Source organism: Passer montanus, unplaced genomic scaffold (assembly GCF_014805655.1).
Source record: "Passer montanus isolate IOZ18808 unplaced genomic scaffold, ASM1480565v1 scaffold74, whole genome shotgun sequence".
NCBI lineage: Eukaryota > Metazoa > Chordata > Aves > Passeriformes > Passeridae > Passer > Passer montanus.
In genome coordinates, this window is record NW_024372592.1 from 199,880 (window position 1) to 344,058 (window position 144,179).

Consider the following 144,179-nt stretch of genomic DNA (forward strand, 5'->3'; position numbering starts at 1 on the left):
ACCCAGTGCCAGTCACAGAGGAGCTAAAAATACACTTCCTGTATTTCACCAGCTCTGCTTGTGCTGTGATGTACCAGAGATAAAATTTCTGTGTAAGCAAGGAAGGTAGAAAAGCTTCCTGAGCTCTGCACTGAGACCTCTGCTGGCTTCACGCCACAAGACACACTTTGAGCCACACACTGACTGATGATGATCTGGTGGCTGCAGGTGATGAGGGAGCAGGTAAGGTCCCAGCTGGGATCTCTAATGTGGGTTTTACATGTCTAAGGTACAAAGATAATTACACAATTTCAACTGCCAGGACCCACTCTTTGGAGTTTTGTTGTCAGATTCAGACTTTTGATGACACCTTTGTACTGCAAGAGTGTCTTGTAACAACTGGGCAAAGTTGTCTTTCCTTTCAGCACAGGCTGCAAAGAGCATGGTGGGGTGCAAGACAGAGCTTGGTTTTCTCTTCTGAAAGCTGAGGAGCTGTGAGACCAACCCAGACCCTCTTGGGAGTCTTTGCAGGAATGCTGAAATCAGGGCTGTCATTGGCAGCTGACTGTCACTCATCCTGATTTGGTGGATGCCAGCAAGTAGGAATCCATACATCCATCAGGTGAGACAGCAAGACTGAGAAAGGAGCACTTGGGTGCTGGGGACTCCCAAAACTGGAGTTGAAGCAGGTGGTGCTGGAGGTCAGACCCTGATGTTTGCTGGTTCCATGGTCCTGCAGCAGGGCTGTGATCCCACAGGGCTCTAGAGCAGGATTGAGCCTTCAGCAAACAAGTAACCAAACCTGTCAAGCCCCATCTACTATGCCATAAAGTGACCATTTTATGGAGGAGGGGAGAGGGAAAAAAGAGAAATAAGGTGGAAATGGATGTGCCAGGTTCAGCTAAGGCAAAGGAACATCTCTGTGGGTACCTGGGCTCCTGCTCATTTCTGCGTGGGTGCTTGGCTTTCAGCCCTCCCAGGCTGATATCTCTCAATCACTGTCACCACAGGAAAGCATTTGCTGCTTCCCACGTCACTCTTCACACCCCAGAGGCACAGCTGGGACACAGACAGCACACTTGTGGTGGATTGTACCCACCTCCCCCATCCCCCTGCCCCCATCCTCAATGGGTTTATTGGGTTTTCAAGCTGAAGGTGCCCTGCAGAGAGAAGCAGGTGCTTCTTCTTGTGGTTTGCATCAAAAGCTTCACAATAATCCTAATGCTGTGCCTGCTCTAGTAGTTACTCAACGAGTTCCTTCACAAGTCATGCTTGTGGTTCCATGGGACCACAGCTGGAGTGCAGAGAGCCCTCCTTCTGATCAGAGGTGTTAAAACCTGTTTCTCTTCAGTGACTCAACCACAAGAGGTGAACCAGCACCCTCCTTCCTTAGTCTATGCTCTTGGGCTGCCCCTGCATTGGTGTCAAGACCAAACTGCTGTGCTGCAGCAAAGGGAACATCCCTAAAAGCCCTTCAGGGATACTGCCAGTCTTCAAACACTTAGAAATGCAGCCTCTAGTCTGGATCAGGCTGGCCACTCCATCAGAGTCATGGACACACTCAGGCCCTCACAGGACTTGGCTGACCCTCATTTGGGTGTCAAAGGAAGATGTCCTACATCACCCTCTTTTAATAAAAACCTCTGCACATCTTCCCTGCAACCCCTCAGAGATACCAGACCCCATTCAGAGCTGTGTCACCTTCTGGTAGTAAAAAGAAACATTTCTCTCTCTTCCTGGGTACCTTTGCACAGCACCACATCCTTGGTTTAGATATTGCCCTGTGGAGTAGTAGTTGTTCAAGTGCTTGCTGCTGCTGTGTATTTATGGGTCAAAATTCCCCTGGGGAATGTTCCCCAGACAACACAGAGCCATTTTAATGGCTTTTCTAAGCACCTCTGTTCTTTGTCCCTATGTTATCACTTCAATGCCCGTTTGCCAATTATACACAACATTTTATTAAACTGTACAAACAGCACTGGCATTAAAAAATTCATGTTAACTAAATTCATGTTCTAATTAAACATGATGACCAGCTCCACAAACTGCAAGCACAGCTGCCCCCTCCTGCATTTCATACAGCACAAACTAGGATTTCATCAGAGTCACTGGATTGAAACCTTTCTCAGGGTGTTCTGCTCTTCTTGTTGACTTCAGGCACTTCAGCCCTTGCTCCTGCTGGACTCTGTGCCTGCAGTCACTGCCAGTGATATCCCAGCACTGCCTGCAAGGCTGCATTCATCCTGTTGGGAGGTCCAAATTGACAGCCTGGATCAGCAGAACCAAGAATGCACCTCTGAAGGGAACCTGATTTTGGGATAACTCACCTTCTAGAGCTTTTCTTCTCCATGGACTGGAGGCTGATACAACAAAGCCCCAAATGTATGCTCTTCAAATAGATCCCAACACCAATGTGAGTGACTGCCTAAGCCCAAGTTGTTAAAAAAATCTTCTGTTTAGGGTCTGACTTGATTTTGACCCAGCTTTGCATGGTTATCTCAGTGACAACCATTTACTGGATGGTTTCACAAATCTCCAACCTCAGAAAGCAGTGCACCTTTATTTAAAAGGATGCCATGATGAAAGGATCACAGAAAAGACTCTTCTTTTTTTTTTTTTAAAACCCACCCACATTCCCACAGACTGCAAAGGGAGTGAACACACAGCAAAATGTCACAAGGTGGAGGTGAGGGCCATCCTCACTTAATGTGCCTCCTGCCCTGTGACCATTGTGTGCAGCTTGTTGATTTGTGCCAAAGAGCTAGGACATCATTTAGAGAAAGCAAATCAGCCTTTGCAGGACCAGTTAGTACCTTTCAAGTGGAATACCCCAGTTCTGTGACTGGAAGGCCACTTCCACAATGCTTAAACAATGGTTTGAGGAAATGTTGCATTTTTCTCATGTGATTTTAGGTTAAAATGTCAGAAAGCTCCACTGAGATCTTGCCCTGAGTGTGGTGTGTCAGAAGACACTTAAAGCTCTAGAATAGGGTTCTTGAAATGTTCTGCAACTTCCCATCCTTCCTGCTTAGGCACTAAGTGTAAACCTCTGGTTTTCTGCACCAATCTTGGCACTCCCTTTGGTAACAATCCATTGAGATGTGCAGATAGTGGAATGGGCACCTGAAAAAAGTATCTTTGTCCCATGGAGAAAAATTGAGTCCTAACACTTGTGAACAGCATTTTTAAAGGGTGTATGGAACATTTTTAAAGGGAGTAAAATTACTTCTTCAAAGCTGTGCACACTTTGGCAATTCTGCACACATACAAGTGGAAGTTACCAAAGCATCCAACCTGACTCTTCCCTGATACCCTCAGGGCTTGAGCAAACCACTTTTCCTTCAGAAGAAGGTGGGTCTGGGTCAGAGTTGCAGAAATGGGCACTGACATCACCAGAAGCTCAAATATACTCATTTTTCCTTACAGAGAAACCTGTTGGCTCTGTGTACAAGTAGTGGGGAACAGGTTTTGGCACCTCCTCATTTTCAAATGCTTTCAACTTCAAGAACATTGGGAAGAGAGAGAAGAGAGACCAAAAGATACCACAAAGAAACTTTATCATCAATGAAGAGTGGGCTGGCATCTGTTATGGACTGGAAAAAGTCAGAAGCCTCCAGGCATGGTACAAACTTTCACTGAGGTGCTTTCTTTCTTGAGGGTTCTTGATAAAAACAACCATGCACAGTCTCCAGTTGACAAAGTGCTACTCAAATCATTACAGAAAATTCCTTCAGTAAGGCAGATCTCAGGAAAATATTTTCTCCATTTTAGGGTTCACAAAAGAGAAGTTGCTGAACATATTTTGGTCCATGCTGTTAATCAGTGCTCTGTCAGCACAGGACAGTCTGGGTTTTTCATTCAGGAATTCCTTGTCGAAGTTGCTACAGTCACTTGGAGATTTCTTCAAGAAAAGGGAAAAAAAATTGATGTCAAACCACTAATAGTTAAATCTTTATTACCATGGTACTGGCCCTATCAGACAGCTTCCTATGGGCTCAGCTCAACCTTCAGTTGGGAGCCAGTAAATATAAATATTATAAAGGAGGCACTGAGCCTGTGATCCAGGAATTCTGCCAGGCAGGGATGTTACAGCTTTGTAACATGGCAGACTGAACTCATCATTTGTATAACAGTTGTGGAAGACTGTAAAATGAAAGTATGATGTGCTTGTCAAATTAAATTATGTTGTTATTATTATTCATGGGACTTTAATAATTTAACAAGACTGTTATTAATAGTCAGAATTATTCTGATGTAGCCAAACACTTGGTTCCTGAACTGTTTTACCTTCTGCAGTGCAATGAAAGATAATCCCTTCAGAATGGCTGCAGTTCTGTGGTGAAGGGAAGGTGTTACCCTGCTGCAGCAACTGAGAAAGCAATGAGTAATTCATGGTTTCTCAGGTGTGGGCGTGCCAGACCTGGGCTTGCAGCTAAAGCAATACTGTGAGGATCAGGTCGGGCAGCCAGTAGAAATGCACAGTTTGGAAGACTGAGATGGGTGGAACTGAAAGAAGATCCATCCTTACCACTCTTGGTTTGAAAGGAGGCTCCATCCTTCTCTCTTCTAAAGCTTCCCAGTTGATTTCCCGGAAAAAGGCGTGCTGGCGGATGTTCCCTCTCGCTCCCAGCCTCCTCTCAGGCTCCCTTACAAAAAGCTGGAAAGTTGATCCCATAGGTTAAATTCTCTGATGATAATACAGGCATAAAGCAGGGTGGAATGTGTAATTATCCAGAGTCAGTGCAATGAGAAGAGGCCATAATGGAGAAAAAGTTGGGATATTTTTTCCTAAACAAGGAAGTTTACTGATTGGTATTAAGATGATTACTACCTCTAATCCTGACAGAAGTATAGACTGTTTGGGCAGAAAGGTGGCAGCATGTGCCCCAAAAAGAGATGTTCAACATCTCAGTCTGATGTAACCCTTAGACTGAAGTATTTTTCCCAGGAGTTAACAAGCTTTGCACCTTAGGGACTGCTCTGCAAATAAACTGATCTCTGCTGGTGTCTGTGAGGAGCCACCATCACAAATCAAGAGAAGGAAGACACCCAAATCTCCTTATGGGAGAGGTGTGGTTTGATGCCCACAGGAAAGACAGTGACTAAACTAAATCTGCTCCTCTCTACAACAGCTGAAGATAAACAAATTTAAGACAATAATTCTGGTAGACAGACTTTCATTTGATGGGTGGTGATCCTCACCTTCACCAAAATGTCCTTTGCATCCTTGTCCAGCCAGCGAGGGTAGAAGGGGTTGTCCATACGGATGGACTGGAAAAGCTCCTCCTCATCTTGGCCATGGAAAGGGGATTGGCCAATCAGCATCTCATACAGGAGGACACCAAAGGACCACCAGTCCACGGAGGTGTTGTACTTCTGCCCCAGCAGTATCTGCCCAGAAAGAAGAGGCACAAAGGCAGTAGTAAAATGTCTGACATGAGTTTTTCAACTTCAGAAGGGTGGCCAGACCATGGTCTTGCAACAGCTGCTCTATCAGAGGTGCTTCCCTGCCACTGTCATATTTTCTGAAAAATCTCTTTGCCCAGGACTTCTCTCCTGGGAAACTGAGAAGCCTCAGAGAAAAAGGAAAACAATATTATCTCATTTGCTTCTCCTGTGTTTTGCTACTTTAGAATGTAGTTTAGAGATTGATCATCCAATGTGTGAATTGCTTTAACTTATTGCCCAATGACAGACAAGCTGTGTCAAACTCTAGAAGAGAAAGTCACGAGTTTTGATTAATATCTTTCTGACTTTCTGTATTCTTCAGTATAGTTATAATATAATATAATATAATATAATATAATATAATATAATATAATATTATATTATATTATATTATGTTATGTTATGTTATGTTATGTTATGTTATATAATGTTATATAATGTTATATAATGTTATATTAATATATATAATCTATAATATATAATAATATCATATGTAATAATATAATAATAAATGAACCTTATAAAAACATAGAGTCAAATTTCATCCTTTCCTCCCTTCAACGGGGGTCTCAGAAAATACCACACTTCCCCCCTGCCTGCAGCAGGAGCCAGAATTCTGCCAGTGGAAATCTGGAGCAACGAGGCACAGCCACGCCTGGGTGCCAAAACAGTCCCTGCAGAGAGCAGGCTACATGTAGCTCTTCTGTGACTTGAACAAATCCTTGGCTACGAGAGAGATCTCAAATATGGAAGATAAGACAAGACATCTTTAGCCTACTCTCCAAGGGTTCAAATCAGGCTTGTGAAGTCCAAGAAGACAAATGGTCAGGAATCAGCATCTTGGGATTGATTTCAGTGACTCAAGCTGAGTTTTAAAATTACAAATGTGGCAGCTTAAAAGTAGTTCAGGACTACCAGTCACTTTAAATGGTGTGACTCTACCCAGCAAAATCTTCCCCAGGAAAAACATGAAAGGGGTTGCTGATCTGTCCTTTTGAGACCAACTGGGTTTTAGATGGAAGAATGGGAATTTGTCCTCAGCCAGTCCCTTGGCTTGTGCCTTTCATTGTCACCTGTAAAGTGACATCCAGCTGGAATGACGACCTCCCCAGGGCCTAAAGGACCATAACCAAGTTCTCAAACTTCTTCTCTGGAGAAGCAAAATTAATCTCACCTGCCTTTAGATATCTGTTGTGGAGATATCTAGAGCTGGACCACTTATCACTAGCTCCTTTTATAGCCAAGGAAGGAAATTCACCCAGTTTTAAACATCTAATTAAATACCCACCTGCTGTAAAATACAACCAATTTGTCTCCTTTGGTTCTCAAAGAGCCTCAAAACCTGCTCATATATAGATTTTTACATTGCAGATATCTAAAGGTTCACATGATGACTGTGGTGTGTAAGATTCTTAGCAGAATTTTAGAGCTGTAGACTGGAAAATTTAATTTCGAGGCACAGTCTTTGAGCCCACATCTTGGTTGCAATGGGATGCTCTATCCTACATCTCTCTCCAAAAGAGGAGATGCCAAAAGTACAAAAAATAGATTTGAATATATGCTGTAATATATGCAATAAGTTCCACTCAGAGCCAAAAAAAAATAATGAGCAAAACCCCTTAATATATTTTTTTCTGGATCACAAATAAAATCATCCAAACCTTTCTCTCTGAGAAGAGAAATTATTTTTATAAGGCTTTATCTTTAAAAGTCTAAAGTATGTGGAAATTGAAATTAAAGTGTTTTAAATAATCAGTCACAAATAAAAGTTTATTTTGTTTGAAATTCTCTGGGACAAAAATAAACTCAGTAATAAATTTCAGGTTGCCTTATTTTCTGGTCAGATTTTTTTGAAATGAAAAAAATTGCTTGTCTACTGACCCATACCCCCCTTATTTGCATGGCTGTGGCAAGGTGCTGGGTCTGTAACAAATTACAGTGGCAGCAGCTGCAGTGAAATACTGACAGAGTCCAGTGCTCCTGCCTGTGGCAGGAGAGATGATCCATAAACTCCAGAAGTGCTTTCAATTTAGAGATAAAATGTTTTATATGCACTCGTTGAATCCCTAAAATAAACATGGTGTAGAAATAAAACTCTGAGCTATTTCAGTTTTTCTCTTTTCTATAAAATAAAATCAAATCACAGATAATGGATCAACGCTTGGCTATCTTTTTTTTAGGAGCAAAAAATAGCTTTTTTTTTTTTCTTAAATAAAGGCACACTGAAGTGGAATAAAAGACAATTGCAGCTTGATTGCAGAGCACATTTACACCCATTCTTAGGCAATAGAAATCCAATTGATTTGAAGAGACCCTTGAGCCAGCAGTGGTGTAACCTCAGCCAGACTCGAGCCCTTAGTGCACAGTGAAGGACCAGTGAATTATAGCAGAGGGAAAAAAAACCCAAAGGCTTTGGCAACTCTTTGGAAAATATCAATATCCATCATGAAAACACTAAAATTACAAAATGGGATCTTGAAAGGTAAATAAATGGATTTCAAACCAATGTCAGACATGATGCATGGATGACTTGTAGGTTTTTCTCTGAGCTAAAAAAGTATTTTCTTTGGCCACCTAATTAGTCAAAGCCTCTCCACAGTAAGATCTATCACTGTGTGAAGTCATCAGGTTAAGGAAACTTTCTCTTTTCTGGAGGGATCTAGTTCAAAATACCTAAATTTTCTAGGGGGAAAAAAAAAGAACAAATTTCTGGTTAAAAATTGAAAGAAATAAGGGAAAGGGCACAGTCAGCATTCATCAGGCTGTGTCTGTCCCTCAGCTGAAAGACCTCTTGGAGTTTCTTCTGCCATGGCCCAAAAAGAATTTCCATTAAGCATTCTCTTTCTTGGTTTAAGCCAAAGTTCCACTTGCAACAAAAAATGAATTAGCCACAAAAATAAGCAAAGCCAAACAGCAACACAGACTCTGAGCCATGCTGAAATCCAGTTTCTGGCCTGGAACTGCTCCAAACCAGGTGATTGCTCTTTTCAGCCTCCACCACTGCACAACAGCCATGTCTGGAGATGTGTTCCCTGTCCCAGAGCACTTGTTGACCTCCCTGTGCCCCACACCTACCTCAGGGGCAATATAGTCAGGAGTCCCACAGAAAGTGCTTGTCTTTGCATCTCCAAACATGTTCTCCTTGCACATCCCAAAGTCAGCAATTTTGATGTGCCCCTCATTGTCCAGGAGGACATTGTCCAGCTTCAAGTCTCTGTGGAGGAAGAGAAGAAAATCTCGTTCTTCAAATGTAAAGCACACAAGTTATTTTAGCAGGTTACACTTGTTCTCTGCCTCTGTGTAGTGCCTCCATGCTGGAAATACAAAGGAAGGCTGAGGGATAAATGAGGAACTGCTCTCTTGGGCTTCAGCATCCCTCTCCTGCATTTCTCTTGTTGCAGCACTGATTTATCTGCTGGAGAAGACACAGAATCATGGAATCACAGAATGGTTTGACTTGGAAGGGACCGTAAAGATCCCCTAGTTCCAATCCCTTGCCATGGGCAGGGACACCTCCCACTATCCCAGGGTGCTCCAAGCCACATCCAGCCTGGCCTTGAACACTTCCAGGGATCACATCAGCCAAGACATGTTCTAAAATCTGTTTCCTTTGAGGATGCACAATAGTGAAGCTAAGAAGGGCTTTGTGCCAGCTGCTGCTTCTGCCCTAACACAACCTGGAGAAAGAGAGCAGGTAATTCTCACTCTCTCCTCCCTTGGGAATCTCAATATTCTCTCTGAAGCTGCTGCCAGATCTCCCTTGTAGTGCAGACTCTACAAATATCACAAGAGGTAAGGACCCACAAGCCCTGCAGAAGGTCAGAATAACGCCAGACATCAGCAGAGCCCCCACCACTGCTGGGCTGCACCATCTGAACCCTGGGATTTACAAAACCTTTCACACTCAGCTGCCAGGCTGCTGTCTGAATTTTCAGGTTCTGAGCTACTCTGAGAAGCAAAGAGCCCTGAGAGAGGAAGAAAACAGAAATGGACAGAGAAGGAAATAAAAGCAAATAAGCTGATGAATCATGACCATTGGTGGAGAACAAAGAGGTCCTCAAGTGGGAGCTAACTCTGAAAGGAGACAAAAGCTTGTAAAGTAGAAAAGGCAGAAAGAAAGGAAGGCTGGCATGGTTTCTATGTCAACTTTCTTAAATCTTACCTAAAGGTTTTGTTTTAACTGATATAACGGCCCAGGTAAAATGTTTGTATCAGTGATGCTGCTCTTAACTGGGAATGTGGGTGGAATTTGGGTCACCTGGTCTATGAGCACAGACATTCCTGCACTGCCTGGTTTGTGCTAGCAATCACTGCTCCTTCTCAGGGCTCCCAAAGCACCCAGACACATTTGCTTGTACCCACAGCTGAGGGTGTAACTGTTATTTTTCATGCTAATTCACAGCCTGCACATATTTTGGTCAAAAGGCCCAGTTGGATGGGGCTGATCCTGTGGATGGCATCCCTGCCCATGGTGAGTGGGCTGGTGATCTTTAGAGTTCCTTCCAACCCAAACCACTCTGAATCTGTGATTCTGTGATTTTCCATGTCTCAGGCAAGAGGTCTAACAACGAGGCTACTGCAGGGACACCCTCCCTCTGACAACTGCTGCACAATGTGGGTTTTTTTCAGAAATGTTCCTCAAATAAGGTAATTGCTTGATGCTCTTGAGATAATGGCCTGCAATTGCAGGGAAGATGATTCTTCAGAATCCCTCTGTGCAAAGCTCCGTGTCTTGCTTGGGCCAGGTCCCCATCAGGGTGGGGGACACTGTAGTGTTTACACACTGAATTGTTGTCACAGGGCAATTGTTCACTGCTGCAAGAATATGGCCCCAGACAAAATGGGAGTCATCAATCAAAGAGAAATACAGAGAAAACCGAGACATTTGCCTTCCAAGTGGCAGACACTCATGTTGTCACAATTTCCAGCTGGAATGACTTATTTTAGTTACAATGTTGAGATCAATCTCGGGCTGCCAGCACTGCTTTTATTCATCCGGTAGATTGAAGCAAAACAAAAAAACCCCATCACCTACAGTTTGCTTTCATTATTTTGATGAGTCTCAAACTCATTGGCCCCAGGGACTGGGGTTTCTGCCAAAAAATACCTTGTCTCATTCGTTAAAATTTCAGCCAATGTTTCCAAACGTGGGCGCATGAGACAGAACAGCTGGATTCATTATTCTTACGACATCGCAAGAGATGTAGCTTCAAAAATTATTTCTATTCACTTTCCTAAGTGCTTAGTTTGCTCTGACAGAGATACTGATGACTCTATGTTCTCAGCTGACCTCGTTGTCATTGTCTTCAGTGAAAAAGGGAAAAGAGAGTAGGACTGGTTAAACCTTTTCTCTCAATGCTTGATACCCAAAGCAATATCACCAATTCCTGGGAATGAGATAGTTCTTCCTATCCACATGCTACCCAGTGCCCAGATGTCCCAATTTTCCCTCAATTCCCAAGGCTCCAGATTCTAAGCACTCCTCTCCTTTCAGGAGGAAATGGGTCCCAAACCCCAACACGGCACTGGCACAGTGATTCCAAGTAAAAATGTGAATTATAAATAAAATGTCAGCATTAGCAGCCCTGCCATAAAGTCACCATGTCCTGCATATATTTTTAATCAGATTTTCTGAGAAGACTGACTAAAAATAACAGACATGGCCAAGTGATTTGGGCACTTCAGAAAATTTTTCCCTTCACTCATGGAGAATAATAATTAGAGCAGGAAAAGTTGCTGAGGGCCCAGAGATGATCTTAGCTTAATGCCACTGATATTGATCTCATGTTTATGCAATCACCATCACTGGTCAATAAAGACTATAAATGGCTCCCACATGGGTACTAATAAGAATCAAAGCTCATGTTTTAAAGGGAGAATGGCTTGTGAGCAAGGCATCCACTTTCAGCATTTGCTCTAATGTTCATGCTACATGACAAACACTGAAATAAGCTCATTTTGGGTTCAGCAAACATCATTGCTGTAGGAAGCTTTCTCATTTATTTGTGACACGTTATTTGTTTTCTGCTTTTAAAGAAGACTGCAATGTAGTAGTAACTGAATTTTGCCACGAAGATGAGCTTCACCAGAGCTCCCCAGAAATTCAGTTCCTCCTTTTGGCCATGGGAAATCAGACTGTGGCCTAATTTCTGGTAGAACTGGGCACTTCCCATACACATTTTAACTCAGGCTTGATTAACCTAAAGATGCCCTCTGCTCTCTGCTTACTACAAGAACTTGACAGACGACTCAGATTCATGATGGTGAGATGAACCCCATCTCCCCACTGTGCACAAAATTAATCAAAAATCAAGATATACCACTGTCTCCCTGCTTTTGGTACTTGAGTTGAGCTTGTCACCACTGTCCCAAAGTAACCAGCATAGCAGATGTACCAAATTTCTTGTGTCTTACTTGACCTTAATATACCTTGATATGTTCAAAGCTTAAACAAGGTGCCTACACTGGGTGCTGTGTAAATGGCTCTGTGTAAATGCAAAATGTAAAAAATAAATCCAAATAAATTAATTTGTTTTACTGTTAACTAAAAAAGAACTGGGTTCTGAAAGAAAGAGTGTAGAAAAGGCAGTTTTGATCTTTCTTTAAAATAAAACACCCAAACTATGTAAAAGGGAAATCTGCAGGGAATTGCAATGCCAGTAAGTACAGCCAAGAAACAGCCTCTCTGCTGCCATTGGTGCTTGCAGGGAAAAGCAGAAAAGGTTTAGCATTTAGCATATTAATTACACTAAAGAATAAAATTACCTGTATATTATGCCCTTGGAATGGAGGAACTGGAGCCCACAAATTATTTCAGCAGCATAAAACCTGAATGACAGAAGGCACAGGTCAGAACAGGAGCTTCCCAAAGGTTTTTTCAACTACACCAAAAAAGAGGGAAACCTTGTCCCCACAGCCAAAATTTCATTAGGTTCCCAGAAGGTTCGGAGTGTCTCCAGAAGTCTTGGGGTGACTGTGTTTTCCTGATGGGTGATGTAAGATTCCCAAAAGCAGGGGGAATCTGGGATGGGGAGCACAGACAGACTCCCTGCTCAGATTTATGACCTGCTTTTCAAAGAATCCTGGAATTCTGGAATTATTTAGGCTGGAAAACCCATCTAGCATCGAGTCCAGCCATTGACCCAGCACTGCCAAAACCATCACTAAAAACCACATCTCCAAGTGCCACATCCACATTTATTGAGTACTTCCAGGGACAGTGATCCCACCACTTCCCTGCACAGCCTGTTCCAATGACTGACCACAATTTCAGTGAAGAATTTATTCTGATTTGGAAAGTTTGTCCATAATATGGGCTATCCAGCAGGCTGGTGGCCTTTCTCTGGAGTGTTTTTGAGCTTGAAATTGCTGTTCTCAGTACATTTTTACCCAAAGGACTCCACATTTTTATCCAAAGGACTCCACCACATCCTGCTGCCAAGAGGCAGCACCAGTGTGAAGAATTAAAGTGCTATCCCAGAAGGGAATGAAACCAGAGGATAATATCCCCCTCCAGTGTGGCACAGCTCTGCTCCCTCAGCCTTCAGTGCATTGGCCCTTAATTCTGGACATTCAAATGCATTTGAAAAATATCATCAAACACTGATTTAAAAGACGGTGTAGGTTTTTTGTTATTAAATTATTAAATAAAAGTAATTCCTATAGTGGTTTCAATATTGACTTTCAAAATACCTTTTGCTTGCAGAAGGATCAAAAGCACCTTTCATTTATTCCAGTTCTTCTATTTACTTTAATCAAAGTTAAATACATATTTAATTCTCTGCTGGTATATTAATTTTTTGTTTAAATTTACCTTTTGTGCTTTTGATAGGTTTTCACCCCACCCCCTTGAACTTGAAGGGGAAAAAGTGAAAATCCCATTACTTCTAACAAACAATAGCTTCACCTCTGACCACTGGGCTGGGAACCTCAGCTTAAGCAGGTCCTGCAGCTTGGCTACAGAGTGTTGTAAAGATGCAAGGTCATGTCTGAGTGAAACCAAGTGTGTGGATGGAGTCTGAAAGTCTTCAGTGGGAGGGAAAAGAGGATGGGAAGTGACTCACTCCAGTCCTTCACTGAGCTGGGAGGATGGCCTGTATGGTTTTGTTGAGTTTGGAGACAGCTGGGATAGAGAGGCTTCCAGCACAAGCATCATCCCCACTTTTCAGCTGGGCAAGGTGAAGAGAGGTCAGATAATCTGCCCAAGATTTCCTCTACAGGGCAGTGGCAGAGCTGGGAATAAAACCAAGCCAGGCCCAAAGGCAATGATAAATGTCTTACGTTGCTCTGGGAAGGTCGAACTTATGGCAGCTCTGGATGTGGAACATGAGGTCTCCTCCATTGAGGTATTCCATCACAAAAAAGAGGTTTTCCTAGGAAAGGAGACAAGGTGAGAATAAATAAGGGGTGGTGAGGAGCGAGGTAAAAGTTTAAATATTTTTTGAATAAATCAAACCACACAGAAAGCACTCAAAAAGAAGAAGGAAAGTATTACTGTGAGGGTTTTGGAAAGAAAACAGCTCCTTTTTTACATTCCTCATTTCTCCTCTTGGTTCCCCAAGCCCATACTCACACTCCCTGCTCTAATTTCTATAAACACCATTAGCAAACACTGCAAAGCCACTTCATAACCAGCTGGGGCTGTGGATTTTAGTCAGCAGAGCTCCAGGCTCACAGAAAGGACTCAGTAACTTTACAGTGCCTCTACAGCAGAGGGACAAATGGACAAGCTTCTAATGGAAAAGGCAAAAGTCACTCCCAGCTCTCCTCTAGTCCCCATCCCAGTACTGTACCCATCCAGTGGTGTGACTTCAAGCTGGTGTCACCTGCATTCCTGCACATTCCTGTGGAGGCACCTGGGTCTGACTTCTTCAAGTCATCAGAGACACCAACCAGACACAGCATTTTGTTTTAGGCTCATGCTTGATTTTAAGCCTGAAAGCTGCCCTATGTAACTTGCTAGTGGGGAAAGTAATTGAATAAATGAATTAATCATTACTTTCAATATCTCTAGATGCCCACTGAGCACCTGCATGTTAGAGAAACCTGGAAAAAGCTGAATTTTTGTCCCCAGTTGCACTGACCAGGGCAGTGAAAAACTCTCCTCCTGGTACGTAGAAATGATGGAATCTCTCAATATATAATGGGCAGAATTGATCACTGAGGTTTCTTTTCCAACTCTTGGTACAGAATCATGGAATCACAGAATGGTTTGGGTGGGAAGGGACCTTAAAGACCCCTAAAGTTCCAACCCCCTGCCCTGGGCAGGGATACCTCCCACTAGACCAGGTTGCTCGTGTTCATGGCACTGATCCTCTCACAGCTTCAAGAGCCAAAACTCACCACCAGCACCCTGCAGAAGCTGGTTTGGATTGATCCCTTCCACGCTGTATTGTCTCTACAAAGCAGAAAGAACACCTTTTTCTGAAGGAAAAGGATTTGCACACTGAGTTATGGTCCCAGTTTAAACCTCTGTTTTGGGAATCTCACCTTTTGTGCATAAATGTAGGAATAAAACAAAATGGATGTGGTATTTTTTTCCCCTCAAAAGCCTCTCTCTGTTCTGTACACACCTGAAGTCAGTCATCTATAGACTATGCTATAAAGTTTATTAATATCTTCCTTATGCTGCCTATTGCTCATTACATTTTTTTCTGGGGGGGAAATAGAGTTATTTTCACTTATATTTTTAACAGTTGAAGGTTTTTATCCATAAGATCTAATGGAAGTATCTCTGGAAGCAAGCCAAGAACTGGCTATGTTAAAAAAACCACAAAAGTGCTTGTTCCTTTCAAACAACAGCTGTCTGCTCTAATTTGTGCAATTTCTTTAGCCAGATCCTCTTAATTACAGCACTCTGTTTAAATGGACTCACTGGAAACCCCACCTGTCATCCAACAAGCTCAAAGCCAGATCTGGCCTCCTGGGGAAAGAATACAAATTCCATCACTAAACCAAATGGGTGCAGGTTTTCAGTGTTTCTTGCACCTGCAGGGGGCTGTGCACATAAATGAGTTCCAGCAAGTAAAAAGGCCAGAGGAAGGTGGGAAATTTAGTGAAGAAATGTATAAATCTTGGAATCAACGTCAGCTCAGGAGCCCATTCAGGAAAATACTTGAACAGATGCTCTTTGGGAAGGTACACAGGGAGGTGATGGGGTTTAGCCAAAAACACACCAGCAACCACACGTGTCCTGCTGGGACTGAAGAAACCTCATGGGTCTTGAAATGGGCCAGACTCAGCTTTAGCAGGCTGGGAAGGAGAAAACCTCTCAGTTCCCCTGCAAAGTCCACTGATTTTGGCTACACCTCATCACACATCTCCATCTGTAACCTGAAATCCATGTTTATCCAGCAGAATGAACAGTCACGCTCTGCTTGCTCATGGACTTGAGCAATCATCTGATGTAGCTGTTTAACTGAACCCAGGGACTCTGACTTGAAACTGGGGACTTTGGCAGCATCCTTGAGGGAAGAAAAGGTGGAGCAACCCCTCGGATTAATTTACATCCACATATACAAACCCTGTTGCTCAACTTCCTTAAGCTATGGAGCTGGAGGACACAAACTTTACTTAGGAATGTTTAGTACTAAAGGTTATGATATATCAGGTGCTATAGACTGGAACATAATCCCTATTGAAAAGACAGACAGGATCACTCTGACTTTTCTGCTGTGGGGCTTGGAGTTCCCCTTGCTTCTTAAGAAGTGCAGATGTCTGGAATAGCTCATGGAGGAGAACTGGTTGTGATCAGCCCTGCGTCACTATGAGTAGTGAGGTGCAACCAAGAAAGGCAAAGTGCAACAACTTATGGAGTCAGCTTCCTAGGTCTGGCCTCTACAGAGCCACAGAACACATTAAATATGGGAAGTGGCACAACCCATTCTTGAAACCACCGAAAATTCAAGAGAGTGCTGGAGGTCAAAGGGTCGGAGTGGCGCGGAGGACGTTCTTGCACACAGGCTCCAGCTTCACTTCCTCTTGTCCTGGGAAAGTTAGCTGATGGCTCCTGCCTGCTGCTGGGAGGCCCTGGAGCCTGTCAGCACTTGGAGCAGGCAAGGGGGTTTTATCTGGTTGAAAATGTCCCTGCTGACTGCAGGGCAGCTGGACTGGATGACCTTTAAAGGTCCTTTCTGACCCAAACTGTTCTCTGATTCTCAAGGCTCTGCCATGCCCTCATCCCCTGCAGTGGACCTGCCTGTGGATGTTGAGCAAACAAGCAGGAATGTTGTTCCTCAGTGGTGAGACCCACACAGCTCTGCAGCAGGCTTGGAAAGGTGACAGACAGCTTGCTGACCACCTGTGGGAGCATCCCTGGGTAGCAAATGCTCAAGTCTAACTTTTTTGGTCATGGTTCTGGACTCGCACAACAGAAAAAGTTTGGTCTCTTGGCAGACCTCAGGACCATCTTTTGCAAATACAGAGCTCAAGGAGGATTGCAAAGGCCCTTCCTGCACTCAGGAATGGACACTGCACCAGGGTAGTTATAAAATCATAGAAATTCTGAGCTGGAAGGGACCAACAAGGATCATCAAAGTCCAACTCCTGGTCCTGCACAGGACATCCCTGAGAATCACACCATGTGCCTGGGATCATTGTCCAAACACATCCTGCTGTATTTAACACCAGTCATCTTAAGAAATTTCCATGTATCAGGCATTCCCTACTTCTAGACCATCTCCCAGGGGCTTTCTCCATTACAGCACTGGGAATAGGACAAACCCTTCTGGAGGTGGGAGGTGAAATGCTGCTCCTACAGCAGACAGAGCCCTACAACACGAGGTTGTACAACACACAGACGTGGCAGCAGTGTCCTGCACAAAATAACACAGCTCCTGCACACAAAATAACACTGTTCCCCAGCCCAGCCAGTCCTGCCAGGTGCTGAAAGCCTGGATTACTGCAGGAACTCAGTTTCCTGCCCCTTCAATCCCTCAATGCCCATGCTGAGCTGAGCTCCTCCCCACAGAGGCACCTGCTCCCTCTGCCTCTCCAGGACACGGCAGGGATGGAGTTAAACCAACCTGCTCCTGCTCTGCTGCTGTGAGAATGAATAGGCACTATCAGAGATGCTTTCAACTTTATAAACAATGAGTATAAAGCAGGCAGCATTTAAATTGATCTTTTGAAGGTACATCCTTTAACAGGCTCTTAAAATCCTTTAACCAGCTGGAAGCCCTCCAGAGCACTTTTCTGCAGAGATTTTCAGATTTTGTTTTCTTTGCATTTTGAAAGCACTTGCATACATACAAATACACAATTTAGCACCATTTACTGAGGAGCAAAAATTCTTCTTCCCAGGGCTTCCAGGAGGATGAATGTCAGAATAATTAATGCTGCAGGACAGTGTGGCTTTAGCTGTGTTTAGATCAATTACCCTAATGAATGTCTCCACATGGAGAAGGCTCCAGATTAAGTGACCTAATCCTGCTGCATTCCCACTGAACTAGGCTGTCCCTGGCCAAGAGAAAGGCTGGACATGATGCAATTCCTGCAGCTGATTCTGGTCTCACCTTTTCGTGCAGCTCAGCACAGTCTGGGTGCAGATCCACTCCTTGGATCTATTTTATTTCATGGGACAGTTGGCAGCCAAAAGCATCTCAAGCCTTTTCCACCACATCAGTCAGTGCTGCAATCCCATCAGAGCATCCCATCCAGTGAGAAAGAAAACAATGCAGTCCTCACTGTGTGCACTGTCACAAGGAACAGTTAACACAGGGTTATTCCTTCCTAGGAGGTGCTTAGAGGCATTTACCTGCACTGGAATTTGCACCAGAGAAATCCCAACTTTAATTCTGTTCTCTGGTTTAAACACTTTCACCCCCTCTTTTGTGTAATATCAGCCTATCTTCTGGAGATGGCAGCATTTCTTACAGCTGCCCAATAATCCAGTCCAGTCCCATCTCTCTCTGTTTATTCCTTGTTCTAGTCCTTGCACTGTCAGCATTCCTAGCTGCGTGTTGAGCTGCTCATTTGGGATGCTCAGCGTGGTGTCCCCATCTGCTTGGTACAAAGCACAGGGATACATTTATACACATAAATGAAATACATTTGCAGAGAGGAAGGTGCAGGCTTGGCTTCCACTTGAGCTCTGAGATCCCAAGACCTTTACTCACACTCAGAGCAGACAGAGTCCATCACTCACTGATAAACTGAGGCACTATCAGCCCATGTCTTGCAAGAGGAAGTGGTTTTCCCTATCAGTGTCCAGCAGAATCTTGGAGAGAGACTAATTTTCTCAAGGCTAGAGAAAGATTTGTGGATAAAAAAAAATTTTAAAAAAATCACCAGACCAAAAACAAAACAAAAAGTAGCCAAATGCATGAAACATAAATATTTTAGCAGTTGAAAAGCAGAAAAAATGTAAATATTTTTATATTAGGAAGTAATTTTTTTTTCAGGATAAAGTGCAGCTAGACTGCAGATTCTCAGAAATCTCAGGCAAAGCTTGAATACATTTTGGGCTGATTTCCCTCAGGCTGGACAATGGGGAGGCAATGACAATATGTGTATTAAATATGGCAACCATCTTTTACTTAAAAAACCCCACTGGTGAGCTGTCCTCCTCTTTTCCTGGCCAATGCCTCCCCCCAGTTCACACCACATGGGCTGACACCACCTCAAAGTGTCTTGCAGAAACTTCACATATTTGATGTTTTAATTACAGCTGCTCACACCTCCTCTGGCACAACCTCGTAGAAATCCCAAAGCTCTGCTGAGGTGCTGCTATTTCTGCTAAACCACGTTGAAATTGTGGCCAGGATCCAAAGAGACCTTGCCAGTTTTCCTGCCTGTTGGTTGCAAGAGGCAAAATCCTCAAAGCTTTCCTAAAATTTCCCATCAGCTGCTTCAAATTTGGCCTTGAATATTTTTTTCCAAGCTCAAAGTACTTAGAATACTACCAGGATGGACAGATGTTTCCAAGAAAAAGTAGGAGGATGGAGCTAGGGCTGTTCAGGAGGTCCATGGCACCAGCAGGCAGAGGAGCTGAACATCCAAAGGGTGTGAAATGCCCACGTGCCAACCCCATGCTCTGATTCAGGGCAAAGAAATCAGCCCTGCCCATCAAGAGCCAGTCAGAGAGAGAAGAAAACAGAAATCATGCTTGGGAAAAAAATAATTCAGGAATTGAAGTAAGCTCTGAGGGGATATTTTACTGAGAAACCTGAAAATACCCATGGAAAACAGAGACAAAGTATTTTCAAATTAGGACCACACTTCTGTTTTATGATTCTTTTCTCCTTCTTGCCAGTGTAAGAAATTTTTCAGTCAGTATTAAGCACACAAAGGCAACAGAGGATGTGAAAAAGGCTCACCACCAGAAGGAAACATATAATACAGCAGTAAAGCAGAAAATAAACATTTCTGTAATATTTTCTTTTAAATTGCAGTAACGATTACTTCTTTTTTGGGTTCAGATAATCTTCTCTGTTGCTATTTTGTGCTGCAAGTCAAAATGCCTCAAGATTTAATTTGCATTTAGGTAAAGGGTCTTAATAAAACTTGGTCAATGAAGTAAAGAAACAGAAATAAAAGTGACTTTCAAAAAGGGAAAGCCTATTTTTATGGCAGAAGATCAGTGAAATGCAAAAAAGAATAAAACATAAGCTCTGGGATGCTAGTTACTCTTTTGGCATCACTGATTTTGGGATTTCACAGAATTATAAACATATTTTTCTCCTCTTTAACATAACAGCATCCCTTTAAATCTAATACAGCAGAATAGCAAAATAGCTCTTTGAGCTTATTGTTAAAATTCAGAGTATGTAATTATGTCAGCTGAATATCTGGATACAAAGATGACTGCAGTAAAATAAACCAGAAAAATTCAAAAAGAGATGGGACAAAAAAAAAAACAAAACCAAACCCAAACACTGTGGGCTTGCATTTATTCTCATGCAATAAAACAAGAAAAGTATTCTGAGTTTTGAAAGCATTGATCATTCAGACTCCACTGAAACAGAGAGGGGCATTAAGTGCCTGGTGCCATCTAAAACATGTCTGAAGAGCTATTTTTTAATATAATTGATTTATATAATTGAGCAGTCACTCATTACCTGGGTGGAGGTGAGGAAGAAACTCATCCCAGAGCTCAGAGAGCTGTCAGCAGATTAAAGGATTTTTTTCCCCCTATGGAGATATGTGAACTATTGAGGTCCTTGTTTTGGTGCAGGAATATTTCTGTTTTTAGTGTCCTTGCAGAGACATGCAGCACCTGGATCAGCTCAGGTAAGCCAAAGAATGAGGGATTCAGAAAGCCATTGGCACACATGTTTCAGTTTGAAACTACTTATCTACCCAGTGAAATTTCAAGAAACATAAAAAAGGTCATATTTTCAATATTAAAATCCATGGAAGGACTTTCTACAGTGGTGCTGTGGCTTCTGGCCATGGGAGGGTCATTGGAAATAGGTGATCTTTAAGGTCCTTTCTAACCCAAACCATTCCATGATCCTAAAATGATTGCTATAGAAGACATTCTGCCAACCACAGTGCTTTGAGCCCTGGAAGACCATCCAAGGTTGTCACAGCTCCCAGCTCCGGGTGACTTTCCTGCACTGAGTGATCACTGCTGGCTTCCAAAGGTCAGGGGAGAAAAAGCAGGAGCTGGAAATCAATCAGAGCCCAGAGCAGCTTTGGCTGTGGCAGCCCCATCCCAGCTCCTCTCTCTGCAGAGCCAAGGTGGGAAGATGGCTTTAAAGTGGCAGTGATGGCTTGGGATGAGATGGATGGGAATTCTTTCTCCATGACAGCAGAGAAATTCTGTGCCACTGCCCTGAAGTGTAGGAAAAAAATCATCTGGCTTTTCAAGCCTGGCACTCATGAATTTTTCAGGCACTTATTGCTTTTCCATCCTTCAGCTTTTCCCCTTAAACAGTCAGTAAATCCCACCTGGATCCTGACATGACTCCATTTTGTCTCTCCTCTTTTGGTCTCATAAGGGAAGGGGACGCTTGCATGCCTGCACTGCCTGAAGCCAGTGCTCCAGACTGGCCCTGCTGTACCATCCTGAACCTGACCTACAGCTCCCAGACCAGGCTGGAGCACAGACAACATGGCTCTGCTGGCTTCAGTCAGCATCCCTCTGGAGATGCAGGAGCAATCCCTGGAGCAAAAGCTCCCTCACAGAGCTGTGAATATTGTCAGTATCTTATCGCTTCAATCAAATCTTGATCTTTGCTTTTGGAGTTGTGGCATTAATATTTTCCTCTGAAAACCAGCCCTCCTCAAGCAGGGAATTAATTCCTTTCCTTGCCAGGCAAGGATCCATTCCCAGGAGACATTATCCCCACTGTCAGTCCCAAAGGGGTTAAACATGAATGCCTGGGCTCAGTGTCACATCACATACAGCAGTTCCCAGACGTTGCCTGTTATAAATTTAACCTGTCTTTAAACAGGTGCCACATCCCACAGATTACTGGGATGTACCACAGAGGTTGTGTTTGTTTCTCCTGACCCTGCAGAACCTCCCACTGAGCAGGTCCTAACCTTACACTGAGCAGTGTCTTGTGCCACCAGACCCTGGAGCTGAGCAGGGACTGGGAGCATCCAAACAAAACCCTGAACAAGCAGCCATGAGGCAATGCTGCTCTGATTTAGAGCTAAGAGATATCAACCATCTCTCAGGAATGGTTTGAGTGGGTTGGACAGAGAAGACAAACTCTCAAACTTCCATTGTTTCTTTCTGTGCCTTGTGTGTGCTTTGGTGTTAAGGCTATTGGTTGTGGCTCTGGGAAGCTGAGCAGTTGTTGGCATGTAGGACCATGAAAATATGTGTATTACTTAAATGTCACTTCAGTTTTGGGTTGGAGTCAAAAGCGAGATTTCAGGAGGTGCTCTGAACTGCAGCACCACCAGTGCCTGATGCCATTTAACAGTAACTGGGGCAAACAATTGAATCATAGCACGTTTATCCTCCAGAACCAGGGTTTCTTGAGTTGGCTTTGATCCAGGCCAGCTGCAGCACAATGCTCCATGGGCCAAAAGGTTCAGGTAACACGTCACCATGGGCACATCCTTACCCTGGCTGTGGGTGTGGCCTTGGCACATCCTTGGCCCAGGGTACCAGGATGCAGATTTTAACAGCAGATTTTATCTCAAGGAGTCTGGGATGCCATAATCCTCAAATACACCATTCCATCCCCAGACTGATGTGGGGAAAGTAGATTAAATTTCTGGAGCCATTTCCCCAGTGCTTAATCTGAAGATCCCTTCCCTGAGCACCACTTCATGTCGCAGGTGGACCCCAGCAGGCTGAAGCCCTTCACCAAGCATCTGCATTTCAGTAAAGCATTCTCAGCCTGTGGAAGGGGGCGGCAGATCCTTGTCTTACCTTGGTCTGGAACGTGCAGAAGACATGAGTGAGGAATGGGTGCTCCCAAGCCAAGGAGAGGACTCTCTTCTCCACCATCGTGCACTCAACGTCATCATCCATCAGCACCACATCCTTCTTCAGGGCTTTCACAGCAAAATACTGGTCTGTGCTTTTCAGCTCAGCCAGGAACACCTAAAATGAAAACAGCTGCTCAGAAAGAGGGATTATCTCCTCTCACAACAGCCATGTAAGGGTGGGAGCTGAGCTCCTGGAATTCACTGGGGTACACCTCAAAAACCTTGATGCTTAAGTCCCCATTCTGCCATTAAAGACTTAGAGTTTGCTTCCCACACCCAGAACAGTTTTATGAAGTTGAGCCCTGGAGAAGGAGGTGAAGTTCTTGGCAATTACAGGAGCAGGGTCCTACATGCCTGGATGGACAGGACATGCCAGAGAGCCAAGCACCTCTGATAACAGAAACCATCCTCATGCAAATGCTCCTGAGATACATTTCCTGTTTTCTGACTTCAAATAATAAAACACAGAATATTGCTTTGTCAGCATTTGAAATGCAAATACCCTGCACCAGATCTTCAGCAGGTGGAAAATTATGTCCACCAGTAGTTGGACTGATTTTATATCACATGTCCTTCCTCAGTTTTCAGGTCTGAGCAGGCTGGGTCCCCCATGCTTTTGCAAGAATTCTTCTCTGGGAATGGGAAAACACCTCCCAGAGTAGTTACAACCTCTGTCTATTTTTATAGGCAGGGAAAATGAAACCCAGAGCAGCAGAGAAGGGTTTTCTAGAGAGCCCAGAGCAAAGAAGTCTCTCCTGGAAGGCAGTGACAATCCTGATCTTCACACTAACAGCCTGCTGACCCTGTTTCCATAGACTGAATAAATGTGTAAGATTCATCAAAGAGGTCTTTGAAGTTCTCTGCCAGACACTATTTACTGAGTAAGCTCAGACATGTTTTAGCCCTGACAAAAGTTTTATTTACCCTTTTGGCTACTGCTGCATTTCACTTTGTAGCACCAGACAGAGGGTAGAGCCTCCCTCTGTCTCTGCAGTGAATGACCAGAAATGCTCACAGTGCTGATGCTGCAGGCACCCTTTTTACCCTCACGTTTGTGCTGGGCACTGCTGTCCTGGGGAAGCTGGGGAATGAATGTGCTGCATTTGTGAAGCTGCGGCTTCCAAGGAGCAGGCAGGCAATGCCAGACCACATATAGAAGTGGTGGTGGGGGATATCCTCATGGATCTGCCCCTCAACCTCCCAGGATCACCCAGAGGTGGAGAGACCTCCTCAGGCACAGAGATGTGCACACCCTGTCCCCACTATGGGGAAGTGAATCTCTCTCCAAGCAAATGAGGGCACCAGGAGTGACACCAGCACAGGAAACTCGTGGGTGAGTTTTTGTTGCAGAAAGGCACAAGATGGCCCATCCTCTCCACACCCACAATGTGCACTTCAAAGAGATGCAGAAGCTTGCAGGCTTGGAGAGTCCATGTCAGCATGAGGGCTAAAACAAGGTACAGAATGTGCTTCAGTGGAGGCATTCAGGACTTGAATAGATGAACACTTGAGCAACCTCATCTCATGAGACCTGTTTTGAGGAATGGTTTAGATAAGAAGACCTCCAGAGATCCTTTCCTTCCAATAACAATGTTTCTATTATATCCATGCTCTTGATTTCAGGTTAGTCTGGAATGTTGGATTGGGGTACTCTGGTTTAACTGTGAGATGCCTCAGCTCTGGTTCCCATGCAAACTGTGGACATGACAAGGAGACACAACACTTTCTGGTGGAAAATCTCCCTGTCCATTGAGTTGGAAATGGATGGTCTTTAATGTCCCTTTCAACCCAAACCATTCTATGATTCTATTACTTTCTAGTATAAAAAGGTGGACACAGGAATTATTTCACCAGTGGAAGAACTGGATGCAGCAATTGCTCCAGATCATTTAGCAGGCAAGAAGGAGCTCTTTGTCAAGGCACAATTTCCCCCTTGGAAAGATGTGGGATGTGGGCAATGTGATCCATACTCCTTCTCCTTATTGGCTGTGAAAATGCCATGGGGAATCCCTCTGAAATTGCTTCTCTCAGCTTTGTGCTGGCACTGAGTAACACGAGTCCCCTCTCAGGGGATATCTGCAATGGGGAAGAACAATCCACAATTCAGCAGGATTAAAGAAGCCACTGAAAACAGGTGGTTCTTGTTTCAAAAGCACAAATTCCTGGCTGCTGCAAAATTTGCTTTGGGCTCCAGCACAGATCAGAGCTGGAAAGAGCAGTTGCTGCTCCCAGCTGGGACCTGCTGCTCTGGAGAGCAGAGCTGATCCACACTCAGCTTCTCAGCTCAGGCTTCCACCTCCCTGTGAAGAGGGAGAGCATGGAGACCTTTCCCACCAGCTCTCTGGGGATATCCTGGATCCATCAACCTGCACAGAAGAGGGAGTTGAAACCCTGCCTGGGGCATTCCTGTCCTGCCATGGGCAGTCATGAGAGAGCAAGTAATGGGACAGGCAGAAGGACAAGGCAAGGAGAAGATGGAGTTCAGGATCCAGCCATGCCAGAGCAAGGATTCTTTGAAGACCCGGAGATTTATCAGCCACTGTGTGACAGCAGGACCAGGGCAGTGACCTGTACTGGGCACTGGTGAGGCCACACCTCAAATCCTGGGTTCAGTTTTGGGTCCATCACTACAAGAAAGACACTGAGGTGCTGGAGTGTGTCCAGAGAAGGGAACAGAGCTGGGGGAGGGTCTGGAGCAGCAGCAGGGGCTGAGGGAGCTGGAAAGGGGCTCAGCCTGGAGAAAAGGAGGCTCAGGGGGGACCTTGTGGCTCTGCACAATTCCTGACAGGAGGGGACAGCCAGGTGGGGGTCAGGCTCTGCTCCCAGAGAACAGGGACAGGACAAGAGGAAATGGCCTCAAGTTGTTCCAGGGGAGGTTGAGATGGGATATTATAAAAAATTTCTTCACTGGTCAGGCATTGGAAGGGGTTGCCCAAGAAAGTGGTGGAGTCACCATCCCTGAAAGTGTTCCCAAAAAATGTGGATGTGGCACTTGGGGACAGAGTTAGTGGTGGACGTGGCAGTGCTGAGTTAGCAGTTGGATGCAAAAACCTTGGAGGTTTTTACAACCTAAATGATTCCATTTTTTCCCTAAGTGTCCCTTCAAACCAGATGTTATTGTGCCACACAAAGCAACATGCAAATGCACACAGTGGTGTCCCAGTCCCAATGCTTACCTTGCCAAAACTGCCCTTTCCCAGCATCTTGTGCAGGACAAAATCTTCAATGGTCAGTTTTAACTGCACTTGGTGCTCCTGCTGTTCCTGGGACTGTTCTCCCAAGTCTGATTCTATGAGAGACTCTCCCTTCACTGTGCCCTCCACTGGAGTCTCCCAGGAGATCCCTTGTGGCTCTGCAACAGACATCAAAGCACTCAAATAAACCCCTGGACAGGAGAAGAAAATCCCCAGAACACTCACGGGTATTCTGCTTAGAGATTTAAAAGGGTATTTTAGACAAATGGAAGTGTGGTGGCCATCTCTGAGTAGATTGGCTCTGCTCCCACACTGCTTTCTCTCCAGAGGAATCTTCACTCCAGTGGAAACTGCATCTTCTTCAGTAGCTTTTTTAAAATTTACAAACCACTTTACAAACTCCTTCATCTGTCTTTCTGTTCTGTGGCACCAAATCCTTAATTTCTGGCCACCTGTCTTCTCCATTCCTTCTTGCTGTTTGCCATTATGATGTGGTTTAATTTTTTCAAGGTCTTTTCAAAACCCTGGGCAAAGCTAGATGAAAAGGTGGGATGACATTTTCATACTGTGCTGCTGCTCTGGATGTGAAGCATTCCAGATCAACCAGCCTGGAGTGGAATTACTCTGAGTTTTTTCAGTACTCCACTAACCTGGATTTGTAAGAACTTCTAAGAGATTTTGTCCTTCATTGGATTTATCCTGTTGCTGTAACTGCTTTAAAATGCTGAACACTACTCAGCAGACAAACTGACCCACATGGGAAACAGATGTGAAACCACCTGAGGCTTTACTGCTTCACATCAGCACAGCCAGTTCTACTTGTAGAACAGAGCACAAATAAACACAGATGGGGACATAATTTATTTCTCCTTGGGGTCCAAAGGGCACAGTCTCATTTACCCTCCTAAACATCTGTTCTTGTACCATAGAGGGCTGTGACACCTAGGTCAGCTGCTAGTGAGTGAAGTGAGGTCCATCAGGGGTTTTCAAAGCTACCAGAAGTCAACCTCCACCCAAAAATATGAAATCAGAAATAAAATTGGCCATGGTGATCAGAAGGATTCCAAATATCCTGTCTAGAGCTTGGCAAAAAATTCCCCACTTGCATCACCTCCAACTCACCATGTACCAACCAAACAACAAGAAAGCTGTGCCCTGTATCACCAGGAGGAATTACCTTTTTTCCCTGATCCTGGCAAGGCCTGAAGTGGTGTCACATCCTTCACAGGAACAGGGAAGCCGATTTCCAGAGGTCCATCCCTGGAGATCTGTTCACTATCACGCTGGCAGCGAGCCTGGGACACAGAAACCAGCAAATTTTTGAGACAAAATTCTTGTATTTGCAGGGTTCCCAGATGAATGAAGGAATGATGAATCCAACTCCATGTTCTTAGAAGGCTAATTTATTATTTTATGATCTATATTATATTAAAGAATACTATACTAAACTATACTAAACTATACTAATGAATACAGAAAGGATACAGACAGAAGGCTAAAAGCCACTACTGAAAAACTTGTGACTCTTTCCAGAGCCTTGACACAACTTGGCTGCAATTGTCCAATAAGTAAAAACAATTAACATGAAACCAATGAAACAATCACCTACCACATTCCAAAGCAGAAAAACACAGGAGAAGCAAATGAGATAATATTGTTTTCTTTTTTCTCTGAGGCTTCTCAGCTTCCCAGGAGAGAAATCCTGGGCAAGGGATTTTTCCAGAAAATGTGATGGTGACACAAAATCACATGCCAAGCTTATGAACAATACCGTGACTTCTTGAGTGTGACTCACAAAAGCCAAAATGTAGAAGAGCATCTAAAAAATATGCTTCAACTATTTACCTGCTGAGTGCTCTCTATCATTGCCAGAGCTTCAGCCATCAGTTTCTGGTTCACTCCACAAAGATTTGCTACTTTTGCCTGGCACTTGTGGTGGACATTCATGCCACACTCTGAAAGAGAGCACACGAGGTGTCAGGACAGTGAAGGCTGTGAAGGGTTGGGCAGGAGCAAGTGCTGCTGTTGGTCAGGGGCAAAGATCAGCCACCCAAAGAGTTCTAGAGATGGCACTCAGGTAGTTTTTTGGTTCCCTATGGAGACTATTTTTGTATTTTCTTCTGGCCAGAGGTTGCATTTCCACATCCATCAGCCTCTGCAGGTACAGGCTACTAAAACTACAAGCCATTTTCTCAGAGATAAAGTGTAATCACAGAAGAGGATCCTCCCATTGGTTTGGAATTATGAAGACAGTGAAATGTCTTGGGTCTGATAGTAGAGACAGAGCTTGCAAGTTCATACTGGGGGTGATTTGGGAAGATGAACAGTGCTACTGTGATGCTCTTTGTCTCTTTGAGAAGAAACTCATCATCCTGCTGGACCAAATATCTCTCAGCACATGGACAGTTCTCATTCTTGAAGAACAATCCTCCTTGAAGGACAGTCCTGTGGACCACTCCTTCTCCCTCCTGGGTGCCACCTCATACTGCTTTTGCAGAGAAGGGCGATAAATGAGATTTGGATTTTCAGACTGCCACCCTCCAAAGACAACGACCCCTCCCATGCTCAGCTGGTGCCAGCTTGGCCAGGGACTCACCATCACACTTCAGCCCCTGCCGTGCCAGACCCCAGAGGAGGGTGCCACAGTGCTCACAGAAGGTGGGGCTCTTGTAGTTGTACACTTTGAAGCGGTGGGGCATATCGATCTTGAACCTCTCCTTGTGGAACTGCAAGACAAAAGCCAGGCTGAAAACCCACTCCTCCTTTCCACTTTGGTTCCATGTGGAAAACCAAAGGTGTACCACGGAAATTGGTTTGTCTACTGCCCTCTTATCCTTGGGTATGGATATGGTGCCAAGCAGAAATTGCTTATCAGGCACACAAACCCAAATTTTTATACACAGTGACTGCAATTCAGAGGGAATTGGGTCATTTCATTCCTGGCCTTGACCAAAGAACTGCTTGTGCCTCATTTACATACCCAGGCTCCCCTAATGCTCAGTGGGAAAACATTGGTACTTTTAAACATGATTCACCTCATTCTGCAATGGATGTCTAAATGTGTTGTCATGAATCACTCCTTGGAAGAGCCTGTTGTAATTCTTTTAGTATGAAAGGTGATGACAAAGTTGGTTACATCTACCCTGGAGATGTCAGAAGAGAAGGGAGAACAATCTCATCTATAAAAATTGTAGAAGGAGAACAGGAGCCAGGGTGGGACTGAGAGCAAACAGAAGTTGTAGGACACAAGGTAAAGGGAATAGTCCTATCAGGAGTTTAAGATCTGGTTTTGCCTACCAAAAAGAAAATTTTAGAATAAACTGACATGAGAAAAATAAAGTAAATAACAGTGGAGATATCAGATCTCCCACTGACTGTTTCAGATAACACAAGCACAGATTTGTTCAAGCACAAATCTGAAAATCCAGCCTGATGTCCAGCCTGACACTGGATAGTGAAGAGTTTTCTCCAGTATATCTTCACCTCGTGTCCATGACTTCCCTCTGAGTTATACTTTACGCGTTAGAAAAATGTCAGTTCTGATTCAGCAACTGCTTATTCTGCAGCTGCATTTGAGTAAATCTTAAGTAGGAGTAATGAAATCACTGGGAACATAAAAAGCAAAGGGCACAGATCAGATCACAGAGTCCTTAGCTCAGTAGGTCCTTTTGCTTCATCAGAAGTTGCTTTGCAGTGGTGTAGGAGAGACTGAATGACACTGAAGTTTTTTTAAAAGAAATGATGATAACAAAATAAAATAAAATAACAGCAACAACAATAATAATAATGGTAATACAACCTACCATAGTTTCTCTGCTATTGACTGCTGATCCTGTACACTTGGCTATTACTTTATCAATGCACTTCTTATGAATGGCAGCGTTACATTCTGCAACAGCAAAGGTGTCATGGTGTTAATAAATAAATTCCTTAAGAAAAGATTAAGTAAATAATGACAATAAAAAAAAATTTAAAAGTTTCTTACGTCTGCATTGATAGCCTTGTTTATTCAGACCCCTGAAATGAACAGAACAGTGGTTAATCCTGAGTTGTCTGAAAGCCTCAGTGGAAGAAAGGAGAGCAATAATTATCAAAGAAGGAGAACCAAATCGTTTTGCTTTTTATCACTTTTTGTAGAGATTATTCAATTTCATTATCCTCATTTAATCTAATGGTGGAGTGATTCTCTATGGTTTTCACAGCCTTTTCAGCACACATTCACATCCTGAATTTCATGATATCCAAACAGCAAACTGGACCGACAAGAAATGCCTGTGCATTTTGCCAAACCCAAAAATATTTTTAAAAAATAAATTAAAAAGTGTGGGGAATTTTTCACAGTTGGAATTACAACTGCAAACCACATCCTTAAAGTGATGCAAGAGCTGTACAAGTAAGATGCCAAGGGTCTTACAGGAGGAGCACAGATATTTAACAGGGAATCATGGAATCTTTTAGGTTGGAAAGGACCTTTAAAATCATCCATTCCAAGCACTAACCCAGATCTGCCACGTCCAACACTAAACCACACTCCCAAGTGCCACACGGACACCAGAACTGGTTCCTGGGGTTAAGAGGAGAAGAAGCACAGATCCTGTTCCATTTACCATACAAACTCGTGGCACACAGAGCAGAAGGTGGGCTGTGGAAAGAAGGTGGCTGTGAACTCGTGGCACTTGACGTTGTGGATTTTGGCCTGTTTGATGGCTCCCCTGCGCTGGTGCAAGGAGAAGAAGCCTTCAGTCTCACAGTCAGCCAGGTCCTTCGCATCTGGGAGGAGAGGAAAGAGATTTAAGTGTACCCTGTCTTGATCAGGTGCCTTCAGAAAATGCAGTTGCTCGAGTACTATGTGACTGAAGCTGATGATTCACTCATGGTAACGAATACTCAAAGAAATACCATTTTATGAGACCCACAAAAGTCTCGTTTGGATGGGTTTTATCTACCATTCCTACACTAAAATTACTTTAGACTTGGGACACTGAGCTGTCTTGACTATTCATAACACTGCTCTTGAAACCTAGAACAAAAAATTCCCAAGGAGAGGTAATTTAAACATAAAACTCTGAGTTTGAACAACACTGAAGAAGCACACCCTAAAAAGGATGAAATTACATAAAAATTATTAATTACAGATATATGGACACAAACACACGTGTATATATATTTACGGGTATTTAACAGAATCCTTTCTGTGTGCATATACATGTGTCAGTAAGCAGGTATTTATGTCCCAGGATATTCTTGTTATTTTTCCATGCCAACACTTGCCTTGCTGTTTGCTGTGTTCTTGCTGTAATTCACAGTTATTTAAGCTTTTTGGGACAGCAAACAAACCAATTCTGACTTCACGTGCACTTCTACATGTGCTTGTGCCTACAAATCTGAAATTCACACAGAAAATCAATCTCTGTTTAGTTTCACTCCTGTGCACAGTGAGTTACCCAGGTAACCCGTGGGAATTGGCCCCCTGTGTGATCTGATGCTGTTCTTGATATTTGTTATAGAAGCACAACTCTCACTTTCTATGCTTCAGCCTCCCTAACACCTTTTAACACACAAACAGCAGTCCAGTCTACATTAAAGGTAGGGATGGTTAAGAAAATATCAGCATGGCCATGGCTGCTTTCAGTGCTTCTCTGTTTCTACAAATGGAAGAGCCTTCCAGGTATCTGCACCTCACAGCTTCACCCTACACCTGAAGATATGAGAATTTTGGCAACAAAGAGGGGAGAAAAAGACCAAACATTTGAATTAAACCCATTTCCTTCAACAAAGCAGAATGCAGCCCTTTCTAGGAGAAATTTTCCCTAACAGCCATGCTGAGGCCATTCCCTCTCCTCCTGTCCCTGTTCCCTGGAAGCACAGCCCAACTCCCTGTCTGTCCCCTCCCATCAGGGAGCTGTGCAGAACCACAAGGTCCCCCCTGAGCCTCTTTTTCTCCAGGCTGAGCCTCTTCCCAGCTCCCTCAGCCCCTCCTGGTGCTTCAGGCCCTTCTCCAGCTCCATGCCCTTCCATTAATTTCTTGTAGTACATAAAGCAGAATTATTTCAGAGGGAGCTGCCTCCTTATATATCTGTTCTGTCTTGTTTAGCAGAATGGGAATATCTGCCATTTAGTGGTAAACCAGCCAAAAAATCTGCCTTGCAAATCACAGAAGAACAGTCACCACACAATAAAAATTACTTTTCTGGAGTTTTTGTTTCAAACAGTTATGTTTGTTGTTATGGATCAGTCAGTAATAACATAGGCACTGCTTTTAGTGAAGACACCGTGTCTGCCCCACAGCCCAGAAATCACAGCTATAAATTAACAAACAGAATCACTTGCCACTTATTTCCAGGAAGTATCTTGCATTCATCAGCATTCGCCCTTGAGGCTTCAGTTCTAGCTGGTTGAGATAAGTGAAAAACAAGGAAAAATGTCCATTAAACAGTCATTCAGAGAAGGAAAAATCTTTTCAGATTACTTTCAAGTGATCTCCTTTTCCCAGTGGGAACTGATGAATTGAAATGAGTGCCAATTTTCAGGTTGCTCATACCCATGTGAGGCAGCAAGGTAGGGTAGGAGCAACTACAGAGAGAGGAGGGTTGATCACCTCATATCAAACACTCAGAGCAGCATGATAGGAGAGATGAATGTGATTAAACCACAGAAATGTAGGCAGCTTTTTAGACACCAAATTAGGACCACCACTATCCACAGAGAAAACTTTTTCCCAATGGATCCTGCAAGGGGAAGGTGGGAGCAGTTCAAAAAACCCAGCCAGCTTCAGACAGGTGATGCTGAAATCTTTCAGGCACTCAGTTCTGCAAGTCTAACTTCTTTACAGTCAACCTGAGGGATGCTACAAGCTTATTATTGTGGTGCCATGGTCTAGTTGAGGTGTTGGGGCTGGGTTGGACTCAATGATCCTGGAGGTCTCTTCCTATCTAGTCATTCTGTGTGATTCTGTGTAATTCAAGCATTTTTGGGGGTTCCCCTCTGGACTTGGCAATTCCCACCTGCCAGACTCATCATCCATAAGTGCCTTTGGAAATCTGAATCCACTGGACTATGTATAAGCTGGATACTGCATTCTAAAGATTTCTGCCAGGATCTTTCTTGTTTGGACTAGCAGGGAACACAACCTTACCTTATCATTCTTGTGAAGACTGCTCAAATTTACACCACCATAACTTCAGTGATTTTTAAGGAGTTTCTCTGACTTAACTCTAAATTCAGGCAGCTGTGAATCAGCTACTTGATATCAGATAAAATTTTTAAAGTTGTTTCCCCAGAGAACATAAAATAACTCATGTTCAGCCAGTCATAATAACACTTGTTCCCAGTGGGCTTCCTCAGCAAAGATTAATACGTGGGCACAGCTCACCTGAAGCAGAATCTTCACTAGCACAGGGCAGATTTCAACTAAAATAAAAGTACCAAACTCTTCTCTTCTGACAAGTCTCTCCCTCAAGTCACACCCAAGTAGTCTCAAAACATTATTCCAGGCAGTCCCCACTGTGCTGCTGGTGACAGCCACAGCCTGGCATGGACACAAGGACACATCCCCTTACCCTGCAGCAGCTCCCCAGCCCATCCTGCAGGAGAAGAGAGTGATGCTCACCCATATCTCTGTCTTCCCATTGCTCTTTTTGCACCTCTCTGCCAGCACCTTCAGCTCCACTGTGGTCTCTGAGACCATTTCAGCACTTTTGTCCTTGACCACGATGTGCATGACCCGGCCATTGTTGATGTGGGCATCAAAAGTGCTGTTCCAGGGTGGGTACATGGTGGGCTTCTTCTGCACATACACTTGGCCATTCTCTGTTGAGAGGGAGAACACAAATCCATGCAGTGAGGATGCTTTTTGAGACCAAATACAGACATCTACCCTAAAAAAGGTAATTTCCACCCTTGACCCCACCAGTTCTGTTCAGGAGATCTCTAATGCTGACCCCAACACCATAAACACCCACTTCTAATCAGGTGAATCCCATCCCAGACAATTACCTTGTTTATCACTTGTCCCAAGGCACTGCAAAATGAGACAGGTTTGCTTCAAACCCCTAAAAATCTGGGTGCACTTTGGGATGAATGTCCAGCCCAGTAGCCAACTAAGGGATGTTAAAACATGAACTGTCATGCAGACCTGTAACTATCCTGCAGGGATGTAGAGTTTTCAACAAAGCAAACTTTCCTAATGCTTTAATTCCTCTTCCTTCACAGCATCTTAATATGGTGATGGGTAAAAAAAATGGGTGTCTCTGAGGTTTGCAGAGGTTTTTCTCCAACTGGGTCTCTCTGAAAAGAGTCTCAGCCAGATCTATCTCACAGAGCCAGTTTTACTTCATACAGCCCTATAGAAGTCCTGGATGCTTACTCAAGGTAAATTCTATATCACAGTTACCCTCTGCAAATGTTCAACCCATCAAATGCTGAAGCTGAAGGAGAAAGAGAAAAAAAGCAGCAGATCTGTGACACCTGTCTAAAGACCTTGCTGCTATTTCCAATAATTCCAGATAGAAAAGAACATGCAGCTGGAAGGTAATACATGCTGAAGAAAATTTTTCCCTAAATGAGAGGACTAGTTCACAAAAAATCAGAGACAAAAATGAGACATAAACTTTCCAGCATCCCGGAAAACAGAAATCTCAGCAAAGGACCATCATTTCTTTGCTGCATCAGTGAAAAAGCCACAGATGTGGAACACAGCACTTGCAAAACAAGTGCTTTCATTTGTGTCACACTCCAGGACACCAGGCTTAAATAAACAAGCCCTGGAATGTGAATGAACTGCCCAATATATGGGATCAGACATTCACCCTGGTGCATCCCCGCTGACGGCTGTGGAATTCTGCCAGGGATTAATCCAACCCCAGGTTCCTGAAAATGAAATTGCAACTGTCTTTCCCAGGGAGCAGCTTCCATCGTGGCTGGGAGTGCTTTTCCTGGAGGCTTTGCTGTGTTCAAACACAGAGCAGGAGCATTCATGAAGCAAATGTCAGCAAGGCAGGTGGCAAAATGGCACCCGGCCAGGTGGCTTGTGAAGGCAGAAGCCACTTTTAAAGGGCAGACTCTTTTTATATCTCAGAGGCACATATAATTTCTGAAATATTTTGTCATCAGTTATAAATTGCTGTAACACCTCCAACTGTATGGAGATGTGGTTTGTTTTTCATTTTTTTTGGTTGTTTTTTTTTTTTTTTTTTTCAGATTGCATTATAATGTGACAAGGTCCTTTTTACAAAATAAGCAAGTAGAAAAATTTACAAGGCTGCCCAAGATCTATCCAGAACTTCTGAAATTCTTCACTGTGGTCTTGCTGTGACATCCCTGTGTCCACAGAGGATGTTAATCACTCCCAGATCCCTGGGGACCAATGACCTTTTCATTATGGCTGGTTGACAAGGGACAGCCTTTGGCATGAACCCAAAGTCAAACTCCCTGTTTTTGGAAATACATTTATCATCTACCACTGTTCTGTTTGCAAAAACCCAGCCAACCAACCAACCAAAAACAAAACCAAAAAGCCCCACACTTTGCCAGTGCTAAACATAGAACCACAGAATGGTTTAGGTTGGAAGGGACCTTAAAAACCATCCAGTTCCATCCCCCTGCTGTAGGCAGGGATAACTTCCACTAGAGCAGGTTGTTCCTTGGCCTTGAACATGTAGGCATGTCCTGCCCTGCTCAGCAATCATTTCTGCCCTGAAAAATTTCTCCATGGCTAAGTGTCAGTGCACAAGGCCAGGGTGATTTGCATCTCTCACCAGCTGTGCAGCTGGTCCACTCCTACTCCTTGGTCATGCCAAAATTTTAGCCAAAATTTGTATATCAGTGAGATATATATTTTTAAAAATTAAAAAAAAAAAAATTTTAATCCAATTACAACTGATGTATATCAGTGAGATATATAGTTTTAAAAATTAAAAAAAAAATTTTAATCCAATTACAACTGAGTAGCAATTGCTTTGTCAAACCAAGGAACTGGAGAGTAAATTATGACCAAAAGAAAAATAAGTATGAAGCAGGGATAAGACACAGTTTAGTGGTGGAATTGGCAGCATTGGATTAACAGCTGGACTTGACGTTGTTGAAGGTCTTTCCCAATCTTAATGATTCCATGATTCTACCTCAAACACATTTAGTTAATGTTTGTCTGGAGACCTTTTGCCTTCTTGAAGCCTGTTAGAGCATGACAGCTCCTTGGGATGGTCACGGAGAGCATTCCTGGCATTTGGAGTCAGGCTCATCTCCCTGCACGTCAGACAGAGACCTCTGGGTGGTCTGTCTGGTCAGGGGGAGCTTTTCCAGGGTGTGATTCACCTCACACTCATCATGGATGTGCTCCTCAGGCTGGGATTACTCACACATCAGTATCAGGGAATTAAAAGGTGGATGGATTCCATGGTGGCCTCACTTTCCTCAGTCCCCCTAAGGTAAAATTGTCCATCCACACATTTAAACACCCTCCAGCAGGTTAACACCTCCCACAGGTGCTTCAGCCCACTCTAATAGGGGAGTGTGAGGTGAATCAGCCCCAGGAGGTTCACTGATGAGATAAGTGCCTCTGTCTGTCACACCATGATTTGAGCCATCACCAGATGAAATTACATCCCAGCAAACAGAAATCTCCTAGTGGCAGAAAGTCACTTTCCTATGCTCAGCCCTCACTAACGGAGAAAAGTTCCCCCAAACAGAATTTTTTATTTCTTGTTGGTAGAAGATTTATTATAATAATAATTGAAATAATTATAATTATTACAGTAATAATTAAAATAAATATAATTACTATAATGATTATTGACTCTGAGGAGCACAAAAATTATATCCCTTAGAAAATACTTTTGTGTTTGTTGGATACGAGAAAACACTTTCAGCTCTGTGTCAGAGAAATAAATATAGGACTGTTCTGACCAAGTTGATTTTATTAATTTTTGAACTGACACATATTTCAATTTGAGTTATGGCTTTCAAAAGCCTCATTAAAGCAAACAGCCAAGCTCTGCACAGAGCTAAAATAGAATGTATTTTCTGATAAAAGTAAGATCTTAGGGATATCTTGTCATGCAGTATTTTCTTTCCTTTTGAATTTACTATTCACCAAATCTTCCATTATTATTTGAAGTATCATTTAAGGCAAGACAAAGTTCAATGTGATAAATGCTGAATCTTAAACAAAAAATGAACCCCAGTGAATTACGGAACTATTTTAAAATTCTAATTTTTTAAAACTACTTTAACATCCTCTGGGGATTACAGTCATGGGGATTCTCAATAAATAGGGATTTCTGAGGGGATTTTATTTTTCAAAGAATCACAGCAGTCAAATTAGTACTTTATCAAAGATTTAAGCTAAATATCAGCCAATATGAGTAACTCCCTAACACTGAAGGTCTTGCTCTTCGTGATCCTTGAAAGCACAACTGGAGAACTTTTCACCCTTTCACTGGAATTATTTTCATGCATAAGACATATAATAAATGTTTTCCAAAAGGAGGATTCATCAGTGTTGTTCAATCAGGATAAATGTGCAACAATCCATAGATTCAAACTCAGCAAACAGCTTCTCAGGAGGTTTCATTTTCAAATCTTTTGCACAGCACAGCAATGACATGGATAAATTAACTAATTCTGCAGAGACTGGGCTGTTTGAGTAGCTATTTTTTTTTTCAAATTATGGAAGTGGCTGGGTCTGTCAGTTTCCCCCCAAAAAGTGATTAACAAAGATGGCCCTGCCAGAATATTTTAGCGCACTCAGATTTCAGCTGCCTGGAGTCCCACTGACAAACCAACAACTGGTCATGGAAGGGTGAAACCAAATACAGCTCGGCTCATCTGCTCTGTCACATGCTGGGGCTTGTAATGCAGCTGATAATATCCTCAAATTGGAGATACACATTTGTTTGCCGCCAACTTAAAATCAGATTGCCTTGCAGACCACGCCAAACCCAAACTTGCACTGTGCTGGGACACACAAAGGGGTTCACAAATCTTTATAAAGTGGGGTGGGAAATGGATGATCTTTGAGGTCTCTTCCAAGCCAACATATTTTATGGTTCATTCTAGTTATCTACACACAGGAAATTACACAGAAAAGCACAGACATGACTTAGAGAAGCCCCCATCCACACTTAACCCCTCCCTTCTTACCTGACTCCACGGCTTCTTTAACCATCACGGCGCAGTAGGGGTTAATCACCTCCCCCTGGGACGGCAGGTAAGGGCCACTGTCATAGTTGGACAAACCAATACGCAGGAAGGGAGACATGACAAGTCCTGTGCCAAACAAAAGACAGGCGACACTTGGGAGAGAGTCTAAAAATTCCCCTGGTTTTGACCAGCCCCTTATCTCCGTTGGGCAGCGGGACGCCGGCCGCTAGTTATCCATCCAGCTGGAGCCTCTCTGACTTCCTTCCACGGACTGAGCCAGCACTGCTGGACGTGCCCAAGGTACTGGAACTCAGCTGTCGGCTTAAGCACGGAGCTGAACTCATCACAGGGCTGGGAAAACCCACAGGAGCAGCCCTGAGCACTGCCGACTTCACGCCGACCGCCAGGAACGAGGATGACAATGCACAGGAGTCACAAATCAGAGTTTGCTTGGCCTGGGATAAACCTCTGCTGTAATTGATGTTGAGTCACATCAAGAACCTGAATGCTATGGGACTAGAGAGGGGTTTGGGAATACTGTTGGAAGCCTGCAGGCTGAATGTGAAACTGTGAAATAACTGTGCACTATTTATACACGGCATGGAAAGGAGCTCAGGCATTCTTGGGTGCTGAACCGTATTCACAAGTGAAGCTATAAAGAGAAAGTTCAGCTCATATGAACCACACTGTACAGACAGTGAAACAAAATACCCCCCCAGAAAAAACAGCACCTCAGGATTGATTTTAAGCAGCTGAAAACAAATACAGTCAAGGTGCCAGGAAACATTACAAAACCTTTGGGTTGAAACACTACAAAACTTTCTCTGCAAGATCTTTCAAAGCTTTCAGAAAGAAGATTTAGTGAAACCAGAAATTATTAACTGTTGTAGCTAGTGCCCATCATTTTACCATCTGGGCCCCAAACTGGGATTTACCACCCAACTTTTGTCTCATCATCTGGGCTTGTCATTCCTGGCTTCTCCTCCAGTCAATGGGGAGCAAGAGGCACTTTGAACTCAGCTGCAGATGTCTGTCTTGGACCACCAGAGTTAAAAGCCACCAGTGCTATCACCAGCTGTTATCTGTCAAATATATTGACAGTGACACATTGTTCAAGCACAACCACAAAAGGATGAATGACTTGTGGTGTGGGATGCAGCCAAATCTCTTCTGTATTTTACACATAAAAATGATCTTTCTGAAGGGAAGCTTCTCTAGCCCCACATGGAAGAAGTTCCAGGGTTTTTTTGCTGGGAATAGCATTTTCTTACCTGCAAATGGTATTTTCCTGACAGGTAAGTTCAGTCTCTGAGAGGGGCTTTTCTTTTCATCACTCTTGTAGGCAACATGGAAAGGTTTTTCTCAGCTGAAGGAATATCTGCTCCTCTGGCCAGGTTGACTTCAAAACCTGCCTCTCTGTTCAAGGACACAGGAGGCAAGACCATCAAGGAGAGAGGGGAAGTTGAGGAACCAAGATGTAGCCCTTTGCTTGAGTGTCTTCTCTCTTCCCCAGCAGTGTGGAATGATGAGTTTCCATCAGCCCCTCGTACAAAAGTCTGGGGCTGCTACAAACCCAGAACAACTTTTTGTCAGCACATGGCCAGGTTGCAGCTTGTTATTCCACTTGTATCTTGGATCTGATGAGATCTTCTCCTTCCTCCTGTGTTATAAAACAGAGACAAACTGCTGCAGTTATCGCTGGGACTGGAACACCAAATCTTCTGGCTAAGTATTCACAAGCACTGAGCACTCACATTCCAACATTTTCCAACACAGATGGCTCATGAAGCCAACTGTCCGTGTTCTCTGAGAAAGAACTTGCCTTCCCAGAAGGTTTCCCTAAATTTACTACTCTACATCAGGCCAATTTATACAATAAACAGCATCTGAAGACTCTTGTTCCCATTTGAGCTCCTGGCTGTGTTAGCCAACAATCAGGCTGAGTTTTCAGGAAAACAGCAAAAAAGTCACAAACTCTCTTGGATACTGCACTCAAAAGAGAAGAAAACCATCAGGTGTCTGGGGAAGAGAGGATGGGGCAGAGAAAGAGAAAAATATCCTGTGACTCATGTCTGTTGTGTATCTCTAGGAAGTTTCACATTAGCCAAGTGCCTGATGAAGCTGCTTTGGAGAGCCACTTGCATTTAGATAGATCCTCAAATACAGCTAGACCTGTGGCACTGCAGAGAAGTACAGTGAGTGGTTTGTGAGTGCTCCATGGCAAGAAAAGGCTAAAGGTTCTGCCTCAATGTCAGAATCAGAGAAACCTTATCAAATTAAGAAGTGGAAAGAAATATATGTATATTTTTTCCCCATCTCTGTGCAATGCAGACATTTATTATTACTTAGACATTTCCTTTGTTTCAAAAAACAAGAAGCCTATGAAGTTTAAAGACAAAAGAAAAAACAAATCAAAGGGTCTCTGGCAGCAGAAGTGAAATCCAAGGAGCTGTATATTCTGTATCATCAGTGTGGAAAGCTAAAGATAGCCAAAGACTAAAACCAACAGCCAAAACATCTTAATTGTACCTCTGTGTGTGAACAGAAATGTCCTCTTTGCCTCTACCATACTCCACCAATTCTGGTCACTGCTGGCCAAGAGGAAATTAAGATCTTATTCCAAATTAAGATCTTAACTCCTACATCTCTGGCTTTAGGAACCTGTTGTTCCACAAGCAGAAGGAAGTGCATGGGGTTAAGCATTCCCTTACCAAGACTTTCCAAATTCACTTTTCAAAGCTCAGAGTGGCAGTCAGAATTATGAGTCAGTGTGTTGGGAATCTAAGAACATGAGTGTTGCTACAAGAATCCAAAGTTCTTTTGATGTTTCCTCAGCAATAAAATGTGGAGACACTATTGACCCAGGCACTAAAGAAATAAAATTAGGACTAAATGTTTGAGCTGCAATTCATCACACTTCAAATAAATCAATATATTCACAACATAGGTGGAATGGTGAAATCTCTTGTCCTGCTAAATACTCCTATCACTGCTCCAAAAATCACTACTTGGATGTGCTGCAAGGCACCTGCTCAGGTCTGAGGGTCAGCTCCCTGAGCAGTGACATTTAAAACTTTCCTTCATCTTAAATGCTGGACATTCCCTGCCTCCTCTCCAGTGCAACATTTCATTTGGCTCTGTGCAATCAAGTACCTCCTGATCAGGTATCCCAGAGGTGTTATGGAATCTTCACTCCTGAAATATTCAAAAGCCGTCTGGACAAGATCCAGGGCAGCTCCTGGTGTCCCTGCTTGGGCAGGAGAGGGGGACAAGAAGAGGTCACTTTAAAGCTCATGCAGCCTGTGGTTCTGTGAAGACACAGGGGGATAGATCTCACCAAGACCCAGATGTCTGCAGCACCTGCCATGTCAGGCAATCACCTGGGCTCCTGAGAGAGGAACAGAGGGAAATTTGCACCCTCAGATCCTGATCTGGAACCACCAGTGTGAGAACTCCCTCCTTTGAGAGCCAATGGGAATACCTGGGGATGATCTGCTCACATGAAGCACCTTCACTGCAAGATCTGGTTCTGATCAGGTTCCTCAAACCTTTAAAATTTCATTGGATCCCTTCAATGTATCAAATCTGAGAGACATGTGCTGGGACTTCACATAAACCAGTTTATTGCAGGAGATGCTCTGCAGCCTCCAGCAAACAGGTGAGAACTTTCCACCAGCTGCAAAGCATGTGGGTTTGGCAGAGCAAAAGTCAGCACTGATAAACCAACAGCTGCCCTCCTAAGCCTTGCAAAGGCTGGCTCAAGCTTGCTAAAACCAGAGTTTACTGCTGTACCAGCCTCGTGTGAGCACTCTGCTCTGGGGTGGATTACTTTACCCTGCCCAATAAATCAGACAGATAACTGGTTTCCTGCTTTTCTCTCTTTTCTCACACTGTCTTTCCTGAAACCACCTTGGCTTTGGCCCAAACATCTGTTTTCCAGGTCAGATTTCCAGCGTTTGCCACTACAGGACTGCTGCTTGGCTGGCATCCATGGCCATAAACAATTAAGCAACAACACAGCTCAGCTCCAACACGGCTCACTGTAATAGCAGCAGTTTAATTTAACACCAGAAACAGCTGCACTGGGTATGGAGAGTGTCTGCTTAATTTCCCAGTGGAAGGGATACTGTGAGGTATCTGGAAACCAAGGATGAAATGCAGCTTTCTGTGAGAGGCCACCTGCAACCTCTCCCACAGTGAGACTCCAGTAATTGGGGTTCAGCAATGCTGCACCCCACTTTGCTGGCACAGGGGAGCTCTGCCCACTCTGGAGAATAATACAACATAAGGAAACCATTATATTAGGAAGTAATAAACTCTTTAACATCCTTAATCAATTGTGGTTAAGTAGAGAGGAAGAAATTAGTTCCTGCTCCCACTCAGCAGAAGATCTGGATGGAGGACAGCTGCCTGTGATGGGATTTGTGCTTTTGCCTTTCACTGACTGAAAATGGATGCATGTATGACACAGTAAAGATGGCAATTTACTGAACAAGGGCCAGCTGAAAAGGGAAATATTTCTGGATTTGAGATGCTGCTTTCCTAATGTCATCAAACTGTCATTTTCTCAAGGTCAGAGGGAAAATTTCCAGCTCTCCTTTTTTCTTTTTTTGAGACAAAACTGCTTGCAAAATGAGTTCATAATCTCCAGATCAGCAGCACTAAGAGGAGGGAAAGGATCCAGGAGTTATAGCTGGAGGGTATGAACTTTCTTTCACCCCTTTTCCAAGGCATCTCCCTGCAAAAAGGCAGGTCCTGACCCTGCAGAGATCTGTTTGTAAAGCTGGTGGAGACCTGCACATGAGCACTACACACCTCAAGGCCTTCCTGCAGATTTCAAGAGCAACACTGAACACCAGCAGGGATGGCTGAAGTCCCTTTCTCCATCCCCTGACTCCTCATATCCCACAGACCAAACAGGAGGGAATGGGGATCTAAATAGCTCCCCTGAGGGACTCTGATTTTGGGTGCCCCTATCAGCTGTTATTTCAAAGGAGATCAAACCAGCCTGCTCCTGAAGGAGGAAGTTCAGAACCCCTCTGGGTGCCATCCAACATTTCTCACACTTTCCTTTGACAAGGATGTGGATCAGAGGAGGAAAAGGAGGGGAAGTTGCAGAGCCCTTTGATTTTCTCTCTCTCTCTGTACTCAGCCACCCCATCTTCAACATCTCACAAAGGCAGAGGAGGGGGAGAGTGAGGCAAGCCAGGACCAGCAGTCTCTGATGGGATTGGTACAATACCAGACTCCATGCAACTGAAGAGCCTCCCAAAACTTCCTGGAACCACTTGATTTCAAAACAGAGGTGATGCTCCCCACACAAACCCTTTCCCACCACTTGCAGATGCAGAAGACCTGGGCAAAGCATTTCTTTCCCCTCTGGAAATGAGGCTTGCAGGCTTTTCTAGGACCAGTGTCAGGCACAGGGAAGCACATTTTTTGTTTAAAACCCTCTGTGATGTCTTGTGAAGCTGTGTTTGGTGCGAGTGGTGTGTATTGGTAACAGGACCTACCTCCTGTACAAACCCTCCAAACTCTGTCTGGACTCTGCTGAGCTCAGGGGTTTTCTTTTGTTGCATTTGTGGTGCACAAGGCAAGAATGGAGCCTCAGGTCTATCTTCAGATCTTAAACATGATTAAGCCACAATGGAGTTAACACAGGTGAACAGATTTACAGCTGTAGAAGGATTGGTGTCCACCTCACTGGGGAATTGCAGGAATAGCTGCTGGGAATGCCAGTGGTCACTACATGGACTCTAGGATGGAATCCTCAACCTTTCTAGAGATACATGTATAGCTGGGCCTTAAAACCAGGGAATTTGTGCTTTGCTATCCCCTTGGGCCTCCACACAACAATTCCTTCAGCCTGACCTAAACACAGGCCAAGGATGTTTTTCAGATTTTCACCCCGTCATGCTGCAGCTTCCCAATCTCCTCCAGCACAACCTGAGGTCTCTGTAGAGCAGATTTCTCTAAAAGCAACCTCTCTTTTTTCTGCTTGACCAGTCAGTGTGCAGCTGCATCCACCCCCTGTTCTGACTGACCCTGCAGGGATGTGGGCCTGTCCTAAGTGTGCCCAAGGATGTTGTTCAGATTTTCACCCCCTGTCACGCTGCAGCTTCCCAATCTCCTCCAGCACAGCCTGAGGTCTCTGTAGAGCAGATTTCTCTAAAAGCAACCTCTCTTTTTTCTGCTTGACCAGTCAGTGTGCAGCTGCATCCACCCCCTGTTCTGACTGACCCTGCAGGGATGTGGGCCTGTCCTAAGCAGGAGCGATGGTGATGGTGATGGTGATGATGATGATGATGATGATGATGATGATGATGATGATAATGGTGATGTGTTGGGGGGTGGTGTGCAGCAACTGCCTTTTGGTTAGGATAAAGAGGATGGGAAATCACAGCCTGGCTGCCTGTGAAGAGATTAAGGGTGGACTCACATGAATGTACAGAGACAAATGCACTGCACATACGAGCTGCCAGCCCAGCTCCCAGAACACCCAGGACAGAGATATAAACATCTCTAGGGGTGTGCCTTCCCATCCTAAAGAGGGCATTTCAAACAAAGCCAAATCCATCCTGGAATTGCTGTTTCTGCCCCATGATTACACAAAGATGGCCCAGGTCAGTCTGGTGTTCAGCTGTCCAGTGAAAAAGGACCCAGATTTTAGGGTTTGATCCAGGAGCAGATGCATTCATTTCTAACAGTGATGACAGCTTGGAGAGACAGTGAAAAACATCTGGGGGAGGGCCCCACACCAAAACCATCCACTCTGGAATGTGCTTAGAAATGGAAAAAGAGTCCAATGCACAGGAACACCCCTGAGCACTTTTTAATTTGCTCATAAAGGATACAAATTCTTACAACAGAAGGAGAACCTCTCTCAGACATGCCTTTTGTTTTCCAGCAGACAATGTGAATTTATCTACCTTGGCAGGGTGTTTAAAGCTGAAACCCTTGTTATTTGTGCAAACTGGAAAGAGAACCAGAGCAGACCCACCAAATCTTTATTTGGATTAAACCCCTCCAGGTCCTATCCCTCAAGCCAGGTCAGATCCCTTTTTTCCTCACATTTAATGAATTTTTGTCACACGTGGTCCTGAAACAACGCAATCTTTCTCACTTGTACTGTTGGGAAAATGCCCAACTATTCAGTTTACTCTCCTTTGTAAAACTTTTCTCTTTTTTTTTGTGCATTTTTGGGGTCCAGTGTATTAGGAGTAAATTGTCAATTTTGCTTCCTTATTTTCCTGGAAAACTTATGGTTAATTTATTTTCCTGTATCACTGCATGTCTGTAACACCTGGACCACACAAGCTCAAAAGAAATGTTTTCAAAGTTATTATCCCTATTGTACTCATCTATAATTTTTATACTATATCTTCAGATTTTAATTGTCTGCTAACAAACACTGACCAAACCAGACTGGCAGAACACTGTTTAACAAAAACTGAGCACAAAATTATTTCAAGAGCTTTTCAACGTAATGAGGAAATAAAAATGTCCCGAACTGAGATGTAGCTACAATATGTCCTTTGCTTTTGCCTCTTGTTCATTAGCACAGCAATTTCTCTATTTCTGCATGATTTTGGCACTGGTTCACAGATTTCTTGCTCTGGCCTTTTGGGTGTTTTTTGGTGCTTTTTTTAATGACACAGGTGGAGTGTTCCTTAAATACTTCACCATCTTGTACCAGGATGTTTTTTAATGCACTGACTTCCTGCCAGTGCCAGCATCTGCACCTTTTTTTAAATTTTATTTCTCTTAAAAACAAAGAAAAAAATCCCAAAGAGGGGTAGAGATTTAAGAATATCCCTCCTTGTGCAGGCACAGTTTCATGCTGTGATGAACTTAATTCAGCAGTGGAGGTATTTAAGGTCTTTGTTTAATCCAGGAATTTGCTCAGGGTGTTTGGACCCTGGATTACAGAAATGTTGGGCTGGAAAAGAGCATTTAATTCACCTCTCTGCCACCCAGAAGACTGTGCCTACCTCATCCTTGAGGTATCTGTCTGGCCATCTGTCAGCAGTGAAGCTTCTCCTGTGCTTGGTGTTACCACACACTCCTCAAAAAATGGGCAAATTTGTCACAGGAGACTCAGATCATAACTGGAGTCCACACTGGACATGCACACCTGATTTCTGTGTGACAAAATGGAATTTGGAGATGTAGGCCAGGCTGGAGGGGGCTTGGAGCAACGTGGGACAGTGGAAGGTGACCTTGCCCATGGCAGAGGCTTGGAATGAGATGATCTTTAAGGTCCCTCCCAACCCAAACCATTCTATAATTGTATGTATTTTAGGAAACTAACTTCAATCTAGGATTGTTCCGTGTTTCTCCAGAGTTTGCACCGTTATTTAAAGAGAATCACTGTTTCCTCCTCACTCATCTGCAGCACTGGATGGTTCTTTTTATCAGGTTCAGCTGACAGGAATTGCAAAAAATACGTCTGACCATGCAGGTAATTTATTTTAGGCCCCCCAACACCACGAGCCCAGCTCTGGCCCACAGCCCTCAGCTGCCACCTCCTTGCCTGAAATCCTCCCTGGAAGTCTGCAGCAACCTCTGCTCCTGTGAGCACCTGGCCCAGCTCACATTTTACAGTGAAAAGCACCAGGGGTATCTCAGGTAATCCAGCCTTTTCCACCCCTTTGAAACTTCATGCTTATTCTGCTAAATATAATTACATAAATATATATCAGAAATCTTTCTTTTGCACAGCAGATGTTGGCAGATCTACAGTTTCTGCCTTCATTCTCTGCTCCACCAGTTTTTGCTGCCATGGCTTCACCAAAATCACCCCCAATTTCTTGTTGTTGCTTCCATCAATTCCAGGTGCCACATCTGTGCAATCTCTCATCAGCACCATCCCAACTCCATCTTCTGTGTCTTTCCCTGGACTCCAGCCTTAAATAAACTCTGATATATAATTTCTTCTTCTTCAGTCATATTCAACTTAAACTGCACTTCTACTTAAATAAAGAAGCTCTGGCTCCAGTTATGCTGAAAGTCCTCTTCCCATTTATATTCTGGTGTCCTATTCTCAGTGTCAGAGCTCCAGATCAGTTCCTGGGAGACTTTCCAGCTCTCCATATCTTCCCACTCCACTCACCATTTAACTCACATCAACTTTATCATTTATCCACCAGTTTCTTTTCTGTGCTTCTGCTTTTAGCTATCTCCCTGACTGGTAGGGAAATAGGACACAGAATGGAAGGAAGAATGAAATACAAAACACAGAGAAAATTAATTTTAGACAGAAGTGGTGAGAATCAGGTATTTGGGATGCTTTGTTGTTGTTTTAGTTTCTAATTTAGTTTCTGGGGGTTTTGTTTTAGTTTTGTTTTTTTTTTTTTAATACCACCATATGGCTGCTTAAGCAAACCTTCATGAGTTCATCTTGACACTGTGAGAAAAGAGAAATCATGAACATGCAGACAATATCTGCTTCACCATCACTGTCCCAGCTCAGCTAAGCTGTGCAGAGCACAAGGAATGTGCTGCTCCTCCTCACAGACCACTGGCCACAGAAAAAGCTCAGTCACACACCCAGACATCCAGGTGCACTCACAAAATCCCAAACTGGGACACACTGAAGGCCCCTTCCCTCTCCTCTTCACCCAAATTAACCAATTCCTGACACCCAGCTTTAGACATTCACTCTCCTACCTCCTCCACACACATTTGCATGCGGACTGTTCACCCCAGGCCCCTTCACAAACAGCAGAAAGAAAGAGATCTGCTGGGTTTTCAATTTCCATTATCCCCTTTTCGCTGACTGAAATGGGTCAAATGCCTGGTGACCTCAAATGCCTCCTTCCCCAGGGCAGAGGGAAGCCTGGTTCAGGTGGAGATGTGTGTCTGGAACCCCAGCTTCTGACACCAGAGGGGATGGCTCTCACCTGCCAGAAGCTGAGTTAATTCAGAGATCAGCTTATGGGTGTTTTATCTGCATTGAAACCCCCAGGAGTAACACGGGTGTTGCAGACAGAGCCAAAAAATGCTGAGGACAGAATGGTTTACAGCCCTCCCTAAGTACAACAGACTGAATCAAAATGCACTGAAACCTTTATTTATTTTCCATAGGGTCTGAATCTGGTCTATAAAAAAGGCAGAAGGACAATGCTAATGTCTAGGAACTGGGAAAACTGACAGAAGCTGCACAATTGAATTTTCCCATGAAGAGATTTGGTAAAAGCACCATCCTTTCAAATTTCACTACAAAATACATTGCAGAGAATCATCTTGTTTTGATAGAGGTAGGGGGACAGGGAGAAAAAGGGCTATTCTCTGAGGTTTTTATTTACTTAACCAACGTTTTAATTGTTTGAATAACAATGTCTGTAGTTGTCCTAACACCCTCACTGGGCATGAGGGGGAGGAGGGACAGGGGAGCTGAAAATGGAAGCTGGAGGATGCACGTTTTTTACTATTTCATACATGTTGTAAATCAAAACATAAATAGCAAGTGTTACGGTAAGGGTGGGAGGGGAAAACCTGGGTAAATTCAGCTCTCAGCACATGCACAGTCCTTCAAGACAAGCAACAGTGACTCCCACAACTGCACTGTTTTCTTTGTTTTCCATGGATAACCTTTTTCAAATCCCATTCACAAGTCAGAGCAGATCTCCATAAGCCTCAGATGCTCTTTCTGTTCTTGACATATCAGCCCCAAAATGCCTCCCCCCTCACTCAGGTTCTCCTCCCACCTCAGCTGTCCCTGATTTAGGTGAGAAAGAGGAGCAGCCTCACCAGCACACAGAAACTGCACAGCAAAGTGAAACGACCACATCAAAAACCTCCTCAGAAGAAAATGCTCAGATCCAAGTGAAAAATTTATCATGTACAAGTTTAGATTTGAAACAAAACAGAAGTTAAGCCTCTGCTCCCAGCACAATCCTGGAGTCAGGTTCCTGGGGATTTAACGGCAACAGGTGATCCCAAAATTTGGCCCCTATGGGAATGTGACAGCCATCCTGCTGCTGGCTGTGGTGTGCCTGAGTATCCCTGGGGATTGTTTATTTACAAGTGCTATTTACAAATTACCTGCTATTTACAAAATCATTAAAAGGGTCATTAAATGACCCAGCTGAATCAGGGCTTCACTTGCACCAAGGCAAAGCTGCGGCACACCTGCATGGTTCAGAAAAGTCACTCCAGCTTTATGTGAGAGTGTGATCTCCCTCCCCATCCCTGGAAGGGCTCCAGGCCAGGATCTGAGCAACCTGGTCTAGTGGAAGGCATCCTTGACCATGGCAGGGGGGTTGGGACAATCTTGAAGAAGCCTTCCAACCCAAACCATTCTGTGATTCAACGGATCTATGACAATTCTGCTGTCACTCTCTAGCAATTCTCTCTGCTTTACTTTTTCTGGACCTTTTTGGGTTAAAAAATAAAATTAAGGCCACATATGTGGGTAGTTTGTATTGATCAGGACCTCTCCAACAGTCATTTAGCCCAAATGAGGCAAGTGCTGTTGTGTGTTCGATCCCAAGGAAAGAACTGGGTACAAAATGATGAGTTATTGCATCAATGAGGACAGACAGAGATAAAATATTCCCCTACTAAACCCAAGAAAAACCTTGCTGTCAGCCCAGAGCTAGGAGTACATTTGTCAGAAGTACTCCTTACTCAGAAAAAACCCCCAGAATACTTCACAAAACAACTCAGCCAAAGCCCTACAACCAGTCTGCTTGGAGACTCCTCTTCCACGCTCAACCCCTGCATCCCTGAGATGAGCTGCACTAAATCCACACTCTCAGCAAATGGCTGCATTTACAGTGGTGAGACAGCCCTCCTGCTTGCTGGGATGGACTGGGTTTATTTGCTTGTCCAGAAACACGTGGTGCAATGACATCTGAGGCAGGAATTGCTCTTCCTGGCCTGGGTGGGCAGCTGCTCTGCAATAAAATACCCCAATGTGATGACAGAGAAGGAATCTGTGCTTGGTTTAGAGCTGTTCTTCAGGCTTTCAGCTGTCTGCTGTAGTCTTCCTGCACCTTCCAAATGCCTCATATGTCACAGAATCATAGAATAGCTTGGGTTGGAAAAGATCTTAAAGACCATTTGCCATGGTCAGGGATGCTTTCCACTAGACCAGGTTGCTCCTGTACATTGCACTGATCCCCCACTGCTTCATCAGCCATACCTTTACCACCAAAGCCCTTCAGTAACATGTGCCAGACCTAAACATGTACTGAATATGTACCTTAAACCTTCATCCTTCTGCAGGAGGGAGGCCTGCACCTTTACCACCAAAGCCCTTCAGTAACACGTGCCAGACCTAAACACAGCTGAATATGTACCTTAAACCTTCATCCTTCTGCAGGAGGGAGGCCTGTACGAGCTGTTCCAGCCCCACACATCCCTCTCACCACAGACTTATCTTATACCCACCTCCTTACCAGCAGCTTTTTCTCAGGTTGTTTTTTATTTTTTTCTTTCCACTCAGGTGTTTTCCTGCCTCAGATTGCAGTCCTGATGAGTCTGAGGTCTATCCCACCCCCTCAGCTCAGGGGTCCACTTCTGCAGGCACACTCACACCCTCCCTCACGTTACTACCAATGTCTGGGATCACCTTTTCAAACCAGTTTCAAACATCATTTTCCTACCTTTCTAAATGATGAAACCCATGGGAAGCAGGTGGTGAGAAGTGCTTTTTGTTGCTATAGAAAATTCTGGCAAGCATAAAGAATGACTTTCAACTAAAAAATATGGGTATTTTCTGAAGCAAAGTGATGGGTTTTGCTGTAGGGTCTGAAATATTTTGATAAAGCAAACTAATCATAATGTTTGCCTCCATAAGGTTCCTCATTCTTTCTGTCAACCAGGTTTACCCACAGATCCACATCTTCCCTGATCACTATTTCCATGGACACTGGAGACAGAGCCAACACCTTTCTGCACCACATGAAGGTGTCACGTTGCCCTTTGGAAGCTCCTGGAATCAACTGAATGGAAATGCATGGATCATCTTTAACTACATTCCTATAAGACCCAATAACAGTTCAGAATCAAAACATCTTTGCTGTGGACCAAAATATTTTCCATTAAAGAACTTAAAAAACCCTGACCATCTCCTGTGTTTTGGAAAGGAAACCTCCTCCATTTCTCTTGTCCTCTAAAGCCATCTGGGTCTGTACACCCTGATGCTTCCAGCTTAGATCCTGCTCTTGTAACACTTCACCAGGGAGCAGGTCAGTGTGCCCAGGAAGAGGTGGAATTTGGCTACACACAAGGCTTCAACACCTCCCCTTGTTTCCATCTCCTTCTTTCACCTTTTCTACTTCCTTATGTACCATTATCTTTGCTAAGTTTGCTTTCACCCATGTACATTGTAGATAAGAATGTATATGTATATAGAATTAACTTATTTTTATGGATTCATGTGCAGTCTCATCCCCCTCTCCTGTCAGGGCAGTTTTAATTATGGGAACAGTCCTCCCACTGACAAATTCATTGATTATTATCATGTGAAAAGTACAAAAAGTTTTTTAATGCCATTTTTGGATTTAAGTATCATGGAAGGTGTTCTAACTTCCTCCTCTAGACGTCACATCAAATACTTTCCTTTAATTGTCCATGGTCTGGTAACCTTGGATGAAAACTGATCTTTTTCATCACTCTGGGTTCCCTATGTCAGGAGGTGATATTTTGGTAAATGAATGCAGATTTCTCACTAAGAACCCCTGGAAATGTCTGAGGCCAGGTTGGATGGAACAATCTGGTCTAGGGGAAGGTGTCCCTGCCCATGGCAGGGGCTGGAACTGGATGATCTTTAAGGTCCCTTCTGACCCAAACCCTTCTGTGATCTATGATTCCAAATAATCAGGCTGAATATCATACATGGATGGGCCCAAGACTCATCCCCTCTCTCTCCTCGCTTGTTTATCAACCAGAAACTTTTTTGTCTTTAGCACTGGTATTTCCTATGCAAATGCTCTGACTATTTTTATTTCCTGCAGATAAGTGGGATGATCAGGAAAGGAGGATACACTGCTTCACAATGAATGCCAAGCAAATTAAATGCCACAACAACTGGGGCAGTTGATTGCTGAGAAACAATCCAGCCCAAAATGGGTCAAATGTAAGGTGGAAATGACCATTTAAAACAGAAACAAAACAGAAAGATGGCACGTTGAGCTTATCCCCTGGACATCTCATGGGTCTTTACAGCTCAGATAAATATCAGAAATTCACTTGAGAGGTAACTGAGCCCTACATCCTCACTACACATGACACTGTGGTGACAGAGATGGGGCACAGTTTAATGAAAGCTGCACCAGCTTCTTTCCATCTCACCCTGGGTACATCCTTTACAACTGTGCATTTACTCCACTCAGCATTTCTGCCCCAAAGGAGCAAACACAGCACATGTTCTAATGCATAGATAAAATAAAAATAAATAAAAATACCCCCAAAAGGGATGTCACCATTCTGCCCCAGAAAACCACTCCAAAGCAGTGGTGTTACTAAAAGGTAAGATGCAAACCAGAGAAATTATCCATTGCTAAGACAGCTGGGTGTGATTTGAAAAGTAATTTGGGTCCCTTCCACTCTCACCATCACAGTTAATAAATGTTATCTCTGCTGCTGGGTGTGATCTGGCTGGTGGTGAGAGATGAAAAATCTCCAACAAGCCCGATAAATAACAATATTAATACAAGGAAACAGCGATGCAGATAAATCACAAAATTGACACAACTACAATAAAAACACTGTGCAATTGGCTACAGAGAAGGGTTTGCAGCTTGGGCTGCCTTTGCCAATGATTTCCTCCCAGCCAGGAGCTGGATGCAAGGCAAGGAGGCAAACAGAGAACAACAGCACGGGACAGAAACAAACTGTCAGTGAGCGTTTGCAGGCTGCTTCCAATGTCAATCACCAGCGTGATCTGGAGAACATTTCTGTGTGAGAACAGGCCCGTGAGCAGCCCTGGGAGGGAGCTGTGCAAAGCTCCTGGTACCTGTGACTACAGGCTCAAGGCTCTGATTAATCCTTTCCATGGTTTCACACATGCAGGTTTTGGATGTTCATACTCCTCTATCGACTTTCTCTTCCTTTTCTATTTTAAGAGTCACTTTCTCGAAGCTTGGGCAAAGAACAACACTCTGTTTACACAAATCCTGGCTTCAGCAAAATGGGAAGCAGCAGCAGAAGTTGCAGCCAAGTGTTTTAACTTGAATCCACAAACATATGCATTAAAAAAGCCAAGAGCAGAACAGAATATGCATTTGTTCTCCTGACAAAGGCCTGGAAGGTGCTTCACACTTCACCTCCCACCCAGGCTGCTGCAGAGTTCTTTGCAATTAAACTCAGGTAATAAGAGAAGAAACAAAAAAGTTGCCATCAGAAGTTATATTCACCATATCATTTCCTTCAGAACAATGTGGAAACAGAGACTAACCTGCAAAAGATCCCAAGGAAGAAAAATAAAAATTTGGCATGCTGGGAAAGCTAAGCTGCTTCTCTTGTTCCCTCCATCCCTCCTTCCTTGCCTCTCCCTCTTTCCTTTGAGCTCTCCACCTCTGATGGGATACTGAGGCACGTGTTGCTTCTGTGAGAAGCTCTGAGAGTCAACCAAGTAACTTTCTTTGAAAGGAAACACACTTGAGGCACGAAAAAAAGAGCTCAGTTAGCTCCACCCTGGCAGTGTAATAACCCTCACAGCTCTCCTTGAGGTGGGAAAAAAAAATTGAAAAGGTTTCCCCAGTGTAGCAACATGAGCACAAAACCAGCCTGGGCACAGGGGCTGCTCAGCTGCAGGGGAGAGGTTCAGGAGGGAGATCTGAATCTTCAATAGGCCTTAAAAAACAAATAATAAAATACAAGTAAAAGTGAGGGGAAAGCCTAACTAAACTCTCCATTGCCTGTGCCAATGCAACTGTGGCATCATCTTAAGGCAGGGATTCTTTCCAGGCCAAAACCTCTGCACAGGCTGAGCATCACTTGCCTAATTCACCTCATGTCCACAAAGTCATGTGAGGAAGATGAGGGGTTCAGCAGGGCTCAGGGAGCCTTGGAAAGTAAAGGGTGGCAGACACCAAAGTCTCATGTCCAGCCCAGACAGCAAAAAAGAGACAGAGGCAACAACACTGGGACTCAGCTTCTGCTCTGATGTCAGGAGCTCAGGCAAGGGCAGCTCCCTGGTGAACTGCAGGAAAGCAGCATCCTAGGAGGCTGTCTGGTACTTCCAGCTGGATGCAGTCCTGCTCCACCACAACCAGGTGGGACAGGAGCCTCCTTGGAGCAGGTGCTCCTCGCTGGTCCCTCAACTCCACTCCTAGAGCTCATTCTCCATAAACCCACAATGCTTGGTGGCTTCAAAAGGGTTGTGAAGTCCTTTCTTCAATTAAAAAGAAGGATAAAAAGAGAAATACAAAAAAATCCCACATGTGCAGGGCCTCAAGGACTTGGCTGTTCAAGAATGCAAAAGTTCGAACATTGCCCTTTTCACTGCAAATAGTTCTGCTGCTCCCCCTGCCTTTGTTAATTTTTTTTTTTTAATAAAAAGTTCAGTGAAACTTTATCTCTTCCTGTCCTAGTAACCCTACTAAATAATCTGCTGTTAGCATGACTCAACTGAGTGGCTTTCAGCTGCTGAAGTCGGGTGTTTTTTTTTTTTGCTACTGTTCTTTTATCAGTGCAAATAATTAAAAAAAAAAATAAAAAAAAGGAAGCTTGTAAAAACTTTCCTCGCTGAAAAGTATCACACTCCTGGAGATTAAAGTGCAGCCGACAAGTTGGTTACTTGCCTTGTAGAAAGGATCTGATTACACCCAAGAGTTTAACTCTGTTCGAGTTCAACGCGCGGCAGAGAACTCAGCCGGGCTGGGGCTTCCAGTCCCCTCCTCCGAAAGGAAATGCAGCTCGAGCACTGCGGAGAGGAGGAGGCATGGAGGCCGTTCATTCCCCTTCAAATCTGCTCTTCTTTCTAGAACATTACAAACTCGACCCCAGAGTGGTACATACCCAGCCGCTGAGATGCAGCATCGCATCTAAAACCGCTCTTCTGGCCGGCTGTCCTATCACTCACTGCTGCAATCATGAAACTCCTACAAATCATCACTGAGCCCAGCAGGAGAAAGGGTTTTCCCTCTATATCTCCCCCAGTTTATTCACTCTGTTGGCTAAAACTGTTTGTAGTCTCTGTTTCACTGCAGTTGTTTCATTATGTTTCTCACTTTCCCCTTTTCTCTGTTACACGAAGATACACGGGAGAAAACAACGCTCTTTTTTAAAGGCAGGAAAACGCGACGGCGAAACCGCAAACACTCGCAAGAGACATCAGGTGGAGAAGCTGAGAGCAATTTATAAGCTTATTTAAGGGTAAAAATATTTAAAAAAACCCCAAAAAACCAAAAAAACCCACAACTCTCCGGACAAATACCAAGTTGTCACCTTTAAACCCCGTAAGAGCAGCGCCGATGGCTGCAGCGGAGCCTCCAGGGACACTGAAATGCACCAAGCAGTGCCCTCAACTTTCCCGGTGATGCTGCTCAGGTTCTCCCTCGGAGGTCCCACCCGTCCCTGGCACGTCGCGCTGCAGCGGGACACCCTGCCCGGCCCTGCCCGAGCATCCCCCGCGCATCCCCCGCGCATCCCCGCTCCGCTCCGCCGGCGGTACCTGCTGCCCGCGCAGCGCGGCTCGGCTCGGATCAGCCCCGCTCGGCTCGGCTCGGCTCGGATCAGTCCTGCTCGGCTCAGTTCAGCTCGGCTTGGCTTGAGCCCAGTCCCGCCCGGCACAGCCCAGCCCGGCTCTGCTGAGCTCCGCCCGGCACAGCTCGGCTCGGCACAGCCCAGCCCAGCCCAGCCCGGCTCAGCGCTCCCGCCGCCCCCGCAAGGAAGCAGCGCTCTCTGGGCTGTCCGCAGGCACCACCGGGGCTGCCCTGGCCGCTCTTCCTCCTCCTCCTCCTCCTCCTCGTCCCCTTCTCGTCCTCAGCACCACCCCGTCCCCGCCCCGGTGTCCCCTCCGTGTGTCCCCACGCAGCCCGGCCCGGTGTCCGTCCTGCACAGCAGCCTGCCTCAGGGCTGGGGTCCCTGTTGCCGCCAGGGAGTCTGGCTGCAGTGAAACCCTCTCCCAAAATAATGAAATAGGAGAACCTGATTTTTTTTTCTTTTTTTTTTTTTTTTTTTTCAGGCTGCAAAGCGTTGTTGTTGTGGCTGGCAGGGGGGGCGCCACCCCGTCCCCGCCCCGGTGTCCCCTCCGTGTGTCCCCACGCAGCCCGGCCCGGTGTCCGTCCTGCACAGCAGCCTGCCTCAGGGCTGGGGTCCCTGTTGCCGCCAGGGAGTCTGGCTGCAGTGAAACCCTCTCCCAAAATAATGAAATACGACAACCTGATTTTTGTGGTGTTTTTTTTTTTTTTTTTTTTTTTGTCCAGGCTGCAAAGCGTTGTTGTCGTGGCTGGCAGAGGGGGCTGCTGAGGGGTGCAGAGGGAGTGTCTGCAGACAAGTCCTTTCCTCATTCATCTCTCCCACTGTGTTATCAAAGCGTTGTTGTTGTGGCTGGCAGAGGGGGCTGCTGAGGGGTGCAGAGGGAGTGTCTGCAGACAAGTCCTTTCCTCATTCATCTCTCCCACTGTGTTATGTCCTTGGACATGGGTGTCAGGAACCCCACACCAGGTTGTAGTGTGGAAGAAGGATGGGTGGTGCCTGTTTGGTGCATCCCTTTCAGGGGCTGAGGGTGTCAAAAGTGAGTTTTGCTCAGGATACTCCCTAGGAGATCTTCTCAGCCCCACAGGAATCATGGTTTCCTCCTGTGCTGTCAGAAAAGGTGAGATGCTGGCCGTCATGGATGGGTGGATCTGGAGCAGGAAACTGGCCCAGGAACATGGGAGAGAAGCCACAAGAAGGAAAGGAAACCCCAGAAATGTGGTGGCAAGGGATTCTGGAGAAGAGAGTGGGAAATTCCCCTATTCTCCAGGGCCACACCAGCTCTGTGGGGCTTGTGGGCTTTGCTGACAGACAAAGCTGATCACAGCTACAGCAAGGAGACCTAAAGATGTCCTTCTGCTCCCTGGTGTACCCACAGAAAATATGAGACCATGTTCAGCCACCTTCTGTGGCTCCAAAGGCTCCAGTGAAGAATCTCAAATAGTGTTTCTCTAAAACACCAATGTACAGAACAGGACACCTGCCAGTTCTGTGAAAGATTTTTTGTTTGAGCTCACCCAAATGAGGTGCTCAGAAAATTTTAGGGCCTGTAAGTGTTCACTTTGAGCAGGCTGGGATGGCCCTTTGAGTATTATTGTGATTATTTTCCCCTTGATGCTGAACTCTAAAATGTAAATTATACGTTAAAATAAAGAGAAAGGAGGCGAGGCAAAGGGAAAGGCTGCTGGGATTTTGGAAATCAGGGGAAATTAATTGCTTTCAAGAAGTGGTGCTTTCCTATTTTCTGGGACAATTGGTCTGTAATACCTATTCCTGTCACTGGCAGGAGACAAAAAGACATTTAGTGAGGCAGATGATTTTGCATTTTAATTGCTCACACCCCATTAACTTACACATCATCCTTCCTGTCTGCCTCAGAGTCCATTATACCGGGCTGTTGATACCAAAACTATATAAAAAGAATAGGTTCTTTCACCCCAGCTGAAGGCGAGCTGTAGATAATGAAAACTCCATGTATTGCCATCCCAAGCTTCAATTTTCAGCTCTGATGGTTGCTGATGTTGTTGCTGAAATTTGCACAGGAAGCTGATGTTTAGAGGGCCATATCCACCTGCACTGAGGCTGGGTGCAAGCTTTGAGGGATGTACTGCCATGTCCCCAGCTGGGATGCAGCCCCACGGTCTGACCCCCATTCCCTGACCCCGTTGCTTCACTCACACAGGTCACATCCCATCCCTGGAAGTGTTGTGGACCAGGTTGGATGGGGCTCTGAGTAACCTGGTCTAGTGGAAAGTGTCCCTGACCATGGCAGGGGGTTGGAATGAAATTATTTTTAAGGTCCTTTCCAACCCAAACCTTTCTAGGGTTCTGTGATTGTGTGATCTGGGGGTCAGAGCATGGCACAGCAGGTGGCTCCATGAGGATCCCTTTGCCTTTAGGAACTTGGCAGATGTGCAGATGTTTCGGCTCAGGGTTACTGACCATGTATCACACACAAGACAGTGCACCAGGCCACTTCCTTCCACTCTGGCAACTGGTTTGACCCTGCATCCTCTCCCAGCAAAACATTTGACTGTGCAACAACCAGATCTCAGATCAGGGAAAATTGCTGGCAAGACAAGCCAAGGATTCCAACACCTGCTGCAATGGAAAATAAATCAATATGAGTCCTTTCTGAAGGGACATTCACCCATCTTGTCACTCCAGATCTCTGGTGAGGTCCACACCCTGCCACAGCCTGTCCCAAAGTTGTCCTTCACTGCCCTTCACGTGTAAACCTTCCTTGTTGGGATTTGAGCCCATTCCTTGCTATGGGATCACAGAACCAGAGCATGGTTTGCACTGGAAAGGATCTTTAAAGGCTGTCAAATCCACACCACCTGCAACGAGCAGGGACATCTTCACCTCCATCCTGTCCACCACAGATACAAAGAACAGATTCTCCACTTCTTTCCACTCTTTTTTTTTTTTTTTTTCTTCCCCACAGCAGCTTTTAATCACATTTAAAAGCTCTGTGGTCTGGGAGGCAGCTGCCATATTAATTACCCAGACTCAGGATAATTACCCAGCTGACACAGAGCTTCCACTGAAAGACACAACGACTGCTGAGCATTGTTATTGTCATTTAACTTGACTCTACAACTAATCAGGCGTCACCTTCTACAGCAGATGAGGCCACTCCTGTGGGTGGAGGCATCTGGAAACCAAAAGCCCTTAAAGCTGCATCTTTCTGGTGGAAAATATCACCACAAGCCTTCGTGTTTTCTTTCCTGTATTTGAAAACCACCCACATTTTCAGTAAGAAAAAAAAAAAAAAAATCCAAAACTGATTGAGCGTTTCGCCTGGGCAGTGGGCCTTTATGAAGAGCTTCATTCTCAAAATATTTGGGCTCTGTTGTTTGTTTTTTAAGTTGTTTGTAATTCGTTGTTAATTTAGAGAAGGAGGTGGAACAAGAGAACATATTTGAAAACTGCTGTGAAAGGAGATATAATATTCCTCTTGGTCTGTGCTTTGAATTCATTGAAATGAATGAATTAATGTGTTTGAAAAATAAAGAAAAAATACAACAGGTCAAGTTGTTATGAGAGTTTTTTGTATTTTTGGGGTTTTTTCCTTTCCACCCTCAAAGGTTTCCACTTCTTCCACAAGAGTGCACTGCATGTTACCATGAGGTTTAATTTACATTTCAGTCTCTTCTTGCAGTGATTAAAAAAAAAACCTGCTTAGAAAGCAGCAGAGAGGTCACTTCATCCCTTTTACCATACAGCAGGTCCAGCACTTCCCAAACCCCCTGTTCCCATGAGATGTCTGCCCAGCTGGAGGTTACACAATTCCAGCTCGGGAGGTCCCTGGCCTGCCCAGAAGAGGACAGGAAATGCAGTGAGCAAACCAAGCCCTTGCAAAACGCTGTGTGACGATGCCCATCTGCCAGGCTTCACCAGGAAACGTTGAGTAAATCTTTCTGCAGGGTCCAGCCTGACTTTACTTCCTTGGAACTCCTTGACTGGAGGTTTGTGCTGCTCCTTTCAAGCTATAAAGAGAAATAAATCAACTGTAGTGCTGGTGTTAAAAAAATCCTTCAGGTTGTTAGTCTCACGCCAAGGATCAGCTGAGCATAGGGTGCTAAATGTGTTCCCAGCCCACAAAGTTTGCTCATCTCTGATTTTGTAAAGTTTCAAAGCTTTTTATCTGTCACTTTGGGCTCAGTACTCTGGTTTGTCAGCAGCACTCAAGATAATCAATTTAAGGAGGGGTATAAAATGCATTTTAGGGCACAGGCTGAGGGAGCAAAGCCTCTGCCTGCTTTCACCTGCTGGTTTCCACACTCTGCCTGTCTCCAACCACTCCAGGCTATGGCTTCCTCACTTTGCTGACTCAACCCATCACCTCAGTGCTCTCAGCCAGAGCAGCACAACAGCCTGGATGTGAGAAACACAAGCAAAGCAAAACTGAAAAGAAAAAAAAAAAAACCAAAAAAACCAAAAAACCCCAAAAGAAAACAAAAAAAGGGGGGTTGCCCTTTTGCCTGTAAGAGGCATCATTCTCACAGGAAATGGCCACGTGAAAGGCTGAGTGATGGGGGGAAAGGGGTGGAGAGGTGGGAGTGGGTGAAGGCCTCCACAAAAGGTTCGTGGTGTGTGAGCATGCACTTCAGGTGACACTGCATGAGAGGTCAGCTGCTCTGGAACTGCTGGAAAAATGCAAAGTCACTTGTGATTGAAAGCTCCTCTGCTGTCCTGGAGAACAGTCTCCCATTGCTTGTGTGAAAACAACATCCCCCCTCTGACTCCTGAATCCACCACCCCTAATAATTCTCCCTGAAATGAGAACCATGGAAAGCCAATCCAAACGTTATTCTTGACCACAATTGGAGACAAAGTGCCTGGTCCTGGAGGGCTGCAGAACCACTTCTATGTCTTTTGGTGACATTAGCTAATAACACAGGGAAACCTGAAGCAAAATCAACAGACAAAAATCAACTTAGAAATCTCAGAGACACAGAACATCTGAAGAACATCTGGGAAGGGACCTCTGTCCAGCCTCTTTGCTCAAGCAGGGCCACAGAGACCTGACTGCCCAGGACCATGTCCAGGCAGCTTCTGAATGCCTCCAAGGATGGAGAATGGCATTGGGATCTATTTGTTGTGTATTTATATGTCCTCTGTCTTGCCAATTAAAAGACCTTTTGGTTGGTTTCATTTGGAATCAATAGAAGGCATTGCCCAGGGAGGTCACAGAGGCTAAGAGATCAGCAAGGTTTCCAGTATGCTTACATTTGTCTTTGTTATCCTTTTTACCCCTCTAGAAGGTACTCTAAAGGCAAGATGATTGTGGGGCAGATTTTTTTTTTAATTTTCAGTTTTAGATTTGGGTGTCTGAATTTTGTTCCTTTCTGCTGACAATTCACACCATTGTGTCCTCTCATGTCTGAGGACTGTACCAAGATTGAATCTGCAGCATAAGTGGAATCTGAAATGAACATCATGTCTGGAAGATGCTGCAAATGCTTGCAGAGGTGGGACAGAGGTTCTTGGAGTCACCTTCTTCAAATTAAAATCTGCTAAGAGCTCTTGCACTTGTTGTAGTGAGTGTGCACTCACAGCAGGTTTGAAAACTCCTCCCAGGAATCCAATTTTTTTTTTTGTTTAATCTTTACTATTTTAGCAGACACACAGTTGAAATAGTTTGTCAGAAAGAGCAGTAAGACACCAAATTTGGATCTTAGATGCTTGCCCATCTCATGTAATGGTGAGGAGGTGGGAAGTTTTGTCTGATAACTTTGATTCTGGGCTATACACTGTAGTAAATCAAAACAGTTTATCACTCATAATTGGGAAGGGCTGAATGTACCAAAACCTCTTCTGCTGGGTCCTAAAAGAAACCCTTTTTTGCTATTGCTGTTTGCTTCTAACAGCAAATAATCTGGATGGGCAAAGCCAGAGAGAACAAGATGTTTAAGGCAGGACTAAAGGTTTTCACATCCACTATATTAATATCTCCTAGGTTTTAATGCATTTATCCTTAATTTTCCTGGAAAGGATCAGCCTTTCCTCTTTTATAGACAAGGGATCAAAACCTTGGGACACAGAAGGGCAGTGTCTGGCTCTTGGGTAATCAGGCACACAACTCCACCTTATAAGTCCCAGGGCATTTTATTTCCAGGTGTCTTTTGCACTTGGACACGTCTGTAAGGCACGTGGTGAGAACTGACATCAGGCCTGACAGGAGAAAGGTGGAGACTTATCCCACTGGAGAGTCTTTCCTGAGGTGTGGCACAAGTTAATGACAGAATCCCAGAACAGTTTGTGTCAGAAAAGACCTTGAAGATCTTTCCAACCCCTTTGCCATGGACAGGGACACCTTCCACTATCCCAGGTTGCTCCAAGCCCTGTCCAACCTGGCCTTGAACACTTTCAGGGATGGGGCAGCTTCTCTGGGAACTTGTGCCAGGGCCTCACTGTCACTGTAGGACACAAAATAATGCAACACGGACACTCAAGGTCCACAGATCTCTCAAGGTAAAAAAGTCACTTTTAATTCCTGACTCCAACATTTATAGATTTCCAAAAGTGACAGTGGATTGGAGGGTGCCAGTGCCACCTCTCCAATGACACTGGACAAACCAACAGTCCATCAAGTTTCTCCTCCTCCATAAAAGAATGCAAATCAACACGTTATTTACAGAAAGTGCTTAACAAAGTTTGTTACAAGAATGTAAACTTCAGAAGGCTTAGAAAATCTTGAAAAATCAGGGTGACACCTCACCACCCTCTGCTTAAAGAATGAGGGAAACTGCTGCAGATTTAGGCAAAGGAAGAGCTGATTTAGCAAGGGAAATCTTGAGGAGATGTAGTGGGAGCTGGTAGGTGTGCACACAGCACTGATGAAGATGTAAGCACCAAACTGACCTCTTCACCAAAATGGCATCAGGTCCTATAGAGGCCTTCACACTCCTTCACACTCTCAGTAGTGCTTTTTCCAAGAAAGGCTTTGAGACAAGTCATCAGTAGTTTAGGAAACGGGTCTTTGATACTGAGACAGAGTTTGGAAGGTGCTAACCCTGACCCAGCCCATTCTGCCTCCCCCAACCCAACACAGGGTGCTGAGCAGCCCCTTGCTCCACTCCCATCCCGCTACCCCTCTGTGTGCTGCAAAATGAGTTTTGATCTTCCCCCCCTTGCTTGCTTTGCCAGTGCCACCCCTCAGCTAGGACCAGCCACACAAAGCCCAGCCCTTCCTGTGAGTTTTACCTCTCCTCTGTGACCCACCACGGGCAGCCGAGAGCCAAAGATGATCTGTGAGGGTGCTCGTTTTATTTCTCTGAATTCTCTGTGTTTCTCACGTGAGCTCACTTATTAATTCTTGTGAAGTGCCCTGTTCACAAGAAACAAAGGCGCTGCCAGACTGTTGTTTCCCAGTGAAATTGAGCTACTAATGGGTTATTCAGTTGGGTGCTGTTGTCTGCACACTCCCTCTAAGTTTCCCAGAAATCATCCCCCTCTGCTGCAGGGTTAATGTAAGTCAGGGTGAGCAGAGGCTGCTGACGGTAACTTTTCATGCCTGACCTCTGTGTGGTGAATATTTTGGGTGAGGAGTGGGTTTGCTGGCTTGCTTTTTCTTAGTGGTTAAGGTGAAAGGTCAAAATGTTTTCTCGGTACTATGAAGATTTCTGATGTGAGCGCATTTACCATCAGGGCTGGCTGGTGGAAACACATCAGGGTTTGGTTAAGGGAACCACTGTCACATCATTGTCACGCATTTTAATCATTTCTGTGACCCTGCATTAATTGATTCTGGGATTCTGTGTTGACAAGGTGGTGATTGTGGTCATAGGTTGGACTTGAAGATCTCAGAGGTATTTTGCAACCTAAGTGGTTTTGTGGTTCTGTGATTCTGTGATCCTTTCTATTATGGCCATAAATTTCTCCAAATGATGATTTGCCACAGTAATCTCAGTTCCCTGGAAGACACTGGGTATCCAGGATACTTTTTCCATCAATCTCAGCTTTGGGACACACAGAAAGAGACAAAATGGACTCAATTTTCAGCAGTATGGAAAAGAACAAAATAAGATGGTGTCAAATGTGTCACCTTCCCTCTGAAAACCATGTGCCCTCAGACCAGTTCTGGCAGCCAGGAGAGCTGGCCCTCAGAGGGAGATGCTCCAGAGTTCTCAACTCAGGAAGAGACACCTGGGGCAATGTCCTGAGCAATTCCAGCTTTAGGCAGGTACCTGAAGTTAAAGTAAGCCATGATCAGTCACATGTGGACAGTCTGTCACTGTCCACAGCCAACAGATTGTAACCCACCTAGGTGCCCAAGTGTCTGCATCATTGCTGGCTGCAGTAGAAATGGGATTTTGGCAAAGGTAAAAATAAATGGGAGATCTCCAGGCATTTCATGGCTGTGGTGCTCACTGTTTCTATTTTCCTACAAATAGCTGAAGGCCACTCCATTAACCCCTTTGAAAGATAGGTTGGTGTGACACTCATGTCCACCTTGGCCAAGGGGTATTGCAGTGTGGACAGAAGCACTGAAACCTCCACTTTCCTATAAGGAGACCAGGGGGAGAAAAAAGGGAAAGAAATTAAGGACAAGTTATTGCTGTAAGTGGCCTCCAGTACCCTGTGTGAGCAGAGGGCTGTGAGGGAGGCACAGGAAGAGCTCCTGTCAGGAGGTGAGGGTTTGGGGCAGCACACAGCAGGGACACTGCCGTGGGCAGGTGTGAACAGAGGATGTCACCTCACTCATGGTGGTTTTGGGGATGCCGGTGCTGCTGCCCTCAGTACAGTGCAGAAATACCTGAGCTCAGCTGAAACCAGCTCAGGGAGCTGCTCTGTGACACTGCAGATGTGGAGGAAGGGCTGGTTGATCACTGGTATCTGTGCATTGCATCACAATCCTTGTATATCGTCCTTGACACTACAGCAATGGAAATGCAGCTTTGGGATAACCTAACAATTGGTTGCAATTTCTGAACCCCTGGCATGAAAAACATCCTGGGCTGCTTCACTGAAAGTTGGACTTGATGGTCTTGGAGGTATTTTCCAGCATTAGTGATTCTCTGTCCCTCTCTGCTCCTGTTGTCTGTTGGTAACAAATGAAAGCCGTGGTATTGCTGCATTATCTTCTCTTTCTGCAGAAGGTCAGGACCTGAAGGGTGAAAATATCCCAGAGCATCCTTCTTATAGGATATCTCCTAGCTGTGCTCTAGGGACCTCACAGATTTACCCCAAACACACAGTTCTGAAGCTTTCATTTATTATTAAAAGTAGGTCATCACAGTGTCAGCTCAGGCTGTTTTGTCTCTGGTGGATTTGAACATTTTGCTTTCCAGACAATGACAGACATCTGTGTATGAATCACTTTTTACCTCCTGCTTTGAATGATTCTTAGAGAGAGCTCTCAGAGAGGATTAGGTGGCTGGAAGGCTGCTTGGCAGTGCCTGCTAATGAGAGGAGAAACAAAAGATAGAGAGCAAAAACAAAACTACAATCTGTTTCTTGCTTTCTGATCCCAAGTGGTTGATTCTATGATTTCCTTCAGGATACATAAGAAAAAGCTCAAACATGCCCTGAAATTAAATGACTGCGTTATAGAGGGTCCCCCACACAGGAGTTGAGTGCAGCACTCCAGTTGTACCTGAAATCTATTTTGAAGGCTCAAGTGGGACTTTGGTGATAAGAAGGCTTTGTGTTTTATCTTCCAGTACAGCATTGCAGATTTGGACTTAATCTGGGTGTTGTGTGAAGCATCAAGGTGCTGTGGCACTAAATGTAACAATTGAAACTAGCAATTCTTTATATTGGTACCTCTGCTTTGCACTCAAATGCTCTTATAATTTGTGAGCACTCTTCTGTGCACAGTAGCATTTGTCAAAAGTCCTTTTCTAGGTGAGGGAATGCAGGGCCCCATTTATTAACAGCAAAAGAGACTTAATTCTTTGAAGTCCTAGAGTGTATAAGGCTGCAGAACCAGGGGAACAGGGGAATGGTGCAGCGACAAAAATGATTTTGAAAGGTCACCTCACATAACTGAGAAAGTCAGGTTTTATCCACCAACCCTAGGAAAGGCAGGGGGTTGTTTAATATTCATTGTGGGCTTTCCTTAAAAGTCAGTGAATGTTTAAAAATGTCACTGCACAAACTCCTAATTCCTGTTATTTCTTATGCCCTTGCACATTCAGTAATGGGGAATCAGCTCTGTGTTGCAATTGGAAGGTCATGAGGTGCACGGCGCCTTGACTTTTGGTAATGTCACTACACTTAGCACTGGGTATGAAGACTATGCATCTGTTTTTGATATTTCATTCCAGTGGTGTGTCTTTCTTCTCCCAGTTCTTTTGATTTGGATCTCTGGGCTCTTTGAGGCAGAATTTTCACCTCTACGGGTCTGGACTTGTCCTAGCATGAGGGTTTTTAACCAAGGTGCTGGTGAAATACAAATGCTAAATAATAATTGTGATGCTAAGGCAGTATGTATTCTCTTTAGGAATTATGTCTTTTCCTTCTGAAATTCATGTAGAATTTCACTTCCATGGAGAACTGCCAGTCAGAATCAGATCCATCTTATGAAGAAGATGAAGTCAAAGAGGCAGCTCCTTGCAAATCAGAAAAAGTTCATTGACTTGAGGGGCTTTGTGCTCATTTAAACCACAGCATGAACATCTCCAATAATTTTAGAAGTCTGGATCAAGAGGAATACTTGTATGAGTTTACTTCAGAGTCACTGGAAGGGTTTGTTTTGTTTGAGTCTGGGGACAGAAGGAATGTACTGGAACAAAAAGTTACATGGACTGATTTCTATTTGAGGTTTGCTGGAAGAGCAAGTTAAGAGCTTAATTTAAGAGTGAGATCTTAATTTAAGAGTTAAGGTCAAGTGCTGAATTTAAGAGTAAAAAATATGCTTTTTAGGAGCCAAAAAACAAAATGCTGAAATCATTGTGCATTAATCTGGAGGCATACAAGTAACAAACCCCAAGGTATTTATGCATGCAAATCCATATTCATACATGGAGTCACTTAGGTTGGAGAAACACTTTTACATCATCGAGTCCAACTGCAACCCTAACACTGCCAAGCCACGTCCACATGCACTCTGCAGAAATGTTTACATGCAGGGATGCAGCAGGGACATAATCTACTACGTAATATCCTACAAATAGGATATCAGAAGGTCCTACAGATGTACACCCCCAGACACCTCAGGGTATGACCACAGGTGTCTGCATCTAAAACCAAGGAGAGAGCCTTGTCACCTGCAGCAGCAGGGCAAGCAGGAGGTGACAACAAGTCAGAGATGCCCAGATGATAACAGAGAGTTGCAGGAACAGAACAGTCTTCTGTCCCATCTGCCCATGTGAGTATTTATGCATGTGTTTATTTGTATTCCTCCCCAGTCTCACTATTAATTTTGCAAATGTTCTCAATGCATTTGCCCAGATATTGGAAGCCAGGGGGGATGTGCTGTGCCATGGCAGTGACATGGAGCCAGGGGAGCTGTTCTAGGCTCTTATTCCTGTGCAGACATTTCCCCCCCTCTAATGTGAAAGAATTGTAGAAGTGGATGGACTGACTCTTCCATGCTTGAACCTGCTGTCCTTGCTCAAGGTCTGAGTTAGCTGTTAGTCCCTCAGCTGAGGAGTCTGATGGACACGAGGGAAAATGAGAAAAAATGCAGAGATGGGCACAGCCATGTGCTGCTAGAGGAGATGTAGGAGGAATTTCAGAAGGTAAGAGTCTGCTTTTGAGGAGATAATCTAAAAGATGTGGAGCAGGAGGTGAAGAGGACCAACAACTATAGCATTAATCCATCTTGGAGGTGCAGAGCTATTTTCTTCCCACTTCAACAGGTTTGATGTAATTTTGCTTTTGCTGTTCCTGCTGAGGTCTGTGGGGCTGTGGAGGAGGTGTCCACTCCTGTCTAACCAGGCCAAGTGTCCCCAAACACAGAATGGTTTGGGTTGGAAGGGACCTTAAACACCTTTCTGTTTCAACACCATGACATGGGCAAGGACATCTTCCACTATCCCAGGTTGCTCAAAGCTTCATCCAACATGACCTTGGACACTCCCAGGGATGGGGCAGCCACAGCTTCTCTGGGAAACGTGTGCCAGGGCCTCACCTTCCTCACAAGAAAGAATTTCTTTCTAATATCTGACCTAAATATCTCCTTTTTCAGTTTGAAGCCAATGTGCCTTGTTCTACCACTACAAGCCCTTGTCAAAAGTCCCTCTGCAGTTCTTTTTCACACTCTCTTCTCCAGGTTCCTTGCAGCAGAGGTGGCACTGTCTCTCCAGCTGACTGAAGAGAGGGCTGTCACCTACACATCGGAGGAGTTGTGCCTCTGACTTGCTCTGCCACAGCCTGGATGTGACTCCTTCCTCCAGCCTAAACCCTGAGGCATCCCTTGGATTATTGCACAGGTTTGTTTGCCTGCTTTTCATCAGGCTGCTCTGCTAGGCCCACCAGCAAGAGCTTTTACCCCTTGGCCAGATGAAATGCCACCTCCCTGTGAGCAGTTTGTCCCCTCTGGGCAGGGCCTGATTTTCTCTTGGTGTGGTATGTGCGGTGCAGGGGGAGAAAGGGGAACTGATCCCTTGTGACGGGCACTGGGCAGTAGAATAAGCAGAAGATGATGACACACCACATACAAGGCTGAAGGGGAGGCAGGAAGTGCTTGTTTGGAGATGAGTGGGTTTGATTCTAACTCATGTGACCTGCGACCACGCTGGCCTGAGGGCAGGCAGTGGCATCCCAGGGCAGTGGGGACACTGAAAACCACTGCAGAACATTGAGGGATTACCAGGATATCTCTGTGCAACCTGCCAGAAGTGCACTCGTGTGCCAATCAATCTTCCAAAGCAGTTCAGTGATGAAGCTGCAGACCACAGGAAAGCCAAAGGGATCATTTTCATATGTGTGTGTATGTGTGACTTTCACTTTGAATCCTTCTGCTCTCAATTTGACAGAAAGAGAAGAACAGAGAAGGCTCTGCTCAACCCAGTGGGGCAGATTAAGTGAAAATTCAAGGTCATCAACTGCAAAATAAAGGGATTTAATGTCTGCCTCCTGATGGAGAGTGTGTCAGCCATGACATCAGTATTTTTGGAGTGCCAGCCAACAAAATAATCAATCACAGAATGCCTTGGGTTTGAAGGGACCTTAAAGATCATCTGGTTCCAGCTTTCTGCTGTGGGCAGGGACACCTTCCACTAGAGCAGGGGGCTCAGGACCCCATCCAACCAACCAGCATCGGGGACACACTTGCTTCTGGTAGGTGCCTCAGAGTTTATAATAATTCAGGCAACATCCTTGACATTAGTCAGAAGTAGTTACCATGCAGGGAGTTTCAGTTTCACTGTGATCACTTTATCTGAATACAAATCTGAACCCTCTGTACATCCTCAGGACACGAAAATATCTTACCACCTAATCATGTTTTTCTCAGATTTTTAAATTTTTTTCACTGAGAAGCTGTTGGTTTGTTGCTTCCTAGGATAGAGGAAGAGTGATTTGGGTTTGCCCTTTGTTGTCATGGATTTGAGAGTCAACATTGTCATCAGGGTCACTGTGACATGTGAATAACCCCCAGCTCCAAGGGGGAATCTCATCCTAAAAGAGCTCTTTTACAGTCTGCATCAATAACTGGGAAGCTGCTGAAGGTGGACCTGCAAACCCACAAGTTTCCTGGAAGTAGATTGGATCTAGAAACAACCCAGTAGCCTGGGTTTTTTTCGCTCCCAGGAGAAGATAATTCCCAAATTCTTTCTGGTGTACACAGTATCATATGAACAGTGCAGGAAATCCTTCTTATAGGTGAAATTAGGTTCCAGTATGGAGTGACATCCCAGAAGGTGTATAAAGGATTCAGATTTCATCACTGATGAAAAATTAACTGGAAAATTTTATCAAATCCTTGCTGTAAAATCCTCAGACTCCCATCTCTGAAAACACTGAGCAAATGAGCTGTCTCTCCTCTGAGCATGTAAAATCCAACATTTCCAGTGGCAATTTATCATTGGAGTTTGTGTGCAGCTTCTTTTTTTTTTTTATTCACCCAGATGGGGAAAAAAATAACAGAAGAAAGCTATTGATTTTTAAAGTAATCCTTTGTGTCAATACAAGCCAAGCAGGTTTTGACTTCAAACAATTTATAGAGGTTTGCACACCTCATTTCAAGTATCGTGCCATGATCCTGCCTCCACGCTGCAAGTTATTTAATTAGACACATTAATCCACTAAGTGATGGCAAAATGTTTAGTAATGATGTCTAACCAGGGCATTTCAAGGGAATTTTGTTGTTTAATTAGGAGATAATTGATGAGAGTGCAGAGAGTACCTGGTTACAAAAGGCTCCTGCATGTCAATTGGGCTTGTGCTGAGCTCAATGGCTGTTAAATGCTGCTCATATTACTTGCCATTATTGTGGTACATAGATTTAAGAGTGGCCATTATTCACCAAAAAAAAAATTAAAATATTAAAAAAATAGCATTTCTTCACATCTGGCTAATTAGATGTAGGGATAATGAAATGCACCTGGAAGGAGTGGAAAGGTGGTGAATTAACCAGCTGGCATGGAATTAGCCACTGTGATGGCACTGGCTGAGGAATCAGCTCCATGAGGGACCTTGGGCATGGAACTGTTGAGGTTTCACCTGTGTGCTGCTGTGAATGTAGTCCTGATTTAGGAACCTGAGCACTCGTGTGAATGTGAGCTGTGGGGTCCAGGTCAGCCCTTGCTGCTGATCTCCATGGCTGTGTCACGGCTGAGATGGTGGGGCCTGGCAAAGCCAAGGTCATCTTTTAGTCATTTCCACTTAATGGAAATAATTTTGGGTGAGCTAAGCCCACCCAAAGTCAATGCCTGCCCTTGTGAGGGAAAGTCAGATGTTGATCCCTCAAGTGTGGAGATTTGGGAAGGGAAAAAGGAAGGAGCATCCTGCTGTGCAGAGCCACAGCACTGGGCTGTCAATGGGAAAAATACCTGTTACAGGCTTTGCTGAGAGCAAAGAACTCAAGTGATTCCATCTTTTCCTGCCACAGTTCAGTTCCTTGGCTTCACTTCCACTCCATGACCTGGCAGAGCTCAGCCGCTGTTTTCTGTTGCCCTGCACAGTTTGCAAAGTCAAAATACATGGGAGTTGGTGCTGTGAGCCTGGCATCAAAGAACCCACAGGAAAAGCTGGTCTTTGTTGCAATAACTCAAATTATCCTCATGGCATTTTTGTAGAATCCAATGATTCTACAGTTTAGCATTGCTAAAGATGAAAGTTTGGCAGTCCTGCTTTGCCTGGGTGGACCCAAATGGGTGGTTTTTTACTCCTCTAACTTTAGTTATCTCTCTGTAGGTAAGGCTTCTGGAGCTTCATGGTTGTCACTGAAGACCCAGTCAATAGTCAGTGGAATTTAAAGTGCAATTTAATTGACTGAATGTGGACATTTACTTCAGAATGGGATAAACTGCATCATGAACAGCATTGATTGTCTGCCTTCTTGACACATGCAATCAAGCTTATCCTCCTACCATACAATCTGTTTCACCACCTCATTCCCTTTACCACTAGAAAGACAATTTATCATTAACATGCAATCCAAATCCATCATGATAAGCCTCTGACTTCTCTTCCTGTGATGTAGACCTCTAAAAACCATGAGTGCCATTGAGACAACATGTAAGAAATTATTGCCCACAGTCTTTTGTAGCACAAGAACACCAAATTGCCATCAAATTATAAGAAAGAAATAGGTTGAGACAAACGTGCAGATGCAGTTCTTCTTGCGGCATGCAAAGCTTGTAATTGAATAATGAAACCTCTCACTGGAGGATGTTGTGACTACTGAAAGCTGTGGCAGGTTCAAAAAGCACTTAGACAAATGCACAGATAAAAATCCATTGAGGGTTATTAAATTCCAGCAGACTCTCTAGTTTAGGAAATCCTGGAAATGCAAGTTCCTGGAGGTGGAAAATAGCAAAGGAAATATGTGGTTTTGGTTTACTATAATTTTTCTTAGTTCTTTGGGCATCAGTAATTCTCAAAGAGTGGAAACCATCTTGCCTGCACTGGATTTGTCTTGTCTTTACACTAAATTGCTTCAACTCATTCTACTTTTTCTTGTAGGTGACGCTTCCTTACCCTCTGAGGTGTTTTTGCCATCCTTTCCTTTTCCATACCTTTCTCAAAGAGCAGGCTCCAGGGTGGACCTCGCCCTCCATGGCTACCAAGAAAACACCACAAACAAGAGGATTATCTCACCTTCTGGGTTTGTTTTTTTTTTGTTTGTTTTTTTTTTAAAGCTGATGGGGGGGAAAAAAAAGAGGGATTTGAAGTCCTGTGAATTTACCAGGTTTCTCTTTTTCCATTCCTGGGAAGGTGTAGTCATCCACCTCCAGCTGTCCTCATCCCATATCACCTCATCTCTGGTAAATCTGGGAAGAAATGTCACGGGGGAAAAAAGAGAGGGATTTGAAGTCCTGTGAATTTACCAGGTTTCTCTTTTTCCATTCCTGGGAAGGTGTAGTCATCCACCTCCAGCTGTCCTCATCCCATATCACCTCATCTCTGGTAAATCTGGGAAGAAATGTCACTTACATGGTGAAAAACCCAGTAGGGAGGTACAGCACATCTGCAACTAATTCCTGCAGCTGAAAAAGGCTCAATGACTGAGCTCCTGATCACTGAATTTATCTGGTACCTGTGACTCCACACCTGTCTTGCTTGCTGGGCTCATCAGAGACCTTGGATGCTGGGACCTCTGTGTTAATATTATTTCTATTATTTTTTATTTTTATTCAGCAAGATCTCAAGCCTGGAGCTCTTGACAGTTCCCGAGGTGTAAGTTCTAGATCCAGACTCAAAATTTTAAGCCATTTTCTAGAAATGAAAGAGATGTTATTTGCATGTACAATCTTGTTTAAAAATGGCACGATCATCTGAATTAGCATAGATCTAATGAGGAACATCTATTTCAGGATGCTATTTAATAATTCCCAGATACGTTTTATAGGAGATATGATGTTCCAACAAATACCCTCTATAGAACCATTGCCTTCCAGTTCTTCTGAAATCCTTTAGTGGGTGGAATCTGATTATCAGGAAAAAATATGTAAAATATGCAAAGGTTAAAGCAGACAGTTGTTTTGAGGTATTTTCAGATCTGAACATCTTGATCTTTGTGATAATTTGTATTCAGACATGCTATGTTTGCTAAAGAAAAGCTTAAAATAAAAGTAGAATACTTTGCTTTGGGGATTTGCCGGCTGGCTGTGAAGTGCCAGACTGCTCTTTAACTTTCCTTGCCATTTAGAGGCTCAGCACTTGCGGCATTGCACTGAAATGTCACATCCTCAGCAGAAAATGGAGATGATTTTGTGGGGCCTGGACTCTGAGGGTGCCAGACTGTTGTTCTCTTTAGGTGTCTGATGCAGTTTTAGGTGTTCCTGAGTGCCACATGTCCAGAAAGGCAGAGGTCCTACATAGCCAGCCTCACCTGAGGGTCTCAGGTATCCTCAGATGCTTCTAGGCATCTAAGTTTAGGTCAGTGAAAGAAGCCCTGCCTCTTTCTCATGAGAATTCAATTTGTTAATGATTGCTTTAGGAGCATTCCACTGAAATATAGAAATAAAACAGGCAATTAAAGCATGATCCATCTTCTTCATTGAAATTATAATCTCCAGATGTTTCCCCACACTTTTTGACTCTAGCCTGTCATCACTAAGCTTCAGAGAGTCTTGGAAGGGAATGACACAAACTCCCTCGCACAAAGGCTCCCTGGTGCTCCATGAATATGCAGGATATCACTTGGGTTCATATGTCCCTCACACCTCACGGTCTTACACCTGCAGTTAGAAATAACTTTGTTTTCTCAGGCACAAACCAAAATCCTGCGACGCGATTTTACTGGAAGGCAAAAAAAAGTGATTGATCAATTCTTTGACATCCAAACAAAGCTGTTACCCATGTCTGGTGAAGATAACATCCTGTCTTCTTCTGGGTTTTCACCCACAATTCCTACCATGATCTTTCATGTTTGGCCTCCTCCCACGTTCTAGCCAAGCACTGCCTTCCTCCTCTCCACAAAAGTCAACTGGCCTCCCCCCAGCTCAAGGAAATGAGTATTTGATGTTGGTGGGGGAATTGTTTCAGACAGGGGAAGCTGTGGGCTGTCCTGGTGCTGGCAGAGACAGGAGAGCTGCCAAAAGGGATTTTTGGGGCTGTTCTCTGTAACCACCCCCTGCACCACTGTCCTACAAAAACAGAGATGGCAATTGTACAGCTCAAGGTGTTGCACAGTGGGATGAGGTGAGGGATAAAAGCAAATCCCTGCCTCAGTTTTCCCCATTTCCATTTCTCCCTTTCCCAAGAAGCAGAATGTGGTGGGCTGGGTTATTTCAGAGCTGACAGTTTGAGGAGGAAAGAAGTCATTCCATTAATTACCTGTGGATTTGCTGTAGTGAACTTGTTTCTTTCACCCACTTGCAAGGTGCAAGGAGCAGCACAGAGGTTTTGCCTGTGTGGATTCTCCAAGGTCTGATAAAGGTTGTGTTTGCAGCTACAACCTTTGTGGGTGGGGATGGATCCCCATCTTCTGCATTTCTGTGAAGTGTGAAATTCTTAGAGCCCTCAGGCTGATCTTCAAAATGACCCAAAGGTGTGCAGCAAGGGATGCACACAAAATATGGCTCCACAAGCCCCATTTTTATATGGAATGAGGCTGAGACATGGCTCCAAGCATGTGTTCTAGAGGAATTGTTGCCCTGTAAGTCAGGGAAGCAGCAAAGAAAAGTTTCTCAGCCATGTTCAACACAGAAATAAATCCCATAGGTGCCTTTGCAGGCCAGGAAAAAATCAGATTAAACCAAGAGATGAAACACTGATTTAATTGTGATAATGAATTGTTTCCACTGCTACAGTATCACAGGCCCCCTTGTGAGGCTGAAATAAAAAACAGATGCCCAGGACCATGGGTCTGTTTTAAGGAGGCAAAATGTTTGCATGGCCAAATGTAGCATACATAGAAGTGGCTGGAAACACAGGAAAGTAACGTTTTAAAAATAGCAGCGGCTTGGAAGGAGGAGCTGGGAGTCAACTTCAGCACCTAGAAGAGTCTTCAGACCACAGGGATGGGAATGAAACGTATTTTCTGCTGTAGAGTCGTCTCACTAAATTTGGGTTTTTTGGACCAAATTCTGGTCTCTCCCAGACAGCATCTGAGGTTGTTGCTCTGTGGAGAAACACCTAAAAATGTTTATTAATACCTAACCAAAGCAGGCACTGTTTGCCTGTCCTGGGCATGTTCCTGGCCATGTCCACACTGCATTGCCCTTGGGCCTGGCTCTTCTCCATGACATGTCTTATGTTCCTGTGGTTCTGAGATGTCCCTTTTGTTTTCAGGCCAAGGTCACAACAATCATACTCAGTGGGGTCTGATGTCCTTGTATTCCACAGCAGGAACCTGTCAACAAGTGTTTTGTCCCTGGGATGTGGCATGAGGATATATTGGTGGGCATGAAGCTGGCAAGCAGCAGCCCATTCTTGAGCTTATTCCCCATCTCTCTTTCATTTTTACAACATCTACGGGGCCAGGAGAGATGCAGTGGGAGTTCCTGCAGTATATTAGTTTGATGTCAAACAAGGGAAAAACATTTAGGAGAGGGATAGACGTGTGATAGACCCTTCTTGTACTCCTCAGCCACCTCCTCAGTCTGGAAGTGAGTCCAAGGTTATTTTTTTTATCATCTTTGTCATCTTTCTCTGCACCTTTCTTGAGCTGTAAAGCAAAGCTCTCTCTTTCATGTTTTTTTACAAGTGAGTAAACACAAGACCTGAAAGACATATTTACAGAGAAATTCTCCTTAATGTATTATTCATTTGACTTTTTACTAGAAGTGTTTCTGTAGCCCTGATGTCCTGAGGATATCAGTAACACAAGGTTTGTAGACAGAGGTAATGTTTTTATTAGAGCAATTGATAGATTTAAAGAGGTAAAAACCCACCAAGTTGTGGATGTATTTTGGGTTTGGGTGGGATATAGTTATTTTTCTTTCTAGTAGCTGGTGCAGGGCTGCATTTTGGATTTAGGATGAGATGATTTAATAGCATACTGATGTTTTAGTTGTTGCTGAGCAGTGCTTCCACTAAGTCAAGGACATTTCAGCTTCTCATACTGTCCTGGCAGGGAGAAGCCAGGGGGGCACAAGGAAGTGGGAGGGAACACAGCCAGGAGACCCAAATTGGGCAAAGGGATATTCCAGACCATACAGCATCTCTCTGAACAGGAAAACTGAACAGGGGGGAATTGTCCAGGGGGTGGGAGCTGCTGCTCCAACTCTTCCTGGGTCAGTTAGAGGTGAAAATTGCAATGTGCATCACTTGTTTTATTCTTATTCTTATTCTTATTCTTATTCTTATTCTTATTCTTATTCTTATTCTTATTCTTATTCTTATTCTTATTCTTATTCTTATTCTTATTCTTATTCTTATTCTTATTCTTATTCTTATTCTTCAGCTGCTGCTCCAACTCTTGCTGGGTCAGTAAGAGGTGACAATTGCAATGTGCATCTCTTATTCTTATTCTTATTCTTATTCTTATTCTTATTCTTATTCTTATTCTTATTCTTATTCTTAGTCTTAGTCTTAGTCTTATTCTTATTCTTATATCCTTATATCCTTATATCCTTATATCCTTATATCCTTATATCCTTATATCCTTATATCCTTATATCCTTATCCTTATTCTTCGCTCCCTTTTCTGTGCTATGAAACTGTCCTTATCTTAACCATTAATTTAACCCTTTTTCTGATTCTCTCCCCCATCCCTCTGAGGGTGAGTGAGCAGTTCATCTCACTCGCCCTGCCGGGGTAAACCACACCAACAGAGAAGCCCAACTTGAAACCCTTTTGAGAAAGGTTTTTGTTAGGATGAACTCATCTATATTCCAGCTGCTAGCTGGAGTCATACAGGATTTGACATCATTCCCCAACATTGCTTTTTCCTTTTATTTACAGAGAAAAGGTGCTCAATGCAAAGGTTAAAAGCTGTGCAGTGCTGTTGGCTACCAAGCTAATTAACCTCATACTCCTGTCAATGCAAACTGCTGGGATGCTGCATGTCTTTCATTGACAGGCTGATGTATTTTGGGTTGCCATTAGCCTCTTCGTTTACTCTGCCAGGGAAGATTACCTGCATCAAAATAAGTGTCCATTTCAAAATTTGTACTGATTTTACTCTGTTGATTTCCATTTTCACCTTCAGCAGTGTCACAGTGGCATCCTCATGCTGAGGAATTTGGACCTGTGGATCTGCACTGTTGGTATTAAGTGGTGATGAGATAAATGCATGTCATAGTCTAAGAATGTCATGTCAGAAGATAAGAAAATAAAATTAGTGGTATTTTAAAATACAATAAATAAAGCAAAAATATCCACAGTGTATGAATCTGCTTAAAGTGCACATTCCTTGGTAATGAGATTCCATTTTGGGTTTTTTTTTCTGATGTTTGGGATGAATTATTTTTGTATGCTATATCAATCCAATTTGAAGCAACCTGGTCTAGTGCAAGGTGTCCCTGCCCATGGCCAGGGCTTGGAGCTAGGTGGCCTGTAAGGCCCCAAACCCTTGCTTGATCCTATGATCATAAACCTTTCAAAAGTGAAAAACTCCATCTGCTTTTATCACCCTACCCCACAGCTTTCACTGCAGAGATTTTTAGACCAGATGACATCACTGCAGAGTGTGATTTCACAGGATAAGGACCTGTCCTGCCATTCATTCCACCAGCTCTGCTCCAGGGATGGGAATATCTGGTGGAAACAGAGCAACAGGCAGGAAGAGAGGGCAGGATCTGGAATACAGCACAGCACTCAGCTTGGTGATCTGTGCTGCCCCAGGGCTGCTGCAACAGATCAGTCTTGGTGGCTGGAATTCCCTTGGGCTCCTGTGAGTTCCTGAATCATCCTGAGATATTAAATTAAGCAAAATAAACAAGGGAGTCAGAAACAGAAGAGGAAAGCAAAATATCAGGGAAATACTTTCAACCAAAGCTTAGTTTTCAGCTTGAACAGTGAAAATCCAGCCAGGCTGGATGTAAGAGACAAGTCCCATTGAAAGAGGCTCCATGGAAAGGAAAAACTTCTCTTTTAATGCAGACTGGGAAACCTGTATTAAAAGGTTGGACCATTTAGGTGTCACCTTTACTTTGACTGCAGTGAGTCCCAGATGGGGTCCGATGGGTTTTTTGAGGAGGCCAGAGGATGGTAACAGAGATTAGGGTGTAGAGAACATGGCCATGGAAATAGATGGAAACCATGGAGGATGTTCAGGTCAAGAGAAGTGAACAGCAAAGCATAATACACCAATTTCCTTCAAATTAGTCAATAGAAGCAAAGAAGAGATGTATCTCTTCTCTGTGTCTGCTGAGGACAAGGCATTTTGGCCTGAAATTGCAGGAATGGCCTTAAACAATGGTGGGATATAACTGGAGGAAGGTGGCATAGGTAATTTTTGGGACGTGCCAATGAACCAAGTAACAGCAGGGTGCTGAGTGAGCTGGGCTCTGGATATCTGCACTGCACTGCACACTGGATGTATTGGATCCAAACTGGATAAATCAGACCTGGGTTATGCAAAAGCCATGGAGATATTGCTCCCAGGTCCTGCAGGATGTGGGGCCATCATGTCCTTAAAACTGACCCCATGGGCAAAAAGTCAAATGCAAATCTTTCCCTTTAGTTTATTTGTTTTTTCATACCTCGGGTCATAGGATTAGGTCAACTTTGCTTATATTTCCTGTCCTACAAAATGCAATCAAGATGAAACCAACTTCAAATCAATCCCTCTTGTGAGGAGTCTTGGAGGGACACATTTTCCATGAGAGAGTCAAGGGTTACAGATGACACAAAGGAAGAAGAAAGAATATTTAAAAGAATAAAGGAGTCTTTACAGCAGCCTCAAGTTACACCATATGAAGTTAAAAAAACTCCAGCACTCCCAGCTGAAAAGCCTGGGAATAAATGAAACTAAAATAAACCTCTTCAGCTTCATGCACAGAGGATTATTATTCTTTTCTCCATTGCTATACTTTCATGTTGGTGTAGCTCCAAATAATTCATTTGTTTTACTTCTGTTTGTGCCAGATTTGGGGAGAAGAGATTCAGACCCAAGCACTGGGTTGATGATTGACTCATCTTCTCCCACACAAAGAGAAAAACAGTGAATTGAGTTTTTATGGCTAAATCTGGATTTCAAACTGCATAAATTAGATATTTATATATGTATACACACATTTATATGCATATACATATATATGTTTGCATGTGTATGGATGTGTACTTTTGAATTTCAGTAAAACACATTGAATCCTGGGGCTTTTTTGACAGAGTCTTGAAATGCACCACTTAAAGAGGATTTATGTTTGAGGTAGATCTCAAATGTGAAATTTTGAAGATTGTTTGACAGTACGTCATGCCAAAATAAAACAGATGATGCAAGCTCTAAAACTGACTGGATAAGGGCACACCCTGGTAACCTATTATTCATGTAGGGTTTTGTATAAATGTGTATACATTTTTTTAATGCATTAATTCAAGGAAAGGCTGCTTTCTAGCACATTTCTACAGAAATATGAGGATCAATTCAGATTTCAGCTGTTTGGACTTCTAAATCCTAAAGTACATGAGCAGCACATAATCCTAAAAAAAGGAAGAAAGATGTTTATTTGAATGAATGTTGCCAATATTTATGTGTCCACAAGCTTACTGGAATAAAATTGTGCAAATATTTGCAGGATGGAGCTATTAATTAGACAAGAAGTCATATAGGGTAACATATGACACACCATCTTGCTGTCAGAGTATCACTTTCTGTCTCTCTTTGACAGCAAGTGCTTAAGATGAAAAAATAACGTGCCTTATTATATATTCTTCCTTTGTAAAAAAGGACCCACAATAAGGTAATTATTACCCTAAAACACCAAAAGAGCATTTGCTGTGAGGTGCATTCACTGGCTCTGATGACAAGAACAGGGCTGGCAGTAATGGGTTTAAACTCCAGCAAGGGGGAATTAGAGCACACACTGGGGCTGTTTCTTCAGAGGTGACCAAGACAATATGAGCAGGCTGGTTGGAGAGGTTCCATCACCTGAGGACTGAAGAACAAGTCAGGTGAATCTGCACGTGTACAAAAACTTGTGGGAGGATTAGTTCAATGAGGAATTAAGCAAGGTCAGACAGTGATAGGGCAAGGGAGGATGGCTTCAAGCCAGAAAAGGGGAGATTTAGGGTAGATACTATGAAGAAATCCTTTCCTGTGAGGGTGAGGAGGCCCTGGCACACGGTGCCCACAGAAGCTGTGGCTGCCCCATCCCTGGAAGTGTCCAAGGCCAGGTTGGATGGGGCTTGGAGCAACCAGGGACACTGGAAGATGTCCTTGCCCATGGTAGGGGGTGGAACTGGAGGATGTTTAAGGTCCCTTCCAGCACAAACCATCTGTGATTCTGTGTGCAGAGAACTGAAACAGGTAGGTTGATCCCACTCTGAGAGAGATGATGGAAGAAGTGATCTCTAAAGATCCCAATTTAATGTGATTCTGTGATTTTTCTGAACACACTCACACCACCTCTGAGTTTGGGTTTATATTTTTCTGTAAATATTTGTGTACAGCACAAATAAGAGCAATTACTGTAGATGGGAATCTCAGTGGGTTTCAGTTGGCAATGTAAGGTTCCAACCCACGTCACATTTAGTGGAAATTATGCATCTCAGTTACAGGCCAAACTACACCACAGAAAAGATGTTTGCAGACTGCCTGTACATCTGGATGTTGAATTAAGAAAAGTTTCAATTACAACTAATGCAACAAAGTTTTGCCGTTAGCCTGTGAGTGGTAAATCCTGCACTGAAAATCCGAAAACTGATAATATTTAACTTGTCAAAAGTTAAATGGGACAGAGGAGCACTGCATGAAAAACCTACTGCAGTATGTAAATTACTCAATTGCTTTCTGACCTTCATAAAGTTTCTCTCCTGACAACGAGGGAGAGTTTCTACTTTTTGACCTTATTATGAAGAGTGATGTTTGAGAAAGATGGGCACCAGAGAGGAAGTGGCAGCATTAAAGGGACATGGTCAGCAGCACTGAGGTCACACTGAAATTGTCATTGAAATAGATCGACCATGAAATGTCACAGACTTGCTCACTTGGAGTCTAACTCATTCTTCTGAACGTCTGGAGAGCCAGAGCTCCAATCCTGGAAGTCAAAGCAAAAAGTAGGAACCCGAGCAGTCCTCTTAGGATAGGACTTTCATAAATTCATTGAAGCTGCTGATGGATTTTTGTGGGTATGATGGGGATAATCTTCAAAAAAGGCTGAGTGTCAACACCTGAAAATGAGGCTTTCTTAAAACTCTTTGCTAAAGTTTTCCTGAGCACTGGCAGCTTATCAGATCTTGGGAGATGTGCTGGAGGAGAATCCTTGTTAAGATTAACTCTACAGGGACCGAGGAACTGGGAATGAAGGGCTGAAACTCTTCTCAGGTTTTCAAACTTTGGAGATCTCTTGTGGCCTTGATTTATTGTCTGACAGGGCTGGCAGGCAGCTCAAACATTATTCCAGCAGCAGTCTCATGCACATGTGTATTGAACACAGCAGCAGAAGTCAGGTCATGAATCTCATTTCACAAGACAGTAACGAGCCAATCAATACACCGAGCGAATTTTACACGTTTTTCCCAACAATGAGAGCCTTTATCCTGCAATCAATATCCTAGGATGAACACGGAGATTTCAGCTGCTGAAAACCACCAGGTATGGGTGAGACACCTCAGTGGTTCTAAATAAAGGAAACAAAGGGCCTTGCATTTGGAAAGCTCTGGTTTGGCAAGCTCCCATGAACTGGAAAATGTGGAAACACAAGCAATCCATCAGAAGCAGCTAATGTATGGTAACAGGATGTTTTCACAGTAATCCTCAAGTGTGAAAACCTCCTGAGTCTGAAACTCAGACCCTGGAGAAAGCAGGGCCCTGGCACAGCCACTGAAAGTGATTAGTGAACATTTAATGGTGTAAGGAATAAACTAAAGTAATGTAAAGGAGTAAAGCAGTGCCTGGAAGATGAGCACTAATGGAACTACATCTTTAGGGAGAGAGGAGAGTGAATGCTTCATTTTGCATCACCTAGATAAGCATGCCATGGAAGGAAAACATTTCTGACAGCAGCTGGCTGTGAAACACTTCATTCTTTTAACGCTTTTCAGCTAACTCAGGCAGAGGAAGTTAACAACAAAAGTGTGCAGCAGGGATGGAAGGAGTACTGCACTCCACATCAAGACATGTGAGAGTGATCCTTTAAACCAGCTATTATCAAAAGAAGCTGAAAACATGCCAGACTTTATGGCTCATCTAAGATTGAAAATAAATTCTTGCTTTGTGGGAGGCTAGATCCCTTGATAGGAGCTCATAGTGTGGTGGTAATCAGAAACTGAAACATCAGAAAGAGAAAAGTATTGGCAGATTGAGAATCAAGCCTTGACAATGTGGTTAGGACACATTAAGGAAAAATTGGGAGACACAGCCAGAACTGCCTGACAGCCTGAAGTTGACATCATGAATCCCCATGACCAGCTGAGGTCATTTCTGTTTCTGTTGCTACTGACTATAGGTAATCTTGTCATTCTTCTGTTGGTATTGTGGACATCTGGGCCTGGGAAAGAATATGTGCAGAACTGTGTTTTGAAGAGGTGCAGAAGGGATTTTACCTCCCAACTGCCCCTCCAACAGCAAAGAAAAGGAGTTCAAGTTGAGTTAAGAAGTGGATGGAACCAGGGCACTCATAAACTTCTGGGCTCAGTAAATGAAATTAATAAAAAAACATAGAGGCAGGGAGTGAGAGATGATTTAATAGAAGGAAGGTGTTGAGGGGAGTTCTTTGGAAATCAACAAAGCTGCCCAGAGAAGGTCTCTTTAAGTCAGGTTGAAATGTTTTGTTCCTTGTCAGGTTCAGTGGTTTCTTTTATTTCCCCTGTACTTAACCCCCTGTCTGTGTTCACAGTTAACTCTGCTTCTCAAAGAAAACAGGTTGCTCAGAGCCCCAACATTTCATTTTTAGAGAAGCAGAAATACAAAATCTTAACACTTTTATTCCTCTTTTTTTTTAAGGTGAGTTTCTTTGTTGAATTCTGCCCAGGTTGCCTTTCACTTTTAGCCACACAATTTTTCCTTTTATCTTCCTGACACACTCCCACTCATCAGCCAGAGCGCATTTCCATGTCTTTGTCACCCCACCAGTCTCAGTCATCACTTCTTGTCCCACTCATCCTGAGTCTGAACTGGCACCACCTGGCTTGGGGGCTGCAAAGGTCTGGAAGGACCTGGTCCAGGAACCAAGAGTCAGGGCCTCTCCTGAGATGAAGATCTCCCATTCTTTACTCTTCAAGACTCTCTTGGCAGTATAATGCCCAGAACCAAGTGAAATATCTTGTGAGTCCCTTCAAAATCAGGATATTCTGAGATTATGTGATCTGATGTTTTTGTGCAGGGACCATGCAAGAGCTGGTGCCATGGTGTGACCACAGCAAATTTGGGCATGAAGTCTCTGAGTCACAGACTTTTCCACAGGGTTCAAATCCTCTGACCAGGCCTTCAGGAGGCTGGCTCTTCTTCAACTTCCTCATAAACAAGTACTATAATATTTGACTTTCCTTCTAGGAAAAGCAGAAGATCGTGAATCACAAAGGGCCTTTGTTATGAGAGCAGCTCTGCTTTCACTCTGCCTCTTCAGAGCAGCCCTTTGATGCCTATTTCCTGTGGCAAGTAAAAACAAAAGAAAAGAAGTATGGGAACACATTTTTATTGTTTTTCTTTGACCCTGTTTATGATGATTCAGTAGCACCTATCAGACCCCAACAGCCTCTCGTGCGCTGCATTACTCTTCCTGGGGTGAAGGCATGAGGGGGAAGATGGAAACCAGCAGGAGGATTCATACTGTGGATTCACTGGGGCTTGGGACTTCTGCACCTGGGAAAACTGCAGAGTCCCATGGATCAAGGCCCCAAAACATAGCTGGGACTGATTGAGATGGGAGACCACAAACTATCTGCCCCTGAGTTTTCTTCTGGAGTTTGTTTTCCTCTTGCTCAGGTATCTCCGAGGGTGAATGATTCAGGGGACTTGAGGGAAGAGTGAGAAACTCTCCAGCCTCTGCCTCCCCACGGAGCCTAGGGGAAGGAGATATTGTCTTTGTGGTTAGAGAACCAGACATGTGTCAAACGTTTGCCTTTGAGTCTTCAGTAGAAAAAATTGTCACATGAGCTGCACCTTAGCTTGCGGTGGAGCTTTATCTGCTGGGCCCACCAAGGGCTGGTTTGAGGTGGAAAATTGTAACACCCAAATGTAGCTGTTTGCCTCCTGAAGAAGGATACTTGCAAACTTTCCCACCTTTGGGGGTTTCAGGTGTGTCTCCTCCCTGATGTGCAGCCCAAGGCGCTGGAGGAACGGGACAGGCAGCAGGAACAAAGCAGCTCCCTGAAAATCAGACTTTGCTTTTAAGAAAAAGAAGTGTTTGGTCTTTCTTTTTTTTTTTCTTTTTTTTCAATGTGTGAAACCAAAGCAGGGTGAGATAAATAAGCATGGTCTGGCACACAATCAATTTGCATTACACAGGCATGAGCTGTCTGTAATTATTTTGTCACATGGACTAGAGGAACATCCTTCCCACCATGGTCCCCAACTGCCAGCTCTGTGCAGAGCTGTTCACCATCCCAAACAGATGTTCCCTGTGCTGATGTAGTATGTGAGGTGTTGGTCTGTCTTTGTGTGCTTGGTTTAAATGATGCTTCAGGTTTTAGCTTTTATCTTTTTCAGATTTTGTACTGCTTTAGAATGCGGGTCTGGGCTTCATATTAGGGAATGGTGAGCTTTCTTCACAGAGTAGGGAGATAAAACAAATCCTTCCCCAGCTGGGAACCAAGAACAAATGATCCCAATCTCAGCCCAAGAGTACAAACAACGTGGGCTGAAAAGAGAAAAACAAGCAGGATGGGACTGCAGGGGCTGCAGCTGGAATTGGACAATTAACTCTAATATGCAAATGCAGCAGAATTTATAAAAGTGAAAGGTTGTCCATTTTGTGATCATTTTGGGTCCATCTTGGGTGCAGCCCTGGCTGAGCTCTTGTGCTGCCCAAGGTGTATTTATTGAGGCTTCTTAATAAATCCCTACTTTATTCTTTAACTCCATCTAGCCTCTGTTCTAGGTCAGGCTTCACAAGGCATCATAGACACCAGACAGGCCATACCAACAGGCAGAGGAGGTGTCCTGACCTATTTATCTCACTGCTACAGGTGCAGGACTGTATCTTCAGTTCAGCTCTGGGCCCCTCACTGGAAGAAAGACACAGAGGTGCTGGAGCAAGTCCAGAGAATGGGGCTGGGGAAGGGTTTGGAGCCCCAGGAGGAGCTGATGGGGCTGGGGAGGTTCAGCCTGGAGAAAAGAAGGCTCAGGGGAGACCTTGTGGCTCTGCACAACTCCCTGACAGGAGGAGGCAGCCAGGATGTTGGGCTCTGCTCCCAGGGAACAGGGACAGGAGGAGAGGAAACAGAACAAGAGGAAATGGCATCGAGTTGCACCAGGGGAGGTTTAGATTGGATACCAGGAAAACTTTTTTCATCAAAAAGGTGCTCAAGAACTGGAACAATCTGCCCAGGGAAGTGATGGAATTGCCATTCCTGGAAGTGTTCAAAGGACATGTGGCACTTAAGGTGGCACTTGGCACCATGGTTTAGTGGTGGCCCTGGCAGTACTGGGTTAATGGTTGGACTTGATGACCTAAGAGGGCTTTTCCAGCCTTAATAATTCCTTAATAATTGATTTTATGTTCTCTTGGTTTTGTGGGGTTTCTTTTAAGCTATTTCCTTTAATTGGCTCCCTTACTGGGACTCTACATGACCCAGGACCCAGAAGAAAGGACAATTCCTATACTCCAAGTTTTCTTTCAACAGCAAACAGTGATAACTGGTTGAGATGATAATGAGTATGCAGCAAGGTCTGCTCCTAAATATGTCAATGAAAATAAAATTAGCACTTCTAAAAAAAAAACAGCCTAAAATTTCCTCCCAACTTACTGTTGGGTGTCTGGAACAAAAGCTGCAGGAAGGAGTGAGCAGTGTTTGAAGTGGGCACAGATTGTCATGTTCTGCTGCAGCAGACGGTTCCTTTACAGGAAGCCACCACAATTTTTGTTCTGCAGCTGAACAGATTACAAAAACCCTCAGTGCTGCCACCTCACCCATCCACATCAGTGAAAAAAAGTTAAAGGAGCCATTTTTCTTCAGCCCTTTTGGGGGCCTGAAGATTCAGCAGGGACCATTTTGTAAATTCCTGTTGTATTTCCCTGATCCCAATACAGTGAGCTTGGACAACTGATGCCTCAGGTTTTAGCTTTTATCTTTTTCAGACTCTGTGTTGCTTTAGTGTGTAGTTCTGAGCTTCATATAAGAGCATAGTAAGCTGTCTGCACAGAGCAGGGAGACAAAACAATTCCTGCTCCAGCTGGGCACCAAGGACAAATGATCCCAATCCCAGCCCAGGAGCACAAACCCCGTGGGCTGCAGAGAGAAAAACAAGCAGGATGGGACTGCAGGCGCTGCAGCTGGGATTGGACAATGAACTGCAATGTGCACATGGAGCAGAGCTGAGCCCAGGGAGAGACCCTGGCAGTGCTCGTGCATTTTGGGACCATTTGAGTTCATTTTGGATGCAGCCCTGGCTGGGCTCTTGTTCTGCCCAAGGTGGATCTGTTGAGGCCTTCTAATAAATCCCTACTTTATTCTGTAACTCCATCTAGTCTCTGTTCTAGGTCAGCCTTCACAAGGCATCACAACGTGGAGCCAAAGGCAGATGCACCTGGGTTATGAGTATTTGTTGTGCTGGGCGTTGTCACTGGCAGTGCAGGACACCAAAATAGCAAATCCATTCTGTCTATTTGTGCAGGAAGTTCTTAGTGGCTGGACAGTTATTGACCCTGTGAGCCACTGAGTCACTTTGTGAGTTCCTGTATTTTCCTTAGGAGGAAATGATACCAGACATCCAAACCATGCTGTTTAGCTTTTTATCTTCTTACCAAACTGTGATGGTCACAATGTCATGGTGCTGAGCTGTGATGGCTGGAGGGAATTAGCTCCGTTCCTTTGATTTTTTTTATACTCCAAATTGTTCTTTGGCAACAGCTGCTTGAATAGAAAATGTTGTATAAAACTGAATGATGACCACAAAAGCTCAGAACATAGGAACAATTTCTCCCCACAGGTCAATAACTTGAGTATACAGGTCAGGACAGTACAAATTCTGTGATGGATTTATGATATCTTAGTAACAAACAGAGTCAAAACACAGATAAAGGAATATTATACAACTTTTAAGTGACTGGTATTATGGTCAGAGTGTAGTAGGTTAATAATTACCAAGATGGCATAAGTGAAATGAGCATTTCTCAAATATATGAACCTGTTCAAGAGCATCCATGGTAGAAGATGATGTAGGAATTGAGTGGTTTTTTTTCTTACAGATGTTCCAGTTGTGGCTCCATCAAAGAGCTGATAGGCACAGCTGAAAGAGTTAGGCACTTACTGAAGCCAGTGGAAACTTAAACATCCTGTAAAAGCACACTGAGATAGCTTAGAAATGAGAAAGAGGGATTTCTTTTTCCTACAAATAAAATTTTATAGGAAAACTACTACTAATCCTTAAATGTTAATCTTATGATTAAAGAGCTCTCTGAAAAACCCATGCTGATTCAAATATGTAAGTTAAATGCATGTGTTGGATCTGTTGATAAGACTAAATTATAAACAAAAATATGATCAAGCATGGGATTGTCTTTTCCATCTGGTCATCAGTTAAAGGAGAGTAATATGTGCAAAAGAAACACAAAATCTAAGCAAGTCACTGTCAAGCTGAGGAGAGACACTTGGATGTTTGTGGAAATAAATTAACATATGTTATGTGTGAAGGGTACAGCCATTCTTTAAAAGACCCGTGACAAAAACCTAATCAAATGACAGCTCTAATGACTCGAGCCCGAAGGGAGCTGTTACAATAATTACACAACATGCAGAGGGTTGTAATAGCAGGGCCTCACCCGCTGGAAGATGAAAGGATCATGGCAAATGGAAGCATTTGTATTCCCAGAGATGCCAGGGAGGCACAAAGACAAGAGCAGGGAAAGGTGCATCAGGAATCAATTTAGCTTAAGCAGTTTTGGACCCAGGGACTGCATACTTGGGCTGATATGGGAGTGGGATGAGAATTGATCAGTGCAGGGTGTGAGCAGAGAAAGGACATCCAGCCTCCGACCAAAATACATGAGGAGGTGATGAAGGTCTGCAGGAGGGTAGTTGGTGGTCTGAGCCACACCTCTGGCTGTCAGGGCACAAGATTCCCATTTTTAGAACATGATTCAGTGAATCACCTCCTTTTACCCTCACACAGGCCACCTCTCTCTTGCCTAAGCTGGTACTTCACAGAATTCCCAGAATGGCTGGGTTGGAAGAGACCTTCCAGCCCATGGAGTCCAGCCCAGCCCAACACCTAAGGCAGAGTCTGGCCCCCAGTGCCACATCCAGGCTGGTTAAACACCCCCAGGGATGGTGACTGAGGTGTGCCCTCACCTCACTTGTAATGCCCCTGGGTGATGTCTCCAAAGAAAAGGAGGCTTGAAGCGCACAGCAGTGTGGAGCTCAGCTGAGCACCAGCAGAGTTTTTTCTCCTTACATAATGTGGCATTCACATTCTCTGCAAAAATCCCTTCGCCCAGGGTTTTTCTCCTGGGAAGCTGAAAGGCAGCGAGAGAGGCCTAAGAGAAAAGGAAAACAATTCTTATCTCAGTTGCTTCTCCTGTGTTGTGCTCAGGTGGAATGTGTTTGGAGATTGTTTTCCCAAAGATGATTGCCTTATTGGACTCCAGTGTGAATTGTTTTGACTCTTTGGCCAATCAGGGCCTAGTGGTGTCGGGACTCTGGAAAGAGTCATGGGTTTTCATTATTATCTTTTTAGCATTGTGTAAGTATCTTCCCTGCATTCTTTAGTATAGTATAGTATTCTTTGATATAATATAGTATAGTAAAGTAATAAATTAGCCTTCTGAGAACATGGAGTCAGATGCATCATTCCTGCCTTCATTGGGGCGCTTTGATAACAATAACATTACACTTATTTCTTAAGACCACCCTCCTGATTTTTCTCCATAGTTTTCCTCATGTATTCAACTCTGTTACAGGCACTCACTGTTGCAGTAAAAAAAATAAAATAGGTGTTTATCAGACAATATAGGTAAATTCCTTGATGCACAGTCACATTTTCTTTTATAAGTGAAAACAAAAACCTTCTTGATTTTTCTCCATCATTTTCTTAATCTATTCATCTCTGTTGCAGGCACTCAATGTTGCAGCAAAAAAAAAAAAAAAAAAAAAAAAAAAAAAAAAAGATGTTTACCAAGACAATGTAGGTAAATTCCTTGATGCACAGTCACATTTTCTTTTATAAGTGAAAACAAAAGTAGATAACATGAGCTAGGGAGGCCTGCACTTCAGGCAAGGCCTGTGATAATTTTAAAGTATTGCATCCTTTATGTTGCCATGTATTTAATTTCAGTGCAAACAAACCTATGGTATGTTAGTAATCATCCTATAAAATGAGAACGTGAAATGAAAGCTGTGCCACAGATCTGATATGCTGCATTTCACAGGTCAAAAAATTGTACGTTCAAAAGTTGCATCCTTTATGTTGCCAGGTATTTAATTTCAGTGCAAACAAACCTACAGAATGTTAGTGATCATCCTATAAAATGAGAACTTGAAATGAAAGCATTTCAAGAAAGATCTGATATGCTGCATTTCACAGGTCAAAAAATTGTACATTCAAAATCCGAAGTTGGCTCCTCTTCATATTTTTCCCTAGGTGTCTCTAATTTTCTCAAAAACATGCCAGCTTTATTTTGTTCAAAATCTGAAGTCGTCTCCTCTTCAGAGTGAGAAAAAGAGAACATGTTTTTCCCTAGGTGTCTCTAATTTTCTCAAAAACATGCCAGCTTTATTTTCCTTTAAAGGAATACTAATAATGTGTGTGGCTTGCTTTCACTTAAAAGACTGATTTTCCTGAGGGCCAAGAGGAGGACCTTGTTCCAAGCTGTTCTTTAGGTTATCATCTTCATGGCAATCTGGATGCATGAACCTTTCTAACAGCTGGGGCTCCCAGAGTTATTCCTAAATTTCTGAGAATAAATTAAATGGCTGTTGGGGAGCCAATGGCTAGTGGAAATAAGTCTGAGGTGTGGACTTGTAGTTTCAGCAAATTGGAAGAGGACAATTTCAAACATGAATGTCAATGATGCTGGTGCCAGAACCACACGTTGGATCTGTGATTGTTTAAGTTGTACTTTTATCTTGCTTTCCACCAGAGCAAACTTGTGTTAGTTTATCACAATTCTCTGAGTAATGCATCTGTTTTTCCCTCAGTAGCTTACAATTATTGAAAAACTCTTGTACTGGGAGGGTCTGAGTCACTCCTAACTAGTCCTGGCTCAGAACTAGACCAGAGTATAAATGGCAGTGGGTAAGAGCCTGTGGCTCCAGGCTATCTCAGGGAGGGATTGATGTCACCTCCTGCTTGGATTTGTTCTGGATTGTATATCCTACCATAAAATAAAAAAAAATTAGCTGAAAATACTATTAAAATCCTTATGTTCATTTTATCCCTGTGATTTCCTTTAATATTTCTTTCTCTGAGCACTGTTAATTCTGTTAATTCCCAGCTGTTGCCCGACAATCAAGAAACAAAATGTTTATCCTCTTCTGGCCACAGCCCACAGGTATTAAAGGATAGTTCCACTAATGCTTTATACCAAGACTTCCCTGCCACTTGACATATGGAGTAATTTACCCCTGTTGGCAAAAGGAACTGAAATCAGCACGTTCCTTTTACAGCCTAATCCTGTACATCGTGTTGATGTGTAAACAGTGACACACGAGGGTTTTACTACCTGACATAAAACATGCATTAGCACTGAGGGAATGTGTCTGTGCATTGGAGGGAAGTTGGTTTGGTTTTTTTTTTTTTTTTTTTTTTTTTGCTTCGGGAAAGACTGTTTCTGTCACACAGAAATCTAGGTGAAATTAGATCAAACCACCTGGAAAAGCTAATAATACAGACAGCAAAAGGAGATGGTGCATCTTTTTTTTTTGGAACCCTGAGAGATGCAGATGTTCAAATTTGGAACACAAGTGCCAGCCCATGAATTTGATGGGTGCTCAGCATCCAGTGCAGTTTAGGGTTTTTATCCTGAGAGAAACAGACCCCTCCAGAACACATTAAACTCAGACAATTGTAGACATGGAAATCAGGTCAGATGAATCATGTCTTAAAAATGACCATATTTTTCTTAAATTGTAAGTGGGGAAAGAGTGACTAACACCTACAGAGATGATATTAGGTGGGATGAATTCTACCCCCAATGTCTCTGAAAATGAAGCTATTTTAGCTGATGAGACACAAGGCTGATGTTTCAGACAAAAGGGACAATATGGGACTGTCTGAAAAATATGAAGCCCTTGGGAGTTAGAAAATATAGAGAGTCACAGCATTACTGTCTTGTGTGCATCTGTGTCTAGGTATTGAGATGTGTCCTCTGGATTTCTGGTTCTATGTTCTTCAGCATGCTGTCTTGATGCTTGTTTTTTAATGAAAAATGTCTTTTTTTAAAATCATTAAAAAGATATTTTATTACTAGCTTTGGAAGGAAGGGAAGACAGGCTCCAGAGCTGCACTGACCTGAGGACTTCTATTAATCCAGAATTTTTGCTGTGGCAGGGGAAAACCATCTGGGGCTACTGAGGACTCTCAAACAGATCAGTGAAATTGATGGGCAACCACAACTCCTGCTCACTAATTGTGGCACTTCTGCAAGGCTCATGGTGGATGTGAGAGTAATTTGGGGTTTTTAATTGTTCTAAGACAAAAATTTTATGATCAAGAAAATGCCATTTGTGTCCCGTGATGCAGCCTTTGCTAAGAGAACAATAACAGAAATCATCATTACACTCCTATATAAATCTTCCTATAGCCTTCAGCTGATGTTATTTATTGTTGCTGTCCTGTCTCCCCACCTGAGAACAAAATATCCTGGGACTGGAAATAGTGGCAGTGTGACAAAATGTTAAAATTTAGAATTATTTCTCTGTAATGACGAATTAGAAACTCTAGGATCTTATTTGTCTTAAAAAAAAAAGATAGCTGAGGGAGTATCTGATACAAATGAATACAGGAACTTGTATCTAATTTTGATAGGATCTTCTTTGTCTGGGAAAAAAAAAAAAGGTAGCTGAGGGGGCATCTGATACAAATGAATACAGGAACTTGTATCTAATTTTGCTAATACTAAACCCCAGGGGAACATCAAATAGCATTGCTGTCTGATTAGTTCAGAAAAAAAAAGAAATATTTCTTGTAACAGGGTGAAGTACAGCTCTGATACACTTTGCCAAAAGACAAGGGGATGAGAACACCTAGAAGATTTCATAATGTGATAGAACATATTGTGGGAAGCAAACATAATTAAGGACTTATCATCTTGGTAGCTGCTAAATTTCATAATGTGATTGAACATATTCTGGGAAAAAAGCCATAATTAAGGACTTATCATCTTGGTAGCTGCTAACAACTCAGAGCTGCTTGATGTCGGGATATTCTTGGTTTTTAAACATTTTCTGTTGGACATTGCTGGAGGCAGAGCTTGGCTGAGCAGATCTTTGCTCTGATCCCAGGCAGCTTCATGCTGCTCCATCTCATACAGCCTGTGCACTCTCAAGGAGCCTTCTTAAGCCACTGTGTCCACCTTGACCTGAAGCAGCAGGGAAAATCCAGATTTCTTCAGGAAACTTGATGATTTGTGTAGTCTGGGTGAGATGTTTGTTAACCAAGTTCTCATGTGTATTATGAGCTTTAAGTCCACAGGGCAGCGAGAAGGAGAATTTGTGATTCCAACAAGGATTTAAGGCTGAGCATGTTTGAAGAACAAACCCCACTATTTTCCTGTGTATTTTACATCCTCTTTAGAAAGAGAAAGAAACAATTTTTGGCACTGCTATCTACAAGGCACCACAGAGAGGCTGGGAGTCCAAACATCCACAGCGTGCAGAGGATCCCCAAAGTGAGGTGGATCAGGGTCCCCACTCACCAGCCCTATCTTTGTGTCTCTAGACTGTCCCACGCAACGAAGCTGGTGACACCTGGTGTCACCTTCCTGCAGCACAAAGCAGCTGCACCTTCATGGACATTGCAAGGGACAAGAACAGCTCTGTCCCTGTGTAAGAATATCTGTGTTGGGGTTGCCTGCTTGGCCATGAGCAAGCACTGGTGAGAGCCATTGGAGAGGCCAATTTAGCTTTGTTGGGGGAAGCTCTCAGTAATTCTCACACCTGTGATCTGGATCAAGGGTGGAGCAGGAACACGGGGAGTGTCACATCTCACTGTGACATCCTGACCCACATGTCTGTGACCAGAAACACTGGACTTTTCTGTTTGTGCCACAGCAGAGAGGTCAGGGCAGTGCACACACGACCCTCTTTCATGGCACCATGGGAATAATAAACCTTTCAGATATCACCTGCTGGTCTGACACCATCCTCCTTTACTACCACAAGAGCTTTCAGCCTGGGGGTTTAAACCCTCATGGAGCCTTGACAAATTCAGCTCTCAAAGTGAAATCACAGACCAAGTCAACACTCAGCTGCTGCTGAGCTGATTTGGTTTTCAGCATGAAAACCAGCATGAAAAAAATGCAGATGTTTCTGGCTCATATTTTTTTTTTTATTTTCCCATTCCCAGCCTCTTCTCTCAAGAAAATGTTTAAATTATTCCCACGTACAAGGAAAGCTCAGGGAGCAGAAATGTTTCTGACCAGGCAGCTAAGTGAAATGTTGAAGGTCTGAGGAACAAAACTTTCTGGTCCAGCAGGTCAGCTAACAGCATCTCTCACAGAGAGACAAACTGAGGGGAATTCAACTTCTTTAATCTCTTTCTGACAGAAGTGTGGTTGAGAGCACAGAGTGCCTGTCAGAGCACATATCTGCTTCCAGCCCTCCCTGATAACATTTGGGACCACCAACAAGGTGGAGTTGACCTTAACACCAGGACAGCAGCCTCAGAAATGCTACCAAGCAGCCCTGCCAGTGTTCATAGTTGGGGGCAGAGAAGAACACAAGCAGTTTGGATTTTCTGCTGTGATTGCATCCCCTGATCATCACACTTACTCTCCACAGCCCATGAGTAAATAGCTCATGACATGAGGAGAGCTGAGGTGTTTCAGAGCAAAAATGTGATGGAGGAAGAAAATGAAGGTAGCAGAGGGTAGGCAAGAAACTTTTGGAGAATGAGGTTTATAGAGGACTGGACAGTAAATGGGGCTTACTGTGGAAGAGAGAATGTGAGGGCAATGACACCAAACTGCAAGGAATCAGACATTTATTCAGAATAATTGTCCTGAAGAGATCATGATTGCTGTTTTGTTATATCTCACATTTGCCTAGAAATTCAGGAACAAAGAACCCATGGGACGATTTTTCTCATGGTATTTTTTTTTGCTACCTACAGGATGACACTTGTGTCCCTCCCATTTGTTTGCAATACAAACTTTTCAGCCTTTTCCTTTCTTGATGTATGAGACAATTGCTGTGTTTTGATTTCAAAACATGTGCTAGAAAGTGCTCTAAGTATGCTTGGAATCCTCTGTCCTCAACAAGTGAGATGTGACAACCTTGCCAGCATGCCTGGCAGCCCGATGGAAGGGACATCAACCAACCTAAGTCTGGTGGCTTTCATCCCACTGCTTCCAGGAAAGGTTCCCAGCTCAGGCTCCCTGGAATCACCATCCCCACAGGCAGGGGGGCTCAGCAGATGAGCATCAGAGGGGACAACCACAGCTGAAGCAGAGCAGGAGCTGGAGATGAGGTGCAAGAGGATCAGTAAGGAGGATGAGACAACTGTGACAATGAGACTCCATAAACTCAGTGGAGAGGGGCAGATAAAACTGGAGAATGATGCAAAACATTTTTGGGAGATAATTAGCCTTCCAGAACCTAAAGGAGGCTTGCAAGAAGGAAGGAGAAGGACTTTCTACAGCAGCATGGGGTGACTGGACAAGAGGGAACGGCTTTAAACTGAAGAGTAGATTTAGATTAGATGAGGAAGAAGTTATTTGCTAAGAGGGTGGAGAGCCCCTGGCACAGGTTGCCCAGAGATGCTGTTGCTGCCACACCCCTGGATGTGTTCAAGGGCAGGATGGTTGGAGCTTGGAGAAACCTGGGATAGTGGAAGGTGTCCCTGCCATGGAATGAGATGATTTTTAAGGTCCCTTCCAACCCAAACCATTCCATTATTCTGTGATTGTGTAAATTACTGCCCCTTTGACCACAGAGTGATCTACAGGTGACTGTGCTTGTCTTGGTCATCTGAGAGAAGTTGGACAGCAGCAGCCATGGTTGAAAACTGTGTAGTGCAACCCTTCCTTCTCTCACACTAATTAGCAGGGCTGTTGGGACAAGCTGTTTCATTACTGCTGGAATGCTGCTGTTTCCACTCTTAGGCCATGGTCTTTCTCCTGTTCAACTAGAAGGATCCAAAATTCACCCCTGTCAAGCTCTGGCTGAGCAATATTAACACAGCATCTGCCAGGCTGTTTTGAATAGCTGCTAAACATCTACGCTGCTTTAAGCGGGAAGAAAAGGCTTTTCAAGTGCTGCATACATTACCCATAGCAGTGGGGAAGGATGTTAATAATTCATTCATGCTCTCAGACTCTGGAGTGTGCTAGATCTTTCAACTCACAACAATAGACATCACCCTGCAGGCTGTCATGTCCCGCTTTTAACAAAGGGAAAGAAAAGAGAGGCGATAAAAAGAAGGAAGATTTCCTGGGTGGAAAATCTGAAGCCTGATGAAGAATTAAAGCCTGTTAAACGTCTACTTGAGCCAGCCATTGAGCAATAAAGCCTATTTGCAACCAGTTGGTGGAAGAAAGAGCTGCATGTGCAGGAAAAAGCATTTGTTGGGAAGATGCTGGCATTGCTTTCCATTGGTTGTGGAATACATCAACCCCCTGGAGTGCCTGTTCAGCAAGTTTTTCTTATTCAAACCAGAGCAGAGAGAGAAGAGGAAGGAGTCACCCTGAGAGAACATATGTGTGGAATTATTTTCATGTGACTGGACCATCCTTTGAGTACCTGATTTGCCTTCAGCAAATCCTACCCCCACAGGATGCTCCCAGTGGGTGTGATAGAATCCCATATGTGTATTTCCAGCTCCAACGGAAATAAAGGCAATCAGAAGTGACCAGAGGACTTGTTTAGGTGAAGTAGGTAGGAAAACAGCTGCTGCTGAAGGCACAGCCAGGACTTTTGGGCTGGTGACCATTGCTGAAGTGTGGCCACCTGCAGTAACAATTATCATGCCCATGACAAGGAGAGAAGCCACCCATTCCTTTCGGATTCATCCTGGGTCTCTATTCCTGCTTTCATCTCCTTCTTCTACTTCCCTGACTCGAAGAGCCTGTCCTGTCCTTGCTCCTTCATTTCCAAGGTGGTAAAATCTTGCCTGTCATGTTGAGAAACCTCACACCAGTCTGAGAGTAAAGGAGTGTCCTAGTCATGGGGGAATTACATTTCAAAAGAGAAAGATTGAGGTCTTTTATGTGTGGGTACTAAACTACACCCAAAAGTAATAGGAAGGTCTTTCCAGTAAAGACAGGACCATGTGAGTGAGCAAGAGAAGGCAACAGAACCAAAATACTTCCTTCCTGGGGAGGCAGGAGATAAATAAATAGAATTTAATCCCTCTGAAATCCAACCAGCCTTCTTATTTCTGTAGCCATGTCAACAGTTTTGAGCCATTTAAAAATTCCTCATGTGACTCCCCTCATTCCGATTCAGAATTATCCCAAATTGGTTGACAAATGGAGAAGAGGGCTCAAGTCCCACCACATCTAATGTCCTGATGAAAACTCTGGTTTTCATGACATAGGCTGCCCCATTGAATTCAGTATTGTGCTCCCCAGAGTTCACTTACTGCTGTTTTCCATGGAAAACTCCCTATGGACATTTCTGTGTACTTGGGAGAAGAAAAGCAATACTTTTAATTCTTCCCTTGCACAAGTCTGCACATCAACCACAGAACAGTTTTCCTTCAGGACGGGCTCCCTCAGAGCAGAATTTCAATTTGAATTGAATTTTTGAGCAGAATGTTTGAGCACTGCTGCATGAAAGAACAAATTGGAGATTCCAGGCTTGCTTCACCCAGTTGCATTCTAAGCTCAATGCAGGCAGGCAGATACTGCTGGAAGGATATATTGACCTTTGTCAGCCAGCTCCACCAAACCCCCTAAAAAATCCAGGGCAAAGATCTTCTGAGGTAGAGGCAATCCCTGTGCATCTCTGAGCCCAAAGCAGTGTCACTTTATCTTCTGAGGACATTAAAGGGACCAAGAATTTTAGCCAGTGTGAGGAACTGACCTGCCCTTTCACTCCCCTCAGCTCTGCGTGCCTTACTCAAGGCTTTTCACAGTTCATCCTCACCCCCCCAGCTCGGGCATGGAGATCACAGAACCTGGGTGAGCCCTTGGAGGAGAGAGACAGGCACTGCCATGTCTTCTCTTGGTCCCTCCCTTCACCCCTCTCCTCCCTGTCACCCTTGGCAGAAGCGCCAGGAGGATGTGACAAGATTGCAAAGCCTTGGCACAGAACTCCTGATTCCTTTTTTTCCCTCCCTCTGCAGGGACGTGGAGCCAAGAAAGTGTCAGCTCCATAACTCTGCCCCAGCAGAGCCCTGCAAACTCCCTCAGCCAAAGCAGCTGAATAGGAAATGGGATGGAGCTGGAAACTTGTCCTTGTCAGCTGGGTTCTCTGTCCAACAACTCATAAAAAGCCCTACATGAAAGCAGCCAGCACCATTACAGCTTACTCCTATCTGAGAAATGGCATTTAATCCCCACACTGTTTATTTAACTCTACACGACAGTTGTGTAATGTCATGCTGTTCTGTCCTGATCTTATTCCACAGGGAAGCTTTTCAGCTCAGGAAATTCATGGATCAAACTGCCAGGTCTCGGTGTTTTGCAGAGCTCTGCCATGTAAACAATTATTCTGTAAAAGAAAACCATCTAACCCATGAATTTTGAAACCAAAATAAAAGAAAATAAAAGTGCAAGTTTAGTTTTATTTTCATTTTAGATGTATTTGTGATGAAACACTTGAATTTATCTCAACCACACAGGAACAAACAGGAAAACCTAGGTTCCCAGGCTTACTGCTTTTGGGTTTTTTTACCTGTCATAATTTTAAAGGATATTGTAGGACTGTTGAACCCTTAGGCTGTGCTTTTCTTTTCCATGATTACACCTGCATGACTGAATTTCCTATTGAAATAACTCAGCTGAAACCAAGGGGGGTAGCACATCTGAAAACAAGATTTGGTCTCACGCTCCTCAAACAGGAGCTTTATAATTAACTGTTCAAAACCTTTCCAGAGATGAAACCATGCAGAAGGGAAGTGTCTTGAATAAAATAAATTTTCCCCATGGTTGGGAAACAATAAGGAGAAGAGAAATTTGTTTTCATTATGTAATACAACTGTGTGTGTGTGTGTGTGTGTGTGTGTGTGTGTGTGTGTTTATCCTGAGAAAAATCACAGAAACAGAGAATGATTTGGATTGGAAATAACTTTAAAGATCACCCAGTTTTACCCCTTGCCACAGGCAAGGACACCTTCCACTATCCCAGGTTGCTCCAAGCCCTGTCCAACCTGGCCTTGGACACTGCCAGGGATCCAGGAGCAGCCACAGCTTCTCTGGGCAGCGTCTTCCAGGTCCTCCCCACCCTCACAGGGAAGAATTTCTTCCTAATTTCTAATCTAAATATCTCCTCTTTTACTTCCTCCTATATCTGTTCATGTGAAAATTCACTCTCCCTATTTTTCATAAGCCAAATTTAAGCACTGAAAGGATGCAGAAAATGAACACATAGCCTAGATTTAATAAGGTCTAAAAGGCATTTTCACTGGCATAGTATTTTTGGACATCATGTTATTTTCTTACTGCCAACCAGTGCTAAGAATAATATGCCACATGACCACCATCAAGGCACTCACCCTAAACCCTGATCTGAGCTTAGGTGAGCAGGGAACTTCATGCAGTTCTCACAGTCAGAAATTAACACGCAGAACACTCAGTTTCCATTTCATTGTGTTGCAAATAAATAATCACAGCAAATCTCAGGGAACAGGGATGAGGGGCAGTGATGTACCTGGTGAATTCTGTTGAAGTGGCTCCTGAAAATATGACTTGAAGAGTTTTTTCCAGCAGTGGAGACACCAAAACTGCCTTGGGTATGTGATTTCTGTGCTTTATCAGTCTCCTGATGGAAACTGCTGCCCATTCCCCTGGGAAAAAGCCCTGTGGACAGCTGGAGGATGCTGATGCTGGCTCTAAACCCACCCTTACTCTGTCTGCGGTGGCAGAGCACAATCCAGAGCAGCCTTTCTCCCACTCCCAGCCCTTTTTCCCCCACTGCAGACATGGAGCAACAAATGGCATCTAAACACACGGCGGGCACAACAAGCAGATGGTGGCAGAACAAGGGCCCGGATCCATTAGCAGAAATCTGGACCAGCTCGGGGATGAATCAGGCACACAAATCAGGGTAAATACACAACAGGCACTGCACGCCAGCCGCTCCCCCGGGAGCTGGAAGTGTTGGGAGATGAATGCAGGGCTCTGGCATCCTCGCCTGTGTCTTTTTGTGGATGCACACAGGAGGGCAGCAGACATTTACTCAGCGTTTGGCACCGCAGTCCCTTGCCTGATACAAATCTAGGACAGTGTGAGCTGTCCATCAGCACGAGGGGATGGATGGATGGATGGATGGATGGATGGATGGATGGATGGATGGATGGATGCCAGCTAAAAAAACCAAAAAAACCTCCAAAGTTGCTGTAATTAGACACAGCACACATTTCACTGTTAGGACAAAGCTCTTAGTAATTTTTTCCTGCTGTTGGGATAAATTAAACCCCTACCAAATTATCTCAGGATATTCCTTTCTTCTCTCTAGTTCATTTTATTGAGTGTTTGCTATTTTTTGTGTAAGTTACTGCCATGGGTTTCATTCTCCAGGAAAAACACACTTCTATTTTTCCTATTGAGATGCTGACACAGGAATCTCAAACATCTCTCTCCCCTTGTTTCTTGATGGACAATGTACTGGGGATAGGGGAACAGGAGAGTGTGTAAGAAACACCCTCTAATTCCAGTTAATTAGAAGCTTGTCAGTGAATATGAAAATCATTATTTAGGTCTGGAAAACAGAAGCCTGCAAGAGAGGGTTTCTCGGCAACGTTTCTTTTTTTTTTTTTTTTTTTTTTTTTTCTTTTTTTTTTTTTTTTTTGGTGAGTGGGCATAATTAAAGCAATTGTCTTTAGCCTGCAAAAATACTCACTGCCTTCTTCCTGCTCCCAGCCCAGCTCCATTCATTCCTTTGAATTTGGCTTCTTGGTAACTTTGTCCATGATCCAGCACAAACAATTCTGCACACTGACATTGATGCCAGCTCAGATTGAAGCTTTTCAGGCAGAGCAGTGTATTTTGCCTAAGTGTTTGCTCAGGCTGATCCTAATTAAAATACTAATTGCCATGTGCTTGGGTTCTCTTCAGCTGCCTGCAAGGAGTTGAGGATGGGTGTCCAAACTGAGCTGAGCTCCCCTCCACATTCTCAGAGATTGCAAGAGGTGTCAGTGACCTCTCAACCTTCCCATTTCACAGAATCATAGAACCATTGAGGCTGGAAAAGGAATCTAATATCCTTGAGTCCAACCATTCCCCCAGCACTGCCAAACCCACCCCTAGACCATATCTCTAAGCACCACATCTGCATGGCTTATTCAACTCCCTCCAGTGATGGTGACTCCACCACTTCCCGGAACAGCCAGTTCCAATACTTGGAAACCCTTTCTGTGAAGAATTTTCCCCTAATATTCCATCTCAGCCTCCCTGGCATGACTTGAGGCCATTTCCTCTTGTCCTCACTTTCTCTCTGGGAGCAGATCCTGAACCCACCCTGGCTGTCCCCTCCTGTCAGGAGCTGTGCAGAGCCACAAGGTCCCCCCTGAGCCTCCTTTACTCCAGGCTGAGCCCCTTTCCAGCTCCCTCAGCCTTTCCTGGTGCTCCAGACCCTTCTTCAATCTAAATGTAGGATGAATTCTGAGGGAAAACCCCCACATTTTCTTTCCATTTAACTTTATTTATGAGTCTGTTGGTACATATCTGGTGTGCAAAGCACACCTATAGACCAAGAGCACAGTGATCTCTTGGGTAGTTTGCACTGCCCTCTGAAAATAGCTGTTCTCTCCAGCAGCAGGGAGGGGTTTTCAAAAATAATGTCCTCCGGTAGGTGCTTAACATTCCATAGGGTATTTTGTGCCCAAAAGCCAAATTTTACTAGATTTTTGAGCACTGAAATTAATGAGATTTAGGAACCTACGTGCTTGAAAGGAAAAACCCAACAGAGTTGATCCTTCTGCCCACGATCCTGTTGGCAAATGTGTGACAGGAGCTGAACACAGATCTGTGAACTGGTGTAATCAACTAAGAATAATCACTCATGCTGTGAGATTTCACAGCCTGACACACACAGAGCAATCCCAGCACAAACAACAGGCATCAAAAATCACGGTGGGAAAGTGACTGAAGTGTTTGAAACAGCAACGCTGCCTGTTGCTGCAATCTCCACTGTGATAATGTCTCTGGGGACTGGGATTATGAGAGATGCTCTGTGGAATGAGGCTGGTTTGTGTCACAGGACTCCTCTAAGACAAAACACACAATAAAGAAAAGCCTGACCAAGCAAAACCCAGACGTTGTCCAGCTGTGGTTTCACGGCAATAAATACGATTGGGGATTTTGCTTTATCTCAAAGTTTCATTCTGCCTTCTGCCACGGAATTGCAGCCCAAGCTATGAATGCTGATTTGAGGACTTCACCTCCTGAAACAGAAATGTGGATGTTGGGCGTGCCAGCAGTATGGGAACCGTCTCAGTTTGTTGAAATAAAATCCCTGGCATGGTTTGCTCTGGTGCCTGTACTGGGAATACAGTGTTAATTGCTGGACCAGGCTTTGGGCAGCTAATGAATAAAGAATCTCAGTGGATTGGGGTCTTAATTACCTGATTTACTTTAACCTGATTTCCTCTAGCCCAGCAGGTCAGTGGGACTAATCCCAGAACAAGACACTATACTGTGGATATCTTCAAACATGTCCAAAGATTTCCAGAGATGAGGAAGGAAGTGGGGAAAGGTGCTTGTCTGAGTGGAAACCTCTGCCTAATATGATGACATAGAAACAACATTTTGTTAGCTATTTACCAGCCTGAAGACCCGAAGATACACCAGATCTTGTTCCTTCCAAATACCCCCATGCCCAGACTTCTGTTTGTGCTCTCAGTCAAGTTAAAAAAGCAGGAAGTGCAACAATTTCCCATTTTTCTCAGCTGGAAATTAAAAAAAAACCAACAAAACAAACAAAAAACCAACAGCAACAACAACAAAAAAAACCCAAAACAACAAAACAAACAAAAAACCAACAGCAACAACAACAAAAAAAACCCAAAACAACAAAACAAACAAAAAACCAACAGCAACAACAACAAAAAAAACCCAAAACAACAAAACAAACAAAAAACCAACAGCAACAACAACAAAAAAAACCCAAAACAACAAAACAAACAAAAAAACCCCCAAAAAACCCCCCAAAAAACACCAAAAAACCCCCAAATTAAAAAAAAAACCAACAACCAAAAAAAAACCAAACAAAACCCAAAAAAACAAAGGGAAACCCCCCCCAAAAACCCCAAAACAAAAAAACTGTAAAAACAACCAAAAAAACCTAAACAAAAACCCACAAACAAACAAAAATCCAAATCAAACCAAACAAACAAACAAACAAACAAACATAAAACCAAACAAAAAAACAAAAACAGCAAAACCCAAAACTTCATAGACTCAGTGAATCATTAAGGTTGGAAAAGATTCCAAGATCAAGTCTAACCTTCATCCTTCATCGTCAAGTTCAAACCTTATAAACTGAGAACACAATTCAGCGTACAGAGGGAAGCAATAAACTAATAAACACACAGGAACTCTCAGCCAACCACAGGAACTTAAAAGTTTTATCACCATTTTCCCCCCAATATTTGTCATTCCTCACACTTTTGGTGTCACCAGAAACTGAGGTTTGGACTAGGTTCTTTGATTTCCTGCTCACTTTTTTCCTATTTTTCTCATTTTAGTTACACTCTACACCAGGTTTATCCAGACAAGCTTCCTTTTTTGCTCTTCTCTTATGCTTTGAGGAGTAGCATTGGATGCCACTCAATGGTGAAAATCAGGTTAGAATGGGGTCCCTGAGCCAATGGACAAAATCCTTAGTGGGCTCTGTGTTGAGAATGGTGAACTCTCACATCTGGAGAGGACACCTCTCTCCTCACCCCGTGTTATTATCACAGCAGGATGGTCAAAGACAAGATTAATTATTACAACAGCTACAATTAAGTGAAATATTAATCTAAAATATACCTTTTTTCTGAGTTAAGGAACTTTTATAGTTATTTTTGGTTTTCTGTGCTTTATCTCATACTCTGTGCTCCTTGTTTGCTGTGTTCAGGCCTTGTTTCATTAAGAGAAAAAGGAAAATAAATGAAAGACAATTAGAAAATTATTTATGAAAACTTTCAAGCCAAAAATTAGTTGGAAACCAAAATTTGTAAGCTCAGTTTCAGATAGATTTCACTTTCTTTAGTGGATTTTAGCCTAGACTACCTGTACCTTTAGTAGACAGAGGGAAAACACACACTTCTCCAGAGGCTGATGTCTAAGATGATTTATCTTTAATTTAATGTCTCACTGGGCCATAAACCGAGCACATCTTGTGCTTGGAATGACACATAAGCCTAAATCATTAGGATCTACAATTACTAGCAGTAAAAGCTGATATTCCTTGGGTTATCATGACATGCCAAGCCTGTTTATGTCGGGGAACATAAAGGTGAGTCAAGCTTCATTTCAGAAATCTGTACCCACACATTCACAGTAGAGGGTCCCTTCCCAAGCTGCTCCTGGAAGATCTTTATCTTTCCTGTTTTTAAAAATTCCAATAATGGAGAATCCATCACATGTGGGTGATTTAATTCTAGGCCTACAATAATTTTGTGGCGAATTACTCCTCTAAATAGAGAATATGTCAGTACCTTCCCCTTTAAGCAGAATTTCTAAAGTTTTTAACTAATGCTTTCCCCATCTTTAAAGCCCAGAATGAATATTTTGCCTACCTTGTTTGACTTCCTGACAGCAACTGTCCCCTCTATTCCTGTATTTAGCATCCAGACACAGCACATGCATTTCATAAGGACAACCAACCTTTAATAAATCTCACCTTTAAGTGAAATCCAATCAAGATTCTGATTTATGTGTTGATTGCTTGGTTTGTTGCTTTTTTTGTTTATTTTTTTTTTTACAAATACAGAAAATTCAAAACGTGAATATAAAATTAGGAAGTGAATTCTTTTCCCTCAGAATAATGTAAACAATACTGTTAACTATGTTGCTCCCAACTGATCTGCTGCTGTGACCTTGTAATCAGAGAAGACTCTGAGCCCTGCATTTGTCTTTGAAGGCTGCTAATAATTAAATCCTATTGTTTCACTGAAACAGAACATGACTCTCACAATTTGTAACCAGAAGCAGTATAGCTGCACTGAACAATGTTGGATAAACATGCCCTTCAAAGATCAAAGGATGTAGGGCTATGTCAATTAAAAAGAAGAAAAAAAAAATCAGCATAGCTAAACTGCTGTTTCTCAGCAGCTTGGTGTGGGTGCAGATCTGAGGCTGCTTTGCTTTCATTTCCCAGTCTCAAGGGTATTCTTATTCCCCCCAGTGCCTGGGGAAGCTGGCACACCCAGATGTGAGCTGAGAGTCTGTGGGCAGAGGGAGAGAGTACCCCCCTCATCCCTAATTACACTTTCAAAGCATTCCTGCTCTCTGCAAGCAGCACATCTTTGTGGCATTAAATAAAAATGGGCCTCAAAGAGAAAACAAATGCACACACAGTGTGTTCAACAAGGCAGTGGGCAAGAGGATAACAAGGGGATGTGGATTTGGAGTGATGCTGTTGGCTTTTGTTTCTTCCCTGTGAGAACCCTTCCCTTCTCCATGGATTTCCATCAGAGTTCACCCTCTGTGCCAAACATGGACTCATCTTGATGCACTTTGGCCATGCAGCTCCAACAGGAGACAGGAGAATCCATGGCTGATGAAGGAGTTTTCCCCTTCCCAGGACTGCCCATGTGATTTATGGCCAGCAAAGCCTCTTTAATTAACAGGACTCTCACTGGCTGTTTCCCGGTGGCCCAGAAAAGAGGAAAAACTTGCAGTAATGAGTCCCAGCTATGCCTTGGCTTTGTCTGCTGTGTATTTCACAGCTTTTCATCTCTCTGCTGAACAATTCCCAGGGACATGGAGACTCCCTTGCTGAAATGTCTCTACTTCTGCAGGGATCCCACTCTCCACGGCCTGATCCCTCTGGTAGGTGTTGTGGGGTCCAGTCCATCCCTATATCCATCCATATATCCATGCCATAAACTTCTCAAGTTTCTGTTGCTGAGACCAAAAATTTCTTCTTTGTGAGGGTGGGGAGGCCCTGGCACAGGATGCCTAGAGAAGGTGTGGCTACCCCTGGATCCCTGGAAGTGTCCAAGGCCAGGCTGGATGGGCCTTGGAGTAACCTGAGACAGTGGAAAATGTCCCTGCCCATGGCAAGGGGTGGAACTGGATGATTTTTAAGGTCCCTTCCAATCAAAGCCATCCTGTGATTGTCCCAGTGCATGTTTGTGGATATGATCCCCCATATTCTGTATGGAAAAAAAAAAAGAGTTTGATTTGTTTTCATTTTAGAGGAGGGGCAAATGAGGAGGATGCAAACCAGAAAGGATAAAATCATGCTGGAATCTTGCAGCAGAGCTGTCTCATGGATACCAGTGTTCTTTCTGCTGAAGATTGTGTTATCTCAGCTTCAGAGAGGATGAATGAGCTTCAGCTCTGGTTCTTGGTTTTGTGTTTTGTTGTTTTTTTTTCTTAATCAGAGTTTATTATTAGGCTAATGCAATATAAAAGCATTGTATAAAAGCAAGTCTTCAAATGCTCCCTTTCCACTGCAAATGGAAAAGGTATTTTTATTCTGAGAATGAGGGTATTTGTTCCTTTTACCTTTGTACTTCTGGACTCCAATGCTTCTATTATGTGTGTCTGGACTTGGACCTATTAGTTCAATGAGAAGAATGTGAAATATGTAATGTTGAACCTGTCATTTTTATTCTGAGAATGAGGATATTTCTTCTTTTTATCTCTTATACTTCTGGACTCCAGTGCTTCTATTATGTGTGTCTGGACTTGGATTTATTAGTTCAATGAGAAGAATGTGAAATATGTAGTGTTGAACCTGTGTGCAAGAGGGTTCTCTAACCCAGGCTCCTGCTTAAGAATTACAGGCATTTGTTTGTTTGTTGTACTTCTTGGGAAAGCAGAGTTATTCTATCCTGTTTAGACTCCATTTTATTTCCCAGTTCTAGACAATACAACTCCACCTCAGTGAATATTTTACAGTTTCTTTGAAATAAATCACCCTCTCAGACCTTCCTGTCTGCTAAAGACAAAACCTTATTGTAATGAGTTAAATTCCAGTATCAGCTAATCTGAGGAAAGAACCTGGCCCATAAAGTTTGACAAATGATGATCATTTTAAAAAATAAAATGTACACATTGTGTCTAAACACAATTGACCTCATTTCTCTCAGCTGTCCTGGTGTTCAGCTGCTTGGAAAGTTTCCTCCGGGGAAAACCTTTATTAAATGATTTGTGTGTCTTTTACATTTTGTTCCAAATTATCTGGCTCCCTCGTTTTATTTCTTCTTCAAGCTGGCTGCCTGCTACAGCTAATTTGGTTGTCCTTGCTGGGACTACCATAAATACTCCTTCCCAGTCGTACTTTGCAAGCTGAATTACTCAAGTGATCTCAGCTACGGCATCCAAGAAAATACTCAATGAGATTAAACACTGGTGGAATTTTACGGTTGGAGACACTGTTTTAAAGTCATCCATAAAGGATCATGAGAAAAAAAAATGCTGACATGGTCAAAAAAACCATTTGCTAGATGCTAAAATTGTGACCTTCAGGACTGTGCTTGAAGGGAGAGCTGTTCACTTCTCTCCCTGCAACGACTGTATTAAAGCATGACTCCCTCTGTGGAACTGGTAACAAGGAGCCCTCCATAAAAATACATGAAATATCAGATTGAAAACAAGGAGGTAAAGCCTGGCCTGCAAATTGAAAGAGCACTGAAACCTGCAGGAGTCTCTGGGTATTCTGGGTCTGTCTGTGAAGCAAAGGAGGTGACATCTTACCTGGGCTCAGTGGTACCAGAGTCACCAAAACAATAGAAAAGCTGTTTATTCATCTCCATCTTTGCTCTTATTACACCTTGGCAGCACCTGGAGTTTTAACCTGTGCAGGGCTGTGGCTCTTGGGTGGAAACTGTAGTTGGATAATTCTGCTGTTGACTCAGGGTGGCGTATAGTTACCATTCCCCCAAAAATTTGTGGTTATCACCAGGCAGACTGGCTCTGTAGTTTCCTTTACAATGGTTTCATGTCTTTCTGTCACAAGGTTGATGCTCCTGACTTTATTTAAAGCTCTATAAACACTTCATTCATCGAAACCCAACTCCAGAGTAGCAGAGGGTGACAATAGGGCTGTAATTATTTCTGATTGGGTGGAATAGATGAAGACCTTTCTGTCAAAAATTCTCTTTTTAAAAATTTTTCCAGCCAGGCATCTGTTAGCACATTTTATTTCAGCGTTTCTGAAAGTATATATACTTCCTTTTGAGTTGTGAAATAATTGTTTTCAAGTCTGAAAGAGCCAGTGCTTCATTCAAAAGGGGTACAAAAATCATTATAAATGCCCCATTAGCCATACAAAATGTTTTAATTTGGAACATCTCTTAATTAATTTTAAAAAATGGTTTTTTCGTCTCTAAGTTGATATTATATGACCATCCTCCCTTCATCTCCCAAAAATAGAGTTTTCAAAATCATGAAATCATTATTATTAAGGTTAGAATCAATTACTCTTACAGTTTGCTCAAACCTTTTGAGGTGTGGTGGACAGAGCTACTTTCATGTCAAGATTGATTTTAAATAAAGAACGTTTCTAATACTAAATTGAAAAGGCTCAGACTTTATCCTAGTGAAAAAGGTGAATGATTACAATGGGAAAAGTACTAAAATATCAGTATTTCTTGTAGAATTAGAAGTCCATATTTCCTTAACCTTCCTGAACCACACACAGGATGGATGGGTCTTTATTTTCACAAGATCTTTCTTGATGTTAAAAGGTAAGTCTACTCATCTTATAATAAACCTGGAAAATTCCAGGGTGAAGAAATGCATGAGACAGCATAAACATGACCTGAGACATTTCGGATACAAGCAACAATTCCACTTTTCTTGTAACAGATGACACCGCCTGACATTAGAACAAGAAGTACCTGTTGCCTCTGCTGTAAAATCTCTTGCAAATAGCTTCTGATTTGTGGCACTGATATAAAGGCTGTGTTTTATGGAGCTTACCCAACCAGCTTTGCTATGTCAGGTTATCACAGATACATTTTTTTCCAATTCATTTTGAGACCAACTGCTGCTAAGAGGCTGTAACAAGGGTTGCAACTTGCTCCTTTCACTTCTATTCAAACAGTTTGAATAAACCCCCATTTCAGCCTTTTATGGGCCCTCTTCCCATTATGCCTCTTTTATTTTACTTTTCTCCACAGGGATTGAGCCACTTTATTCAGGTAATTTTCTGCAATATCATGTTAACCCATTAAAAATCAGATAATTTATTGTCCATTCCATCCACCTGCCTGTCCTTTTCCCTTAAAAAGCACGATCATTTCTGTGAGCTCTGCGTTCCCCTGCCTGTTCAAAGGGCCTCGTGGTTGTCCTCACTTTCTCATTAAATCTCACCCAAGAACAGTTGCCTTGGAAACCAGGGAGTTGATCCAGCAAAGGGGCTGAGCATCTTCACCTTGCCTTGACTTTGGTGGGAGGTGAGGCCATTCAGCACTTCTGAAAGGAGAGTTTAGTGCAAGGCCAGCAGAGAAACCACCAGCTACAGTTTTCCTCTGGCTTCAGGATGATGGGAAGTGATGGTGCTGCTCCTCTCACAGCTTCTGCATGAAGAGCAGGAGTCAGAATGAGGTTGAAACAGCTGATGCTTTCCTGGCATCTGTGAAATCATTTGAAGACATTTTGGAAATGCAAATGCATTTTAAGTACTATTCAAATGAACAAACTTCTTCTGAAAGTCTAAGACAACCCAGCTTTCCTTCAGGGCTATTTATAAAGTGCATTTGTAAGGGAGCTACCAGGGTTGTCACAGATTTGGAATAAGAAACTAGTTTGGATTAAAAACAAGAAAAGAAAATCAAACAAACAGCATATCTTAGATGGTTTTTGAGAGGAGAAGACAACATTCTTCCAAGGACTCAGCCAATGTAAGCACTGAATCTTAATGTTTTCAAGGAAAACACATCAGGGTTTGGAAACTTGCCAGTGAAGAAATGAAGTCTAGATTGCCATGATAAGCACAGCAAGAGACAACTTGTGGTGATAAACCATACCCTGAGAACAGAGCTGGCTCTGCTCAGGCCGCCAGTTCAGCCCTGGATCAGGATATGTGTTTCCATGAAACCTTCAGACCTCCCTATGAGCCCTTTCCAGGCTCACCTGGTTCCATATGGAGCATTCCTTGGACCTGAATCTCAATATAGGCACCAGGAGCACAGGTCAAGATCCAGAAGAGCAGAGCATCTACCAAGCCTATGGAACCCCAGGAAAAAAGAGACTTCTGCAGGATCAGAGTCATCTGGAGACAGCAAATCCTGCCTCATTCCTGGCTGGAGGTCTCACATGCTTCAATGGAACTTGCTCCTGTTCTTTCTGTGCTGGGACTGGAAAGTGCATGTGGAAAATATCTGTGAAGATGTTTCCCTTCTGACTGAAAGTCATGCCAGGCTTTTCTCCTTTTCAGACTTCATGGAACCTTTTGCCCTCAAAGCAAGGTTTGCTCCCATGGGGTTGAAAATCTGTCGCCCTCCAAGGAACATCCCCATCTTCCCACCCAGACACAACGTGCAGTGCTTGGACTCTCTTTTCTTGATGCCATCTTAGAGTGGTAAATGCTCAGACAACTTCTGGTGATCCCAGGTTGTTTCAGATATCAAATTCGATCAAAACATTTTGCAGAACATCTCCAGAAATATTTCTCCTGACTCCTTCTCTTGATATTTTTGGTGTTTTTTCTCACCTAATTTTTTTGTTTGTTTTATTTTCTTGATGTTCAGTTGTGCTGTAGTTCACAACAGCAAATAAATTCCTTAAGGTCAAAAGGATTTCTTTTTTTTTTAGATGGAAAGGCATTTTTGAACTTGAGAAAATGAGCACTGGAAAGATATCTGAGCTAAAAACCCATTTGAGAAGTAGAAACTTCTTCTTTTACACATGTCCATCTGACATCCTTTCTAACTAAGAGCAGCTTCTTACAAAATTCCATGCTACAAACTGTCAAACCTACCCACAGAAAGAAGAGAAAACAAAAAAAAAAAAGAAGTTTGCCAAGTCACCTGATGCATTTCTTCAATTTTCCTCATGTCTTTGTACCCATGTGCCGAGCTGATGTTTTTAAAGAGAAAAAAAAGTCTTGAAGTTTATATTTTGGTCGTGTCTAGAGGCACTACACAGCATTAGAGCTACTGGCTGCTGCAGGAAAAACAAGGAAATTACTTTTCCTGCCTTGAAATCTTTTCAGTTGGGACACACACAAAAAAGGCTTCTTACTCAAGCTAACATTCACTATTCCCTACCTGACAGAATTTGTTGGTGTTAAATGTCTCTCCCTTCTGCCCATCATTTGCACTATTGCCAGATTTTCTTCCAGAGACTGTTCCTTGAAAGAAAGCAAAGAAGCAACTGCAGAGACTGAAAGAACAGGTAATAGGGAGCAGCTTTCTAATACTCACAGCAAGGACAGAATAAAGTCAGGGCAGTCCCACCTGCAAAGAAGAATTCACTGCTACCATCCCAACAGTGCAGCACTGGCCCTTTACTTGGGGTTGACTTTATTCAACAGCAGGAAACTCCCAGAGCATCCCCAGCCCTTCTGGGTCATGGATCTTAATTCCTTGCCCTGTTGTACACTGATTTTTCTCTCCCATCCTGAACAAGATCAGATTCAATCCCAGACCCACCTTGAAAATAAGGATATATGTATCTCTGAAGTGCAAAATGTTTGGACAAAAGTCTCTTGCTCGCTGTAGATGGACTGGAGAGGAGGCAGGCTTGGATCCCTGTGTTGCAGGGATTTACACCTCCAAAAGGGGCTTTTAGTACTGAATAATAACATGCTTCTAATTAAGGCTGTTGCTGTAAAATCTCTAATCTGATAACACATTGTGCAGGAAGCAAGCAGACATCTGTTCCTACAAACACATCAATATTAAGGTGGATTTTGGATGCAAAACTCTCCCCATGCTGCTTAATAATGCCACTGGCAGAAGAGATCTCCCGCCTTAATATCTGGCAGCAAATGTTTTGCAACAAGGCCGTGTATTCCATGGAGGATGGTGTGAACATATGATCTAATTTTCCCTGGCAAAGCATCCATCATGCATGTGAAATTTCTCGAGGAAGACAATAACCCCTCCCATCCATAAAATGAGGTTGATGGGTGAACAAGACTAGGTAGAGACAGGAACACTCTCACCTCCAGCATTACCATCTGTGCCCTTCCTTTGGGACCTCTTAAGAGGGAAATATTTGGAGTTGGGTGAGACCTTCTGAAATGAGGAGTGAGTGGAAGAGCCTGCATGGCTAAGAAAACCCACCTTGCTTAAGGTACATTTTAGCCCCTTTTGTGCTCTGAGGATTTCAAAGCTATTCCTGAAGGGAAGGAGGGTAGTGCAGGACTCACTTTTCCAGAGCTAATTCTGTCCTGAGCCAGCACTTCATCTCCACCACTAAGTCAAGCACAAATCCCTTGTGATATTTCACAGAGGTAGTCTCCCCAGATATTCCTTTTTCCCTCCAACAGCTTGCTCCTCAAAGTATTACAAGCCAGAATCACTCTTCATATTTAGCTGCCCTCAATGCCTTTTTCTCCCATGAGTTTTTCCTGCTACTTTTTTGACCCCATGTAACATTATGACTTCCACATCCTTATGAGGAAAATATTGCAGAACTTGGTACAGATTCTGAGAAAAGCTGCACATTTCTCCTCTCCTGGGATCCCACTGGCATCTGCCAGTTTAATTTGCTGAAAGCTTCAGCCTTGTAGAGTTTTTCTGGAGATCAGTAAAAGTTCCCAATGCTCAGCAGCACCAGTGGCTGACCATCTCTTACTGAAACCCTTCCTACATTATAAACAGGTTAATTGTGAGTGTTTATTTTGGGTTGGCTGCAAAGTGCACTTGCTACAGATACACCATCAGGTTTCTGTCAGATATTTTTTCTCATTAGTTTTGTTTTATTCTATGCAAATAGGGAAGCAGTTTCTGATTCTGGCACACAGATGTGTTGGTTCCAGGGCCCAGCCCCCGTAGAAATTAACTTCATTGCTTACATCCAACACCAGACTTGCTGTTTTTGCTGGGATTGGAAGAGGAAGTTTTGTTAACTCCAAATAAGAGGTGATAAAAAGAATAGAACTATCATGTTTTTGTCAGATTCTTTTTTTCATTAATTTTGTTTTCTTCTATGCAAAGAGGGAAGCAGTTTCTGATTCTGGCACACAGATGTGTTGGTTCCAGGGCCCAGCCCCCGTAGAAATTAACTTCATTGCTTACATCCAACACCAGACTTGCTGTTTTTGCTGGGATTGGAAGAGGAAGTTTTGTTAACTCCAAATAAGAGGTGATAAAAAGAATCCCCCAACTGATACTGAAACATTCTCCACAACCCCCTGACAGGAGGCTGCAGCCAGGTGAGGGTCAGGCTTTGCTTCCAGGCACCAAGGGACAGGACAGGAGGAAACTGGCTCAAGTTCCACCAAGGGAGATTTAGGTTGGATAGCAGGAAAAATTTCTTCACTGCAAGGATGGTCAAGCACTGGAGTCACCATTCCTGGAGAGATTTAAGTGGCACTTGGGGACGTGATTTAGTGGTAGCTGCGGCAGTTCTGGGTTGATGGTTGGACTTGCTGAACTTTGAGCTCTTTTCCTAGCTAAATGAATGCATGGGAGAAGGAGCAGAGGCTCCATCCAGAGCCACGAGGCTTCCAAAGGACACAACTGTTCTTCATTTAAGATTTTTACACCAGATTATCATGTGACTTTGAGCATCATGCATTTTGGATTTTTAATACATTAACAGGGCAAGAAGAAGAGAGTTAGCAGCACAAGAGGAGACAAGAGTGCAGTAACACTGAATGATGAAGCAAGACACGGCTTCAGAGCAAAAAAACCCTGATCAAACCTGTGTCAGATTTAAAGATTTGCACTTCTCAGCCATCAGAGTCACACAGGGGGATAGACTGGCAGATATATTATGTAAATAAGGATCAAAATACTTGCACATCTGCTTCAATCCAATTTTCTCAGCCTTTTAAAATAGTAATTGCAAGTGTAGGTATTACAGCTCAGACACTCAGATGGTTTTGGGCATCTACTTCCCACACTCCAAGAAAATATATCAGAGCACAGCACTAACAAGGAGAGAGGTGCTTCACAGCAGCTAAAGGCAGAATGCAAATGTAATACAGCTGCTTTCCTGTGTTCACTTGGAAAGAGGCTCCAACCAAAGGTTTCAGATGCAGGAAGGACTCAGCATGGCTTGGGGAGCTCCCAGACCAGCTATTTGTCATACAGCCAGCCTGTCTCTTCTGGCTCCATGAAAAATATGTTCTAACACAGCCTAATAAGTGGTATTGCCTCGTGATTTTGTTATTTGAAAAAGAAAACTTGTTAAAGTGGTGGCTCGCTTGCAGCTCTGATGGCAACAGGGTAGAGCAAGAAGTGAGCTGAATGCACAGTGAGGAGGCACGTGGCAATTTGGACTGAGGAATTAACCCCTTAGGGCTCGGTTCTAGAAGCACTCGTGAGCTGCTTTACTCATTTGTCACTGCTCAGCAGAGGCAAAGACAGCTGGGCTCCAAATTTCTTGCAGATCCACCTGTGTACATGGTTTGGATGAGTTTCAAAGTTCTAGAAAAGCAGTTTATTTGAGTGTTTGCTGGCAGTAGTGCAGCATCACGTAACAAAGGGGAGCTGGGTACAGGCACTGCAGAAAGGGACAGAAAAGCAGTTTATTTGTTTGTTGGCAGCATCACGTAACAAAGGGGAGCTGGGTACAGGCACTGCAGAAAGGGACACAGCACCAGGCATGACTAACTGATGGAATAGGTTGTCCAGAGAAGTTGTGGATCCCTGGAAGTGTTCAAGGCCAGGGCGGATTGAGCTCTGAGTCCAGCTTGGTCCAGTGGAAGGTGTCCCTGCCCTTGGCAGGGGTGTGGAATGAGAAAACACAAAAATCCCTTCCAACCCTTGAGAATTACATGACTTTACAACAGAAACAGAGCCTCTTCTTGCCCATGTTGCCTGGAGAGGTTGGGTCAGTGTGTTACAGCCTCTCCCTCCACCTGCCAGTCTCTCTGCGTCTGTGTCAGGCACAGAGCCACGGGAGGACAGATGGGTCTGACCTGCCCAAGCCCCTTCTCAGCCCTGTCTCCATCTTGCATTAAATATAATTATAGACCTAAACTATCTCACCCAAGGGCATCAGATCCACAACTCACCAAGGTCAGCACCACTGAGATCTGCAGGGCTAAGCCCCAGCAAATAGAAGAGCATAACTGGCTCTGCTCTTTCCCAAAACCAACAGAAACAGCCAGAAACCTTTGCTTCTACAGTGACCCTTGGCAGCTTTGGTGTTCTTTGTTTTTTCCCCCCTGAACGGGGTGAGAATGGATGTTTTTTGCATTAGCAAGAAGTTTCCACAGGAAAACAAGCTGCCCACTGTCACACCAAGAGCCTGTGTGAGCACAGCTGGGATCTCCAGCAGGTCACAGCACATGCAAAATGCATGAGGCTCTATGTGCATCTCAGGCACTTGTGCAGCCCAGCTGGGGCTGGGAATGGCTCAGGCACCTCCCAGACCACCTCATCTCCACAGCCTCCAAAAGGTTCCCTTCACTGCAAAGCCAGGCAAGACAGATGAAATCCCTTCTCCCCCAAACGCACGTCTCGACGAAGAGATTTGCTCCTCAGAGCCAAGAACACTGAACTCTTACCTTTCATTTTGATGGTTTCCATGGAAACCATAAAATTAAGCTATGCAGTTACTTACTGCAACATTATATAATCTGCCAAACACTCTGATGTTTTTCAACAAAAGTGTTTGTTCTGGGCTGGTTGGGCTTTTTTTTTCCCTTTCCCAGTATGATCAGCCTGATCTGTGTTGATCTGATTAAACAAGGAGCAGTGGTGTAAAATCAGGTATTAAAATGCAACTTCTGTCAGTTCTCTTCAGAGAATGGCAGCTCTGCCTGCTTCCCCTGCTGGCTTGCAGCTGCAGTTTAAGGTTTTGCAGCACTGCTCCTCTCCTGATCATACAGATGTGGTGGGATTGAACAGGGTCTGATCCCAATTCTGGCCTTGGGGATAATAAACAGCTTCCACATTGCACCAGGTAATCTGCATCCATAATAACAGTATGCAAAAAATGTGGTCATATGCAGTGATTTTTTGATTAACTAGGGCCACAAGGCAGGGTGGAACGGGCTGCCTTCAGTTCAGTTTCCCACATGGACTTGAGGGATCACATTTTGGACAAGCGCTGTGGAATATCCTGCAAATTTATTATGAAGGAAAAATCTCATTATAAACCAACTGTAATATGCTTTTTTTGATGTTCCTGGCACTCAGCCATCCCTGTTGGAACTGGACCAGAGGCAGCAGCGATGTTTGGGATGAAGGAAGGTGCAATCACTCTTCAACTTTTGTGGCGACTTATTATTTTAAATAGAGCTCAGCAAAGCCACTTAGCTCTTCTTTGTTTTTCCAGGGTACACAACCCTGCTGCTGTAGGGAATAATGCCAAAAAAAATTCTCACCATTAGTGAGAATAAACTGTTTCTCTTGTAGATGCAAAAGGCAAAGAAAATACCTCAGCTGGACTTTGGGGCTTGCACAGAAAATGCAGTGGGAAAAGGGAGGTGACAAACACATGGATTTATGTCCTAAGAGAAGGGTATGAGAAGGATTGCAACTTGTAGGTCAGCATCCATCACCTTCCAGTGCTGTGTCTCTCAGGCTACATTTGATAGTGAACTAAAAATGTCCAGGAGATTACTCAGGCCAGATAGAGTCACTGTTTGGATGTTTTAGCTCTGACTTGTTCCTGTACCAGGTCTCACCTCACACCAAGGAGGGTGTGGATACAGCACAGAAGAGCTTGGCCCATGCTGGGTTCAGAAGAAGAGAGTTCAAGTGTCACTGTGTTTCCCTGAAGCTGAGAAATCAGCTATGGCCTGTTTTATTTGCTAGAGTTAAGAAGCATTTTCAAAGAAATTATCAAGTCCAGCGAGGGCAGTGTAAATTAAAGCTGACAGAGATGCAGCCTCTTCTCCTGGCAGCATCCTTTCTTATCTCTCCAATCAATTTATCCCTTCAGCAAAACCCACACCTTCCTTGAGCACTCCTCAGCCTTGGCATAGCATCTTGAAAATCCTTTTCTCGGGGGTGATGGATTTTGTTTTTGAAATATTGCTGAGAAACCCAAGGGAGAGCTGGGATTCCTCCTCACACCACTGACCATGTTTGCCATCAGGTGACACTACAGAAACACCATCCACATCCCTGGGAAATCTGTCTTTTCATGGGTTAATCTCACTGAGCTGCAGCCTCTTATTGCTCACTGGCTTTGTGTGACATGTGAGACAGTGATCTTAGTATGATATAAAGATATAAAATTCTAAGCATCTGAAGCAGCTGCTCGTGCACCATTCAAAGAGCACACACACCCAATAAAACAGGCATTTACAGTGACTATAAATAGCTGGGAATAGCAGATAACTAATTATTTAAGTGTCAGAAAAACTCTAGGCAACCTCATGTGACATAATGACACATGTCATGGATAATAACTCCCAGCCTGAGATGAGGATGGAATTTAAAAGAACTGGAAGTTTCCTGGGTTTGTCTTAATGGTCAGTCTTTTTTTTTTTTTTTCCCCATTTCAGTACTAAATATTGGAGATGCTTCTCTTGCTGAATACTTATATATTCCACTTTGAAGTTAAGAGGTTCAGTCAGGGGAATTTGCATCCCTGAAAAGAAACTGCACGTGGAGAGGGTGGTTCAGGAAGCCAATATAAGTATTTATGGTATCTTTTGAGTTGTAGGAAAAGCTGTATTAACTTAAACTGCATCATAAATCTCTGCAAAACAAAGACTGTGTTTAACATCTCTGCAGGATCTCATCTCTTCAATTTTCTGGTTTGCTGTTTCTCTTCTTTCTATGTATTTCTTGATGTGAAAAGTTTGCTCACTCTATACTCATTTTCTACTACACCAAGCGGCATCACTGCTCGATTTTCACCATAATAAAGAATCATCATGAAGTATAAAGAAAATATCAGATAATGCCAATTCTGGTGGTTTTCTGCTTTCTCCTGAACTGGTTTTACTGAGCCTGAAGACAGACCTTCCTGTGAGCACCTCTATCCATGAACTTCCAGCATGTGCATGATAACTCACAGGCTTTTTTGTCTTCCAGATATTTGTGATGCAGCTTAACTTCTTTTAATATTTTTTAAAATGAACTGTTGAAGATTACTAGCTGCAAAACACAAAGGCAGTGGTTATCCCCTTGATTTTCTTTTTTCTTTCCACAGAAGATTGTTCAGACATTTCTGTGCTACATCAGAGCAGTGTAGTTACTACAGTTACTCTGGTTACGACCCCTATTTCCAACCTGAAGGATTAATCAAAACAGCAGAACATAGAAACAGGTTGAGCATGTGACCCAGCATGTTCAGAAACAGGAGGAGGACAGCACTGCTCCAGTGTTAAATAGCAATTAAATAATTGACAAGTAATTAGCAGAACATATCTTCCTGGTGTTTTAGAATGGTCAGACAGAAATAAATAAATGTATGAGGGAAGTGATGAGTTGGAAGTAATGGGTGGAAAAAGGATGAAGCTGCACCCAGCAGCCAGAGAATGATCAAAACAGTGAGAATTACTAATTTTAGCACATCCAGAATTATTAGTACTGAAGGACTGAAGGTACCTCCAGAAGACTGAGCAGAGTTATGATCCTTATAACCTGCAGGTGTCTGAGGTTAAATCCCAGGATTGCTCCTCAGGAACCTGGGCACTGCTCTTGAGAAGTCCCTGTGAAATCATCTTATCCCAAGCTTATTAAATGCTCAACTTCACACAACTTCTTCTGCTCCCACCACCGGTTCTGTTTGCCTTTGTGGAAGGAAATTCCGTTTACTTCACTGCACTCTGGATCTCAGCAGACCCTTGTGGTCATTAAAATTAGCTTTTTTCTTTCTTGCACACGGATATAAATAGGAGATTTTATGGAGTGCTCTGTTGATATGGATGGAATTGCAGAAAACACAAGCTGGATCTTTTGCCTAATTTGTCAAGATTTTCTCTCTTTCGTTTTCATTATTTATAGGCTCCTGATATTTTCTCACTGGAAGAATCCCATCTAAGCAAAATTCTGGCCAATTAAATATAACATTGATCTTCCTAATGACCTTTCATTTTTTATACGGTTAACACACCAGAATAAACCCATGGATCACAGAGTAAAACTCACAGGTTAAAAGGAAAAATCAGAGGCATCTGTGTTGATACATCAAACTTGAGTGCACAAGGACAGTGAAATTATTACAGATTTGGGTAATACTTGTGAGGTTTAGAAACTTTAACAGAAATTCAAACATTTTCCACTACTTTAACATTCTTTCCTGCACTTCAGTCTCAGAGAACAGATATCTCAAGGCTTTTCTACATGAGAAAATTGATGTCACAGGATGTCCATTCTTTGAGTTTAATTGGGTTTAACTTTAGAAGCATATAAAAAAGGTTAAGTCTCACCTGTCTGAGCTGAAGACAATTTTACTTGGAGACTAATGGCTTAGCTAGTTTAGGTTTGGGTAAGTATTTCAGAAGGATTCTGGGCCTTCATGCTTGTGTAGTGCAGCTACCACTGGTGTGGTGTCAGAAGAGGCTTTGGAGACAGAAGCCTGTGTCAACAGAAGTTTTCAAGCAGGAGGAAATCTTTGGTGTGTTTCCTGGCACTGTGACATCACTTGGATATGCCACAACTGTAATTAAGATTTGCAGAACCTTCTTGTGTCAGCCTTACTCTGGGGAGCACCAGGAACAAGCAACTGTTCTTTATAAAGCAGAAAAACTTTCTAAAGAAAAAAAGAAACTTGTCAGCAATTCTTTTAGAAAAGTCTCCACACTGTGTGGCTTCTGGATGAGGGAATTGCATCAGGATTGTGCATCCTTCCCTGCTGAATTCAGCTGCAGAGATCCTTCTCCACTGGCATCAGCTCAATACAAATCATTTCTGCTGACAAGATCTTTAATTGGGATGGCTCAGAAATTATAAACCAAGACCCAGAGAAACATCCATTGCAAAAATCCATTGGTTTTGGACACAATGATTAAGGATTTTCTATTCCCTGGTGCTTCTAGTGGGAAGCTGCCTGGGTTGGCAAACTTTTCTATTCCATAAAAATACAAAACTTAAATTTGGGCAGCTGCAAAAGGATCTTGAATTTCTCCATAGACTCCTTCATGTGAAAAAAAAAAACCAACCACAAACAAACAAACAAACCATGCAAACCTGAGGAATTCAACAGCATCAAATTGTGAAGCAGAGGAGTGAAGCTAATTTCTACAAGATTGCCTATAAATCATATATATTAGAGATATATACAATAGATATGTATTATATTATATATGTATTTTATGTGTACATATAATATATCAAATATATATATTATATATTTAATATGGTTTTAGATATAACATATGTAACATATTATATATTTATATGGTAATATATAACTATATATTTTATTTCTATTCATTTATACGTCCTTTATAAGTATACTTATAAATATATAACAAGAGAGACAAATATCTATATCCTAGATATATATGAATTTCTACAAGATTGCCTATAAATCATATATGTTATAGATATATAAAATACATATGTATTATATTACATATATTTTTATATGTGCATATAATATATAAAATATACATATTATATATTTAAAATTGTTTTTATATAACATATGTAATATATTATATATTTATATGCGAATATATAACTATATATTTTATTTCTATTTATTCATACATGTACACTTATATATATACTTTACATGTATACATATATATATATGTTTTACATGTATACTTTTTTATATATATATATATATATAAAGAGGGACATATATCTATATCCTAGATATATATGTATTTCTACAAGTGTAAAATACCAATGATTTGATGACCCTGTGTGACACATACATTCATGCATATATTACATGTATCTGTGTAATTATATGTACAACTAAATACACTTACAAACAATTTCAAGGTGTGGCTCTGCATGGCAGTGTACAATCTAAGGTATAGAAACATTAGGCATTGATTTCTCTGGAGCTAACAGGATTTGTGGCTGGATCCCTGCATCTCAGCAGGATGATTTAGAGCCAGGGAGGGACCTCTGTGCATGACAATTTCCCCCCTGTCGGGAGGCATCAGCTCACAGTTTGGAATTCCTTTTAAAACCCTCAGTGTGAAATGTGCCCTCCTGGGTAATTCTGGCTGCAGATGCTACAGCTGAATCCTTTGTGGGATAAGGAAATGTAACACGGAGGGTGTGTTAAAATTCCTGATGAAACATGAACTGAGCACTGCTCACTGGGAAGGGTTTCCCACCCAGAGCAGAGGTTTTGCACAGAGTTTGATCAGATCCATGATCAATATCATCCAATACATAAAAGCATCCACAGGTGGGTAGGCCACCCCTGTGTACTCTGAAGAACCATCCCTGGGGAAATTTCACTGCTTTTCTGCCTCTCTTTGCTGCATCTCAAATATAAATAGGGCAGAACTCAGCCCAAAATCTGAACTAGGTTTCCAAGTGGCCAAAAAGTAAAGTCAGTGGTTTTTGGGTCATAGGGTTGAACTGTTCTTACAACTGTTCAGCTCTATTTTCTCTGTACTGCAGAGACAAGGAACCCTAAATTCTCCTTCTTTGCAGGGTAGAAAGTACAAGAAGGATCGGTTTGGTACTAGCAGGAAGCTTGAACAAGTCAGAAAAAACACTCCCAGGTGAAATCCATTGTAGAATGCCTGCGTTTTTCATCTCTACCAGTCTTGTGGTGTTTTGAGGGTTCATCTCAAGCTAAAGCACAAGTGATGGAGACCTCCCAGCTCCAATCTTCCTATCAGACCTCAGGATAAATCAGCTGGCAAACTCTCCTAGGCCATAACTCAAAATAAGTAATAATCATTACAAAATAAGTAATTTCTTATGATTTCTTTAAAATTTCTTATGTGTTCTCATCAGAATCACTTGACTGGGACAAGGCAGAAGACCCCAAAGGCTCACTGTGTTCACTTCTGGCCACTTAGAATTTCTTACCAACAACAAAGCACAGGAGAAGTTTTTAAAAGAAAAAAAAAAAATCAGAACAGCCTTGATGAGGATAATTTTTAGAATGTATAAGTTACAAGCTCACACCTGGCACTCAGCTCTTCTCAGGAAGCAGCACTGCTGCTTGCCCTCTCCAAGTGGCACTGAGAGAGACACTCCCGGGGTTATTTTTGTGCTCCTCAGCCTGAGCATCTTCCTGAAGAGCAGAGCGGACTCCTTGCCTTCCCTCCCACTCAGGGTCTTCATTTCTGCATCAGAGATTCTTGTGGTTTCTGGGACATGACAGCCTCAAGGCTGACTTTCAAAGCTTTGCTTTTGAAAGTTTATAATTTATGTCTTCCCAGCTGCTACTCCAGACACTCAGTGCCAGGTGCTCAGGTGGTTAGCAGGTGGTTTTGGTAGCCAGCAGTCAGAATCTCCAATAAAGATCTCATGGTTTGAGTGTCACCTTTGATAGATCTGTGTCTTGTGTAGTAGGACAGCACAAAATACTTGTTTTTTCTTCCCTCAGTCTGCATCATGAGCAGTATGGAGAAGTAAAGATGGAATATTGCTCAGTGGACACCACAGACAAAATTTCACTGAGTTGCTGTTACACAGCCTGGGTATAACTATATAATAAAGAGATACTTTAAAATTATTTACTGTAAAAATGTATTTACTATAACTTTCATAACTCTCATCAAGATAAAGGTCATGCCTAGAGAAATGGCACCTCCTAACACCCAGAAAAAGGTTAAAATGAATAAAATCACTCAGCTTCTTAGAAGTAATGAGGAGTAACTCCATTACTTGTAAAGATCTTACCTTGGCACAAAGATTATGTGAAGGAGGATCAACACAGTCTCTCCTACTCTATTTTAAAACTTTTCAATGAGATGCAGAAAATCTGAGGGAAGTCTCCAGCTGGCTTTACTCAGACCAAGGCTCTGGACTTCAGGCAATAGGAGTCTGAGAAATTACCAGCTTGGGTCTTTCTCTGCTTGAATATTTGCAAGTTTTAGCTATTAGCTAAGATAAAGACCATCTGTAGTCTTTAGCAAATGCTAAATATTTCTCTTAAGTGACTGTCATCATTGCTATTAAAGAACAGCCTGACTCTAATGCCTTTCTATGGGCTACTAAAGAAAACATTTAGCTTCTCATGGATTTGAAGAGGATCACAGTGATTCACCTTAAGGAAAAAACGCTGATGAGAGCAGGTTTTAAGCTCTTAGGCTCATTCCATCTCTAAAGAGGACCTTTTTTTGAAGGCTTTATGGCACTTATCTCCTGTTCAAATTCCTGTTTGTGTTAGTGCACCATGGAAACCCCATTCCTGACCCAGAACTCACTGTGCTGTCATCACCTCAGCATTCCAGTCCCGTTTCCCTGGCTGGTGCTGATGAGAGCATGTTTTAAGCTCAGGCTCATTCAGTCTCTAAAGATGACTTTTTTTGGAAGGCTTTATGGCACTTATCTCCTGTTCAAATTCCTGTTTGTGTTAGTGCACCATGGAAACCCCATTCCTGACCCAGAACTCACTGTGCTGTCATCACCTCAGCATTCCAGTCCCGTTTCCCTGGCTGGACACAGCAAAAGTGCTTCCACTCAGGAGATCTGAACTCCTAGGGCTGGGACTCACCTAGCTTTGTACACCTAACCCATCCAATCTGGGCATTTGTTTAGTCACCCAACCTCCCTTTAGCTTGGCAGGAGAACAAATTATTCCCAAAACCCTGAATTAGGCTTTTCCAAAGCCTAATTCCCTCTCTGGGAGGGAGAATGGATGTCTTGTAAATGCACTGGTGTGCCTCACCCTGCTCCCTGTGTCACAGACTCATGTTATCACCCAGATTAAGAAAAAACAGCCATTCCAACAAAAAATTGGCCAAAGACTCCAAATGCTGAGAAGCTGATCCATGCATTGTAAAAGACCTAAATCTTGGGGGTACTTTTCTATGGACAAAGGTGGAAAGAACCCCCACACTTCATCTCTCTGAAGAAGATGCCTTCAGCTTTGACCTTTGTTGCCACCCTGGATCTTCTCTAAACCTGCAGTCCTCACCCTGTTTTCCATGCTATCCCACCAGCATGTGATGAAACATCCTGCAAAAACTTGCTTGATTCTGTGTTGCTCAAATTAAGTTTCTTATGTTGACCTAAAAGAAAATCTGCTGAACTGCTGACTCTTGCTGGGGTTTGACCCTTTAAAATATGTAATGCTTCTTTGTCCCTCTTAATTGACCTCCTGCAGAAACTCTGACAGTTTCTGTGCAAATTCTAAAGAACCTGGGAACCATCACTGTAATGTAGGTGGTTTCCCTTTTGCCTGTGCAAGTTTTCCAACCTTATGTGTGTGAGAGTGACTTTTAAATTGAGAGATTTCTCTTTTAAGCCACCTCTGTCTAAATGAATATTTCTGTCTCAGCAACAGAATTAAATTTGTCTCCTCCAAATGAAGTTCAAGACTTTTTCACTTACAAACTGTTGCTAAAACTGAGGCTCTGCTAAGAATCCACCAGGGAATGTGCTAACAAATAAGGAGCATGGATGGTCAGACAAATCCCAATTGACCTCCAAATTTAAGTTTATGTGCTTACAGGAGCAGAAGTATCCACCTAAGGGTGTGGGCAGGGCTGGGAACTGGAGGGTTGTGCTACCATACAACCTTTTGAGCTTCAGCATAAGTTTATATCACACTAGGATGACTACATGGTAACCTTGTGCTCCAAAAGCAATTCTCACATTCCAAAACCAATTCCCTTTTTTTAAAAAAAATCTTTTTTAAGGTGATACTAGATTTACTCCTGCACTCATACACTCACTCAAAGGAGCAGAACCTGGTGAAATCTGGGGCTGGCCCAAAAGGAATGGGTAGGAATGGGCAGCTGGAGGAGGGAAAGGAGGGGGACAACTTGCAGCCACCAATTATCAGACCGAGCCAGGCTGGTGTGAGGCTGCAGCCTCAGAGCACAATGTTGGTGTGCCCAGTGGGCTGAGCAGGTTGACAGCCAAGTCCCTAACACAGGTATGTTTGTGTGCAGACCTCTTGCCTTACCCAAAATCTCATTAACCTCCTGACCCAGGTAGCTCCTGCTAAGATCTAACTCATTTTCCCCCCTTCTCCTTCCATCATTACCCCCTCAAAACTGTTTCTGTTTAATATCTCGCCTTTAAAACTACCACTTCATTTTCCCTTCTGCCAACACATCACCTTCAGTGCAAAGGTGCTAAAGAAGATATATTTTCCCTGCAAACTCTATATCTCAGCAATATGAGCTCTCATCAAGCAGTGATGCCATGCTGGGGAGGGGGTATTGGGTTAGGATTTGATCTCGTTTTTTAGCACAAGGTGACCAGGAAGATTTGTCTACATCCCCCTGCAGGGGTTGGAAGGTTTGGAGCCTGCAGTGAGGCTCAGTCATCTAAAAGTCATGAGTAAAGACAGCTTCTGTTACCTACTTCTTATTTTTAAATCTGACAAAAACAAACAAACAAACCTTTCCAAATCAGCAGCTCCTCACTGATTGCCATTGGATGAAGTCAGTGCATTCCCTGTGCCAGTGGCTCCCAAACCTCTGAGCAACCACAGATCTCAGTGAACTCTAAAATTCCCCATGGTTCAGGCTCATTAGAACTGACAAGTTCTGCAAATTGCTGTGCTTAATTTGATTTTGCATAAAAGCTTCAGACCACAAAGGGCAGTCCCCTGGGCCACGGTTTGGACTGAAGTAATGACTCGCAGGTGAAGTTCTCCTGGAAAACAACTGCCTCTATTCCATGGACAAGCCAAAATGCAGGATTCTGCACTTGGGATGGAGAAATACCAGGCACAAATGTAAACTGGGGGAGGAGTGGCAAGAAAGCAGCCCTGCAGGAAGGGATCTGAGGTGCTGGTTGGCAGACACTCAGCAGGGAAGGGAGATGCTGATACCTTCTCCTTGGAATACAGTGTTGACATGTGGGAATGTTCAAAGCTGCACCAGGAAAGGTTTAAACTGGACATGAGGAAGCATTTCCTCACTCAGAGTGTGGTCAAATACAGGAACAGGCTCCCTAGAGCCCCAGGCCTGTTCGTGTTAAGGAGGGATTTGAAAAATGCCCTTAATAACATGATTTATCCTTTGGCCAGCCCTGAAGTAATCAGACATTTGGACTAGCTGATTGATGTAGGACTCTTGACTCTTCCAAATAGTCCATTCTATTCTATTCTATTCTATTCTATTCTATTCTATTCTATTCTATTCTATATTTTTAATTCAGTCATTTAGAAAACATATTTTTTTCTGTGCCTAAAACAGGTCTATAATTGCCCATGTCCCAGCTTTCTCACTGGTGTAAGACATGCTTGGCAGCATTTTGCACAACCTGCATCTCATGCTGTCACTGTTCTCTAACTGCCTCGTCCCACAATGTAAAGTGACAAACAAAAATCAAGATTTAAGTTTTCCTGTCAATTAGAAACTCCAGGTAGGAAGAAAAGAAGAAACTAAAGCTTCTGCCTCAGACGAGTGAGATACAGGATATTGTTATTTTTATATCGCTCAATCATTCATGACTTGAGCTATAAAAAGTCCTAAATTCCTCATGGTCCCATATTGAGAGGGAAGTTAATGCTTCATTAGCAGTAAAAGCTTCAGGTTATGTGAGTGAGTAACCTTTTGTTCAAACATGATGCCTGACATTTGCATAACTACGTCTATCTCTGAGTTATTGAGATGATGTGACTCACCAAGCTCTTGTAAACAGGTTTTTTTCTTTCCTGCCTCCTCTCATACATCCTCACACTTTCTTTTCTCACAGCTGTCTGGTAGGGCAGTGACATTTTTAGGCTTCATCAGCTTTTCACATCAAAATAATCCCTTTCCTGTACCTGGCAGCTGCTCCTGGAGATCAGAGAGCCCCAAGCAGCAAAGCCTCACCCAGCTGAGCACCTGGGCTACGTGGGGTGTTCTGCAGAAACAGCAAGGCAGAGATGAAATCACCTTCTCGTGGTGTCCCAAAGGTCTTTGCACTGACCCTGGTTTCATGCAGTGGAAAGGTGACCTGGGAAATCCCTCTATAACCTCCTTCTGTAATTACTTATATGAGTTTACATGTAAAGTTATTATCAAGACTTTTTAGCCTCAAGTCATCTCTGAGCTCTGCCCAGGAACGAAATAACCTTGGTGGAGCAATGGGGGGGCTGAGGATCTTGTTTTAAGTGGTGACTGGTTCTGTACCACAACATGAGGCTGATTGGAGCAATCTGAGGCTTGGAAATAGTAATAGAAAAAAATATGGCAGGAAAATATAGCTCAGAAAATATAAATCTTCTGTAAAATTAACCAGTTCCCTCTTCAATCCAGCCAAAGACTGCTCTGAAATTTCACTGTTTGAATGAGTAGGAACCACCCTTTCATTGCCAACCAAACATATCTGTCATTTCCTTTCTGCTGTAGCTTTATTGGGTGATTCCAATTTCATTTCATTCAGAATCTTTTAAAACATTTCAGAAATGCAAGGGTTTTTGGCATCTAAATCACTGCCTGTAGGAAACACCAGAGGGACTGGGATGGAAAGGAATCTACCCTGGTAACAACCCATGTCAGAATTAGGGATCATGAAGTGTATCTTTCTCCCTCCAGAACCTTCCATTTACTTTGATTTTACAGCTTTTGGGTCTCTGGTCATTGTTTAGATTTTAAAAGCTCTTTTTTAGAGTTATCATTTGATTGGTGAGTCTCAGAATGGCCAGATCTAGGTCTATTCTGATTTTTGTTTCTTTGTTTTTTTCGTTCTCTGTTCCACAACATTTGCCCAGTGGAGGGAAGATCTTTCCTTGGAGGGTGGAAAATGCATGTTTGGCACTTGGAAATCTGAAAACTGTTGTTCTCTGCAAATCATGTCCCAGCAAGTGTTTGCAAGCTGCAGAAAAGGCTTTCACTGACCCTAATAAATAATCATATAATCATTAATCATTGGAAAATGCCTCCAAGATCATTGAATCCAAGCATATTTATTTACAACTTACAAGACAGTGCTTCCCTTTATGACACAGCGTCTGAGCATGATCCTTTTCTTCATTTCACATCCACTACAATGTCCTGAACATCAAAATCAGGATAAATCCATTTCTAGCACATCCTCCATGATCTTTCCTTCCTCGTGGAGTTCCTGTGGCCTTTGGATGTGACAACTGCTGCAATGCAGGGGTCACCTTTAGATCTGCCCAGTGCTGCCTGAGCAGTTATTTAACTTTATTTCCATCCACACGGATCTGCTTTGGGTCTCCATGGCAGTCCTACCTCCAGAAGGCTGCACTGCCAAAGAAAATGACACCCAGCAGACCAAAGGAATCCTGGGGAGCTCCTAAGGGTGACTGCTCTGCAGAGAGAAAGGTTTTGGGGCCACACAAGTGGATAAACCTTCACCCAGTTGAAAGCAGAAGGCCTTTGGGGCTGGGTGCTTGCAGTTAACTTTTGAGGACTGGGTGGATTCTGTCATGGAAGATGTTTGGGAACTGATGCCTTGGGAAGGGCCTGAGGCATCAACACAAAGGATCTGGTCAGGGAGACAGGAACAGGCATCCACCAGCAAGGCAGGGGGAGCTGGGAAAATCCAGGGAGAATTGGATTCAGACAGATTTTTCCAGCATTTTAGCTGAACTAAAAGCCCTCAAGGCCACAGGTTTGGCCACAGGTACATCCTCAAGAGCCAGCCCTGGCTCCCTGAGCAGTCCAGAGGGCAGATGCCTCCAGTTGGACATAAACACATCCCTGTCTGGAGCAAGGGCTGGTCTACCCACAACACGGTCACTGGCAGCAGCTTGTAATTGGCTGCTCAACAGGAATCATCCATACATAGAAAACAAGTTTACATTTCTTTTTCCTGCCTATTAGCAAGCATTCCCAGTCACATTCTAGAAAATAATTCTAAAGTTCAGGCATCCTGTTAAAAAACTGTCAGCTGTGAGCTCTTTAACATTTTCTCTTCAGGCATCCATAAATATTCAGTGCTCTTGTACTGAAGGGACAGTTCTTTTAGACTTAAGGGTGTCTTGACATCTTTAAAATCTAAAATCTGCCGAAAGTACTGGTGAGCTTTGTCGCTTCCAGACCCATGGAGAAAGGTAGATGTTCAGTCCAAGGTCCTTGTTGCAGCAAATTTGGTTCCAGACTTAATGGGGAAAGCACAAAGTAAAAGCAGGAACAAAAAAATACTTTTCATGGTCACATTTGGGGTGTGACTGCAGGAACATCTGAGCTGCCATGAAAAGGCAGGATCTGTCACACACTTTCTTCTCATTTCCTCTTTCCTGCTGCCAGATCTTCTGTCTTCTTTCCTGCTCTGCCTCCCCTTTGTATTGAAGCTGTTGCTTATCAGGGTGCTCTGGTCCTGCTTAGCTTGTTGAACTAAATGGAAAACAGTTCATTATCCCTTTTTTTGGAAGGAGAGATGGAGGGGAAGGTTCATTTTTTGCCAGGCTAGGGAGTTGTGCTGGCCCTCAGCATCATCTGATGAGCTGGCAAAATATATACAATGTCAGCATGTGACCAGAGATGGCAAAAAGAGAAAAATCTGGGGGTGTGGAATGGGAAATTTACTTTGTCCTGTGCAATTTTAACTTCTGATTTGTGGATTTCTTCCCCTGAAACTGTATTTACTGCTGTGAGAATCCCTTGACTTGCACAGAGTGGAGCCTTGGACAAAAGGTGAGGTTTGCCTTTTCCATCTGCAGGTTCTGATCAGAAAAAGCAGTTTGCCCTCAGAGCAGTAATTGGAATAAATCTCCATGGAGAAGGCAGCAGAGCCCTCAGCAAAAGGACAGCAATTAGTCTCTGATCTTCCTTTGCTTTGGGATGAGGTCACTTATGAGCACTGATGAAGCTATGGACAACACCATCCATCCACAGAAAAAAGATTTGTCCTGATTTGATGTTTCATACCAACCAAAAGAAGATGCTATTGTATTTGTGGGGTGCCCCGATGAAGGAAGGAATTATGAATCTGACTCCATGTTCTCAGAAGGCTAATTTATTAATATGGTTTTATGATACCGTAATATATTAAAGAATACTAAACTATTCTACACTAAAGAATACAGAAAGGATACTTACAGAAGGCTAAAAGAGATAATAATAAAACTCGTGACTCTCTCCAGAGCCCTGACACAGTCTGACCATGATTGGTCATTAAGTCAAAACAATTCACATGAAACCAATGAAATAATCACCTGTTGGATAAACAATCTCCAAACATATTCCAAAGCTGCAAAACACAGGAGAAGCAATGAGATAACATTGTTTTCCTTTTTCTCTGACGCTTCTCATCTTCCCAGGACAAAAATCCTGGGCGAAGGGATTTTTCAGAAAATATGAATGTGACAGATGCACCTTTTCTGTTTGCTTTGGAGGAATTTTGGTGTGTGTGTTTCATTGTATGGGTGTATGTCAGGGGGGTTGTTTGCTTTTGATTGGGTTTTTGTTTGTTTTGGTTTTTTTTTTTTGGTCACTGCATCAGTTGTCTCAGAGATTGGACTTTGGGCCCTGTCTGCAGGAAGGAGGTGGCATCTGGATCCCAGAGAAAGCTGGAACCCATGAAGTTCCTCTCGGGGGGTTGACACAGACTTCCTAAACAACAACCTTTTTAAAGTAAACTGTAAAAGCTGATTCTTACCACATTTCTTAACCTCACATTTTTCTGTTTCATTGCACCACATTAAGGAGACATTCCTACTCCTACAATGCTCCATGGAGTTACACACAGGATTCCCATCCTGGTAAACCAAAGAGACAAAGTTTTTTACTCAACAAAGTTAATGTGAAAAGAGAGTTTTCTGGTTTCTCTGTAGAATGGGACTGGTGGCAAGCTCTCCTTTGATTTACACACGTTGTACCCAGAAAATCCTTCCTGGAGAATGGGAAGTAAATTCTGATCAGCCTGATACACTCTCCTTCCTCTCAGATTGTATACCCAGCTCAACAGGAGGAAAAGAACTGGCTTTAAAATTCAGCAGGTTGTTTCTCCGTTTAAATTGGTGATTTGGATTCCAGTTTGGAGCATAAGGAAGCATAAATTATAACACAAATGAGAATGTGGGAGACAGTGTAGAAAAATTCTATATTAAAAAAAAAGAAGCAGAGAGGGAGCAACATTTGGGGAATAAAAAGTAGGGCAGATTTTGAAATATTCTCAAAACCATTTAACACCATCTGTCAGGGGTTTGTGTTGCTAGGGATTTATCATCTCCTATCTACAAAATCCTCTGGCTAGTGAAAACAAATTTGGGAAAAGATGATTAAACTTCTCCTACTCTTGGATTCCCAGCCCCACACTGTCACCAACCAACTCATCTTCCCTCATGTGCTGGGAGGAGGCATCCTCTGAATCCATGAGTAACCCTATGGAACAACCAGCAATTTTTAGAAAATCCTAACTGATAGTTGGAACCTCTTTTAAGTTGCCACAGCATAGCTTGATTTGCGGTGCTTACAAAACAACCCTTTCACAAGCCAGGGGTCAGCTGAGCTCTGAATAAAAATGTTCCTGAGGCAGAGGATTGATTTACAGAGGGGAAACAAATGCACAAACCCAAAAGCATTGGACACAGAAACTCACAGGCAACCCCCAGGGGTTTTTTACTGCACATCCTGGAAGCATTTTGACCAAAACCTACCTTGTATATTTTTAAATTCTATTGATCTCACTTGATCTGAAGGTTGGCTTTTCAAAGGTCCAGCTGATAGCAGTCTGAAGTGCTGTTCTATTTGTAAAATGATGATGTTATGAGCAAGTGACAGATATTGCAGATGGGTGTAAGGTGCTGGAAAACCTCCTTGACTAGAAATGGTTAAATACATGCAAATTTCAAGGTAATTTTTATTTCAAATAAGCAATAGAGTCAGCTCCTAATTGCTGTTACACTGCCTTTGGGGGTGAACTAGAACATTATTTGCTTCCACTCTGTAGGTTTTCCTGCACTCCTCTACGCCTCAGGATAAAACATGAAGTCTCCTTACAGAAGAGCAGAGAAGGAACAACGTTTGGGGAATAAAAAGCATTCCATGGAATCCCGGCCCTAACAAGCTGTAGGAGATGTAAAACCCTCCAGGTCTTCTTTATCCACAGACAAGAATGTAGAGACAGCTACACTAAATATCCCACAGGGGCATTTCTGCAGAATAAAAGGAAAAAAGGTAATTTGTATTCTTGTACATTTCAATGCAATGGAAAATAATTAAAAATTAACTGGGTGTTACCTTTGTGAAAAGCTTGTTTAAATAATCTCGTTTGAAAAAAAAAGTGTTCCAGTCATTTTTTACAGACTCTACCATTTAAGCTGTTCTAATAAACTAGTTATTTCAACTCCTCTTTAGGCATTTAGTATCCTGCTATAAATGTCTTAGAAATGTGCCTTTAGATTGAATGTTGTTCTTGATGTCTTTTTTCCTTTCTGAAAGCAAATTATAGACAACATGCAAATGCAATAATCAGAGAGGGTTTTTAAATAAAAGTGTGTGTGCTGAGACAATTAAATTGTAATTGTCTGATAACAGAGGCTCTGGAATGCCAGCTGAATCCCGGGAAGTGCAATGAAGGGAGCAATATTGCCATTAATTATTCTGTGTGCTGGGGAGATGGGCCACAGCTTGCCAAGGGCTGCAGGTTGGTCTGATTAAAGCATGTAAAGGGGGTCAGATCCATGCTCTGTGGTGACATCAGTCCTTCCAGTGACTTGTTTTAGGGAAAATAAGGCTAAATGTTTGGGATGAGGAGAGCTGGTAGGTAGAAAGGGTCCTAATTTTAGGAAACAGGGAGAATGGAAGTAGGACACCAAAAAAAGTAGGAGCACAGCACGTGGTGGAGAGGGCTGATCTAAGAAGAGGTGGAAGTGGGAGTGGGTTTCCATCTCTAGATGAATTAAAGACTCTGGATATAATTTTTATTGATGTTTTCCCCAGCTAATTTGGGTAAGACCTATTCTCAGTGCATGAGCACACATTGGTATTTCTGGAGATACCAAGCCCTTGCACTCCTGTCTTGCAGTGTGGCCAACAGAGGTTTTCTGCCATTTGGAACCTGAATGTGCCATTCTTGGCTCAGCTGAGGTGCTGTTTTGACACCAATGCAAAGGATGAAGTGGTGTGTGTTTGTTTGCCACAAGCCAGACACTCAATGGCTCATTTTTCATTCATTCTCTCTCCAAAGCAATGCAAAGCTCTGTGTGTGTCTGCCAGACCTTCTTGCTTGGGTATCCCTGACAAATGACAGCTTCAACACAGAACCAGTGTGGTTTTTGGTCATAGACAGAGGCTACAGCAATAACACTTTCCCAAAAATGTTGTTCTGGAGTCCACTAAAGGCAAAAAGAAAAGGACTCCAGGGTATTTTTGACTCAGGTGTGCAATTTTTTTTTGAGTGCATACCCTGCCTGGGACTGTGAAAGACCACAGCCCTGGCCTGGAGGAGGATTCAACATATATGTGCAGATGAAATAAAGCTGTAGCTTATCTAAAATCCAGAAAGTGAAGGTGAACTTTTTCAATGATTTCTGTAGCCTTACAATGAAATCTCTGGTTCTTTCTTGAGTTAAATGCCGACCAAAGTAGCCAAACATTCCCCGGTGTTTTCTGGCTGTAGAGTCGATAGCAGGCAGCAGAGCCCTGGATGGCTGCAACCACCCAAAATACCCATCCCTTTCTCTTCACCCTGCACATGATCAGAGTGACACAGCAAAGACAGAGGAACTGGATGCTCTGCATGGCCACCTCTACACACATCCTAGCAGAATTTGTCCAAAAAGTGAAGGCAAATTAAACAGCTTGTCTATTCCATTGATTACAATTTGGAATGCTAGTTCCTAAAATCTCTGAATTTGCTGAACTATTACTAAGTGCTGGGCTCTGGGTAGCTGTGTAAACTCATAGGAAAATCACTAAGAATGTAGTTTTAATCCTTTTGGCTCTGGTGGCTCAACCCTATTATCTCCAGAGGGTTTAGAATTTAACCTTGAGTTCAAAAGCCTGAAAGAGTCCTAACCAGATGGATAATGAAGAGGTAGACAGATAAGTGCCAATATGGATATAAGCTTTTCTTTAAATTCAAATTGGGCTTTATGAGGAATGCACACCTTAGCAACCCTTTACTCCCACAAAGGGAAGGGTTTGAATGCTGGCTTTTAATAATTCATGCAGCGATTCTTGCTGGATGCCATGTGGGTATGAATTTGCTTTTCTTCCTTATAAAGCTTACATTCAACTGGGAGAAAAAGATCTAATATCTACATGTGTGAGGATTAACCGATGATGGTATTTCTGAGGTGAGAAATCTTATTATTGCCACAGAAAGCATTTATCAAATGGGCTTGAGTTGAGGATTTGAAGCTCCCCACAGCTATGAGAACACTGTGTTGCTCAGACAAATGCTTTTCTCTGCGACTGCAAAGTAACTCTGATTCATATCTGAGTCCATAACTGTGCTTGGAATATGCTTTTTAAAATGGGGCTTTCAAGTCCCTCTGCTCACCTTACAGAGATCCACATTTCAGTGTTGCTCTGACCCAGCTGTGGCAGTGACAAATCAGTTTCCACAGTCACTTAAGGGAAACTCTCAGTATTGGGCCACTGGCAGACAGAGCTGCTGTGATGCCTTTAATTCAGAAGTATTGGCTTTTGTCCACTGAAAACTGGATCAATGCACTAAACCCTTTTCACTAAAAATCAGAGGATTTCAGTTACTACCCAGCTAGGCAGGAGCTGCTGACTCCAATTTTGCATCACTAAATACAGAGCCTACAATGCTCCCCATAATTCTGTCTTCTACTCCATACATGAAGTCTGCCTTTAGAAAAGGGTAAATAAAATCATGAACAGAAATGGACTGATCACAATAAAACAACTCTAAAGTTCCCTCCTCATGCAAAACAAAACTTTTGTTGTCCTCTCTCTGAAGGATGTGCCATAGAAGAAATATCAACAACGAAAATATGTAAAATGCAGAAACATGGACTTTCTTTTATATGGGGTTTTCATGATTCAGTATTTTTTGACAGCTTTGGTAACTGAGGAATGGAAAAGTTTTGGGGACAGGTGCCACCAAAACAGTTAAAAATTAGAAGCACATTGAATTTCAAGATTCAAATTGCTGTTTCTGATAAGGCCTGGTTATATTGTCCTCACTAACCCAGATCAATTCTTTCACTCTAAGGCAAACAAGGTTTCTCCTCAAAAAGTAAAGACATTTAAAGGAAGTTTTAAAAGCATTTTGGATATTCTGAGATGTGGGCTGTTTCAGGAACTACTTTGTGCTGTGATTCCCCTAATAATTCCCATTATTTTTCTGCCTGCCTCTGTTCACTAACAACTTTTCTTCATGTCTCATCTTTGATTACATAAAAGTTGGTAATCTTAAAATTATGAGCAGCTCTTCCAAAGTCTGAAGCTCCACTCAACCAAGATATCCAAGTCTTTGTTGACAAGACAGAAACATCCCTACATGCAGTCCATGTTGTTTCTACAGGAGCTGGATGAGGAATATCTCTGTGGATGTGACACTAAGTGAATTTTCCAGGGCATCCCCCTCAAGAAGGGATTTGAAAATGGCTATCTGGATGTCAAGCGGTCATGGTAAGCCTTGGATTTGCCTTCCTTCTACCCAACAGCATCATCCATGGTAGAAATGAGACATCCCCAGTGCACTGCAGGAATTGGACTAACCTGCAAATAAACACATTTGCCCTTAAACCCCTGACCTTTGTCTCTGAAAATGCAAACTTACCTTGAAATTACAACAGTAATGCCTCAGGGTTTAGCTTTTATATTTTTCAGATTGTGTGCTGCTTTACTGTGTGTGTCTGGACTTCATATTATGGGATAGTGAGCTCTGTGCACAGAGCAGGGAGACAAAACAATTCCTGCTCCAGCTGGGCACCAAGGACAAATGAACCAGCCCAAAATCTCTGCCGTGGGCTGCAGAGAGAAAAACAAGCAGGATGGGAGTGCAGGGGCTGCAGCTGGGGTTGGACACTGAACTGCAATGTGCACATGGAGCAGAGCTGAGCCCAGGGAGAGACCCCGGCAGCGCTCGTGCATTTTGGGACCATTTGGGGTCATCTTGGGTGCATTTTGGGACCATTTGGGGTCATCTTGGGTGCATTTTGGGACCATTTGGGGTCATCTTGGGTGCATTTTGGGACCATTTGGGGTCATCTTGGGTGCATTTTGGGACCATTTGGGGTCATCTTGGGTGCAGCCCTGGCTGGGCTCTGGTGCTGCCCAAGGTGAAACCATTGAGACCTTTAAATCAATCCCTGCTTTATTCTGTAACTCCATCTAGCCTCTGTTCTAGGTCAGCCTTCATAAGACATCAACAGAAACCAAGCCTGGCTGGTGCCTCATTTTGCAGTGGGGACTTTTTGAATAAATTTCTTCCCACTCATTTGTGGGGACCTTGAAGCATCTCCATTCATTGGGTCAGATGGACACAATCACACGTCCATTGTAAAGTGGCAGATGGAGCTTATATCTTGGATGGAGATGGAGATCTTATATCTTGTTAGTGTATATGAACCCTCCCAGAAATAGCTTTTCATAACAAGTCCACTCATGTGGGAATTCTCAAAGCTTGAGCACTGATTTCCTACATGATCTGATGCAGCATCATGTCTCTTGTCCCTAATCCACTTGGTACTTTGATATTTATCTGATGTGCACCTACACAGCCAACATAAGTAGCTGAGAGCTGCAGGTAATCATGGGACAACACAAACTTAATTAGGATGTACTTGTGTATTCAATTACTCATGTTCAGAAGTTTATGTAAGATCAAGGCTTAGTATTGTACCCACGGCCTTTATATTCACTGCATGGGTAGTAACAAAAAGACAATACTCTTTGTCCAAGTTGCAAGGTTTCTGCCAATATTTGCCATCTGGGACACATTCCCTATCTTTGCTCTTGCCTTTGTGTCTGAAGTAGCATCATCTAAATGGCAAGACACTTTGCAGTCACACATGCTTAGTGTTTGCTGCTTGGCTGATGTTCAGACTCCATGGAGAAATGCTCATAAAAGTTGTCCTGATCAAAGGACAACAGCAACAAAACTTTGCAGATGTGTTAAGGACATATCTAGGGCTGGGCAAAGAGTTAAAGTCATTTGAAGGCAGTGACTTTAATGGATCCATTCTGTGTGGATGCTGGCTGGGATGAATCTGTTTCCATGAACACTTTAAAAGTTCAAATGATTAATTTTCTCTTGCTGGAGCACAGTGGGATTATGTCTATGCAGTTGTATCACAATTCTGTGGGGAAGTTTTTAGGTTGAACCTCTCAGTTTGACTTTGTTACCTGTCCTGCAGTCCCTGACAATGTTTCTACAGCTTCATGGAGACCAGGAATTTACTCTGAGACAGCAAGAAAAATACTGGGGTCTTCTTAGAGGCCAAAATTTATGTATTTATTAAAATCAAGTGATTTTTTTTCTACCTTGCTCCTGTCTAGCGTGCTCCTTCCTCTCCTGGAGCAGGAGCAGGTACAAAGGGACACACACCAAACCCCATTGCTCTTCCCAGCACTAAGGATGCATTGCTGTGCTCCAAAAGTACCAAGAGCAGCACAAGACCATTGTCAAGGAGAATTAGGTTTATTGTCAAGAAGAATTAGGTTATTCTGGCCCAGGACATCAGCACTGCAGATGCCACTTAAACTTTGCACTGAACTCTCAGCAGTGAAAAGGACTGATGTGATTTACAGCCAACCTCTCCTGCATAAATTTGCTACAGCAAATCACAGCTGGAGTAATATTAAAGTCAAATAATAAGAATTAATTTTTATAGCATTGCAATGTTTCATCCCACCTGCAATTCTTATGAAGTTTATAGCACAATTGTCCTAAAAGTACCTCTTTCAGGGAAATGTACACTAAAAATAAAGCAAAAAATCTTTTTGTAAAAGATCTCATTGGCTTCCTTTTGTTTAGATCATCCCCTGAAAACTCAAATTCCTTGGAAGCTGGCAGCTCTCTCTGGTTAATGTACATTCTGTTTCTAACAAGGCAAACCCTCTAAAACCCTCGCCATTTCCAGGTGAAGTGTCCAGGTGGATGGATGGCCCATGGGGGAGCAGCAATATCCATGGGGGTGCTCTGGTTTGATGTGGTTGTTACAGCTGGCAGTAAGGGTTACTGAGAGACAGGCACACCGTGTCTGCCTTCTAACCCCACTTAAATTAAGTTAAACACTCCTCTCCAGTTTCCAGATTCTTTCCTGACTACTGCTTATGAATCCTACAGCCAGAAATTAAGTGAAAACCAAAATAATGTCCTTAAAAATCTCATCGCTTGAATTCAGGTGTTATTTTTGAGGGTGTAGACGTTGAGTGTGGGAAGAGCTTTTCCCTTTCTATTTCTTCTTTTTCTGTGGATGTAAAAAAAAAAGACAGAAATAACATCTCCTGTCACCCAGGCCACACCCATGCTGGATACACTCTTATCTTTTCAAAAGCCATCTCATAGCAACTGATGGTCCTCTTGCTGGCCTTGAGCAGCATTTCAGGAGCAATTAAAATGCTTGGGGATGTGTCTGAGGGAGAAAAAGTTCCTCTGGTCTCTCTTTAAATGAAGCTGCTATTCATTCACCAACATTTCTAATTACCAGCACAATAATTGAAATACTGGAGTAATCTATTTGAGGGAGGAGAGCAGGGGCCAGGGTGATTTTGTTAAAGCAGGGGGTGGGAAACTGGTGCCAATGACAGCTGAGCAAAGGCTTGGACTCGATGATCTTGAAGGTCTCTTCCAACCCAGGGAATCTGTGATTCTGTGAAAGATAACTCAGTTTGGAGGGATGCAGGCAAAGATGGAGAGGAGACAAAGGAATGGTGCAGGCACAGCCAGGAAGTGGATGGAGGTTTGAAATAATTATCTTTATTCCACACAGACATTTGCCTGTGAAGCCTCAGGGACACTGGTTCCTTCACAGGGATGTCTGTAACCCAGTTGGCCTTGGTGGAAAATGGCATTTCATCAGAATGAGAGATGGAAGAAGGGGCTCTGGATGCTCTCAGGTCTCATGATCCTGTTGGTAGTGAGGACTCAGGAGCTATGGGTCAGGGAAAGCCCTTTCTTTTGTCTCTCCACTGTTCTGTTCCCCCCACCCTTCTTGACAGGCTGGTGACTCTAGGGCCAGTTCCCAAGGCTCTTCTCACGAGAGAAACAAGAGCACAGACATTGGTGGAGGTTTGGGTGCACTCCCTTTCTCCTCCTCCTCCTCCTCCTGCCAGGTTTGGGCTCTTCACAGTCTCCTTTCATGTCCCTGATCATTCCAAGGCCCAGACATCCTCACACAAAACACACAGATGTGTGGTTCTGCAGCCAGCTGGGAAGGAGATTGCTGGTGGGATGTTGGATAGTGGTTTCCACTTAATTTCTGGGTGTAGGATCCATAGGAAAACAGTCAGAAATCACCCCTGCCCTGGAGAGACAAAACAGAGGACCTGGGAGCAGGCAGCAGACATGACAACTGCATTGTTGTCACCCTGGTATTACTTTTATTCGCAAACTTTTTGCACTATTTGCCCTTTTGGGGGGTCTCTCTGTTGAAACTGAGATTCCCCATGGCAGTTGCTGCTTCTTGTTGCTGCAAAGTCCTTGACTGGGTCACATGAATGTCCTCCCACAGCAACAGCAATCAAGCACTGCTGCAGAAGTTCAGGATGGGGTTGAGTTCATGAATTCAGACATCAAGCTTGAGAGGACGTGAGTGTGGCAGAGTGAATGACTGCCTGAGGTGAGTCTGGATGATCAGATGTGCTGAAGAACCAGCAAGAGTAGAGATTTTTGCCTTACCTCGTTATCTCACCTGTCACCCGCTCCCACCAACACCACCTACACAAGTTCTCAACTTTTATTCCCAGCAGGGAAGTCACTGCTGGTCCAGGCAATGGTTGTGTCAGTTCCCATGTCTGTATAAACTGGAGGATTCAGGACATGTCGCTCCATGAACGAGGTACAAGGCACTGCCAATGACATCAAGCACATCTGTAGGGGCAACTTGAGATTTTACAGCCTGCCAAGATAAGGAACAAATGTCTCACTGCACACAGACACTGCTCCCCTCTGCACATCTTACCTGGGTCTTAAGTCTTAGCAAACTTCAGTCTTCTCCACTCACTGAGGCTGAAACCCATGGCTGGAAAGATCTGAGTTCTCAGAAAGGCTTTGGGTGTTGTAAAAACAGACTGACATATGTATTCCCTTCCTCTAAAGGCTTAAAATCTTAATGGAAACACAGCAGAACAAGAGGCTACAGACAGAGACAAGAGTGCTGTGGATGTCAGGCCGATTGAAATGTCTTACAGGAATAGGTTTTGACAGCTGATCTTGCTCATCCTTCCCTTGAGATGTGTCGAGCTGGTGAGATGAGAGGTTCTCAGGTGGATAGTAGATGTGGTACAGTGAGACAGGAGTCACTTCACAGCAAAATGCCCCGAGGCCATGCCCTGACTGTGCACACTGACAGCAGAGCTTCTCTGAGCAGCCAGAAACATTTTCCATGTCATCAGTAATACCAAGATAACCATTAACCGTGTCCAGGTCCTAACCTTGAGAGCAATCAATGTGTCCGTGTCTGTTCCCACGGTCTAACTCCAGGCCTGGCATTGATATGGAATATAAGTATCTTGTTCCCCATCACATCTTTGACTGCATTGTTTTCCCCCTTTCCCTGTGTCAAATCAGCTATGCAGTTGTAACCCCTACTTGGACAATCTCTCTTTTTTTTTTTTTTTTTTGTAAATTATTAAACTCATACTTGTGTCCAGCTCTAGAGTTTCATATTGCTTGAATGGTAAATGCCCATGAAAATAGCCAGGCTCCTTCTTTAGATAAGAGCCAGCTGTGAAGTCTGGATGTTGCTCCACATATCCCCCTAGTTTGGGTCTGTGCCAAACTGGGGATGTGGTATGAGCTAATCACTCACAGAAATTAGAGGCTGCTCTGAAAGGCAAGTGGTTGTTGTGCTGCATGCACAATATTAAGATCTTATCTTGCTTTACAAGCAGACTAAACCCAGAATGAATCAATTATGAGATTAGAATTAATCCAATAATCCTCTGTTCTTCTGTGCCTGGAATCAGATGGTGCATCTGTAAAGATAGTGTTAGTTACGGCAAATGAGATCACGCTTGCCCCATTTTATTAAAAGCCTTTCCCAAGCGTTAACAGCTCGGGTGAGAGGTTGAAACGAAATTAAATTGCAATCTCTTCTCTTTGACTGATTGCCATTGTGCACACATCCTTGGCCTCAGCTGCCCAGAGGGGATGGCCAGCACAGGAAGCTGTGACTGTTGGAATGGGATGCGGAGAAGTTCCGCTGAGGGATTTCCACCCCTGGATGTGGCTGCCAGTGAAGCTGGGCTTGTGGCAGGGAGGAAGCCAGAACGCATTACTGACCTCCTTAATTTCCTCCTGCAAACTCCTCTTCCAATGCTGCAGCTTGGGCTCAGGGCAAAAAAGCTGAAACGTGCCTCCCTGCCCACCACTGGTGTCTCTCACCAACCAGACCTTGCAGTTCTTGTCCTCTCTCCCCTTTTCTGCATGGGTTTTAATTCCCACTTGTCCTGGCCTAAATCTGGAGAGTTGCTCTCCTGACCTATATTTTTCATCAGTGACCAAGCACCATTTTGCCATTTACCTGGTTCTGCTGTTCAACTTTTGTACTTCAAAGCCAGACTTAAGCTTGATTATTCCTCACATTTCCCTCTCATTTTTTTTTTTTTTTTTTAAGGAACCAAAATAAACCAAAAAGAAAAGGGGAGTCCAAAGTAAACCTGCTGCAGGCAGCTCTAACGACTTCTTATTTGGGCCACCAGGGCTTGAAACATATTTTTAGTGCTCATATGGCGCTGCCGCTGGATCCTAGACATGGGAACTGTCATGAATGACAATAAGGAGTCCCATGAAATGCACAACACTGAGTACAACCCAGAGGGAGAGATGTGACTTCAATGAGGGAAGAAGAAGATTACTCTTTTATCCATGGTCTTGCCTCTGTGTCCTTCAGGAAGATTGGTCCAGGCCTTTTGCACTGAAGATGGTATTCAAAGTTTGGAGCCTTCTGCTAAGATAAGTGCTCTCCCTCTATCACCTTTCAAATCCAATTTCTAACAGAAGCACTTGTAAAAAATTAATAGCAGTGAATTTTCCTTCCATTCTGCTGAAGGGAATTGGTAAATTTGTTTAGACTTTTCAAAATAACTCCTTCTGAAGCAGAGATACCTGGATGATCCCAGCTTTCACAACTAATATTGTCAAATCTAGGTGCAACTGAAAACAAAAGTTGAAGAAAAGCACTTTTCCTTGTCTTTAACTCTAGGGCTTATTTTTTGGAATGCACAACTAAATAGCAAAAGCCAAATAGTAACAGGAAGGTCAGGATGAATTCTTCAATATAGAGAGCTAAGTAAGTAAACGTACACCAACAGAGGATTTGGTCCACTGTAATCAATAGAAATTGAAGTAGAGATTTCCAGCTAGTGTGCATTTTAAGCTGCACCCTTGATCTAAATCCCTTCCCTAACACCCTATCTGGAAAAACAAATTGCAGTCCCCAACAGCAAGGTATAAGCAGCAGCCCCATGAATATGTAAAGATCATTCAGATGGTATTTCAGCACAGCATTCAGTAACCATTATCCACAGTTAACTGACTTCACCAGGCTTAAAAACAGGAGTCTTTAATTACAGTCGTTTATATTTCCAAAGATAGACTATAACATATTTATAAACAATCTGTGCACTTGGTGAGTAAATGACACACGGCATGAATCATTCCCTAACAGTTCTTATATAATATTCAAAGTGGGCATGAATGTTTCATGAAGGCACTTCCACTGCTGAACTTCATAGGAAACTGAGCTTTCTTCCTTTCTAGGCTGCCTCTTCTGTTCCTTTTCCTTCTGTGAAAGCCCTGAAAGACTCAATTCCTGCCAGAAACATTTGGATTTGCCCAGCTGTTTTCAGCGCTGGACTGATGCAAATAAGATTTGGAGCATCTGTGCCAGGAATGCAGAGAGACACACTTTACCACAAAAAATTGCCTCTAAAATACCAAAACTCTTGTGTCTCATGGTGTAGCACCAGTCCCTTACATGTCCCATGGAAATACTGACTTAAACATGTGAGAGGTTTAACGTGGCATGGCAGAGATGAGAAAATCAAAGGATGGGAGATGTACTTACAGCCACTCAAGAGGTCTAAAGGTTTATTCATGACTGGGAAACACTGAGGTGAAATTTTTGGTGCAAAATCACTGAGATTTAGCAGTACCTTGAATGGAAGACAGGATTGGACCAAGCTCCATCAATTCTGGACATGGACAAGCCTCCACATAAACCCCAGATCAGGGTTGAATGTGTGGGACAATTTTTGGGCAGTCCAACACCTCTCTAAAACTTCTTCAAAGAAGTAACAGGCAGCTGCAACAGCTTTGTCACAGGCCTGAAGCAAAGAGAATTTTTACTCTGTCTGTGCTTGTCCAGCACAAAGGGAGCCTCCAATGTAACTAGGGCCTCCAATGTGAGATGATGCTATAATAAATATGCAATCATACTTCCAGAAACTTTCTGCTTTGTCTGTTGCACTTCAAATCCCCATGACTATGGATGCTCACCTCCCTGAACTTTCCAGACAGGTTGGATAATGATTCTTTGTGTGGACAGCAGGGAACATGGATGTGGACAATCCATTGTTAGGTGAGTGGCTTTATTGATATGTGACAGCTTGGACAGCAGGGGTTACTGGAGTCATCCTGTTCTGGTTTTGCCATTTTAATTTCTCTGCAAGCCCCAAGGGCTAAATGAAAGCATGAATGAATAAGTAAGAAGATATCCATTTGCAATATGTCCACAATTGTTTTCCTCTGAGCATTTCCTATCCATAGCCAAGTGTCCCAAAATTACACCAGGCAAATTTCACTCACATCTATTCTTCCTTGACTTTCATTAAAACATGCTGTTCATAGCAGCAATAAAGCGTATGGGTTTTAAATGGACCTAGATTTGTATTTTATATAGGCTGCTCAGTTGTTGTTGTTGTTGTAATAAATGACACGGAGACAATTTCAGATTGTTCTGACAAAAATCAGGACTCCTAAGGGGAGTCTGTCTCATGCACATGAAGTTGTAGCTCTGAGCAACCAGCCAGGAAGATGCAATTAATTTCCCCCTCGTGAGTAAAGCCATTATATAAAATACCACAGCTGCCTTGAGGGCCAAATTGAAGGCACTGAATTATGTATTATCAAAACTGACTTTACAATGATGTCTTCATGGGCACTGCTGCTGCTTGTGAATGGAAGGGGAATGGCAGTCAGCTGCCAGGATCTTATTTCCCTCTCGGTCGCTGTAAACAATACTCTGCTCATGTGAAGACCTTGATGAGATGCAGTGACATTGCTCTTTCCCTTGAGGGAGTGGCATGGAAAGGAGAGGCAATGCTGAGAAGCCTGCTTAATTATATTGTGTGCAGTCATAGTTCAGCCCAAGTCCTCTGGTCTTTGCTCAA

General features: G+C 43.3%; 1 protein-coding gene across 2 annotated transcripts; it reads right to left on the reverse strand.

The window, feature by feature from the left end:
• Positions 1 to 3,480: 3,480 nt before the first annotated feature.
• On the reverse strand, positions 3,481 to 55,924 carry PRKCQ (protein kinase C theta). 2 transcript variants are annotated; one of them, XM_039730869.1, is made up of 19 exons: positions 55,777 to 55,924; positions 39,422 to 39,810; positions 38,151 to 38,276; positions 33,622 to 33,821; positions 32,343 to 32,403; positions 30,620 to 30,782; positions 29,998 to 30,029; positions 29,816 to 29,901; positions 28,609 to 28,738; positions 27,858 to 27,967; positions 27,190 to 27,307; positions 25,995 to 26,170; positions 22,760 to 22,933; positions 13,708 to 13,799; positions 12,193 to 12,255; positions 8,503 to 8,641; positions 5,182 to 5,370; positions 4,508 to 4,636; positions 3,725 to 3,880 (listed from the first exon to the last, which is right to left on the reverse strand). In XM_039730869.1, the coding sequence occupies exons 3-19, from the start codon at positions 38,266 to 38,268 to the stop codon at positions 3,725 to 3,727; spliced, it is 2,136 nt and encodes a 711-aa protein (XP_039586803.1). In that variant the 5' UTR covers positions 38,269 to 38,276; positions 39,422 to 39,810; positions 55,777 to 55,924. The 2 variants fall into 2 exon arrangements, with proteins under 2 accessions (XP_039586802.1, XP_039586803.1); XM_039730868.1 differs by lacking the exons at positions 39,422 to 39,810; positions 55,777 to 55,924 and having other exon boundaries at positions 3,481 to 3,880; positions 38,151 to 38,695.
• Positions 55,925 to 144,179: the final 88,255 nt, after the last annotated feature.

Bases quoted from the DNA above. Each gene is read 5' to 3' on its own strand.
- PRKCQ (XM_039730868.1), bottom strand. From the start codon at position 38,268: ATGTCTCCCTTCCTGCGTATTGGTTTGTCCAACTATGACAGTGGCCCT. The intron at 13,800-22,759 runs GTAAGACAAGGA...CTCCTTTCCTAG, and splicing joins TCTGCACGTTCCAGACCAAG to GAAAACCTCTTTTTTGTGAT. The intron at 5,371-8,502 runs GTAGGTGTGGGG...CTTTCTGGGCAG, and splicing joins CTGACTATATTGCCCCTGAG to ATACTGCTGGGGCAGAAGTA.